The 105178-nt window shown below is 33.2% G+C and overlaps 1 protein-coding gene across 1 annotated transcript; it reads left to right on the top strand.

Moving 5' to 3' along the window:
- Positions 1–31643: 31643 nt before the first annotated feature.
- On the top strand, positions 31644–94374 carry LOC134710333 (26S proteasome non-ATPase regulatory subunit 8-like). Its single transcript, XM_063570661.1, has 8 exons — positions 31644–31804; positions 33073–33145; positions 43154–43256; positions 63565–63658; positions 65205–65303; positions 88132–88205; positions 92346–92457; positions 94108–94374. The coding sequence occupies exons 1-8, from the start codon at positions 31652–31654 to the stop codon at positions 94240–94242; spliced, it is 843 nt and encodes a 280-aa protein (XP_063426731.1). The 5' UTR covers positions 31644–31651; the 3' UTR covers positions 94243–94374.
- The last annotated feature ends 10804 nt before the right edge of the window (positions 94375–105178 follow it).

Here is a 105178-nt window from a genome sequence, read left to right as displayed (position 1 = left end):
AGATTTTAACTGTCAGATCTTTTTGAAAATAAAACAGCATGTTTCAATCATTTTTCATTTTGTAATAATTCAAAATATCAAGGCATAATACTGGAAAGTAAAACAACAATACGATGACAGTGTCATTTATTTCATCATAAGTTTCCACATAAAATTTTATAAGCATATGAATATCACAGGCATTTGTTGGTAGATTTTAAGAATTTGGACAATAAGTAGAATACAAGTGTACTGGTTAACAAATTTAACAGATTTTTTTTTTTACAAGCTTGGATTTCTAAAACTCCCTTCATTCATATATCGAAATTTTCCGAAAATCGCAACGCTTGTACTTAATACTTCAGTTTTTATCATGTACATCTTTTGTATAGTCATTTTATAAAATTTACTGTTTGCAAAAGTATAAATTATTCTAAATAATAGGGATGTTCTGGTAACTAACAGAAAATCCTTGACATTTTTGGCACAACTTTTTTGATCTTTTGGTCCTCGATGCTGTTCAACTTTGTACTTGTTTCGGCTTTTAAACTTTTGTGTCTGGGCGTCACTAGTAGGTCTTGTGTGGACAATATGCACTTCTGGCGTATTAAAATTTTGAACTTTTTGCCTTTTGTTGGCTGTTGTTCGTGTGATTCTTTGTCAATTGTGTTCTCCAATTTATTTATATTGTAGTCCTGTGGTGTTGTGTTGTCATTTTGATGTTATATTTCACATGGCCATAAAAGTGCGAGGATTGGCATGCCTTAAAACCAGGTTTAAACCACCAGTTTTTCCTTTAAAAATGACCTGTACCAAGTCACGAATATGGCCATTGTTATATTATAGTTCGGTTCTGTGTGTGTGTTACATTTTTACGTTGCGTCGTTTGTTTTCTCTTATTTTTGAGTATAAATTCACATTGCGATAAGACGTGTCACGGTACTTGTCTGTCCAAAATTCACGTATTTGGTTTTGATGTTATATTTGTTATTCTCGTGGGATTTTGTCTGATGCTCGGTCCGTTTTTGTGTGTGTTACATTTTAGTGTTATGTCGTTGTTCTCCTTTTATATTTAATGCGTTTCCCTCGGTTTTAATTTGTTACCCCGATTTTGTTTTTTGTCCATGGATTTATGAGTTTTGAACAGCGGTATATTAATGTTGCCTTTATTTGTATATATTTCAATGCAAAATCTTTCATATGTTTCTCAATTATCACATACACAGTTTCAAAAATATCCAAAAGTTCCGACCTGCCATTTGGACGATATTTTCGATTTTGCATGGTTTTCTGGCAGACTGGCTCTTAAGAAGATATATCATAAACGAAATGAAAAAAAAAGAAGAAACGAACAATAACAATATGCCCCCTTTGGAAGGGATAACAAAGAACGTCCTATAGCAGATGCACGATTATTAAACAAGAGGGGATCCTAAGTCCGACCCGGGGATCCTAAGTCCGACCCGGGGATCCTATAAACCGCCAAGGGTATCGTATAGAACACCCTGTTATATTTATTTATTTATTTATTTATTAATGAAATGCACATTTATACCCCTGGGGGTTGAAGGCATATACAAACAATACAATACACTATACACAATAGAAAAATTAACATCTTAAACATCATATATAAAGTGGTAAAACAGTAATATTTATGCAGGCGTTGTGTCCACTCCCTTCAGTGCAAATAGTTATAGATACATGATGAAGAACCAACAGGGTATCATATAGAACGCCCTATAGCAGATACACGAATATTGCACAACAGGTGATCCTATAGACCAAACAGGGGATCCCATAGAACGCTCCCTAGAAGATACATGATTACCAAACAACGGGATCCTATAGAACACCATATAGCAGATACACCATTATTAAACCACAGGGAATCCTATAGACCGCCCAGGGGATTACGTGGAACGCCCTCCAAGAGATACATTCTGAACAAACAGCAGTGCTCCTATAGACCGACCTAGAGATTCTATGGACCGACCCGGGGATTTTAAAGAACGCCCTATAGCAGATGCACGATAATTAAACAGGGAATCCTATAGAACGCCCTATTATAGCTACATGATGAACGCCTTATACTGGAAACATAATGGAAAAAATAACCAGGGGATCCTATAGACCGCCCCGGAATCCTATATAACACCGTATAGCAGCTACACGATAATTAAACAAGAAGTGATCATATAGACCCAACAGGGGATCATATAGAACGTTCTCTAGTAGATACATGATTAAAAAACAACGGGATCCTAAAGACAGTCCCAAGGCTCCTATAGAATACCCTCTAATAGATACATGATGAACTATCAACTTAGATCGACCTTTTTATTATATCGAACACCCTCTAGAAAATACATGGTGAACAAACAACAGGGGGTCCTTTAGAACGACCCAATGATCCTATAGAACGCCATATAGAAGATTCACGATTAGTAAAACAATAGAGGATCTTATAGGCCGACCGGGGATCCTATAGAAAGCCCTATAGCAGATGCACAATTATTAAACAAAAAGGGATCCTATAGAACGCCCTGTTATTGATGCATGATGAACAACCAACAGGGGAATATATAGACGCCCCAGAGGATCGTAAAGAACGATATATACGAACTCTGAAGTTATGAATATCATAATTTTGAACCAAAAATAAAAAAAGTTACGCATTAGGTCTCTATGTTATTTCTAATTTTTTTTAATATAAAATACTCATTGGAGTATGTATGAATATTGAAACAGCCTTCCATTCAAAACAAAAACATAAGGCATGTGTGTTAAACCTGTTTTATTGTACCATGTAACTTTACTCATTTAAATAAATCGGGTCATGTGATTATTGAGTTTCCTGTTTGCATGCTTTAGTATTTCTCATTGCACACTGAAAGCTCATGATCAGTAATCACATGACCAGAGTTATTTAAATGAGTAAAGTCACATGGTACAATAAAACAGGTTTAAAGCACATGTCTGATGTTTTTGTTTTGAATTGAAAGCTGTTACACTACTCATACTTACTCCATTGGGTATTTTATTTTAAAAAAAATGAAGAAACATAGAGAGCCATTGAGTAACTTTTTTTTATTATTGGTTAAAGATTATGATATTCATAGTCAGAGTTCGTATATATCATACATTAACACACATGAAGAAAAAAACTATTTATCAGTTAAAATTAATTTTTAAAAATTAATTTCTGAAGATTTATAGCCTGAAATCAAACGGACTATAGAAACATAATGAACAAACAGCAGGTGGTTCTATAGACCGCCCCGGAGATCCTATAAAACGCCCTACAGCATGCAGATACACGACTATTACTTGAAACAACAGGAGATCCTATAAAAAGCCCTCTAGTATATACGTAAAGTAGATACATGTTTAAAAAACAGGGGAACCTATAGAAGGTCCTATCCTAGATGCATACAGATCAAACAGGGGATCCTGAAGAATATATAATGCTCAGATAACAGGGGATCCTGCAGACCGCCCAAGGGATCATAAACTCCCTATAATAATATACATAATAAACAAAGAAAAGGGGAACATATAGAATTTCCTATCTCAGATGCATATTTTTTTTAACAAAAGGGGATTCTGTAGAACGTCCAGGGGATCCTGTAGAACGCCCTATAGTATAAATATGAAAAGCAAAGAACAGGGGAACCTATAGAATTTCCTATCTCAGATGCATATTTTTTTTAACAAAAGGGGATTCTGTAGACCGCCCAGGGGATCCTATAGTATTTGTTTATTATTTATATACTAAAAGGCATTATACCGGATGCTCTGTCATTATACAGGATGCTCTGTTGATTGTTTTTTATGTTTATACTATCGGGCGTTCTACATAGAACGTCCTATAGTAGATATATAATGCAAAGACAACAGTGGATCCTGTAGAATGCCCTATAGTATAAACATGAAATACACAATCAACAGGGGGTCTTATAACGTCCTTTAGTAGATATATAATGTTCAGACAACAAGGGATCACGAAGACCGCCCAGGGGATCATGTAGGACGCCCTTTAGTATTTACTTGATTAACAAACAATAGGGGATCCTATAGAACGTCTTATATACTGCAGCTGTCCTATTTGAGGATTATTGTCATATACAGTCATTGATCGTATATCACCTTGTTACAGTTATGACGTTGACAATGTGTTTCCGTAGAGTTTTATTTATGACGTCAATAAAACATACAGATTCGCGGAAATTTTACGTCGTTCGCTCCAAATTTAAAAATGATTGTTTTTCACACTAAATACTTCATTTAAAACACTTATATGAGTTGCAGTATATAAAGGATAACCATACATTGTCTCGAAATATCAATCGGTTATTTGTACTCGGCTCGAAACAGGTAGAAATGCTCGGCACAGCCTCGCTTTCTATCTGTTTCTAAGCCTTGTACAAATAACATTGATATTTCGAGACAATGTATGGTTATTCTATATATAGTAGATATATTACGTTGAGAAAACAGGGGATTCTGTAGACCGCCCAGGGGATCCTGTAGAACGCCCTATAGTATAAATATGAAAAGCAAAGAACAGGGGAACCTATAGAATTTCCTATCTCAGATGCATATTTTTTTAACAAAAGGGGATTCTGTAGACCGCCCAGGGGATCCTATAGTATTTGTTTATTATTTATTTACTAAAAGGCATTATACCGGATCCCCTGGGTGGTCTACAGGATGCTCTGTTGATTGTTTTTTATGTTTATACTATCGGGCGTTCTACATAGAACGTCCTATTATAAGTTATATGGTTCGCTACTGACCCCCTACGGATCCATAGAGGGTTAGTAAAATCCATAGGGGGTGAGGCCGGAGGCCGAGTCCCCTATGGATTTTACTAACCCTCTATGGATCCGTAGGGGGTCAGTAGTTAACCGTATAACGAATTTATCGTACACTGGACTTTTTCTGCTGCGTTTTGTTGAAAAATAATCAAAGAAACACAACAACATTAATAGATGACGTCACCATTACCGCGTCACGAACCCCCTATGAAATTTACTAACCCCCTACGGTCTCATAGGGGGTCACCATGTGACGGCGTTAAACCAATCACAACGTGATAATTTAGCCGCGGTACGATAAAGTAGATATATAATGCAAAGACAACAGGGGATCCTGTAGAATGCCCTATAGTATAAACATGAAATACACAATCAACAGGGGGTCTTATAACGTCCTTAAGTAGATATATAATGTTCAGACAACAAGGGATCACGAAGACCGCCCAAGGGATCATGAAGGACGCCCTTTAGTATTTACTTGATTAACAAACAATAGGGGGGCCTATAGAACGTCTTATAGTAGATATATTACGTTGAGAAAACAGGGGATTCTGTAGACCGCCCAGGGGATCCTGTAGAACGCCCTTTAGTATATGAATGAAAAACAAACAACAGGGGATACTTTAGAACGTCTTATAGTAGATATATATTTTAAACAAACGGGGATCCTGTAGATCGCCCAGTGAATCATGTAGAACGCCCTATAGTATAAACATAAAAAAAAACAATTAAAGGGCATCTATAGACCACCTATAGGGGATCCGGTATAAGATCTTTAGTATATAAATAATAAACAAACACTATAGGGGATATATAGATGGCTATAGAACGTCTTATAGTAGATATATTATATTGAGAAAACAGGGGATCCCGTAGACCGACCAGGGGGTTCTGTAGAACGCCCTATAGTATATACTTGAAAAACAAACAACAGGGGATCCTGTAGAACGTCTTGTAGTAGATACATAATGTTGAGAAAGCAGGAAAATCAATTCGGAAAATCCATCATCACATGGCAAAATCAAATAACAAAACGCATCAAAAACGAATGGACAAGAACTGTCATATTCCTGACTTGGTCAGGCATTTTCAAATGTAGAAAATGGTGGATTAAACCTGGTTCTATAGAACGTTCTATAGTTTATATATAATGTTCAGACAACAGGGCCTGGGGATCCTATAGACTGCCCATGTGATCCTGTAGAACGTCCTGTAGTATATACATGATAAACAAACAATATAGGAGATCCTATATTGTTTGTTTATCATGTATTCTATAGTAGAAATATAAGGTTCAGACAACAGGGGATCATGTAGACCGCCCAGAAGACGGTAGAATGCCCGAATAGAACATGTAGCTTCATTATAAACAATTAAAAGGGGAAACGAAGTCATGAACGTTGCACGAAAAATAAAGACCTTAGCCTGTAATTCAGTTGCTGTCGTTTGTTTATGGGTTACATATTTGTTTTTCGTTCATTTCTTTACATAAATAAGGCCGTTAGTTTTCTCGCTTGAATTGTTTTACAATGTCTTATCAGGGCCTTTTATAGCTGACTACATGCGGTTACACAGAGATGGGTCCGATTACTTTCAATGTAATTGATTAAATTACAATTACTTTGTCATTTGTACGATTAAATTAAATTATTGATTACATCATTTCTGAAAGTGTCTGATTAAATTAATGATTACATTGGCAAAGTAATCATGATTACATCTGATTACAATGAATTAAAAAAAAACATTTTGGATGATGTGAATGAATAAACGTTTAATATATAACTATAGCATTTTTTGAAAGTATTGTGTTTGCTATATTATAAAATGATAACTTCAAACTTCATTTTTTAATAAACCTCAAAAGTTCACTTCATACATACATGAACATTGTGTCACTGGTTACGACTCATTGCACTTTATCATCATTAATCTCTGAATTATTTTGACTTCAATTGAATATAGCTTTATAAAAAACATTTGCTGTTAGTCTTTGGACGTATTCTAGACTTTAATTTATATTTGTTTCAATATGCAGTTTATGGGAGTTAAAATATGGATGAAATTGTACCAGTTTAATCAAATTGTAAACAAAATACAAGTGCTAAAAATCATTGCATTTTACATGTCCAGTCCAAATACATACAAAAATTTGCTTATTTTAAACAAGACATTTGTCCAACTTTTAATTAATTTTGTGCTAATTGAATAAATTATCACATTTTGATTTATCTTTTACCATATATATTGTCCTACAGCTATACTCAGTTGGTAATTGCAATAAAATCAAACCTTAATTGGTTTCCTACCTGTCAATTCAAAGATGACAAAAATCACAACATTAACAAAAGATTATAATTAAGGGTTAAAGAAAAGTATTACTTGATTATAACAGTTATTATCAAATATATATATTATGTACATCTTTAAATTGTGAATATATGTACAATATCTTTCACTAAGGCCAGAAACATATAATTGTATTATATGTCTCTTCTTAAGCTATTGATGACTTTTCAATACTGTAAGATTGTTTTTACTGAAGTATACAAACCAATTGTCATGTTTTATATAAAAAAAAAAGTAAACGCAAACTATCTTATTAAACATGCTCAATATAAATTGAATAAGAATAACAAAAAGTTTCCTTTATTGACCATAAACACAGTTTAAGATTATTTTCATTGTAATCAGAATGTAATCATAAAGTAATCAGGATTACAGGGTATTTTGAAAAGTAATTGATTAAATTAAATTACATGTAATCAGATTTTTGGCTGATTAATGATTACAATGATAACTTGAAAAATTGTAATCAATTACAGCTGATTAACGATTACAATTACAATTACCTAAACTCTGATGCGGTATGGGCTTTGCTCATTGTTGAAGGCCGTACGGTGACCTATAATTGTTAATGTTTGTGTCATTTTGGTCTTTTGTGGATAGTTGTCTCATTGGCAATCATACCACATCTTCTTTTTTATATTTAGTGTAAACAATATTTTATTATGGTAAATACAACTTAGTATAAATTTTAAACACATTCACAATGAAGATCCAGAAACAAGCAACAATTGCTTATATTAATCTGTTTCCTTGGTAAATTAAATACATTATACACAAATAAATAAAAACTGCATGCTCTGTTACATAATAAAAATATCGATATTGACAGTTGAGTTACGTAATGAACTGAAATGTAAAGAAAAATGCAACTGATAAGACGAAATGCTTACAGGTTTATTGTGTGAGTCATTAGTTTGTAAACCTTTTAGTTTTGATAATGGACCTTTGTACCATGAGAAATTGTATCTAAGCCATTTAATAGAAATTCGGTGTCCATTAGTGCCGTTAGTTTTAGGCTTCCAAATGATATTATCAGTTCTTGTCTTATGTTCGAGTATAATGGGCAAAATAATAAAAAAAAATGTGAGCTAGTTTCTAAGTCACCACAGCGACATTTAAGGGAAGGTACTAAGTTTCGTGGAAACAAGAGACAGTTTAAAGAATTACTATTCATTATAAGTCGCGCGTGAAGAATTTGGCCTTTCCGACATCCAGCATAAAAGACTTTACCTTATGCAAAATATGAAAGCAATTAAAAAATTGAGAAATACTTTGAAAAATTATTCAAAATTAGCATCTTTTCATTGAAATATGCTATTTCCTAATTTTTTCACGGAATGTATGAAAAAAACTGTACATGAGAATTTGAAATTTTAGTTGAGAACTCATTAAGTATACAGGGTCGCGATCGTTCTGATTACGTTTCTTAAATAGAGAAATAGATTCACAATGTCTAACACTTAACGGTAAATGATTCCATAATTTGATGGATGACGGAAGATAATAATCAGAATAAAGTTTTGTACGTGATTTAACCTGTAATAGATTATTACTTTGTCTTGTACTGTGGTCGACCACAGACATAGCCAGGCAATAGCTCTTGCAAATAATTTGGGGTTTTATTATTTACAATTTTATGAAGCAATATTAATTTGTGGTTACTTCTTCGATCTGAAAGTTTCTTTATATAACATCGACGTACTTGTGAGCTTGGTCCCCCCTGTAACTATACGAGCGGTGTCCAACTGGATGTTTCAAGTTTATTCATTAAAGATTGATTTCCTGAATCCCAGATCACATCAGCATATTCAATGATATGTCTTATAAACGATAATATATATTTTCCAGGGTCATTCTATCTAAAGTGTGTTTTATTTTCCTTAATGTATTAAGTCTTTTGTATGATTTCTGTACAATATAATCAAACATTCCATATATACCATTATTAGAAAAATAGACTCCTAAGTGCTTGTGCTTTTCAACTACATGTAGTCCTTCGTTATTCATGTTTAAAGGTGGGTGATAAGGTTTTGAAATTTTATGGGAAATAGTCATGGTTTCAGTTTTCTTGGGGTTGAATTTTACAAGCCATTTCTGGGACCATTCGTGAATTTTATTCAAATCGCTATTTAAAATTTCAACGCCCTCTATTGGGCTATCAACAGTTAAGTATAGACTTGTATCGTCAGCAAAAAGCTTAATTTGGGCTTCAATATCAGTGACTATATCATTAATAAATACCAAGAACAAAATGGGGCTTAATATAGAACCTTGTGGGACGCCAGCGTTAGTAGATAACCAGTCAGAATTTGAACCATTTATAACTGCTCTTTGAGACCTTCCATTCAAATAGTTTTCTATCCATTTAAGTAGGTTTCCAGATATACCATATCTTTGTAATTTAATGAGAAGACCTTTATGCCAAACTCTATCAAACGCCTTACTGATGTCACAGAACACAACCCGTATTTCTTTGCCACTATCCAAAGCTTTACCAAAATCCTTCGCAATGTCTACTAACTGATTTACAGCAGAGTCTCCTCTGGTGAAGCCAGACTGGTTTTGTGTTAGAATATTATTCAATCTTAGGTAATTATAAATATGTTTATAAATACAGCGTTCCATACATTTTGATAAGACACTGAGAAGAGATATAGGTCTGTAATTTTTAACTTCGTTTTTTTATATTTAAGGTGAACCTTTTGTGACTGAGTCACTGTCCTCTTGTATATATGAACTCTCTGTTTAACTTTATATTCCATATTTAGTGTGTACACATTTATGATATTAATAATTTACAGCTTTTAAAAAAGTATATAAAGATATTCTGAACTTTTAAAATGCAAAAAAAGGAACATCATCATTTGCCTTATCATTTCTTATCACGGAAACAAAATTAAACAATTTCGGTCTTGACCATGCATGTTGACGATCCCTGTCTAGTGTTTGATTTTTTTGTTGTTGAAAAAACACTGAGCACGCAAAATATATATTTGAATCACGAAGCACGTATAAAAATTACATAAGCAGAACATGTTGAACATCTAGCTGTTTTGCACGACTGAACGTGAAATACAAACGTAAAATCATGTTGAACGTGAAATAAAAAAAACGCGATCACGTTCCACGAAAAGAACCCTTTTTTCCACTCTCCATGAAAGTTTATGACGATAATGATTTTGCATCGGTTTTTTTAAAGATAGTTTCACATGCTAAGAAAATTTTATTTTTAGCATTTGTATTTTCCGAATCGTTTAAAATTAGCCTATACATAGAATATGCCTAATTCATGATTCGTGACGTAGGAACGTTGCACACGATGGTCCTGCAATACGACGTTTCACCTCCACGATGTCAAAGAGAGTTTTCTGAAACTTTTGACGTACATTTATTCAATTTGCAAGTTTCATTTGCTTTTTTTTTATGTAGTTGGTTGATTCTAAATCTGTCTCTATTAATTTTATTTACCATGAACTTATTTACCTCAAGTTGTGGAAATCGATTAAATAATTTTTACCCTTAATTCACCTGAAATTCAAAATGTTGTATTGTCGTAAGTAATGAACTTGAAGGAAGGAAAAATGGGACAGAAGTGTACGGGTTTCAATAAATGAATTATAACAAAATTTTAATCGCAGGCTGCTAAAATTTCATGGTGCATATCATCTGTCATTGTAAATTTGTCATATCTTGATTCAACCCTAATTCAGATCACAGTCGCTTGGGTCTATGATACAGATTCAAAAAAAAAATAAATTTTTTTTTTAATAAAATATTCAATTTTCTATATTTATAATACATGTCTATCACTACTGCATGTGCATGTCTCACCTAGTTTCGAGTGATTTAAACGACCCAGAGAAAACACCAAATTTTACTATTCATACTAAATGGATAGTAAAATTTGGTATTTTCTCTGGGTCGTTTAAATCACTCGAAACTAGATAGTAAAATTTGGTATTTTCTCTGGGTCGTTTAAATCACTCGAAACTAGATAGTAAAATTTGGTATTTTCTCTGGGTCGTTTAAATCACTCGAAACTAGGTGAGACATGCACAGAAGTGATAGACATGTATTATAAATATAGAAAATTGAATATTTTAATAAAAAAAAAAAAAAAAAAAAATCTGTATCATAGACCCAAGCACCTGTGATTCAGATATATATCTTACACTCTGCAAGTGAATAACAACATATTTACCCTTTATTAATTTGAATTGAATTGTATTAAAAATTTGCTTGACACATTACTTGTCAAAATACAAGCATTAAATAAAATTACTATAACCCGATCTTGAAAATTATTTTCCAAGTCATTTGAACCTGATTGCTTTTAAAATGTACTAATCTTCCCCTGAATCGTCCATATAATACGGGATTACATTAATTAAATGAAACTGTTTTTGTCGCTGTTTCCGATAAGTCTTTCAGTTACCTCCGTTTCATGCACAACTTGCCTTGTGGTTTTTATTGTCGAGCCGGCAACTTTTGTTGCAGAAAGCTCGAGATAGGGATAGTGATCCGGCGGCGGCGGCGGCGGTGTTAGCTCACTTCTTAAAATCTTTATATTTTAGAAGGTAGAAGACCTGGATGCTTCATACTTTGTATATATATGCCTCATGTTACGAACATGTCTATATTTATAATACATGTCTATCACTACTGCATGTGCATGTCTCACCTAGTTTCGAGTGATTTAAACGACCCAGAGAAAACACCAAATTTTACTATTCATACTAAATGAATAGTAAAATTTGGTATTTTCTCTGGGTCGTTTAAATCACTCGAAACTAGATAGTAAAATTTGGTATTTTATCTGGGTCGTTTAAATCACTCGAAACTAGATAGTAAAATTTGGTATTTTCTCTGGGTCGTTTAAATCACTCGAAACTAGATAGTAAAATTTGGTATTTTCTCTGGGTCGTTTAAATCACTCGAAACTAGATAGTAAAATTTGGTATTTTCTCTGGGTCGTTTAAATCACTCGAAACTAGGTGAGACATGCACAGAAGTGATAGACATGTATTATAAATATAGAAAATTGAATATTTTAATAAAAAAAAAAAAAAAAAAAAATCTGTATCATAGACCCAAGGCACCTGTGATTCAGATATATATCTTACACTCTGCAAGTGAATAACAACATATTTACCCTTTATTAATTTGAATTGAATTGTATTAAAAATTTGCTTGACACATAACTTGTCAAAATACAACCATTAAATAAAATTACTATAACCCGATCTTGAAAATTATTTTCCAAGTCATTTGAACCTGATTGCTTTTAAAATGTACTAATCTTCCCCTGAATCGTCCATATAATACGGGATTACATTAATTAAATGAAACTGTTTTTGTCGCTGTTTCCGATAAGTCTTTCAGTTACCTCCGTTTCATGCACAACTTGCCTTGTGGTTTTTATTGTCGAGCCGGCAACTTTTGTTGCAGAAAGCTCGAGACAGGGATAGTGATCCGGCGGCGGCGGCGGCGGTGTTAGCTCACTTCTTAAAATCTTTATATTTTAGAAGGTAGAAGACCTGGATGCTTCATACTTTGTATATATATGCCTCATGTTACGAACATGTCTATATTTATAATACATGTCTATCACTACTGCATGTGCATGTCTCACCTAGTTTCGAGTGATTTAAACGACCCAGAGAAAACACCAAATTTTACTATTCATACTAAATGGATAGTAAAATTTGGTATTTTCTCTGGGTCGTTTAAATCACTCGAAACTAGATAGTAAAATTTGGTATTTTATCTGGGTCGTTTAAATCACTCGAAACTAGATAGTAAAATTTGGTATTTTCTCTGGGTCGTTTAAATCACTCGAAACTAGATAGTAAAATTTGGTATTTTCTCTGGGTCGTTTAAATCACTCGAAACTAGATAGTAAAATTTGGTATTTTCTCTGGGTCGTTTAAATCACTCGAAACTAGGTGATACATGCACAGAAGTGATAGACATGTATTATAAATATAGAAAATTGAATATTTTAATAAAATAAAAAAAAAATAAAAAAATCTGTATCATAGACCCAAGCACCTGTGATTCAGATATATATCTTACACTCTGCAAGTGAATAACAACATATTTACCCTTTATTAATTTGAATTGAATTGTATTAAAAATTTGCTTGACACATAACTTGTCAAAATACAACCATTAAATAAAATTACTATAACCCGATCTTGAAAATTATTTTCCAAGTCATTTGAACCTGATTGCTTTTAAAATGTACTAATCTTCCCCTGAATCGTCCATATAATACGGGATTACATTAATTAAATGAAACTGTTTTTGTCGCTGTTTCCGATAAGTCTTTCAGTTACCTCCGTTTCATGCACAACTTGCCTTGTGGTTTTTATTGTCGAGCCGGCAACTTTTGTTGCAGAAAGCTCGAGATAGGGATAGTGATCCGGCGGCGGCGGCGGCGGTGTTAGCTCACTTCTTAAAATCTTTATATTTTAGAAGGTAGAAGACCTGGATGCTTCATACTTTGTATATATATGCCTCATGTTACGAACTTTCCGTCAGTCACATGTCTAATGTCCTTGACCTCATTTTCATGGTTCAGTGACTACTTGAAAAAAAGTGCAGATTTTTTGTAATGTTAAATTCTCTCTTCTTATAAGTAATTGGATAACTATATTTGGTATGTGCGTACCTTGTAAGGTTCCCATGCCTGTCAGACTGTTTTCACTTGACCTCGACTTCATATTATGGATCAGTGAACAAGGTTAAGTTTTCGTGGTCAAGTCCATATCTCAGATACTATAAGTAATAGATCTAGTATATTCGGTGTATGGAAGGACTGTAAGGTGTACATGTCCAACTGGCAGGTGTCATCTGACCTTGACCTAATTTTCATGGTTCAGTGCTTATAGTTAAATTTTTGTGTTTTGGTCTGTTTTTCTTATACTATATGCAATAGGTCTACTATAATTGGTGTATGGAATGATTGTGATGTGTGCATGTCTAGCTGACAGGTGTCATTTGACCTTGACCTCATTTTCATGGTTCAGTGGTCAAAGTTAAGTTTTTTAGTTTTGGTCTATTTTTCTAATACTGAATACATTAGGTCAACTATAAATGTTGTATGGAAATATTTTATGATCTATATGTCGGTTACGCAGGTTTTATTTGACCTTGACCTCATTTTCACGGTCCGTTGCTAAGTTTTAAGTGTTTGTGTTTTGGTCTGTTTTTCCTTATTTATAAGCAATAAGTCAACTATATTTGTTGTATTGAAGAATTGTTAGCTGTACATGTCTACCTGGCATGGTTCATCTGACCTTGACCTCATTTTCATGGTTTATTGATCAATGTTTCTTGGTTAATGTTGAGTTTATGTGACAGTTGTAATAAAGCTTTATATTTAGGTCTATCAAGATAGTATCAAGGATTAGTAAAGAAGGCGAGACATTTCAGTGTGTGCTCTCTTTTTTCGACAACCAGCATTTTTTCTTTAAATTTCACCACGCGCTTCGGTTTAAGTATCAGGAATATTATACAATGGAACAAAATTGTGCACATGTAACGTCGAAAAAAACAGCGTTTGCTTGGATTTTTCGACGTTTGGACAGAATGGCTACCGTTTTGTAATGTTTCGTAGCATTTTATTCCCGTAAGACCCAAATATGCAGTTAATTAAAATAGAATCTAGACTTTATGTTCTTTTCGTGTATCTAACTTTTGTCTTGGTAAATTATGAAGTATCAGGTTAAAAACCCACATTAATTGCTTGGACAAATGCAATATCAACTTGGACAAAATGGCTACCGCTTGAAAAACGACTGTGTACAGCCTAGTTTTATAGAATCTACATTTTTTAAACTCACGAACAATGAGGCAAATGTTTGTTCTTTCGGTAGATGTTATAATTATCTCACATTTTTTAGACCGTTTTAGATATGTCTACTTATAAAGCTACCTTCCAGGCGTTAAGTCAACGAAAATCGTCATTAGACATTTTTCTTATTCCAGCTTAATATGCAGCCACCGAGTCAAACGAAATACACTAGTTCAGGGAAAGCTTGTTCGCGACCTAGAATTCTGAGTGGGTCAAGCGTTTAATTAAAATTCATACGAGAATATGCGAGATTTGGATCAACTGGGGGCAAAGTCATATATGGTATACATCAATATTCGATGTTTAATAGGCGTTTATTAGGACGCCCGCCGCTTTCCCGTTTACCTGTGAAGTCGTTGAGTGTCATCTGTTTTTTGTTTGTTTATGTTTATATTAAAAAAAGTAAAACAAAAAAATTGTGAAAAATTTCGAACCATAGTGTTTGAAAATAACGGGAGAAAATTGGAAGAGAAATTTGAAATTACGGCTTGCAAATAACCAAAAACGAAAAATTTGACAAAGAAGGACCTCTAATGAAGGAACGAGATCCTTCAAGTCACTGGAGGCTGTTTAGAACTTTGAGGAAGTTTATGTGCAGAATATCATTTTTGGCGATTGAGAATAATTTCCAGAAACATGCTGGTGTAATGGCATTAATTGACAAAACAGTATATCATACACTGGTGACACTACATTATTTATTCTGTTTAGCTTTTGTCGGGAAAATATAAATAAACAATCTAAACCGGAGCTTTTTAAAATGTTGATGCTGGTCATCACACATAGTCGCAATGAATGATATTATGCGATGTATTCAATAAAAAATAACCATGGGTTCATAAATGTTATGCTTTCAATATTGTATAAATAATCTGATCGCTAAAACTTGGAACAGTTAATACGTTCCTTGTACAAACCATGAAATATAAGTTCCCATAAAATCAAACAGCTATAGGTCGTCATATGGAATGAAACTCTTAGCCAAAAAGCCGCACTCACTTGATTTATACAATGCCTTTACTCTGACTGATGCATTTTGAACAAACGAGTACAGTCCAGCGCAATGTAGAACAAAATAGTTTCAATATTCATATATCATTTTCATGATCTTGACCTGCATGGATATGCATTTAACTTGCAACTGGACGTTTAAACAAAACGGTTATTGATGAATGCATGAAAATCTTTAACCTCATACAAAACGCGAAATTAACTGTTTAGGAAAAACGAAGTCCATCTTGTAGTAAAATACGGAAAATGTAAATAAATATTTGCAAAATTTTGCCATGCATATATACTGTATTTTGGACATAAAGAAGCTTCTGCCCCAAAATCCCGAAATTCCATTATGTTTGACAACGATTTTGATGTAAAACAAAACTTTAACCACAGTCTGAACCTAAATGCTGAAGTAATCGGCGGAATCTATGATCGCTTAGTATCGCTTTCGCGAAACTTGTCAAAAAGAAGGATCATGTATGCCAAAAGATCCAAGTAAGCAGATATTTCACTCTTAAATCTTACAGACCTCATTGCTATCGACAAAATGAATACAATTGTTTTCTTTTTGTCCAAAAAGGGGGGGGGGTAGCAACTGTAATATAACATTATTTTTTTCGCATTTAGTATCATTTTTCTACCTACTAACGTGAATTTTCTGACACAAAAACAAATATACGACAGAACTGTTCATTTAATGTATGTAATCAAATGCCAAACTATATATGTATATATATATATGTGTGAAAATTAATTTACTTTCTGAAGGTACAACAACAAAAAGTGTCTTTTTTTCTGTTTAAAATCTTAATAAATCTCATTGAAATTAACTAGATATTCTGTATACAATATCATGTATGCTTCACAATATATCAAAATAAAATGCTGCACGACCCATGTATATACCCTTCCTTTAAAAAATTGTCAATGTCCGATGCATTTGAATTAAGCACAAAAAACTTACGTAAATTTAATACACGCATGCAATCAGGTCTAGCATTTCGAATATATACATGTATGTTAATGGTACCTAACTGTCAGAACATGATTATGATTTTTAAGGGTATATTAATTGTGTCTAACTGTCGCCTGGTGAGATTAATAGTTTAAGGTAAAACTTTATCATACCATATGGCCTAGGTGTTGATTGACTTTTATTTTAAGACCCAAGTGACCACTTGAAAAAAAAGTTCAGAATTTTTGTAATGTTGAATTCCCTCTTATTATAAGTAATAGGATTATTATATATGATATGTGCGTACCTTGCAAGGTCCTCATGCCCGTCAGACAGTTTTCACTTGACCTCGACCTCATTTCATGGATCAGTGAACAAGGTTAAGTTTTGGTGGTCAAGTCCATATCTCAGATACTACAAGCAATAGGTCTAGAATATTCAGTGTATGGAAGGACTAAGGTGTACATGTCCAACTGGCAGGTGTCATCTGACCTTGACCTCATTTTCATGGTTCAGTGGTTATAGTTTAAGTTTTTGTGTTTTGGTCTGTTTTTCTTATACTATATGCAATAGCCTCAGATTATAGGTCTACTATATTTGGTGTATGGAATGATTGTAAGGTGTACATTTCTAGCTGACAGGTGTCATCTGACCTTGACCTCATTTTCATGGTTCAGTGGTCAAAGTTAAGTTTTTGAGTTTTGGTCTATTTTTCTAATACTTTATGCATTAGTCAACTATATTTGTTGTATGGAAATATTTAATGATCTATATGTCTGTTACTCAGGTTTTATTTGACCTTGACCTCTTATAGGCAATAGGGCTAGTATATTCGGTGTATGGAAGGACTGTAAGGTGTACATATCCAACTGGCAGGTGTCATCTGACCTTGACCTCATTTTCATGGTTCAGTGGTTATAGTTAAGTTTTTTGTGTTTTGGTCTGTTTCTCTTATACTTTATGCAACGGTCTACTATATTTGTTGTATGGAATGCTTGTAAGGTGTACATGTCTAGCGGGCAGATGTCATTTGACCTTGACCTCATTTTCATGGTTCAGTGGTCAAAGTTAAGTTTTTGTGTTTTGGTCTGTTTTTCTTATTCTTTATGCAATAGGTCTACTATATTTGTTGTATGGTATGATTGTAAGGTGTATATGTCTAGCGGGCAGATGTAATTTGACCTTGACCTCATTTTCATGGTTCAGTGGTTATAGGTAAGTTTTTGAGTTTTGGTCTTTTTATCTAATATTATATGCTATATTGGGTGTATGGAAATATTTTATGATCTATATGTCAGTCCTGCACATTTTATTTGACAATGACCTTAGTTTCACGGTTCATTGCACAGTGTTAAGTTTTTGTGTTTTAACTATAAGTAATAGGTCAACTATATTTAATGTGTGGAAGCATTGTTAGCTGTACATGTCTCCCTGGTATGGTTCATTTTATTTTGTTTTGCGGAGGAAATTTCGAAGATTCTGTTTTAAATCATAGGGGTTGTAGAAACAGCGTGCGTGACGTTAGGGCGGTCTACGGGATCCCTTCTTCCGCTTACCGTCAACTATATTTTGCACCGCAACTTTGCCATTAACGCTTAATTAACTAAAAGAAGTATATTTCAAGTGGTGGTAAAAGTATCAACCATGCAGATCTTTGAAGCCAGAAATAAGAAAATTACACTTAAAGTTTCAACATATTTTCATAGTGATATGTCTTTTTAATTCACAAACATTGCATGAAAGTTCAAATAAGTGTTTTAAAGCTACGTAATATAGCATATCGATTATTGAAAGCGATCCAATTTAAAATATAGATGCGATGAATTATCACTATTAGTGCAATCATGTCTGATGTAAAATTTTCGAAGATGCGAGAAATTTGTATTGTAGATTTATGTGATAAATGGACTTGCAACAAATGAAAAAACTTAGTTGATGACTTTAGTATATTTATTATATTTTCAAATTGATATACAAACTCCTCATTCATTCTTCGTCAAAATATAGCTATTCCAACTTGTAACAAAATCGCTTCTCAAAATGTCATATTGTATTCTTAAAATTACGTTTTTCCTTGATTTTAACAAAAAATTAAAAGACTCATTTTTTAGATTTTTTCGCAGTAAAAGATTGATTTGGCGGAGTTTAAGTGTACTTCTTTTTTTAGGATTTACTTCATTATTTTATTTTAGATCTAATATTGCATAGACATCTAATGTGCAAGGCTTTGTCATACTCTAAACAAAATGACAACTATTTATTTTTACTAAAATCAAGGTGATTGTAATTAATGTATACTTGATGCAACTGGCTTAATAATTTCAAATTGAAACACCCCACATTATTTTCTGAGACATCAAGAGAAAGAGAAAGAATTATTTTAATTCGACGAGATCAAGAAGGTTTTTTTATTTTTTAATATGAAGAAATTACAAACGCCATAGCATATACGGTGCAGTCCGATATTACTCTGACGTCCGACGGCTGTTTTGCCAGACAAGCTGGGGCGGGGAACGGCCCCAGCTTGTCTGGCAAAACAGCCGTCGGACGTCAGAGTAATCTCGGACTAATACGGTAGTATTGGATTATTAAAAGTCAAACTTCGCCAGTATTCCTCACAGACAATCCTTATAACATGTATAAAGTGTAAAGAACAAACGTCATTGAAGATTCATGTAAATCCAGAAAAGCGCTTCGGACGCAAGAAATAATGTAACGTGTTGTTTTCAATTTTTTACATCACTGGGTCGATACCTCTGCTGGTGGGCTATCAGTCTTTGAGCGTATCATCAGCTCAGTAGTCAGTACTTCGGTACTGTCATGATTTAACAAACTTTACTAAAATTGTCCGTTTATAAATTTCGAAATTATAAATGAACTAAGGTTTCAACTTTCTCAGGCAAAGTTGGGTTTAGAAGAATTTGGCTATTTATTTTTAGGTATTTTTGACATATAGCTCTTACTTATACATCTTCGGATTTCAAACATTTGGCCGTTGAGCGTTCCTGAAGAAGGCTAATCCAGAAAAGCGCTTCGGACGCAAGAAATGGTAAAACGTGTTGTTTTCAATTTTTTATAATCTATTTATCACATGTTTAAATGTTTTGCGTCATTCACATATTTGTTACGAATATCTTGGGTTTTGCATATGCAAAACCTCATAATTGCCCAGGGCAAAAAAGAGTATATCTATTATTATGCCGATTTGGGAGTCTCGGGATGATACCAGGGTCAATATGGAAAAGGGCATATAGAAAAATGTTAACTAAATTTAGAATAAGCGATCATTGTCTCCTAATAGAACTGGACGATATTATCAGATTATTACATGGCATTTTTCATATCGCATGTATTATCAGCCCTAGGTTCAATATCAGCCCAAGAGCCGCATGGCTCGAGGGCTGATATTGACCGAGGGTTGATAATACATGCGATATGAAAAATGACATGTTATGATCTTTTTATCATATGCTTCAACAATGGAGAAAAATCACAGATGACAATGTCTGAAAACGATTAAAATCCTAAAGACGCTAATTTCCGACGTTAAATGTGCTAAAGTTTCAATTAAATGTTTATGATAATTAAAACAAATCGTGTTATGAAATTTAAAGAAAGATGTTAATGATTGCTGCCGAAAAAAAAAATAGTGCATGTTGCTAAAGACTCCGCCCGGGGAAATAGGTTCGACACAGGTTAAATGTTGCAATTTTTATTAATTGTATAGCTTTTAACGATTTATTTAAAAGAATTTGGAAATGGAGGAAAAATCCCATTTTATAAAATAAATTGAAATTTATGTTACGGAAGTACTTCGAAATAGATCATTTAAAGTCGTCACCTCAGTTAGGTGCAATCACCAATATCAAAACACTTAATTTCAGTTCACGGAATGTTTTACTTCGCGATTTGTCCTGCTATTTCGTGATGAAAGTAATTCCTGTACTAGCGAAGCCGGAACTTTTCGTCAATATAAACTTGTGCATGAAATGGAGGTAATTGAAAGACGAATCCAAAACAGCAACGAAAACCGTTTCATCGAATTAAAACAAAAACGGGATTATATTTGTATTTGCCGTTTTCGTGGACGACCCATGAGTAGATAGATCACTATATTTTAAAATGTATATATCTGAAGATGACTTGGGAAATAATTCTCAAGCCAAGGTTCAAGTAATTGAAGGGGTGTATTTCGACAACTTATGTGTCAGGGAAAATACAATTCTATTCAAATTTAACCAAGGGTAAAAATGTTCGATTTACTTGCAGAGTGTCAGATATATTTGTATTTGGGATGAGTTAAGATATAGAAATTTTACAATGACAGATGATATGCAACTTGAAAGTTAAACATCCTATGATAAAAAAAAATATGAAAACCGTATACATGTACTTCCGTCCCATCTTTCCTTCCTACATTACTTGCGACAGTACTGCATTTTAAGTTGAAATAACTTAAAGGATAAACATTATTATATCGATTTCCACAACTCGAGGTAATTTTTTGATAAAATGACATCACAAAACGAACAGAACCAGAATCAACCAACAATATAAAAAACCGAATAAAACTTGCAAAAATTAATCGAAGTCAAAGACCCTCTTCGACGTCGCATTTTAAGTGTGACGTGTTGTAGGAATATCGTGCACTATGTTTGAAAGTAGCATTAGAGCAATTACTTTAATTCACCCTTATTACAAGTTGTCATGTAGTATGCGCTTAATTTGAGGGAGATGGGATGCTTAGCTGGCAAGTTAGGCTTACATATTCACATAGTATTATCTTCCTAAGTAGTCTGTACAGCCATTTGAGACACGTTAATTTAATAACCTCAACAAACAAATGGAAGTTTTTAGCGACCATGACTGGCTATACAGCCCTTGTAATAACCTCATATATATATGGAAGTGTTTAACGACCTTGACTGGCTTTTCAGCCCTCGCACGGTCGGCTCGGTGCCCGAAGACGATTGGTGAGCATTTCAATATTTTGTGCCGTGGGTCAGGAACGAGTAGCAAAGGACGCCGAATGGAGGCCGCCATCTTGGTTTTGGTGAGTTGATTTTACTTTTTGACTATTTTTGTTGTTTTCTTTACTTCACAACGGCTGCTTTCAGGGCCAGTTTGGTCAGCTTGGCAGCCCGCTAGCCTCTATGATGGAGTACTGGTAGATGAATCGTGGACGTAGTTCTAAAGATGACAGGAAGCGTTATCAGGACCAAAGCCCTGAGGCAGTGAAATGTAGGTCGTATCACCCAACAGCCTAGGATACAGCCCTCGGACGTTAATCGGCATGACACTCCCCATAATAGACAATGGTTTTGGAGGCATGTTAACGCGGGTACGCCAACTACTACGTCTCTCTGTACGGCATGGATTGGTTTCTGTCATCTTAGTAGTATAGATAGCGGGTAAAGGAGAGCTGACCCAGCACGTCCGTTTTTAGCTGTAAGGACAGAGACGTGACTGTAATAACCTCAAACAAATGGAAGTTTTTAACGCCCTTGACTGTCTATACAGCCCTTCCACGGTCGGTTATTAACCTCATTCGTTATTCATTAAATATATAAGTTTCTCACTGAAGATATTCAAAGAAGGTATCCAAAGATTTTGCGACTTGCAAATATTAAACTTTACAATATAAATAAATATCTTTAACCAATGAATTCAAATAGCAAAAGCTATGCAATTAACAAATATATACTTATTAAGCTTCATGTAAATTATTCAACAATAAAATGCATTAAATATGAAATTTGGAGTTTTACCAAGGGAGCTAATAATTGAATAATAACACTGTCTGCAACACAGCATTTCGGGGACTCTCCATCTGGTATCTTTCCTCCCTCTTTTATAGCTGACTATGCGGGGGCTTTTCTACTTATTGGGGGCATAATGATGACGTATAGTTGTTAATATCTGTGTCATTTAGTCTCTTGGCAATCATAATACATATTCTTTTATATATAGAGATGTCATTATTACGACATAGCGATGTCGTTATAACGACATAGTGATGTCGTTATAACGACATGTTATGTCGAAATTACGACATAGCGATGTCGTAATAACGACATGTTATGTCGAAATTACGACATGCTATGTCGTAATTACGACATAAATTATTTTTTTTGAATGGCCCTTATCGGCTTCCGTAGTAATGTGCATGCTTTTATTTCTTAAGTTTCTTCCTAGTCTGGCTTTTTGGGTAGATTGTACTTTTGAAGCTTGTTTATATTTTTATTTTTAAGCCAGGGGCAAAACTCTGTGAAAGTCCAGTGCACACATTTAAAATGCTTATACAGTATATGTATATCTCCATGTACAAACAAATACTGAAATAGATAAATAACCCCTAAATTTACTTGAAAGGCAAAAAAATCTAAATCATTTCATGGCAATTGGATCTTGTATGAAAAAATTCAAAGGGAACATGTATTTGCCAAATCAGGATATAGCATAAGGTTGTTGCATGATTTACTCTAATTAATTAAGTAATATATTTTGTAAAAACAAAACATTTAAATGTAATGGTTTGATATTTTAAGAACTGATAAATAAAAAAAACTTCCCAATATCCAAGCTAAATTTCTAAAATATTTTTTTTGTGAAAAGAAACTTGTTTTCTTCCTCTTTTATCGGGGGTCTAACACTGGGTAACACGAGTTCTGCTCAAGAGTCATTACGAGTATGGAAAATAATTACAACAAATTGAATATATTTGATCATGAAATTTTAAATTATATGCTCAGTGAATTCACCAATAAAACCGGTGGACGTGTTTCATTTAAAATCCCAAAAAGAGGGTTTAATGCAGAAGTTATTCAATTTAAAACTTCATAGTTTTTAATTCTAAATCATAAACCGCATAATCTGGTAAAAAATAGCAAAAAAATAATTTATAGGATTTAAAAAAAAATAACTGTCATTATCATGATTATGTTATAAATTGCAAGATAGGTTTGCCTATTGATTAAAAAAAGATATTTTTTAGTACATGACTTGAAATTGTAAAAAAAAAATATTAGTGACAGCATTTACAAAAGTTTTACTGAAATGCTACTATACCCTTTATAGGAGTTGTTGCCCTTTAAATGATAAATTAGAATAGTTGATGTATATAAAGGAGAGGTAAAAGACTGAAACCATCTGGCCACAATTATGATGTATTTACTATTCTTCTTTGACCTAAAAATGTAAAAGTGCACAAATCCATTTTACTCATGTACTGTAGAATTTATTTTCCTTTATATGTTTTTTCTCTCTCACAAATTTGGGCATTTTTTTTTTTAGATAAAAGTATTAAAATTGATTGAAATTTTAAGCAGGAAAAAAAATCACCTGAACAATAATTGATGTAAATATTGTAAAATATTATTATTTCTTCTAAATCAATACAGAAAAAGCATTTTTCTGAAGATGAGTGTAATATTCTGAATGCTTTTTAGTTCATAAGAAGGATGAACTTTTGGCTTGTACATTTTCAAACAATTTCTTCTCAAAGTAAAGCTTCTGTTAGGAAGATCACAAACTTTATTTTAAAATCAAATTAAATTGTTTAGATTCAGCAAATCAATATAAAATTTTATGGCCTATAAATAAGTTGTTGGTGTATCAGGGTTCGATTCCCTGCCTAGGCTTAAAATTGTGCGGCTGGTTGCCAAAGTGGGTAAATTGCCTAGTGGACCCGCACCAACTCTTATTTTTTAAGCCAACAGAATTTTTGATCATAAATAAAATTTGTGAAAATCTTCCAATGGATAAAATAAAAAGTAAAATCTTACATTTTAAGGCCTATCAAGAAGTTGTTTAATTCTTGAAATGATTTTTTTTTAAATGACAGATATTGATACAGTTGACAAAATAAAGATTTATTAATTGTACTGAGCTCTGAGTGAGTCTGTTCTCAGTCCTGCATCTTCAGAAATATATGAATTAATATACTGTCCCAGAGGTTAGGGGGAGAGTTGGGATCCCGCTAACATGTTTAACCCCGCCACATTATTTATGTATTTGCCTGTCCCAAGTCAGGGGCCTGTTATTCTGTGGTTGTCGTTTGTTTATGTGTTACATACATTGTATTTGTTTTTCGTTCATTTTTTTACATAAAAAAGGCCGTTAATTTTCTTGTTTGAATTGTATTACATTGTCTTATAGGGGCCTTTTATAGCTGACTATGCAGTGTGGGCTTTGTTCATTGTTGAAGGCCGTACGGTGACCTATAGTTATTAATGTTTGTGTCATTTTGGTTTTTTGTGGATAGTTGTCTCATTGGCGATCATACCACATCTTCTTCTTTATATATTGTACATATTTGTGTAGTACTAGTTAGAACCCCCAGTGTCCATAGTGCTTGGAGGGATTGGTTAGAGATCCATATGTTATAAAGCACTGTACAACATCCACCATGCAGTTATGTTATTAACTAACTAGCATACTACAGGGGGTGGTTAAGGATGAGAAGGTGCATATACTAAAGAAAAGCAAGCTAGTGTGTAAATATCAAAATATATTGCAGATTTAGGAAAGCAAGCTAATATGTAAACATCAAAATATAATGCAGATTAAGTAAAGCAAGCTAATGTGCAAATGTCAAAATAAAATGCAGCTTTAGGAAAGCAAATAATGTGTAAATATCAAAATAGAATGCAGATTTAGGAAAGCAAGCTAAAGTGTAAATGTCAAAATAAGATGCAGAATAAGGAAAGTAAGGTAATGTGTAAATGTCAAAATAGAATACAGATTTAGGAAAGCAAGCTATTGTGTATATATATGTCAAAAATTGAATACAGATTTTGGAAAAGCAAGCTTTTCAATTACTGCTGCAAAGAAATAAATATATTAAATGCATAAATGCATGCTGCATCAGATAAATGCATTATTAAACTGTGCTGGTTAATGTATATATTTTTTGCAAAACAAATGAGATAAGTACATAATACAAACATAGATTGAAGTTGAGAAATAACAGTCCTGTGTGGATACCCGGAATATTTGTTTAAACTTGAAAGATTGTTTTTTTATCATATGTTGATTGACGAGTTGGAAAGGGCAAATCAATAATATTTGTAAGCAGGCATCAACATAGCTTCATTATTTTTATACATGCATGTGAAAATGTATATTTGATAACAATTTAATTGTTAATGGTTGAAACTACATGTTTATGGTCATAACTATCATGACTATATTGGCACTCATACTACATCTTTTTATTTATATAACTATAAATATGATAAACTAGACTTTTGTCCATATTAAATTTTCAAACTCTACTTAATGCAAAGTTTCGGTAAATTTATTTCAGTGGATATTTTGAAATGAGTTACAACATGTACAATGAGTCAACCAATTATAGATTATATTACAGCCTTCAACATGGAGCATAGTCATATCATATAGCCAGCTATAAAAGTTCTTAAAACGACTGGTTTAAATTTGAATTTATCATGGAGTTTATGAAAAATGTAAAATGTCTGTTTTAAATGAGCCTTTTACTTAAAAAGGACTTCTGACAGATTTATATGGCAACAATCAACAGATTAGGCTAAATGAAAAAAATATGTGTGTATTCTATTTCCCTCATCGAGGCTTAGAAATAGCCTACCTTAAAGTGTTATTTTTTTTTTTATCATTTTTCAATAAGCACTGTTAAAGTCAGAAGTTCTTTTTCATAGACTCAATGTAAAAAAAAAAGGTAAAAGAAAAGAAATCCAGGAGCCTAACGTCGCGCACGCTGTTCCTACAACCCCTATTTTTTAAAACAGAATCTTCGAAATTTCCTCCGCAACACAAAATTAACTGTTTACAAACACCAACCACTATAAAAACTAGTTCAGTATATGTTATTCTTTATGTTTTTATGGCTCTTGGTCATCAGCATTGTAATATCTAGTATATTTGAGGATTAAAACAACAAAGCTATGTGAAAAAAACGGATGTCCAACGTTACATTTTTGAACAACTGTCTTATCTCTTATGTATAGTGATCCTATTTCTTATTCTCTGATCTTCCCGAAACTTGGCAGAAGCAACGGAGTGGGTCAGATCTTGGTTAAATTAAAGCCGTTTTTTTGTCGAATTTCGTTTGACTCGGTGGCTGCATATTAAGCTGGAATAAGAAAAATGTCCAATGACGTTTTTCGTTGACTTAACGGCTGAAAGGTAGTTTTAGAAGTAGACAAACCTAAAAATTTCTAAAAATTGTGAGATAATTATACCATCTTCCGAAAAAACAAACATTTGCCTCTTTGTTCGTGAGTTCAAAAATTGTAGATTCTATGAATCCATCTCTATACAGTCGTTTTTCAAGCGGTAGCCATTTTGTCCAAGTTGATATTTCATTTGTCCAAGCAATTAATGTGTGTTTTTTACCTGATATTCCAATAAGTAATTTATAATTTACCAAAACAAAAGTTAGATACACGAAAAGAACATAAAGTCTAGATTATTTTTTTTATTAACTGCATGTTTGGGTCTTACAGGAATAAAATGCTACGAAACATTACAAAACGGTAGCCATTTTGTCCAAACGTCGAAAAACGTCGAAAAATCCAAACAAACGGGATTTTTTTCGACGTTACATGTGCAAAATGTGTTCAATTGTATATTGTCTATATTCCTGATACTTAAAACGAATCGCGTGGTGAAATTTAAAAAAAAAGCTGGTTGTCGAAATAAACCCTCACGGAGCATGTTGTGCATGAAACGGAGGTAACTGAAAGACTTATCGGAAACAGCGACAAAAACAGTTTCATAATAAATTCATTGAATTCATGCAACCCCGTATTATACGGATGATTCAGGAGAAGATTAGGAAATTTTAAAACTTTCAAGCAACTTCAAATGACTTGGAAAATAATTTTCAAGATCCGGTTATAATAATTTTATTCAATGATTGTATTTCGACAAGTTACGTGTCAAGCAAAATTTTAATAGAAATCAATTCAAATTAATCAAGGGTAAATATGGTTTTATTTACTTGCAGAGTGTCGGATATATTTGTATTAGGGTTGAACCAAGATATGAAAAATTTACAATGACAGATGATATGCACCATGCAATTTTAGCAGCCTGTGATTAAAGTTTTGATATAATTTATTTATTGAAAATCGTATATTTTGTCTTATTTTTCCTTCCTTCAAGTTCATAACTTACGACAATATAACATTTTAAGGTGAATTAAGGGTAAAAATTATTTAATCGATTTCCACAACTTGAGGTTAATAAATTCATGGTAAATAGACATCACAAAATTAATAGAGACAGATTTGGAATCAACCAACTACATAAAAAAAAGCAAATGAAACTTGCAAATTGAACAAATGAACGTCAAAAGTTTCAGAAACTCTCTTTGCCGTCGTGATTTTGTAACGTCGTGTTGTAGGAACATCGTGCACAACGTAGGTACCTACTCTTTTTTTCAAAGATTTGATAGGAAACACATTATTTTATTTGGCCTTATTTTACACCCATAACCCTCCTGTTGCAGAGAGTAACACGTCCTGTGCATGTTTAAGATCCCTCTCAACAAGCTTAATTTGAGTGGTCCATATAAAGTGGTCGGTTTTATATTATCATACTATGTTGTATTGTTACCCCCATGTCTCGGCTTGGGTGAAGGTTGGCACCAGTTAAAGCATTAAACCCACTGTATTTATTACATGCACCTTATCCTGTTGTTCAGTGGTTGTCATTTGTTGGTTAGTTGCATAGATTTTTCTTGTTTAGCAAATAGATTAGACCGTTGGTTTTCCTGTTTTAAATTGTGTATGTTGACAATAGTAATTTTAGGGCCATTTATAGCTTTCTGTTCGGTGTGAGCTAATGCCCCATGTTGAAGGCCGTACTTTTTTATACATTGTTATTTGGATGGAGGGTTTGTCTCATTGACACGCATACAACATCTTATTTATATGTATAGTGGCGAGTTTTTTTTGGTCAGGAACCCATGACTACTCTTATATGAATGAAGAAGAAGAAGAAGAGGTGGCATTTTTCTAAATATGTTGGTTATACATGTTTTAAGTATTTTTAGCATCTTACTTACTCATGGGTCAATTTATGATGACTTATAAATATCAGTTTATCTGGCTGCTGGTTTCATTTTGTGTATTTTTTTTTGCATTGAAAATCATCAAAGTTTATAACCATGTATAACCTTACACTAGATAGGTCCTTACTGATAGCGTGATAGTTATATATAGTGTTCAGCCAACGATCTGTCGAGTTAGTGCATATATTGGTTGACCACTGCACAGGGTTTAAACTTTTGTTATTGTTTGCCTTGAATTTGTTTACTATTGATATGAAGCCCATGGTTTGACAGACGCTATTACAAATCAAATTATGCGAGTAATTAATAGTAGGCAGTGGCTATTTGACCGGCACCGGCAAAATAGCAAATTTGCTATTTGACCGGCACCGGCTAAATAGCAAATTTGCTATTTGGCCGGCACTAAATAAAACTGTTCATTAATGTGATTAGTAGAGAACCAATTTTTTTAGCTCAATAATAATTTAAAATCATTTTATCACAATATCAAGCACTAAAAATACAGTACAATCAAAAATAAAAAGATTTTCATAAATAAATAATTAAATAACAGTTTATAATATTATGAATTAAAAGCATGAATTTAGAAAACACATTTGTAAATACATTATTAAATATATTTTTTCTATAATATTTATAACAAGATGTTGATTTTCAAATTTAAATCTGTGTAAAATCTATGGTTAAGTTATTCTGCCAGTGACAACAATAGTTTTATGTAAAACTACAGCATAAAACAGATACGAAAGACAATATTAATAGTTGTTTGCTATGAATTTCAAATGGACACACGATTTAACATTTGCAATTGTTACAAAACCAACTCTTTGCCTTTGAAATTTGTTTAGTCTAGCACAAGATAAATGTTGCCACTCAAAACAGGAACTACACAGTACACTGGCTTCCTTTGAATCTACATCTTGTGTGCATATGTTACACGTAGATAGGGTAAGTCATATCGCGAGGGGTCTTGGGGCCCCTCAAGGCCCCTGGAAGGTCTGGTGTTAAAAGTGAAAAAAATCTGCATTCTCGCAATTTCCTGGAACTTAACATGGCCTCATAAAAATTATATAACAATTTGAAGAAAAAAAATAATTAGAGAAAAACACTCACATCACATCTTCCTATATCTATTCTAATGTGTATTGGGTTGAGCTAGATTGGATAATAAGGAGCAGCGTTTGTGCAACTTACATGCTATTTTTCAAAATGAGAAAATCATTAAATAAATACAATTACATTTCTCTTTGTTTTAGTCTTTTTTTGGCCTTTTCATTCTCAAATATAATTCTAAAAATCAAGTAACATTTCCTTCTCATACTGAAAAAAAAGGAGGATTTGTCACTCAGTTTTGATCGGTTATTTATTTTTGTAAACTAAGAGGACAGATTATTCATTTTCTGCCTTATTGAAGCAAGATTATTCATTTTCTGCCTTATTGAAGCAAGATTTTTCATTTTCATTAAAGCAAGGGACTGATTATTCATTTTCACAACTGTATTTTTGATATTCGAAAACATACAATTTTAAAATGATTTGTTTATTATAAATAATACATAGTATAGTCAAGTCATTATGTACCATGTCCCCCTCTGCAGAAATGAATCTTTTAAAATCCCAACTGCATATATTTGTTTTGCATACATACATAGTAATACAGTTTTGTTACAACTAGGCACTTTAAATGTATTGGCAATTATACTACGCCGAGCGTTGCGAGGCAAAATTTTGTTGGAAGGGTTTTGGAGCCACTAAAGGCCTAAGAAGCTATAGAACAAATGATGCAAAATCATGAATTCTGGGTGTTCCGAAGACCCTTTCATAATCTGAAAATGAAGTTTTGTTTTAGTATTTTTTTGACAATATTTTGGTCTCAAAGCAAAATGTATAATTTCAGTGTAAGACTGAAGTTTCTAGGGACAACATCAAAATACCAATGTGCATGATAAAGCAAAAATGGAACTTAACATAGTTAAGTCTGTGGCTGCTGTTTTTTTAAAACTCTTGATCAAGTCCATAACAAAATTACTAGATTACAAAAGAAATGCAACATTATCAGAATACAGAAGGGCAATCAATGAACAAAAGACAAATAAATAAGAAACCTTGATCCCAAAAAATCAGGGCTATAAGTCTGAGGGAAAACAGAATCTTCTTGCAAGGCCCTTCTTGTAAGGCCGTGAACACAATTTGATATGGAGACAAGCGTTTGGTTTTTAAATTTCTTTCATGTAGTTGCAGCCCTGTTCAATTAAAAGTGAGGTCAGGTTTCCTGAGACAATATACCTCAAGTTAAATGAAACCAATTTTCAGACATTTCAAGTATATTTAAATAGTATTTATACTTTTGTTATTAAACAAATTGGGTGTTTCCCGAATTTTTTTGGGAAAAAGATGAATTTATGAAGAATCTGGTGCCATCTCATACTTTCGATTATTCATAGACCTGCTGAGTTATTTATTTTCAATACATTGCAAGTCATGTAATTTATTTTCAAACTACCACAGAACAAACCATTTATTTTTGTGATTATCAAGGCTGAGTTATTTATTTTCAAAATAGTGTATTGAAATTTTCTTTTTTTTTAATGTCCAATATTTTGATAAATCCCGGCTCGGGCTCGGAACTTGAATACATGTTTTATCTAACTCTTGGGTTAAATTTTAGAAAGCGGAAAAACATGTCGTCTTTGAAAGACATAGTGGTTTTGTATCAAACATTGAAACGTGAATGGGACAAAAAACCACAAAATTTAGACAGATGCGGAGAGTTGCTGATCAAGTTGAAGGTACTGTTAATTTGACAAACGGATAAGCATGTATCAAATAATTTCATTTTCTATTGTTTTTGTATTTTTCAAAATTGTACAGTCATCTAACTCATAACCCCCCCCCCCCTCTTAATAATTTTTTCCAGTGTTGGAAGTTTTGGTTCAATCATAAGTCTCCTTATGCTACCTTCCTCTCTGCTTCAATGCTTGTCTCTGTACTCGTTCAAGTGCATTAATGTCCTTCATTAAGTCAGGGTCCCAGACTATGGACGCATATTTTAGAAGTGAACGGATAAATCCTATATACACCTGTTTCCTGCAATCCTTTGGACAGTGGCAGAGGTTTTGTCGCAAGAAGCCTAGAGTGGAGTTGGCTTTCTTCAAGGTTTTGGCGATGTGGGCGCCACCTTGTAGTACAGAACAGAACATATTTTATTTCCAATTAAGGGCCCACAAGGGAAAAGAATATTGATTTGCATAGATACATAGATACAAACATTTTTTTACATACAGTAACAATACAATTACTAACTCATATTCACTTTAATAAATTTACCAACAGCATTAAGGACCTGATTGTCTTCACAGTTTAATAAATAAATAAATTTATGCTGGTTATCAAGTATAGAAAAATTTGGAATTCTTTGGCAAACAAAGTCAAAGAGAGCATCTCTATCTGATTTAAAATTTTCACAGTTAGTAATAGTTAAAAAATGGATTTCATCTTCAACACAGCCAGAGGAGCATTTTTTGCAAATTCTTTCATTTCGTGGAATTAATATTTGAAAAACGTCCAACTTCAATTGAAGTTTATGAGCAGAAATACGTAATTTGCATATAGATCTTCTAAAATCAAAGTCCTTAATTAAAGAAAATTGATTTACAGGGAATCATTGAAGCATGACTTGAGCCCCCCCCCCCCCCCCCCCCCCCCCTTTTAAGGTCAATCAGAAGGCCTCCGTATGAAAAGTTCTGGATCTGCCACTGCTACCACTGGCTACGACCGGGACTATTAAACTAACATTAGTAGAATAATCCGACACTACGGTTACAAGGAAATGTAACAATACTAAAAAACCATTGTAACGTTTAAAGACTAATTGCCAGAATGCAGAGATGGGTATGGAACCGATTAATTACGAACGTAACAATAATAATTGAATCTACAGTTACATAAAAAGTTATTGTTTAATAGTGCAATATCTTCTTATTTTTAAGGGACGTTAAGCAACCAACAATCAATCAATCAATCTTATTTTTAAGAGCCTATTGATTTTAATTTACAGATTGCCCTGACTGGTGTAACATTTTTACCTACAGATGATACATCTCCTACTAAGCAAGAACTTCTTGTTGCACGTAAGTTTTTACTAGTACATGTATAAGTAGTATTACTTATTCATTTCTCAGAGTACTGTCACTGACATTTAATTTTGTATCCTCTTTTTGAGGATATAAGCATGATAAAGACCTGCAATGTACCATACATTGTTTACTTTGCTACCAAAGTTATGTTTATGTTACAAGGGGTACTTTGTATTTCACTTCTTTAAGATGGTACTGATTCTGTTAGCCCATGATTCTTTTTGATAAAAAAATTAACATATACTTGATATTTATAAGTATGTGTAAACAATTGACAACTCTATGATAGATCCAACGGTTGGAACACCAGTGGAGTTTATACATGTATAACCACTCCAAATATAACCACAACAATCATGACAATGTTAAATCTGCAAAATTTTGTTCTTCCTTTCAGAAGAAGTTTACTTTATTAAACTTCCAGGAAGCAATTCCCCGACATATTTTCCATATGCAAAGTAACCTCAGTGTGACCCATCTCTTAAAAATGTGGTGATTGCAATCCGCATGTATGTTCTTGAAATAAACTGTTATCTGATTGTATATATATGTTAAACACGTGCTCAATATTCATGCTTTTTTGTTGATTGTTGACAAACAGGTGACAATCTTTAAACTTCGGCTTCAAAACACAAACATTAATTACCTGCCATATTTTCACAACAACACTGACCAATTGAAGAAAAGAAATTGACAATTATACGAAATTTATATGAAAAAATTATAAAATCATGCACAGAAGACTAAGTTTATGATGTTTGTATGCATTGGTTCAAGAATTGGAATAACATTATTTTTTACCTGTCACGTGTTTCATATGACTTTAACCTCATATATTTTCATTTTTTATATGTGCACATAAAAACTGCACATATATCTATTCAATATAATAATTTCTTGCATAAATATAGTTAAAAGGCAAAACAAGTTAACGTTGCATCTTTAAAAAAAAAAGGGATACATGAACCTGAGACATCTGACAAATCACAAATAATTCGCTTTTTATTTGAAATGATGTTATAACACCTTTATTGAAAATATTGAATTGGATAAATATTGTTTGTTTAGAATGTGAAGAACTGCAGATTCATGCATTGTTTCTAGTTAAAGCACTTCTGAATTTTAGTTGTATATAGAAAAGTGTATACTGCTTAGTACTATATATTGGATTTTATTTTTTAAGGGATTACTTATTCGCTCACCTGGACCAAAGAACAGTGTGAGGTGTTGCCATTACTTGGCACCCATTGTCTGTCAACTGGTGTTATTGTCCATAACAAAGACCATAAAATCTTGATCTTATATATAATTATAAATCTTCTAAATTGATGGAAATAACATGTTTAACATTTAAAACAACTGCATGTGATTTTGTGTTTATTCAATATTTTATGATATAGGGTTATTGCATGAATATTTGGGAATATTGTCCGGATTAGAATTTTATATGCACGAACTTATATGTTCTACGAGGGACAATATTCCCCAATATTCATGCAATAACCCTTTTATTGTATAGTAATATAATATTTGAAAGTAAAAATTGGTTTAAGGGGGTAGAAAGTTGGTTTAAATTGGTCCAGGGAGATAACTCTTTAATTCAGTGATGCGTTTGTAATCATGGTAATAGTCAAGTTTTATTAATGTATTTTAAGCATTTACCTGAAACAGATTGAAAATAATCTATGTATCCTAGAAGCTTAGAACATATTTATGAAAATGGCTGACACAAAGTACTGATGATTTTAAGAGTTATTTCCCTTAACCTAGGTCTACCACTTTAAACTAAGATTTTGTCCTTGATGACGTCATGAATTTTGAAGATTTATAGAATTTATTGCACGCTAACTTTTGGTCACTTTCTGTGGGAAATATTATATTGCTATGCAGTAATAGAATTTATTGCACGCTAACTTTTGGTTACTTTCTGTGGGAAACATTATATTGCTATGCAATAATATTGTTTTTAATCTGTTCAAAATAAACACAAATTTAATCATAAAAAGTTGGTTTTTAAAAAAAAGTTAAGTATTGTTCCTATCAAAATTTGTATTTTTAGGCAGTTAAGCTGCCTTATGCGAGCACCCTGAATTTGTGTGCTACCCAATAAATGCTGAAATACGTGCCATTGTTATCATCTAGCTGGCTACTATATTATTTATAACTTATTGGACAGTTTTTTCAAACTTTTCATTCTGGATTACAAAAAATATGACCAGAAAAAAACTTAAATGATCGTCGATTTTCCTAAAAGTTTTAAAGTTGCACATAGGAAGTAGAGCACATTAGGAATCCGTATGTAGTGCTTTTTGCTAAGATGTCAAAGAACAAATGTATGAAATATTTTATCGCCAAAAATCTCTAAAGACAAGTAGTTAAGATGTCCCAAATTGCAAAAGTCGTAGGAATATTGTTTGTAGTCAATACGTAGTCAACTACGTATATATACGTCAGTATATTAATATAAGCGACAATTTTGAATTAGAAGACGAAATTTTCGTATCTTTTCAATTTGGACGCAGGGGTTCAAATAAATGGTGGTCCGAGGTCTGCGACCTTCCACTTTTGCAGTCGGACTTTCTACATGGTTTAATACTAGCTACGCCTGACATGCCCGTGGGACCTTGAAAGAAAATTAAAAAATAACTTTGCAAACATTTTTACCAAAGTTTCCTAATAAACGATCTCAAACTTATTTTCATTATTACTATTCATGACAGCGATGTTTAATTTGTTCAACCGCTAGCTTTACACAGAAAATCACTGATAAATAATGTGTAAATCCGAGAAAAATCGTATCTCACTATCTGTCAATTACTTCTTGTCTTGTCTCCGTATGAGCCTCCTTTAAATAGGAGCACCACCATGAGTTATGGCGTATAAAGGAGGACAGATTAATGTGAGCATTTGCCTACCCAATTCCCCAGCCAGGCCGTGGCGGGTCTTATTACCAGAAAATTAACCTTCCCCAAATATAATAAAATGGAATAAAATAAAACATACTATAAACTCACACACTCACCTGATTGAGTGATTCGCTCAGTCCTCAAAGTATAAAAAGTGCAAAACTATATATACATAAAATGGAACAAGGTCACCCCGGATGCCCCACAAATACCGTGACAGAATATGCTAAGGTAATAACGAGGAATCGGTTAGGACAAAATACATATCAAAACAGACAATGCCAAATGCCCTGCTGTATCAATGGTAGAGGAAAGCTGAAAACCCTACTAAAAAGGATCTCGGAAAAAATCATTATGAGAACAGCGAGAACTCTCAGACTTCAAATGAAAGGTCTGATAGTTTCCAAAGGAAACTACTAATGGATTCCAAATGGGAAGAGCACATGTCTCAAACAAACCTGAAAATATCTGCAGAGGTTTTCCTCAACAAGAAAATAATGACCGAAAATGAAAGTATATAATCTATGGATGATAAAATGCATCCAAGAAAACAATTTAGAAAGTCTAATTTGGATGATGTTGTTGGATTCTCTCTGCAAAAATTTCACGTCCGTTCTCATCGACATCCGCTCTGTGATTTATTTCAATATTGAAAACAAAATGGATGCCGCAAGATTACAATATCGGATCCGATTCCAGAAGCGGATAAGGGTAATCCTGGCTTTTGGCTATTAAAACTAAAAAAAATCCAGACAGGTGACAAAATACATCTATGCATGGTAAATAAATATAAACACTAGAATTGAAAACCAAAAGATATATGTAAAAGAAAAAAAAAGCAGAAAATTATTTTTACACCAATTTTAATGTCAAAATCCAATACAATGTGACAGCTGTGAACAGTTTATGTTCCTGGTAAAAAAAAAAAATTGTTTATCAGTGATAAATGTTGGTAATGCATGTTAAATGCTTTTCAAGTTAAACATATTACTGCAATTTCAAGGGATATTTTTTTCTTCTCAATTTTGATAGGTCAGTTTAAATAGCTGGATGTTTCTTATATAAAAAAAAAGATGTGGTATGATTGCCAATGAGACAACTATCCACAAGAGACCAAAATTACCAAAACTTGGTAACGGTCAAGATCCCCACACCTAAACCATAAATGTTCATGTATGGAACAATATAACAAATCATATGAAATATAGGTGGAGTTCGTGGGGCCACTCCACTCCTTTCTGTTTGAGAATTTATAACGGTCGAGATCCACAATCTTAAACAATATATATTTATGTATGGGACAATATTACAAATCAAATGAATTATAAGGGGGTCCCTATGGTCACTATACACCCTCCTGTTTGAGAACTTGGTAAAATTCGAGATCATCACCCCTTAACCATATATACTCATGTATAAGACTATCATGACTATATAACAAACAAAAAAATGTTTAAGAACTTTGAAACAGTTGGGATCCCCAACTCTAAATTAAATAAAATATAGGGGGAGTCCCTGCAGTCACCTGATTGAGAAATTGGAATGTATATTCATGTATGAGAACTAAATCAAATGAAATATATATACCCACTCCTGTTTGATAACTTAGAAACAGATGAGATCCCCACCCCTCAACCATATATATTTATGTATTGGACAATATAACAAAACAAATGAAATATAGGGGAAGTCACTGGCGTCCCCCACCCCCTCCTGTTTGAAAACTTGATAACGGTTGAGATCCCCACTCATAAACCATATATATTCATGAATGGGACAATATAAAAAATCAGATGAAAAATAGGGGTAGTCCCTAGGGTCACCCCACACCCTCTTGTGAGTGTTTTGAGAACTTGTAGAAAATAGAGATACCAACTCCTAAACCATATTCATTACTGTTTGTCATTTCAAAAAAGATTGAATGACATACAAGGTCAATCTCATAGGCGACACATATGCATATCACTTTGCTAGACCCTAACACCTGTCATTTTATTCCAAACTTAGACATCATGGACTTGGGGTGAAGGCGGGAGTCATTTACATTTACTATGGATAGGTCAGTCAGACCTCACCATTGGTCCCTGTAGTAGTAAACATTTGTCTGATTTGTGTCTCATAACTTTTGTACTGTACAACACAAACTCAGTTTTTGTCGAGCCTGCAACTTTTGTTGCAGAAAGCTCGACATAGGGATTGTGATTGGCGGCGGCAGCGTTAGCTAACTTCTTAAAAGGTTCATATTTTAGAAGGTGAAAGACCTGGATGCTTCATACTTCATATATAGATGCCTCATGTTATGAAGTTTCCGTCAGTCACATGTCCAATGTCCTTGACCTCATTTTCATGGTTCAGTGACCACTTGAAAAAAAAGTTCAGAATTTTTGTAATGTTGAATTTTATTTTATTATAAGTAATAGGATAACTATATTTGGTATGTGTGTACCTTTAAGGTCCTCATACCCATCAGACAGTTTTCACTTGACCTCGACCTCATTTCCTGGATCAGTGAACAAGGTTAAGTTTTGGTGGTCAAGTCCATATCTCAGATACTATAAGCAATAGGGCTAGTATATTTGGTGTATGGAAGGACTGTAAGGTGTACATGTCCAACTGGCAGGTGTCATCTGACCTTGACATCATTTTCATGGTTCAGTGGTTAAAGTTAAGGTTTTGTGTTTTGGTCTGTTTTTCTCATACTTTATGCAAAAGGTCTACTATATTTGTTGTATGGAATGATTGTAAGGTTTACATGTCTAGCGAGCAGATGTCATCTGACCTTGACCTCATTTTCATGGTTCAGTGGTCAAAGTTAAGTTTTTAAGTTTTGGTCTTTTTATACGACCGCAAATTTTGAAAAAATTTTCGTCGTATATTGCTATCACGTTGGCGTCGTCGTCGTCGTCGTCGTCCGAATACTTTTAGTTTTCGCACTCTAACTTTAGTAAAAGTGAATAGAAATCTATGAAATTTTAACACAAGGTTTATGACCATAAAAGGAAGGCTGGTATTGATTTTGGGAGTTTTGGTCCCAACATTTTAGGAATTAGGGGCCAAAAAGGGCCCAAATAAGCATTTTCTTGGTTTTCGCACTATAACTTTAGTTTAAGTTAATAGAAATCTATGAAATTTTAACACAAGGTTTATGACGACAAAAGAAAGGTTGGGATTGATTTTGGGAGTTTTGGTTTCAACAGTTTAGGAATTAGGGGCCAAAAAAGGGCCCAAATAAGCATTATTCTTGGTTTTCGCACAATAACTTTAGTTAAAGTGAATAGAAATCAATGAAATTTAAACACAATGTTTATGACCACAAAAGGAAGGTTGGTATTGATTTTGGGAGTTTCGGTCCCAACAGTTTAGGAATTAGGGACCAAAAAGGGACCCAAATAAGCATTTTTCTTGGTTTTCGCACCATAGCGTTAGTATAAGTAAATAGAAATCTATGAAATTTAAACATAAGGTTTATGACTATAAAAGGAAGGTTGGTATTGATTTTGGGAGTTTTGGTCCCAACAGTTAAGGAAAAAGGGGCCCAAAGGGTCCAAAATTAAACTTTGTTTGATTTCATCAAAATTGAATAATTGGGGTTCTTTAATATGCCGAATCTAACTGTGTATGTAGATTCTTAATTTTTGGTCCCGTTTTCAAATTGGTCTACATTAAGGTCCAAAGGGTCCAAAATTAAATTAGTTTGATTTTAACAAAAATTGAAACCTTGGGGTTCTTTGATATGCTGAATCTAAAAATGTACTTAGATTTTTGATTATTGACCCAGTTTTCAAGTTGGCCCAAATCGAGGTCCAAAATTAAACATTGTTTGATTTCATCAAAAATTGAATAATTGGGGTTCTTTGATATGCCAAATCTAACTGTGTATGTAGATTCTTAATTTTTGGCCCAGTTTTAAAATTGGTCTAAATTAAAGTGCAAAGGGTCCAAAATTAAACTAAGTTTGATTTTAACAAAAATTAAATTCTTGGGCCTCTTTGATATGCTGAATCTAAACATGTACTTAGATTTTTGATTATGGGCCCAGTTTTCAAGTTGGTCCAAATCAGGATCTAAAATTATTATATTAAGTATTGTGCAATAGCAAGTCATTTCAATTGCACAGTATTGTGCAATGGCAAGAAATATCTAATTTCACAATATTGTGAAATAGCAAATTTTTTTTTAATTAAGAGTTATCTTTCTTTGTCCACTATAGAAAGAAAGAAATATCTGCAAGAATTTTTTTTAATTGGAGTTATCTTTCTTTGTCCAGAATCAACTTAAATCTTTGTTATATACAATATACAATGTATATTCACTTTTTACTACCAACTGGTAAATTTAAATAATCTTTACCATTCAGTGATAACAAGCAGTTTTTTTACATCTTAATATTTTATGATGTATTTAAATGAGTAGTAATTGTTGCAAACTCCATTAGAATATTTTAATTGAAATTAGTTTTGGAATAAGGGAAAGGGGGATGTGAATAAAAAATTGGGTTCAATTTTTCTCATTTTAAATTTCATAAATAAAAAGAAAATTTCTTCAAACATTTTTTTGAGAGGATTAATATTCAACAGCATAGTGAATTGCTCTAAGAGAAAACAAAAATTTTAAGTTCATTTGAATACATTCATTCTGTGTCAGAAACCTATGCTGTGTCAACTATTTAATCACAATCCAAATTTAGAGTGGAATCCAGCTTGAATGTTGTGTCCATACTTGCCCCAACCGTTCAGGGTTCAACCTCTGCGGTCGTATAAAGCTACGCCCTGCGGAGCATCTGGTTATCTTATATATTATATGCCGAAGGTCAACTTTATTTGGTATATGGAAATATATAATGAACTATAAGTCAGTCCCGCAGTTTTTTTTTTACCATGACCTCAATTTCACGATTCATTAAACAGTGTTCAGTTTTTGTGTTTTGGTCTTTTTTTCTTAAACTATAAGTAATAGGTCAACTATATTTGTTGTATGGAAGTATTGTTAGCTGTACATGTCTGCCTGGCATGGTTCATCTGACCTTGACCTTAATTTCATGGTTCATTGGTACGTTTTTACCAGTACACAAACGTCGACGTGACAATCTCGCCCCAAATTATATCGGCCAAGTTGATCTGTCTCCGTAACGGTATAATAAATAAATTAAGGTTATCGCATAAAAGTATTAATTACTGGCCAGTTTTTACTAAATATAAGAAAAGAATACTTTAGTAATCGGCACCTGGTGCATGCGGATAAGATAGTGGCCCCATTATTTAGGACAGTATTTTCTTTGGTCAAACTGTTCAGTACAATTGAAAACAAAGCACGTGGTCATCATTTTTTACATTTTACATAAGTTGAGAAACCAACGTTTTACGACGTCAGTCATTATCTTATCATTGATGCCGGACGACAACTAATAGAAACGCACTTATGAGAACTTGGGGAACATTAGAAATGCCCAAGCTTGTCTAGCAAAACACCTGTTGACATTTATTGGACGCCCTGTCATTTTTATCGCGAAAATCTCGGCATTTTTCTGAATAAATATCTGTCAAACTGAATATTAAGTGACACTTAAATGTGATTGGAACTGACAGCTTTGGTGTCATACACATTGTTAATTAACACCAATAACCTATACTTGATGTTATTAGAGACATATGTATACACAAACAAAACACTTGCATATTTTCAACAACATAAATTAATTATGGTTCATACAATTTCCTGTTTCAACTAGACTGGGATCCCAGCATCATACAGTTTCAATTGGGATCCCAGTGTCCGATATTTATCCCGTTTTATCTAGACTGGAATCCCGGCTTCAGACATTTATCCTGAATGGGATCCCAGTTTCAGATATTTATCCCAAATAGGATCCCGCCTCCAGATGCTTATCCTGGCTTATCCCGACAATTTCAACGGGATTGCATTGGGATCCCGATCGATCCCATTTTCGTTTTCTCTTGGGTAGCTATCTTGGTTAATGTTAAGTGTATGTGACAGTTGTAATGCTTTATAGTTAGGACTATTAACATAATATCAATGATTAGTAAAAAAAGGCGAGACATTTCAGTGTGTGCACTCTTGTCTTTCCAGGGAAGCAAGTCCATTCATACTTTAACAAGCTCGTACTAAAGTCAACTTGAACTACTAACAGTCAACTAATGTGAACAATTACGATCAACTAGAAGAACTGCAATCATTGCAAATTTGTACCACTGCTGACTCATGAAAGACTCATGACCATTCGGGATCATGTGCGTTGCTATTGAAAACCTTGATAAAATATGAATCATTTGCCTTAATGATTAATTCATTAAATGAATATAAATGTACATTTATATATGAATGTTTGATATATGTTCTTTTAAATCTTAAAAAAAAAGTTGAAGGAACATTGCCACTGTTTTCATAATTATATAGATATAGGAAGATGTGGTGTGAGTGCCAATGAGACAACTCTCCATCCAAATAACAATTTAAAAATTAAATCATTATAGGTTAAAGTACTGCCTTCAACACGGAGCCTTGGCTCACACCGAACAACAAGCTATAAAGGGCCCCAAAATTACTAGTGTAAAACCATTCAAACGGGAAAACCAACGGTCTAATCTATACATGCTATATAAACAAAATGTTTGCCTTGGTTTTTGGTTAACTGCCTACAGTGCTTACAGCGCTTTGATTTAGTTTTTGTTTAAATATATATAGTTATAGAATAATTTTAAGAAGGCCTTTTATAAACATCACCATTTTTAGAGTTTTTTTGTCAATTTTTTTTAATGCTGAAAATTTTGTCAGTATAAACTTTTATTAAAGTTTGAATCAGTGTTTACATTCAACAGATTGAAAATATAATAATACAAACTCACATGCAGGTTTTTAAATGTTAAACATGTTATTTCCATCTAATTTAGCAGATAAATTTTTTAATCAGGTAAATTAAGGTGGTACCTAACACAACAGGGAGATAACTCTGTAAAATCAGCTAAAAGTTTAAATTACAATGTGCCCAACAAAGAAAATATAGAAATGCATCCATATCATTATTATACCGGTAAGCATAATCTTCTTTCATAATTATTTTCATTACTCTTCAATTTAGGTGACATTTTAGAAATAGGAGCACAATGGGCAATAGCTAAAAAAGATACCACAGCATTTGAAAGATATATGGCACAGCTTAAGTGTTACTACATGGATTATAAGTAAGTAAACTATTTTAAATCCATAAAGTATATAGCCCAAGCATCCCGAACAGTTTTATACAGATATAAGACAAAGTTAGGCAAATTGTAGTGGACCCCCTGAGTTGAAGTGTACTGAATGGTTAATATGACAGCAGTAACTACAATACTGTAAATTGGGAAATTTTGGCGTTTTTCTCTTGAAAGTCATGTGTTTTATTTTGGTGCTTTGTCCAATTGATATGTTTAATTTTGGACGAACAGTAGTGAGCAAGCTCATTCATATTTGCCTTTATTTACCAGTTAATTGACTTTCTCAGACTAGAAACACGACCAGGTATTTATTTGCAGATTTGTCAATGTATAGAATTGTACGAAATATACGGAAGATATTATAACATAAAACATTTTCCCAAACAATTAACATTACAATATTGTCATGAATTAATGGTACATGATTTTTGCGTTTCAATTTTAATATGATTTTTTTTCGTCGTATATTGCTATCATGTTGTCGTGGTCGTGGTTGTTGTCGTCTTCAGAATACTTTTAGTTTTCGCACTCTAACTTTAGTAATAGTCAATAGAAATCTATGTAATTTAAACACAAGGTTAATGACCACAAAAGGAAGGTTGGGATTGATTTTGGGAGTTGAGGTCCCAACAGTTTAGGAATTAGGGGCCAAAAAGGGGCCCAAATAAGCATTTTTCTTGGTTTTGGCACCATAACTTTAGTATATATATAAGACAGTAAATAGAAATCTATGAAATTTTAACACAAGGTTTATAACCAAAAAAGGAAGGTTGGGATTGATTTTAGCAGTTTTGGTCCCAACAGTATAGGAATAAGGGGCCCAAAGGGTCCAACATTAAACTTTGTTTAATTTCATCAAAATTGAATAATTGGGGTTTTTTAATATGCCGAATCTAACTGTGTATGTAGATTCTTAATTTTTGGTCCTGTTTTCAAATTGGTCTACATTAAGGTCCAAAGGGTCCAAAATTAAACTTAGTTTGATTTTGACAAAAATTGAATCCTTCGGGTTCTTTGATATGCTGAATCTAAAAATGTACTTATAGTGCGGTGACTGAAGGCAGATTTTTTTTTAATTTAATCTCCCCACCGAACACACACCTATATAATATATCATTGGAAAGAGGAAATAGTGTACTATAATAATATGCCTGTCGTCATGACTTGATATGGTCACATTTTTTTCAAATTGAGGTCAAAGGTCATATGTAAAAATTTGTGAAAATTTGGGAGGGTTTCAATTTTGACATTTTTTTCTATTTCTAAACTATACCTAAATACAAATGATACTGTTTTGGCTTTAGTAATGTTTGTTATTATACATTAACCTTAATCATTGAGATTTTTTTATCAAATAAATTCCTAAAACGACGTTTTATAAACAAAACTTCAAAAATCAAGTTTTCAACCTATAAAATGATTTGAGCACCTTAACCTTATGAAAAATTTCAATTTGGGTTAAAAAATCAAGTGTCATGCAGGGCAATACTTTAAAATTATTTTTTAAACTATCATATTGGTTGAGGTATCAATCCGAAGCAATATAACTCTTCAGTCAAATATGACCTCGAATTGAATTTGCGGATACTTCAGGTTTTTTATAGACTACTCATTGCTTTTGGTTGTTGTTCACGATTATTACTGCTTCCATAGTATTATCTGTTGTTGTGTATTTAACTCTGGTAGATATCTGTTATATTATAGGTTTTATACCTATATCCCCCCTTTTTTTCCTTGAAACGTACCACAAACTTCAAACGTATTCCATATAAGAAAAAGAAGATGTGATATGATTGCAAATGAGACAATTACATGTAACTCTCCAAATGAGACATAAATTAACAATTATAGGTCCCGTACGGGCTTTAACAATGAGCAAAAGTTATACTGCATAGTCTTCAATTCCGAAATGAATAATTTAAAACAATCGAAAAATCTAACGGCCTGATTAATGTACAAAATAAATGAGAAAGAAACAAATATGGTATATAGAAACAAACGACAAACACTGCATTACCGTCTCGTGACTTGAAACAGACACATACAGAATGTGGCGGGGTTTAACTTTTTTAAGGGCGCACCAACACTCCCCTTACCTGGGGGATCGGACCGTGTGTACCAGTGCAAAAAGCTTTCTACCAAAATCAACCGTCATCTCCATCATCTTCTATTTCATCAACCGTCACAAGACATGTTTTAATATTTCTACACATTTCACTCATGGCCACAGGTCTGAATGTTGAAAGGTTCTGCTCAAAGCAAACACGTTATTTTGAGTTTTTTGTCTTTACAAGTACAGACAAGGTATTGTAGGAAATCCGAAGGCATTGGTTCCTAAAAATGCTTCAAACCATCTCTATCAATTCATCCAAGATTTAACAGAGATCTAAAGGGGTTCTTGGCATCCATATGCCTGTCTGCAAAGATGCTGGAGAAACATTATACGAGACGTACACACTATCTTGAATTCGCTCGATTTCATGGTTGGCAACACATTAGATAGCGTACTAACCAAACTCATAGTACATTTGTAATGCCAATCCTAAATGAAAAGGAGGGGAAAAAAGGCCACACAAACGATTGACTCAACAGTTAATTAGCATTTACGCAATTTCTCTGGTGCCATTTTCCAAAATAGTCTTGTCTGTATACAGTTTCATCGAGTAACCATAAAATGAATTGCAATAAATACGAAAGCATTGACTGAATTGAAGAAGGAAGTGACAATTTATCCGAAGTTGGGTATTCTTCTGTAGAGCTTCGATGTCTTTTCTAAGTATACTTGCAGCGGAATGAAATATCTGTCCGTGATTTATATCTATTACAGTTGACATTGAGATTTCGAGGACAGTTTTCAATTGACTAGCAGCTGATATAGGCATCTCAAATAGTTTTTTTGCTACTACATATTATGTTATTTTTGCCTTGAACTTGTTGAAGTTGTTTGACAACTGAATTTCTATAAAAAATCAAATGATAAAATTGAGAAAGGAAATGGTGAATGTGTCAAACGACAACAACCCGACCATAGAGCAGACAACAGCCAAAATGAGTTTAGACTGCATTCTACAAGTAGAATATTTTAGATTAGAATCAGCCGGAAGGAAAGATCTATATTTATCAAGTTACTGTGTCATGAGAATTACCATTAAATTGTTTTCAATAGCCAAAATAAAATTAGTAAAAGCAGTATCCTGATCTGAGATATCTGCTTCCACGGGTTTGGATTTTTTTTTTCGTTTTTAGCAAATAATTTGTAATGCAATCAAAATGACACAGTGCTTGAAGTTTCAACTTTAACCTTATCTGACACGGATAAAACATTCCTAATACGCTCATCTGATTCAAACGTTTGTACCTTTATCAAATGTTTTGTTGCAACAAAATACAAGCGCTCCAGTTGAACAATTGCATTCTAGAACGCGTATATGTGAGCCAAAATTTGTTCCTGTGAAAAAAGTTCCAGTGGTACTAATTTCACATGAAATATGTTCTTGGAGAACTTTTTTCACAGACAATTTCCATATAATTTGTTCCATCTCTATGAAATAAGTTCCATACTTTACCTGGTGAAATAAGTTCTGGGTTAGTGATATTTGTTCCTTACCTAGTTAAATAAGTTCCATGTTTGTGAGATTTGTTCCTTACCTGGTGAAATAAATTCTGGATTTGTGAGATTTGTTCCTCGCCTGGTGAAATAAGTTCCTCTTCTGTGAAATATGTTCCACTGGTTAAACCAGTTATCTTATATACTGAGCACTTGTCATCAGTGAGTTTAAAGTCATTATTTAAAGCATGTATTATATTGATAATCTTATAAATTATAAGTGTAAAAATTCAATTTTGATCCTTCTGAGTAAATCAAAAGTCTAATAACGCTCCCAATTAATATAACCATTTATGTAAATGTGTTTGTGCTAATAAAATATTGTCTAAAATATTGTCTATTTATAATAAGACTAAAAATGACACTTATGAACCAGGAAAGAGTAGAATAAGAAATAATAATTAAAGTAATTTCGAAAAAAAGTTTTATAGTTAAACTTGAACATTTGTACCATTAATTTGAAAAGGACAATGTAACTGATCAATTATTTTAAAGGCATAAAGAGACAAAAGATACTCTTTTAAAACTGCAATGACCATAGCTAGGTACATGTATGATTAGAACACCCATGACAGATCAGCAGGAAACAAGGAGGTTGAATACTACATAAATGATGAAACATACATTGTAGATACAAATAATTATATATTATCATCGCTTTTATTTCTTATCTTCATCCTACAGTCTTGCCTTATTTGCAAATGTATACCCCAAGCAAGCATAGTACAGCATCCAGCTTGCATTATAATTTTTAAGTGTAACAAGAAAATATTTCCCTGTGCAATAGGTTAAAGGTACTTGTTTTCTGTGAAATAGGTCCGAGCAGAACATGTTCATTGATTCATGAAAAATAATTTCGTTCAAAACTAATATCACAGGAACTCATTTAACTTTTTTTTCAAATTTTGATATTGAAACAAAACTCATGGAACTGTGATTTTTGTTCCGGAACTTATTTTACATTTGTTTAAAAAATATGTTCCGGAACAAATTTTATAGTGCTGGAACAAATTTTCTGTGATATAAGTTCCGATGGAACATATTTCATATGAAATTTGTTCCGACGGAACAAATGTCACGCCGGAACAAATTTTTTGTTACATATACACATTCCCGAAACTGAGGGACAACAGTCCGATTATTGTATGTCTTCATTAAATATCAGAGATGAGGAGCTTGCTCTAAAGGGGAAACAATATGTTACTTGTTTAACTTTTATAGCATGAACTATGATAAACTGAGTTCTTCAAATTAACAGCTATTGCATGAAATATCTTGATGTTCACCTCATACAATCTTTTATTCAACATTGTTCAATGCAGATACAAAAATTGACTTCCCTTTACTGGTAAATTGACTCAAAATTTTAGTCGATTTTTTAAAGGAGCACTAGCTACGATATATATAAAAAAATAAAGTATGATTTTTTTTAGATTAATCATTAATTGAATTGGAATAATGAAATAATAATTTGCTTTTAGCAATCAATTTGCTTTAATTTTGTTGAAATAAGCGATTATACATAATTTTTGACTGATTCACTTGCAAGTGAATACGTCATCATCATTCTAACCGGTATTCATGTGAACTTCAATTTAACCCCCTAGCTAGAGACTGACAACGCATGCATTGTACGTGAACTGGTTATTTAAAGAAACAAAATGTCAACAATGAAAGTGAAACTACGGTAAATCATTTGATTACTAATTCGATCCACATAAATCATTCTTATACGGTTAAAAACAATAAGAAACTTATATTTTTATACGACCGCAAATTTTGAAAAAATTTTCGTCGTATATTGCTATCATGTTGGCGTCGTCGTCGTCCGAATACTTTTAGTTTTCGCACTCTAACTTTAGTAAAAGTGAATAGAAATCTATGAAATTTTAACACAAGGTTTATGACCATAAAAGGAAGGCTGGTATTGATTTTGGGAGTTTTGGTCCCAACATTTTAGGAATTAGGGGCCAAAAAGGGCCCAAATAAGCATTTTCTTGGTTTTCGCACTATAACTTTAGTTTAAGTTAATAGAAATCTATGAAATTTTGACACAAGGTTTATGACCACAAAAGAAAGGTTGGGATTGATTTTGGGAGTTTTGGTTTCAACAGTTTAGGAATTAGGGGCCAAAAAAGGGCCCAAATAAGCATTATTCTTGGTTTTCTCACAATAACTTTAGTTAAAGTAAATCGAAATCAATGAAATTTAAACACAATGTTTATGACCACAAAAGGAAGGTTGGTATTGATTTTGGGAGTTTCGGTCCCAACAGTTTAGGAATTAGGGGCCAAAAAGGGACCCAAATAAGCATTTTTCTTGGTTTTCACACCATAGCGTTAGTATAAGTAAATAGAAATCTATGAAATTTAAACACAAGGTTTATGACTATAAAAGGAAGGTTGGTATTGATTTTTGGAGTTTTGGTCCCAACAGTTAAGGAAAAAGGGGCCCAAAGGGTCCAAAATTAAACTTTGTTTGATTTCATCAAAATTGAATAATTGGGGTTCTTTAATATGCCGAATCTAACTGTGTATGTAGATTCTTAATTTTTGGTCCCGTTTTCAAATTGGTCTATATTAAGGTCCAAAGGGTCCAAAATTAAACTTAGTTTGATTTTAACAAAAATTGAAACCTTGGGGTTCTTTGATATGCTGAATCTAAAAATGTACTTAGATTTTTGATTATTGGCCCAGTTTTCAAGTTGGCCCAAATCGAGGTCCAAAATTAAACATTGTTTGATTTCATCAAAAATTGAATAATTGGGGTTCTTTGATATGCCAAATCTAACTGTGTATGTAGATTCTTAATTTTTGGTCCAGTTTTAAAATTGGTCTAAATAAAAGTGCAAAGGGTCCAAAATTAAACTAAGTTTGATTTTAACAAAAATAAAATTATTGGGCCTCTTTGATATGCTGAATTTAAACATGTACTTAGATTTTTGATTATGGGCCCAGTTTTCAAGTTGGTCCAAATCAGGATCTAAAATTATTATATTAAGTATTGTGCAATAGCAAGTCTTTTCAATTGCACAGTATTGTGCAATGGCAAGAAATATCTAATTTCACAATATTGTGAAATAGCATTTTTTTTTTTAATTAAGAGTTATCTTTCTTTGTCCAGTATAGTAAGCAAGAAATATCTGCAAGATTTTTTTTTAATTGGAGTTATCTTTCTTTGTCCAGAATCAACTTAAATCTTTGTTATATACAATATACAATGTATATTCACTTTTTACTACCAACTGATAAATTTAAATAATCTTTACCATTCAGTGATAACAAGCAGTTTTTTTACATCTTAATATTTTATGATGTATTTAAATGAGTAGTAATTGTTGCAAACTCCATTAGAATATTTTAATTGAAATTAGTTTTGGAATAAGGGAAAGGGGGATGTGAATAAAAAATTGGGTTCAATTTTTCTCATTTGAAATTTCAAAAATAAAAAGAAAATTTCTTCAAACATTTTTTTGAGAGGATTAATATTCAACAGCATAGTGAATTGCTCTAAGAGAAAACAAAAATTTTAAGTTCATTTGAATACATTCATTCTGTGTCAGAAACCTATGCTGTGTCAACTATTTAATCACAATCCAAATTTAGAGCGGAATCCAGCTTGAATGTTGTGTCCATACTTGCCCCAACCGTTCAGGGTTCAAGCTCTGCGGTCGTATAAAGCTATGCCCTGCGGAGCATCTGGTTAATCTTTAAATTCAAATCAAACAGACCTATAAAAATCCAATTGCACGTGCTGGTTTGACCTATTCATATCTTTATTTGTGTTTACATCGCTTATATGGTCATCTGAGGTCAAATCGATAGTTAATTAGATGGCATCTGGATTTTAATACACACGAAACGAACCTACATATCATCTACCCCATGCTCCGTAAACTGTTTATTTTAAACGTTTGATAGATTGGATAAATGTTTTACATTGTTATTAATCAAATGTGAGAATTTGAGTCAAATTGGTGACCATGAATTTGACAGCTAGTGCCCCTTTAAGCACTGCATAAAATTTAACGACTTTTGTCTTTTCTTTGGACTTAATGGAGCAAGTTGCAACGGACTTAATATATCACGGAATATTTACTGAAACTATCCGTCAATTATTTTGATTTTACAATAAGACTTTTCTTACAAAGTATATTTGATGTTTTATAACAAAAAAACATAGAATATAAACATATTCAAACAACCTATGTGGTATATATCAGTGCACATTAATGAAAATATGTGTATATAATAGCGAAAAAGGTAGTAAATCCATATATCAGTTGAGGGCAAATTATTGACTAATACACAAAATGTGACGGAAGGCAAGTGATTCAGTTCCGTGTTAAAATTGAAGTTTTTTTCTAATTCTTATTCCATTGATTTCTTAAGGTTTTTTTCATATTTTGGTTCCGAAATTTTTATATCTTATTAGTTTTATGAATTACTATATGCTTAAAATATAATGGGATAATCTTTATTACTGCTATGAAGAAGAAACTAAAGTTTGTGTCTAAATTTGTAATTAAAATTACCTCATTTTTAAACAGTCCAAACTTAGCACATTTTATAGATTAGAAGAAAATAAAATACTGAATAGAATATTTTGACATGAAAATAGCTTCAGGAAAAACTATTTCAATTAAATGTAGGCAAACATTCACAATTTTTCATTTTCAAAAAGGGGGGTTGAAATTCTCCAATATACTGCTAGTCATTAAAACGACTTTTTAGAAAAATGTGACCGTACGAAATTTTGACGACAGGGCAAAAACGAAAGAAGACATATTTGTCTTTAAGTTAAGACCATTTTTAGCCGTGTGTTATTTGGGGAGATTAAACTCGCGATCTAGACGACTTTTTACACTTCTGTCACCGCACTATTAGATTTTTGATTATTGGCCCAGTTTTCAAGTTGGTCCAAATCAGGGTCCAAAATTAAACTTTTTGTTTGATTTCATCAAAAATTGAATAAATGGGGTTCTTTGATATGCCAAATCTAACTGTGTATATAGATTCTTAATTTTTGGTCCTGTTTTCAAATTGGTCTACATTGAAGTCCAAAGGGTCCAAAATTAAACTTAGTTTGATTTTAACAAAAATTTAATTCTTGGGGTTCTTTGATAAGCTGAATCTAACCATGTACTTAGATTTTTGATTATGGGCCCAATTTTCAAGTTGGTCCAAATCAGGATCCAAAATTATTATATTAAGTATTGTGCAATAGCAAGAAATTTTCAATTGCACAGTATTCAGCAATAGCAAGAAATCTCCAATTGCACAGTATTGTGCAATAGCAAGAAATTTTCCATTGCACAGTATTGCGCAATAGCAAGAAATCTTCAATTGCACTGTATTGTGCAATATCAAGTCTTTTCAAGAATTTTTTTAATTCGAGTTATCTTTCTTTGTCCAGAAAAGTAGTTGAATCAGCTTAAATCATTGTTTTATACAATATACATTATCAATGTATATTTACTTTTACTACCACCTGATAAATTAAAACAATCTTTACCATTCAGTGATAACAAGACATTTTTTTTACATCTTAATATTTTATTATGTATTTAAATGAGTAGTTACTGTTGCAAACTCCATTAGAAATTTGAATTGAGATCAGTTTTGGAATAAGGGAAAGGGGGATGTGAGAAAAAAAAAATGTGGGGGGGGGGGGGGGGTCAATTTTTCTCATTTCAGATTTCATAAATAAAAAGATAATTTCTTCAAACATTTTTTTGAGGGAATTTATATTCAACAGCATAGTGAATACAAAAATTTTAAGTTCATTAGAACACATCCATTCTGTGTCAGAAACCTATGCTGTGTCAACTTTTTAATCACAATCCAAATTTAGAGCAGAATCCAGCTTGAATGTTGTGTCCATACTTGCCCCAACTGTTCAGGGTTCAACCTCTGCGGTCGTATAAAGCTTCGCCCTGCGGAGCATCTGGTTAGTGTTTATTTTATTTTCCTGTGTTTAATTTTGGCATTTTCATTAATTGGAGGCAGCAAATAAACCAAAATAAAACTACAACCAAAATAACCCAATTTACGGTATAGTGGTTCCTGGTTCCATCCCTGGAACCGGGAAGAAAATTTCAGGGACCATAATGTTGGCTCTCCCTTGACACCATTTGCAGTATAGTCTTGAGGAACAATGGAAGTTTGTCTGAAAGTGGACAATAATTGGCTAACCAGTGTTAAGAGAGAGAGCAATATTTCTTGCACGTAAAAGACACCTTTGTGAAATGTAGATTTCGAAAAAGAGTAGGTTAATGCTGCTACAAGTTAGCACTCCCACCAGCAACATGGAGAGGAATTGATGTAACCGTAAGTTGCATTATGGGTATAAAGTTATTCCAGATAACTTCTCCTACAGTTTGAATGCTAGGAAGTTTTCAACTTTGCTGTTTGTTTGTTCATATTGAAGGTGTGTGCATGTTATTTTGAGTTTTGTTGATATTTGCCATTCGGCATGCAAATGGTAGAACACATCTTTGCAGTTTAAAATCTAGAAATTAGTCATACATACTTCAATTAGTAATTATACGACTGAAATAAAATTTTGCATTCCTATTATGATATGATGTCGTTTGCGTCGTCATTTGTGTCGTTGTCCGAAGACACATTTGGTGTCTGGACAATAACTTTAGTTCAAGCAAATGGATCTCTATGATATTTTATAAAAAGGTTCAATACCTCAAAAGGAAGGTTGGGGTTGATTTTGGGGATGATGGTTCCTACCGTTTTGGAATTAGGGGCCCAAAAAGGGCCCAAAACAATTTTTTTTTCTACTTTCAGGATATGAACTTATGTATAAGCATTTAAATTGCTCTGAAATTGTACCATCAATGTTTAATACCACAGGTAGAAGATTTGGATTGATTTTGGGGGTCATGATCCCTAATGTGTAGGAATTTTGGGCCAAAAAAGAGGCCAAAATAAGCGTTTTTTTAGTTTTCAGTCAATAAATTGTGTTTAAGTGTATAAATCTCTCTGAAATTATACCACAAGTTTCCATACTACAAAGTGAGGGGATTAATATTCAACAGCATATCTTGCAGTATAGTGAATGGCTCAATAGCAAAAAAAAAATCATTTTAAGTTCAATTAGACCACATTCATTCTGTGTCAGAAACCTATGATGAGTCAACTATTTAATCACAATATAAAATCAGAGCTGTATCAAGCTTGAATGTTGTGTCCATACTTGCCCCAACTGTTCAGGGTCGACCACTGCGGTCGTATAAAGCTGTGCTCTGCGGAGCACCTGGTTTACATTTATTACAACGTAAGGTATTAAACTCTCTATCTGATTACCATTGCCAGTGAACCATCATTTGGTTCTGCAATTATGTATTTCCTGCAAAAATTAATTATTGGTAATTATGGATAATTCCCACATTATCAGTGGGCAAAGAAAATCAAAAAATAATTTAATTTGAATTCTTCTACTTGCTAGATCAATATTATTAAAGAAGCATTCACAAATCACACATGAATACCAAAACACAATACAATTTTTGAGTAGTTCTCTTTCAAATTAAATGAAGATTTGAGATATTTTAAAATAATTTGCTACAAACCTGGCTTGCAATTCAAAAACAAATTATTTATTTTGGATGGGTGAAGAATTTGTTTGGTTTAAAAGTCTGTAGACTTTCTTTCAGCTTCATGATGGAGAGCAGGTTAGATGATCATTTCCTTAAATGTTAAATGGACAGGAGAAGACTTTGTCAAAGTAACAATTTGATTGCTTGTTACATTTTTTTTTTGTACTTTGAATTTTCAAGGAGTATATATATATATATATACAACTCGTCTAAACATCAACCCAACAATGTTAGATCTGTAAAATTGCTTTCGCAAATTTTGGGTTCTTCCCTTGCCGGGATTCGAACCCATGCTACTGTGATATTGTGACACCAAATCGCCTGCACTGCAGCCGTCCGGCTAGACCACACGACCACCTGGGCTCTCAAAAAAAGAGCTTTCGCTGGCCATGTGTTACCTTTCCACATCAGTTTTAATCTAGCGGCGTACTACAGTATATATTGTGCCATTTATGGGAGTACTTCAGGATTGCTAAATAAAGACGTCCAGGGGTCGAATATAAGCTTTTTTTGTGTACTGGCCAGCAGGACAAGTGGACTGAAAAATCTACTGTTCTGGCTCCAAATCAACTGGTCCTGCAAAAAATGTCATTCATTTGCTAAACACTTAATTTTATAAATCATAGATGTTTACTTTAATTTTCATGCTTTCTATTACATAAGTTAGACAAAAAGTGCTGAAATTGTACCATCAATGTTTAATACTACAGGTAGAAGATTTGGATTGATTTTGGGGGTTATGATCCCTAATGTGTAGGAATTTTGGGCCAAAAAAGGGGCCAAAATAAGCGTTTTTTTAGTTTTCAGTCAATAACTTGTGTTTAAGTGTATAAATCTCTCTGAAATTATACCACAAGTTTCCATACTACAAAGTGAGGGGATTAATATTCAACGGCATAGTGTATTGCTCAATAGCAAAAAAAATAATATTTTAAGTTCAATTAGACCACATTCATTCTGTGTCAGAAACCTATGATGTGTCAACTATTTAATCACAATATAAATTCAGAGCTGTATCAAGCTTGAATGTTGTGTCCATACTTGCCCCAACTGTTCAGGGTTCGACCACTGCGGACGTATAAAGCTGTGCCCTGCGGAGCACCTGGTTTATATTTATTAAACTCTATTAAACTCTCTTTTTCTGATTACCATTGCCAGTAAAGTCCTTCATTCCCATAAATTTCATTCATGAGCAAGTACAGTATAAACTGTGGATTCATTATTATTCGTTGGATACCAATTTTCTTGGGTACAGGTGAACCACGAACTCAAAGGTTCAACAAATATCATATTGGCAATAGCTATAGGCTTTGTATACAGAGATTGGCAAAACCACAAAATCAAATATCCACGAATATGTAAGTTTTCAGTAATCCACGAAAATTGATACTCACAAAAAATAAATGAATCCACATTAACTTAAAATTTGAAGCATGTTATAAAAATTCATTTTTAGCTCACCTGGCACGAAGGGCCAAGTGAGCTTTTCTCATCACTTGGCGTCCGGCGTCGTCCGTGGTCCGTCGTCCGGCGTCGTTAACTTTTACATCATCTTCTCCTCTGAAACTGCTGGGCCAAATTAAACCAAACTTGGCCACAATCATCATTGGGGTATCTAGTTTAAAAATTGTGTCCGGTGACCTGCCCAACCAACCAAGATGGCCGCCAATGGCTAAAAATAGAACATAGGGGTAAAATGCAGTTTTTGGCTTATAACTCAAAAATCAAAGCATTTAGAGCAAATCTTACAGGTGTTGAATTGTTCATCAGGTAAAGATCTATCTGCCCTGAAATTTTCAGATAAATTGGACAACACATTGTTGGGTTGCTGCCCCTGAATTAGTAATTTTAAGGAAATTTTGCTGTTTTTGGTTATTATCTTGAACATTATTATAGATAGAGATAAACTGTAAACAGCAATAATGTTCAGCAAAGTAAGATTTACAAATAAGTCAACATGACCGAAATGGTCAGTTGACCCATTTAGGAGTTATAGCCCTTTATAGTCAATTTTTAACCATTTTTCGTAAATTTTAGTAATGTTTTACAAAAATCTTCTCCTCTGAAACTACTGGGCCAAGTTAATTATAGATAGAGATAATTGTAAGCAACTAGAATGTTCAGTAAATTAAGATGTACAAACACATCACCATCACCAAAACACAATTTTGTCATGAATCAATCTGCGTCCTTTGTTTAATATTCACATAGACCAAGGTGAGCGACACAGGCTCTTTAGAGCCTCTAGTTATCTAGGAGTGTCACTGCAAATTTTTCACATTTTACACAATTCATTACATTGCAATTGACTATATGATTTAACCATTCACAATTTTTCACCCAGGGATTTTTGATATTCACATTTCCTTTTGTCAATTTCAATAAAACTCTATTCCGATTTTTCCTTTTGAATGTCTCTAATTTTATTTGTTTTGTCTGGGGGTTTAAATCCTTCGAAAAATTTCCGTATGTTGTATTGTTATTGTTATGAAAGAAGCTGACCTGAGATATGAAATTAACTTGATCAATTGTTATTCTAATTAGTATCCCAAATACCGTATAATTGATTTCGCAGTAATTTTTTTTAACAAACCGTGATTAATGCAATCAGGGATTTTTATTGAGAAATTTCTACTGGTCCGCCAGACCACCAGCTTACAAAATCTACTGGTCTGACGCAATTTCTACTGGTCTCGGACCACCAGACCAGCGCTAATTTCGATCCCTGAAAAAGTCGCACAATTCACATGGTAAATATGACTAGAGAGCATATAATTTGTATCATTATTGATTTGGGTGTTATGCATTTATAAAATTAGCAAGATAAAATTAATTATTCAATTCCAAGAAAGTAGTCAGACAGTAGGATCCTAGTTGCACAAGAAACTTCAAAGGTCAAACTAGCATTCATAGACATTGACTAGGTTCCACTCTTTGTGCTTTAATTTATTAGAGGGTTATTTATGTGTGTTATCTATACTATTAAAGAGAAGACCTCATTTTGTGTGTCGCTTCTCTTCCTTTCACATAAATTAATCATCATGCCTCTGTGTCCTATAGGTACCATGCATAGTCGCATTTGTCATCCATTTTTATGATTATTCAGTTTGGGTTATTTTGGGAGAAAAACAAAAAATAGGCGTCCGGATATTGATTCCATCATCAGACCAACTTTTAAGTCATAGACAAGACTTCTGGTTTTAGACTTTTAAATATAATTTTCATAATTACTCCTGAGCAGGGCAATTATTTTCGCGTTATTCTGCATGTATGCTATGATTATACGTACTCCTATAATATATTAAGACTCTGTATATAATATAGCAGTGATTGCAGTGGAGAAGAAACTTGGAATTGATGCCCGTAGATTATAGCAAACACATTTTATTTATAACATACAATTACGTATGTTTAAAGTATACAATAACACGAAATCATGGATTTTAACAGAAAAAAATAAAGAACTTTGGACAAAAGGGCTTATGTCCTGTCTCTAAGTACCTATGACTTTTGATACCTTTTCTGAAATTCTCCAGACATAAAATCTTTAACAAAAATTTATCCTACAACAGTTAATATACTACATGTATCAACCAAGTTCTAAATGCCCACGATTTCGCAGGTGTGTTCTAGTTTTTGGGCAAAGACGGCTTCAAGCCGTCAATCCCCTATGGGGTTGACCAGAGTGACATTCCCTCACATCATTCATTTTAATTTTATAGTGTGGAAAACCCCCCAACAAATCTAACTTAGATTGAAGAGAAGGAGACCCAAAAATGAATAGTTTGACTTTAAACACTTTTTTACACATTCCACTTCTGTTTCTCACGAAATTATTGTATCTTGAGTTCTCCTTTACACTATTTATGTTTCTTTTACAATCTGGAAAAATCAGTATGACGAGATATTCTAAATATATCCAACCAACATTGTATTTTATAGTGACGTCATTCTTTCTTGGAATGCCACACTACGCAAAAGCAGCGATATCCTTCACTTGTTATTTAAATCATTGTCAGAGATATAATACTAATTACAAATTGGTATTTGTTAGATTTAAACATATTTAATGTTTGTTGTAGAGGATTCAAACATCAACATGCAATACTTTAATTTGTAGGTCATCAACTTTCAAAGTAAACAAAGATCGTTGGGGTAACGGGTTACATAAGATAGGGGAGAGACACGATTTTTTTTTTCTGTAAAAATTCTGTGTTGAGAATGTTCCTCCAATTGTGACATTTCATTGGATTAGTAGACTTCCTTTAAACCAAATTATTGTGTACCAACATAATCATTGTAAGGCCAACTAAAATTAATTAGTAGATTTTCATCCAATTTTATGAAAAAAAATGGGTGGGTGGGAGGATTTTATTTCATAGTAAAACCTTGTAATGAGTTCTTCATACCGCGGGGTATATGCTAGTGGAAAACAAGCTTCTATAATGTATATACATGCTGTATAAGGAATCCGACACTTTTTTTTAAAATTCTTAAATAAAAATCCCTGATTGGCAACCACTGTTTTACATGTAAGTGCGGCTTTAGAAACCTATTTACAGTATACATCAAAAAGAAGAGAAATGCTCTCTTCAGTTGGACTATACCTATACCAAATTTATTTTGCTTTCTAAGCAATGGTTTGTAGTCCCCATAAAATCAATAAAATGTATTGGTACAATTGTATGCAACACCAGTATTATGAGTACAGAATAAAATGTAAACTCAGTGTTGAAAGTAATTACTAGTAGTATGATGTAAAACAGAAACTTAACCAAAAAGTAGTTGTTGTTTAATGACTAAATTGAGGGTATTGGACTATTGGTCCAGTAACAGAGGGTGTTTGCTGTTTGCCAACAAAAACAACAGCCATGGGTAAATATAAGGGCTTGTTGTTATAATTAAAATGCGTGTTTGTCGACTTTTTCTCTCAATATACGGTCATAAATCAAACAAGTTCGTGCTTGTGTCAATTTCTTTAATCCAGTCATGTTTTTTGTACCAATTTGTTCTATGATTCTTGCGCTTTGGATATCATTCACAGTCCAAATTTCCTGACACAAAGTCATTGTATAAATATAGAAAAAAACACTGTTTTTGATTCACTTGTGACTACCGCAATTTGCGTTCAAGGACAAGGCGTTTTACTTGTAACTCGAATATTGCATGCCCTTCTTGTTATCAATCTCTATTCTCGGTAGATGATGTTGTCATCAAAGAGCAGCAGAGTATGTCGACTAATATATATTTTCTTTAGATTACTTGAAGAAATACAAAAACGAAATTTGAACAGGAAGTTTTGAATGAAACAAAATTATTGATTGTTCCCGGTAACGGACATGAACAAAATCCGGAATTCCTATTTTAAGCTCACCTGGCCCGAAGGGCAAAGTGAGCTTTTTTCACCACTTGGCGTCCGTCGTCCGTCGTCGTAAACAATTTACATTTTGAACTTCTTCTAGAGAACCACTGAATGGAATGGAACCAAACATGGCATGAATGTTCCTTATGATGTGCTGACCAAGTGTTGTTACTTTGTAGCCGATCCATCATCCAAGATGGCCGCCAGCGGGGGAATTAGTTTAACATAGGACCCTATGGGAAATGCATACAAATGACTTCTTCTAGAGAACCACTGAATGGAATGAAACCAAACATAGCATGAATGTTCCTTATGAGGTGCTGACCAAGTGTTGTTACTTTGTAGCGGATCCATCATCCAAGATGGCTGCCAGCGGGAGACTTAGTTTAACATAGGACCCTATGGGAAATTCATACAAATGACTTCTTCTAGATAACCATTGAATGGAATGAAACCAAACATAGCATGAATGTTCCTTATGAGGTGCTGAACAAGTGTTGTTACTTTGTAGCAGATCCATAATCCAAGATGGCCGCAAGCGGGGGACTTAGTTTAACATAGGACCCTATGGGAAATGCATACAAATGACTTCTTCTAGAGAACCACTGAATGGAATGAAACCAAACATAGCATGAATGTTCCTTATGAGGTGCTGACCAAGTGTTGTTACTTTGTAGCCGATCCATCATCCAAGATGGCTGCCAGCAGGGGACTTAGTTTAACATAGGACCCTATGGGAAATGCATACAAATGACTTCTTTTAGAGAACCACTGAATGGAATAAAACCAAACATGGCATGAATGTTCCTTATGAGGTGCTGACCAAGTGTTGTTACTTTGTAGCCGATCCATCATCCAAGATGGCAGCCAGCAGGGGACTTAGTTTAACATAGGACCCTATGGGAAATTCATACAAATGACTTCTTTAAGAGAACCACTGAATGGAATAAAACCAAACATAGCATGAATGTTCCTTATGGGGTGCTGACCAAGTGTGGAAAATGGTAAATGCATACAAATGACTTCTTCTAGAGAACCACTGAATGGAATGGAAGCAAACATGGCATGAATGTTCCTTATGAGGTGCTGACCAAGTGTTGTAACTTTGTATCCGATCCATCATCCAAGATGACCGCCAGCTGGGGACTTAGTTTAACATAGGACCTTATGGGAAATGCAAAAAAATGACTTCTTCTAGAGAACCTTTGAATGGAATGAAACCCAACATTGCATGAATGTTCCTTATGAGGTGCTGACCAAGTGTTGTAACTTTGTAGCAGATCCATAATCCAAGATGGCCGCAAGCGGGGGACTTAGTTTAACATAGGACCCTATGGGAAATGCATACAAATGACTTCTTCTAGAGAACCACTGAATGGAATGAAACCAAACATAGCATGAATGTTCCTTATGAGGTGCTGACCAAGTGTTGTTACTTTGTAGCCGATCCATCATCCAAGATGGCTGCCAGCAGGGGACTTAGTTTAACATAGGACCCTATGGGAAATGCATACAAATGACTTCTTTTAGAGAACCACTGAATGGAATAAAACCAAACATGGCATGAATGTTCCTTATGAGGTGCTGACCAAGTGTTGTTACTTTGTAGCCGATCCATCATCCAAGATGGCAGCCAGCAGGGGACTTAGTTTAACATAGGACCCTATGGGAAATTCATACAAATGACTTCTTTAAGAGAACCACTGAATGGAATAAAACCAAACATAGCATGAATGTTCCTTATGGGGTGCTGACCAAGTGTGGAAAATGGGAAATGCATACAAATGACTTCTTCTAGAGAACCACTGAATGGAATGGAAGCAAACATGGCATGAATGTTCCTTATGAGGTGCTGACCAAGTGTTGTAACTTTGTATCCGATCCATCATCCAAGATGACCGCCAGCTGGGGACTTAGTTTAACATAGGACCTTATGGGAAATGCAAAAAAATGACTTCTTCTAGAGAACCTTTGAATGGAATGAAACCCAACATTGCATGAATGTTCCTTATGAGGTGCTGACCAAGTGTTGTAACTTTGTAGCAGATCCATAATCCAAGATGGCCGCAAGCGGGGGACTTAGTTTAACATAGGACCCTATGGGAAATGCATACAAATGACTTCTTCTAGAGAACCACTGAATGGAATGAAACCAAACATAGCATGAATGTTCCTTATGAGGTGCTGACCAAGTGTTGTTACTTTGTAGCCGATCCATCATCCACGATGGCCGCCAGCTGGGGACTTAGTTCAACATAGGACCCTATGGGAAGTGCAAAAAATCTTCTTCTAGAGAACCATTGAATTGAATGAAATCAAACATAGCATGAATAGTCCTTTCCTTATGAGGTGCTGGCCAAGTGTTGTTACTTTGTAGCCAAATTTTATATGATTTCAAAAAACCAAGTAGAGTCAGGTGAGCGATACAGGCTCTTGAGAGCCTCTAGTTGTTAAATAAAATAAATCGGGGAGGGACGATTTCGTAGGGGCGGGCGGGGATGAAAATCTAGCAATTAATTTTAATTGGCCTAATGGTAAAAAAAAAAAAAATTAAAAATGTTGCATTTTGTAGTTTAAACCTATTTATTCATTAAATTTACAAATATTTCAAATTTAGGATTTGGAAACAAGCTTCACACAGTTTACACTAATTATATTGTTTTTTTTAATTAGTACCTGTTTCCCTGTGATGAGAGTTGTAACTGGGAACTTTATCAAACTGAATAGATTTTTCAGTCCACACTTTTTTTAGGAAAAACTTTAAAATCCTAGAGTACTGTCACAAAAATGGAAAATAGCCCTAGCCTGCAGTTCAGTGGTACACAATTAAGATTTCAAAAAATATTGTAGTTGTTGTGAAATGACAGAATTCAGTTGAATTTTAGATAATTTACTATCAACTTTAATCAAATGTTTAGATTTAGAAGCTAAACTAAGGAAATGAAATTACATAAACAACAATTGATTTCAATATTGTCAACCTTTCTACATGTTCTAGCTGTTCTCTTTTTCATTCTTTATATGAAGACTATCAAAAGATACCCCCCTTCCAAAAAAATAAATAAAATAGAAACAAGGGCCGTCTTTCTCCTCAGAGCTATTCAGCTCTTTGATTTTATAAAGCCTTGACCACACACACTTGTGCCGCATTTTATTCTATCAAACATATACCCTACTGTAAATTGTACATAACTGATGGTACAAAAATGGAGGCAAGTATCTTGTCAAACAGCTCTGAAAGCCCATTACTGTTTTTAATAGGGTAAATTAAATATAAAATAATCGCGATAAATGTGATACTTAAAACAGAGATAGAGGTAACAAGATATTTTTAGAACCATAAATAACAATGGGGGCTTTGCAAATTTGTTCCCTCCATTACATAGGGGCTTCATCAGGCACCCCTACCCACCCAAATCCCTGCTTGTCTCTTCCTGAGGCCTAGTTATCGCACATAGCCTTTCGGAATAACTCCTCCTACAGTGAATCATAAACTTAATTATGCATTCTCATGCTCTATGTGTTGTACTCACAGAATGCTTGTTTAACTTGTCAATCTGACAAGCACACTGGGTCACTACTGCAGCTTAGTCATTAAAATGACCTCAATTTGTCAATGCAATTGAACATCTGACATCAAATATTGAACTGTCTAATTCATTTTTTTTTATCTTGTACATGTTGATTTTCAAAGGAACATTGTTTTTTTTCTCAGGGAAAATTTACCAGAATCAACATATAAGTATCAACTATTAGGCCTGAATTTACTTTGCTTGCTAGCACAGAACAGAGTTGCAGAATTTCACACAGTAAGTACAAATATTTGGCCTCATGATTAAATAAACAAATTTGTGTATATTTATTTGTGTAAAAACCAATTGTTCTCATTGTTCTGAGAACAATTGAAGGTCTTTCCACCAATAAACCATGTATTTTGATATGAAAGTAGTAAAATTCGGTTTAAAATGCGTAATTTTTTTTGCACTCAGTGACCTTTGACCCTGGTGCAAATTGAAGGTCACATGAATTAAAGAATATTAGTGAAGGTCCCAAGTCTCTATGACATCTGGTTCTCGAAATATAATTTTTCAAAAAAAATATAATTTTTCAAGGGGAATAACTCCTTATCAGAGTAAATAACCTACTAATTTTTTATGTTTATTAACATTGCCATCTGTTCCTGTACATGCTGTCATTTTCAATTCTATTCTATCTCTAATACTTGCAAAGAAAAATGCAAATAAAAAAATGCTTCAAGGGGATATAACTCTCAAAGGGGATGATGAACTCCTACACAGCCTCATCTGGTAATACGTCATAATGAGATCTATCGATGGTCAATATTTGGTCTTGATGACTTCAATAGAAACGGGGGGAAGGGCATGTCAAAGAAATGTTGGAAGAAAAAAAAACATTAGAAAAACAATAAGGTCTTTCCTCATGTAGGGGGAAGACCTTAAAGAATCCCAGCTTAAAAGGTATGAAATAATTAATGTAGTTATATAATGATTATTGTTTTTAAACATTTTTTTGTAGGTTGCAAGGATGTATTCCGATTTATTTGTTATGTTTCATTAATAAATGAATATTAAAAATACCAAAGCAGAGTATCTTGTCATATAAAACACTTATTTTTTAATATTCTAATATTCTGACTTTAATTATTGTCATTATTGTTGGTTTATACAGAAAAATAAATACAGTATATATTTTGTGTATCATGTATATATTTATTTGATTTCGGTTAAATTAATCAAATTAAATACGTTTGATAATAATATCATTTTTCTGTTTTCCGATCTAATATTATTATAATAAAATATTAAAACCAGAATGTCGGTTTTACAATACACAATATCACGTTATAAAATCTATAAACATATTTAGTTTACATGTTATCGAGACAATGCATAATTCCTGGTTATAATTGACCTAGATACACACAGTATTGTTTTTACTTTCCAACTTACTTTGATTGTTACAATGTGCTGAATGTGGTAGCCTAGCCATAGAGCCCCAGGGACTGTATTAAAGACGAAGATAACTTCAAGTATAAATGATTGAAAAATTTTTGAGACGTTCCGAGTATTTTATTCTGACTTCTAGCCAAGAGATATCAAGTGGCCTATAGACACATAAAAAAAATCGCCAATATATAAGCATGAACTGCTCAGGGAGTTCATGCAAAAAAAAAAAAAAAAAATAGAAATTGGGTCACTATAAGCTGTTTTGCTTTATATTGACTGGTTTGGGAAATATGTGAGGTTGCCCACAAAAATGCAAAAGGTTCTTTAATAAATCTTGATATTGTGACTAATCTTTTCTGTATCAATAATGATAAGAAAAATTTTGCAGGAACTAGAGTTATTGCCTGTTAAAGAGTTGCAGAACAATATTTATATAAAGCATCCTGTTTCAATGGAGCAGTATTTAATGGAAGGCAGTTACAACAAGGTGAGGTCTATGTGGACATGGTTCATCATAATCTCTTTATCAAGTTTATATTTAATTTCAAATATATTTACTCAACCTTTTTATACCACCACAAAAATTTAAAAAAATGTTAATCCTTTATTGGTATCACGTTGTCATCATTGTCAGCGTCGTCTGAAGACAGATGGTTTTCGGATAATAACTTTATTATCAGTTTACAGAAATCAATAGAATTTTAACACAATGATTATAACCACAAAAGGAAGGTTGGGATTGGTTTTGGGGGTAATGGTCCCTATGGCTTAGGAATTAAGGGCCCAAAGGGGTCCAAAACAAGCATTTATCTAGTTTCAGGACAATAAGTTGTGTATAAGTATTTCAATTGCTCTGAAATTGTACCACAATGTTCAACATTTTGTTCTATGCCATTTAGTAGTAGGTTAGGATTTATTTTAAATGTTATGGGGCAAACAGTCTAGGAATTAAGGACCAAAAAGGGGCCAAAAACAATCATTTTTGAGTTTCGGGACAATAACTTATGTATAACTGTATGGAGCTCTCTGACATTGTACCACAAGGTTCCATATAAAAAAGGGAAGGCTTGGGAGCAGTTTGGGGTTAATATCCCTGAACATTAATAAATAAGGGACAAAATAATGACCAAAAAGAAGCATTTTTCTAGTTAACAGACAATAACATTTGTTTAAGTGTATGGATCTCACAGAAATTATACTACAAGGTTTCTTACTAGAAAGGAATTGAGTTTTGGGTTCTTGCTTTAAGGGAGGGGGTCAATAAGTGAAGGGCCAAAAAAAAGGACACAAATAAGCATTTTTGTTGTTTTCAGTCAATAGCTTGTGTTTAAGTGTATAAATCTCTCTGAAATTATACCACACGTTTCCATACTACAAAGGGATGGTTACCAGTTGTTATGGCTCAAATCATTAAGCAATTGGGGACAAAAAAGGGGAAAACCAAGGGTCTTTCTGGTTAAAGGACTATTAAGACAATTAAAATGCAGTGAAGGGGAGATTATACAATTAAAATTTAAAGAACACTGTTATATATATATCTGCGATTACTTGATTACCTCCCTTACACTGCTTGAAAATTATGAATTTAGAAATGATGATTATCTTGAGATGTGTAGCTGTAAATTCATTTTTAGAAGGAAGTTACTGTTAATTAATATTAATTTTAACCATGACTGTATGTCATTTTATATTTTAATATTTTATGATGTATTTAAATGAGTAGTTATTGTTTAGAAATGTGGATTGAGATTATTTTTGGAATAAGAAAACAGGGGAGATTAAAAAAAAATGCTAAAATTTTTCTCGTTCAAGATTTTCGACAAATATTTTTTTTAGAGGAGATTAATATTCAGCAGCATAGTGTTATCCCCAAAAGCAAAAAAAAATAATTAATTTCATAAGACCACATTCATTCTGTGTCAGAAACCTTTGATGTGTCAACTATTTAATCACAATCCAAATTCAGAGATGTATCAAGCTTGAATGATGTGTCCATACTTACCCAAATGTTCAGGGTTCGACCTCTGTGGTCGTACATAGCTGCGCCCTGCGGAGCATCTGGTTAGGGTATGAAATGTCAACACTTTGTACAATATAACTTTGCTTAAAAAATTCACATATAAATTGTCTGTCTGTCCATCAGTCATTCGGGCAAATCAGTTTTCCAGACTTTTTTACTTTTTGCTTGAAGATATTGAATTAATGTTTGGTGTATTATTTTATCATGACAATTTACAGGTTAAGTTTAATTTGCCTGAGTTTAGCTATTCTCCTTTTTCAGATTAAGCCCTTTTTCTAGAATTAAATTTTTGACAAAATACTTATAAAATGATAGATTTTTGTTTTAAAGGGAAATAACTCATTTTTAGCTCACCTGGCCTAAAAGGCCATGTGAGCTTTTCTCATCACTTGTCGTCGTCTGTCGTCGTTAACATTTTTTCAAACATCTTCTCTGAAACTAGTGAATGGATTTGAATGAAACTTAGCATGATTGTTCCTTAGATTATCTGCACAACGTGTGTGCTTCGATTTTTGATCCGTCAAAAAACATGGCCGCCGTTACTTAAAATAGAACATAGGGGTCAAATGCAGTTTTTGGCTTATATCTCAAAAACGAAAGCATTTAGAGCAAATCTGACATGGGGTAAAATTGTTCATTAGGTCAATATCTATCAGCGCTGTAATTTTCAGATGAATCAAACAACCCATTGTTGGGTTGCTGCCACTTAATTGGTAATTGGTAATTTTAAGGAAATTTTGCAGTTTTTGGTCATTATCTTGAATATTATTATAGATAAAGATAAACTGTAAACAGCAAAAATGATCAGCAAAGTAAGATCTACAAATAAGTTAATATGACCAAAATTGTCAATTGACCCCTTAAGGGGTTATTGTCCTTTAGTGACAATTTTTCACAATTTGTTCATCATATTTGCTAACTTTAAAGAATCTCCTCTGAAACTACTGAATGGATTTGGATTGTTCCTTAAATTATCCTGCACGAAGTGTGTGCTTCGATTTTTGATCCGTCAAAAAACATGGCCACCGTTACTTAAAATAGAACATAGGGGTCAAATGGAGTTTTTGGCTTATATCTCAAAAACGAAAGCATTTAGAGCAAATCTGACATGGGTAGAAATGTTCATTAGGTCAATATCTATCAGCCCTGTAATTTTCAGATGAATCAAACAACCCGTTGTTGGGTTGCTGCCACTTAATTGGTAATTTTAAGGAAATTTTGCAGTTTTTTGTCATTATCTTGAATATTATTATAAATAAAGATAAACTGTAAACAGCAAAAATGATCAGCAAAGTAAGATCTACAAATAAGTTAATATGACAAAAATTTTCAATTGACCCCTTAAGGGTTTATTGTCCTTTAATGACAATTTTTCACAATTTGTCCATCATATTTGCTAACTTTAAAAAATCTTTTCCTCTAAAACTACTCAACCAAATTCAACCAAACTTCAACTGAATGATCAGATGGGTGTATAAAATAAAATTTGTGCTTTATTTTTTATTTCGTCAAAAAACATGGCCGTCATGGTTAAAAATAGAACACAGAGTAAAATGCAGTTTTTAGCTTATATCTCAAAAACTCCAGCATTTAGAGCAAATAAGACAAGAAGTTAAAGTATTTATTAGGTCAAGGTCTACCTGTCCTGAAATTTTCAGCCGAATTGGGTAACTGGTATTTCAGGTATAATGCCCCTGAATTGATGATTTTAAAGAAATTTTACAGTTTTTATACGACCGCAAATTTTGAAAAAATTTTCGTCGTATATTGCTATCACGTTGGCGTCGTCGTCGTCGTCGTCGTCATCGTCCGAATACTTTTAGTTTTCGCACTCTAACTTTAGTAAAAGTGAATAGAAATGTATGAAATTTTAACACAAGGTTTATGACCACAAAAGGAAGGTTGGTATTGATTTTGGGAGTTTTGGTCCCAACATTTTAGGAATTAGGGGCCAAAAAGGGCCCAAATAAGCATTTTCTTGGTTTTCGCGCTTTAACTTTAGGGCTATTGGTACTTTACGGAACGGAACGGAACGGAACGGAACGGAACAGAATTTCATTTAAGGTATCCAAAGGGGGCATTTATCAAAATTTCGAAAAATCTTTAAAACAAAACAAACTTTAAAATTTCTGTGTTTTACGGTTTTCCATATACAAATAACACAAATGTATACTTAATCTCATCTCCACAGGTGAAATGTGCAATAATGTATAACATCGGGAACTATTCTGTAAATGAATATGTCGGATTATCCTGATAAATTATCATGAAATTAACGCATTTGCAAGTCATGCATTATGATATATAGACTGACCTCACGTCGTCCTTTCCGACGATGATTAGAAACATTGGTTCTGATTTTAACTTTTTAAATTTATTATTCCGTTCCGTTCCGTTCCGCAAAGTACCAATTGCTCTGAGGAATTGGTATTTAACGGAATCGAACGGAAACAGACATATTTAATGTAATTAAAGCAGTATGATAAAAAAAAATTGTCTGACACCTCTTTTTGCATAAGTGGTATGTGTTTTAGATAGCATTTTCGACTTGATCAATAATAAAAAATTTAACACAAAGGCAGGTTAGACAAAAAGTCTTTCTCCTTCCATCGGTAATTATATTTTAAAAAAGAGGCCTACAACAGTCCGTTCCGACGATGATTAGAGACAGTGATCAAGTTGAATCTGATTTAAACTTTTTAATTTATTATTCCGTTCCGTTCCGTTCCGCAAAGTACCAATTGCTCTGAGGAATTGGTATTTAACGGAATCGAACGGAACCAGACATTTATAATGTAATAAAAGCAGTATGATAAAAAAAAATGTTTCTGACACCCCTTTTTGCAGAAGAAATAAGTGTTTTAGATAGCATTCCCGACCAGATATATAATTGAGAATTTAAAACAAAGGCAGCTTAGACAAAAAGTCTTACTCCTTCCATTGGTAAATTATATTTTTTAAAAGAGGCCTTCCACCTCTCGTGCAGACGAGGATTAGAAACAGTTATCAAGTTGAATCTGATTTAAACTTTTTAATTTATTATTCCGTTCCGTTCCGTTCCGCAAAGTACCAATTGCTCTGAGGAATTGGTATTTAACGGAATCGAACGGAACCAGACATTTATAATGTAATAAAAGCAGTATGATAAAAAAAAATGTGTCTGGCACCCCTTTTTGCACGAGAAATAAGTGTTTTAGATAGCATTCCCGACCTGATAAATAATTAAGAATTTAAAACAAAGGCAGCTTAGACAAAAAGTCTTACTCCTTCCATTGGTAATTATATTTTTTAAAAGAGGCCTTCCACCTCTCGTGCAGACGAGGATTAGAAACAGTTATCAAGTTGAATCTGATTTAAACTTTTTAATTTATTATTCCGTTCCGTTCCGTTCCGCAAAGTACCAATTGCTCTGAGGAATTGGTATTTAACGGAATCGAACGGAACCAGACATTTATAATGTAATAAAAGCAGTATGATAAAAAAAAATGTGTCTGACACCCCTTTTTGCAGAAGAAATAAGTGTTTTAGATAGCATTCCCGACCAGATAAATATTTGAGAATTTAAAACAAAGGCAGCTTAGACAAAAAATCTTACTCCTTCCATTGGTAATTATATTTTTTAAAAGAGGCCTTCCACCTCTCGTGCCGACGAGGATTAGAAACAGTAATCAAGTTGAATCTGATTTAAACTTTTTAATTTATTATTCCGTTCCGTTCCGTTCCGCAAAGTACCAATTGCTCTGAGGAATTGGTATTTAACGGAATCGAACGGAACTAGACATTTATAATGTAATAAAAGCAGTATGATAAAAAAAAATGTGTCTGGCACCCCTTTTTGCACGAGAAATAAGTGTTTTAGATAGCATTCCCGACCTGATAAATAATAAAGAATTTAAAACAAAGGCAGCTTAGACAAAAAGTCTTACTCCTTCCATTGGTAATTATATTTTTTAAAAGAGGCCTTCCACCTCTCGTGCAGACGAGGATTAGAAACAGTTATCAAGTTGAATCTGATTTAAACTTTTTAATTTATTATTCCGTTCCGTTCCGTTCCGCAAAGTACCAATTGCTCTGAGGAATTGGTATTTAACGGAATCGAACGGAACCAGACATTTATAATGTAATAAAAGCAGTATGATAAAAAAAATGTGTCTGACACCCCTTTTTGCAGAAGAAATAAGTGTTTTAGATAGCATTCCCGACCAGATAAATAATTAAGAATTTAAAACAAAGGCAGCTTAGACAAAAAGTCTTACTCCTTCCATTGGTAATTATATTTTTTTAAAAGAGGCCTTCCACCTCTCGTGCCGACCAAGATTAGAAACAGTAATCAAGTTGAATCTGATTTAAACTTTTTAATTTATTATTCCGTTCCGTTCCGCAAAGTACCAATTGCTCTGAGGAATTGGTATTTAACGGAATCGAACGGAACCAGACATTTATAATGTAATAAAAGCAGTATGATAAAAAAAATGTGTCTGACACCCCTTTTTGCAGAAGAAATTAGTGTTTTAGATAACATTCCCGACCAGATAAATAATTGAGAATTTAAAACAAAGGCAGCTTAGACAAAAAATCTTACTCCTTCCATTGGTAATTATATTTTTTAAAAGAGGCCTTCCACCTCTCGTGCCGACGAGGATTAGAAACAGTAATCAAGTTGAATCTGATTTAAACTTTTTAATTTATTATTCCGTTCCGTTCCGTTCCGCAAAGTACCAATTGCTCTGAGGAATTGGTATTTAACGGAATCGAACGGAACCAGACATTTATAATGTAATAAAAGCAGTATGATAAAAAAAAAATGTGTCTGACAACCCGTTTTGCAGAAGAAATAAGTGTTTAAGATAGCATTCCCGACCAGATAAATAATTAAGAATTTAAAACAAAGGCAGCTTAGACAAAAAGTCTTACTCCTTCCATTGGTAATTATATTTTTTAAAAGAGGCCTTCTACCTCTCGTGCCGACGAGGATTAGAAACAGTAATCAAGTTGAATCTGATTTAAACTTTTTAATTTATTATTCCGTTCCGTTCCGTTTTGCCAAGTACCAATTGCTCTGAGGAATTGGTATTTAACGGAATCGAACGGAACCAGACATTTATAATGTAATAAAAGCAGTATGATAAAAAAAAATGTGTCTGACACCCCTTTTTGCAGAAGAAATAAGTGTTTTAGATAACATTCCCGACCAGATAAATAATTAAGAATTTAAAACAAAGGCAGCTTAGACAAAAAGTCTTACTCCTTCCATTGGTAATTATATTTTTTTAAAAGAGGCCTTCCACCTCTCGTGCCGACCAAGATTAGAAACAGTAATCAAGTTGAATCTGATTTAAACTTTTTAATTTATTATTCCGTTCCGTTCCGTTCCGCAAAGTACCAATTGCTCTGAGGAATTGGTATTTAACGGAATCGAACGGAACCAGACATTTACAATGTAATAAAAGCAGTATGATAAAAAAAAATGTGTCTGACACCCCTTTTTGCAGAAGAAATTAGTGTTTTAGATAGCATTCCCGACCAGATAAATAATTAAGAATTTAAAACAAAGGCAGCTTAGACAAAAAGTCTTACTCCTTCCATTGGTAAATTATATTTTTTAAAAGAGGCCTTCCACCTCTCGTGCAGACGAGGATTAGAAACAGTTATCAAGTTGAATCTGATTTAAACTTTTTAATTTATTATTCCGTTCCGTTCCGTTCCGCAAAGTACCAATTGCTCTGAGGAATTGGTATTTAACGGAATCGAACGGAACTAGACATTTATAATGTAATAAAAGCAGTATGATAAAAAAAAATGTGTCTGGCACCCCTTTTTGCACGAGAAATAAGTGTTTTAGATAGCATTCCCGACCTGATAAATAATAAAGAATTTAAAACAAAGGCAGCTTAGACAAAAAGTCTTACTCCTTCCATTGGTAATTATATTTTTTAAAAGAGGCCTTCCACCTCTCGTGCAGACGAGGATTAGAAACAGTTATCAAGTTGAATCTGATTTAAACTTTTTAATTTATTATTCCGTTCCGTTCCGTTCCGCAAAGTACCAATTGCTCTGAGGAATTGGTATTTAACGGAATCGAACGGAACCAGACATTTATAATGTAATAAAAGCAGTATGATAAAAAAAATGTGTCTGACACCCCTTTTTGCAGAAGAAATAAGTGTTTTAGATAGCATTCCCGACCAGATAAATAATTGAGAATTTAAAACAAAGGCAGCTTAGACAAAAAATCTTACTCCTTCCATTGGTAATTATATTTTTTTAAAAGAGTACTTCCACCTCTCGTGCCGACCAAGATTAGAAACAGTAATCAAGTTGAATCTGATTTAAACTTTTTAATTTATTATTCCGTTCCGTTCCGCAAAGTACCAATTGCTCTGAGGAATTGGTATTTAACGGAATCGAACGGAACCAGACATTTATAATGTAATAAAAGCAGTATGATAAAAAAAAATGTGTCTGACACCCCTTTTTGCAGAAGAAATAAGTGTTTTAGATAACATTCCCGACCAGATAAATAATTAAGAATTTAAAACAAAGGCAGCTTAGACAAAAAGTCTTACTCCTTCCATTGGTAATTATATTTTTTTAAAAGAGGCCTTCCACCTCTCGTGCAGACGAGGATTAGAAACAGTTATCAAGTTGAATCTGATTTAAACTTTTTAATTTATTATTCCGTTCCGTTCCGTTCCGCAAAGTACCAATTGCTCTGAGGAATTGGTATTTAACGGAATCGAACGGAACCAGACATTTATAATGTAATAAAAGCAGTATGATAAAAAAAAATGTGTCTGACACCCCTTTTTGCAGAAGAAATAAGTGTTTAAGATAGCATTCCCGACCAGATAAATAATTAAGAATTTAAAACAAAGGCAGCTTAGACAAAAAGTCTTACTCCTTCCATTGGTAATTATATTTTTTAAAAAGAGGCCTTCTACCTCTCGTGCCGACGAGGATTAGAAACAGTAATCAAGTTGAATCTGATTTAAACTTTTTAATTTATTATTCCGTTCCGTTCCGTTTCGCCAAGTACCAATTGCTCTGAGGAATTGGTATTTAACGGAATCGAACGGAACCAGACATTTATAATGTAATAAAAGCAGTATGATAAAAAAAATGTGTCTGACACCCCTTTTTGCAGAAGAAATAAGTGTTTTAGATAACATTCCCGACCAGATAAATAATTAAGAATTTAAAACAAAGGCAGCTTAGACAAAAAGTCTTACTCCTTCCATTGGTAATTATATTTTTTTAAAAGAGGCCTTCCACCTCTCGTGCCGACCAAGATTAGAAACAGTAATCAAGTTGAATCTGATTTAAACTTTTTAATTTATTATTCCGTTCCGTTCCGTTCCGCAAAGTACCAATTGCTCTGAGGAATTGGTATTTAACGGAATCGAACGGAACCAGACATTTACAATGTAATAAAAGCAGTATGATAAAAAAAAATGTGTCTGACACCCCTTTTTGCAGAAGAAATTAGTGTTTTAGATAGCATTCCCGACCAGATAAATAATTAAGAATTTAAAACAAAGGCAGCTTAGACAAAAAGTCTTACTCCTTCCATTGGTAATTATATTTTTTAAAAGAGGCCTTCCACCTCTCGTGCCGACGAGGATTAGAAACAGTTATCAAGTTGAATCTGATTTAAACTTTTTAATTTATTATTCCGTTCCGTTCCGTTCCGCAAAGTACCAATTGCTCTGAGGAATTGGTATTTAACGGAATCGAACGGAAACAGACATCTATAATGTAATTAAAGCAGTATGATAAAAAAAATTGTCTGACACCTCTTTTTGCATGAGTGGTATGTGTTTTAGATAGCATTTTCGACTTGATCAATAATAAAAAATTTAACACAAAGGCAGGTTACACAAAAAGTCTTTCTCCTTCCATCGGTAATTATATTTTAAAAAAGAGGACTTCAACAGCCCGTTCCGACGATGATTAGAGACAGTGATCAAGTTGAATCTGATTTAAACTTTTTAATTTATTATTCCGTTCCGTTCCGTTCCGCAAAGTACCAATTGCTCTGAGGAATTGGTATTTAACGGAATCGAACGGAAACAGACATCTATAATGTAATAAAAACCTGTTCTTTATATTTCTTATAAATTTTCTATTTGTAGACTGCCTTCGGATTTATATTGCTCTTATGGGACCCGAGATTAAGGGGGCCAATGGGGGGGGGGGGGGGGGGGCCTGAAAAAAATATATTTGTTTTTTATTTCAAGTCCGATTTTGATGAGTTTTTTTTTTTTTAAATTCCTGATAAAAAGCCATGCCTGCCGGGCATTTTTCACATTGCACGTTCCGCAAAGTACCAATTGGTCTGAGGAATTGGTATTTAACGGAATCGAACGGAAACAGACATCTACAAATGTAATAAAATCAGTATGATAAAAAAGGCTGACACTTCTTTTTTTGAATGAGTGGTAATTGTTTTAGATAGCATTCTCGACCTGATCATTAATAAATAATTTAACACAAATGCAGGTTACCCAAAATCCATCCATTCCTTATTATATTTTAAAATTTTCGGGAAAAAAAATGATGAAATGGGCAAAAAAAAGTTGTCGTTAATTATTAAAGTTCGGAATGAGTTGCTACATTTGTATGTCTAAAGTAATGTTGATCCTCTTGGAATTCATTTGAATGTAAGTTTTAAATTGTGCTAATGAATATCATGCATGTGTATTTAAGTTAAAAAAAATGAAAAAAATGTCTTGAATAAAAACAAAGCTCTCGTCAATTATACCCGGCGTCATTACAGTGGTTACAAATGAAAATATCAAAATCAACTCGAAAATATAAAAATGAATCATCACCAAAAAGTATACAGATCTTTAGATTCATATAACAAAGAAGTGTGTAAAGTTTTAAGCAATAATCATAAATCGTTTTTGAGATATGGTGCGACATGTAACCCCCCCCCCCCTTTTTTTTTTACAAAATACTCAATAACTCAAAAATGAAATTTTGAATCATCACCAAAACGTATACAGATCTTAAGATTAATATAACAAAGACATGTGTAAAGTTTTAAGCAATAATCATAAATCGTTTTTGAGATATGGTACGACATGTAAACCCCCCTTTTTTTTTACAAAATACTCAATAACTCAAAAATGAAATTTTGAATCATCACCAAAACGTATACAGATCTTAAGAATAATATAACAAAGACATGTGTAAAGTTTTAAGTAATAATCATAAATCGTTTTTGAGATATGGTGCGACATGTAAAAAAAAACCTCCCCCTTTTTTACAAAATACTCAATAACTCAAAAATTAAATTTTGAATCATCACCAAAAAGTATACAGATATTAAGATTAATATAGCTAAGAAGTATTTAAAGTTTTAAGCCATAATCAAGAATCGTTTTTGAGATACGGTGCGACATGCGAAAAAAACACACCCCTGTTTTAGTTACAAAGTGCCGTAACTCAAAAAGTTGTAATCTTATTTTCACAAAAAAAGTATACAGATCATTTGACCATCATAAGGAACAACTATGTTAAGTTTCATGAAATTTGGAAAGTCGTTCTCAAGTTACGGTGCGACATGTTTACACCGGACAGACGGACAGACTGGCGGGCGGACGGACGGACACTGGACATTTGTATACCATAATACGTCCCGTCAAAATTGACGGACGTATAAAAAATAACACAAAGACAGGTTAGACAAAAGGTCTTTCTACTTCCATTGGTAATTATAAATTAAAAAAGGGGCCTTCCGAAGATGATTAGAAACAGTGATCAAAACTTGACATACAAAAGATTGACGTGCGAGTTTAACACAATGTAATGTGATGCCTGAAACACTTCTCAAGCAACGTGGGTCCTATTTGGCACCAAAAATAGCAGAGATCTACAAAAAGCTTGGCTGTGACAAAGAGAAGTCTGCAGTACTCAAACTTTATTTATAGAACGAACAACATAAAAACAAGTACACAATCCCGAACCTAATAACCGTTACACTATCCCCCCTTTTCTTTATAAACAGACAGTTCTCAATAAGAATATCTCTTATTTTTTTGCACAAATGTTTTTGTCAATCTTTGAAACGTAAGGGTTGGTTTATTTTGCGTCCATATCGACTGATTTTAGGTGGGTGCTTTTCTTTTGTCATCTGATGATTCCCAGGTAAGTCTGGAGCCTGTGTCCTCGACTCACTGGAATCTGAACTGTCATCCATCTTGGGTGAAATCTTTGGATTTAAGGCATCATTGAGAGACCCTATCTTCTTGGTTACGTTTGCATGGGTCTTACTACCACTTGAGACTGGACTCAGTGTCCCCTAATCACGTGATATAATCTCCTTCTGTTCTGATTCATCATCTTGTTTGGTTGAATTCTTGCCCGAATCTAAACTTTGTATCGTCTGTTCTAATGAACATATGATATAGTCTTCAAATAGTGAATTCTCTTTCTTTGAACTATCAGATTTATCGTCGTTAGCCGCATCATAAGCATCTGAAATTTCGACAACAAATTCTTGCGATAGCTTAATATTCTTGTTCTCAAACCCACCTGAGTCTGGAGCCTGTGTCCTCGGCTCATGTGGCACATTTGAACCAATCGCACTTACCTCGTCCATGTCTGAAACATTATCTTTTTCAAGAGTTATCCTGTAGGCGAGTTTCCACTAAAACCGACCCAGTGTTTTTATTGTCTTGTAAGGAAGCTGGGTCTAAAACATCAACAATACTTTCTTTTAGACTTTCAACTCCTCCATATACATCTGTCTCGTCCATGGGCTTTAAAGTATCTAAAGTGGGTTCCATTTCAGCCGTCACTCTTGATATTTGGCAATCATTTTCTTTTCGATACCGTCCTGGTATCAGCTCATTATTTATCAGCAGATCACCTTGTTTGGCCATTATGATACCATCTACTTCTTTCAGTAAGTCTATTCCAATCAAAATATCATCTCTTATGGGGGCAATACATACTTTCCAAATTATCTCCTTTTTACCCAGTTGAAGCTTTGCAACAATATTCATGTCAGCCTCCATTTCTTTCCCATTTTCTGCATTCAATAAGCAAGCTTTTATACCGGTAGTACCGCTCAAACCAATACAATTTGCAAAGGATCTTGAAAGTACCGTTACATCTGCTCCTGTATCAACAATAGCATCGACCTTATTGCCATTGACTTGAATTGGAATGAGTAAATCTTGTCCTCTGCCAATTTGATAATATATCTCCTTTCACAATCAGCACCAGTATCTTGTCTTCTCATAGGGCTGGGGGATCGTGATCTTTTTGGACAATCACGTTTGAAATGGCTTTTATCGCCACAAAAATAACATCCCGTTGACTGTGCTGTCAAGGTAGCTGGTTTTGAATCATGCAGCATGGCCCTTTCTAAAAGATCTCTTAGTGCTTTGATTTCATTCTGTAATGTTTGATTATCTGGTTTCCGAAATGAATTTACCAACTGCCGAACGCTGTCCATCCCTTCATATTGGTCAGTACTGTTTTCCTCTTCATCTTTCCACGTAACGCGTCTGGTCCTTTGTTTTGTATTATAATCAACATCCCTGCCCAACGTAGCATGATAATTGTGTTGTAGTTGCACAACAATATCTAGTGCTGAAGATACAGTCTTAGGTTGGTGGTTTAAAGCTTCATATGCTATTTTGACGTTCTTGTGGCCCTTCAAAAAGTGTTCCGCTGCAAGTTCCTCTTGTAACTCGATACTACTTGTTGGGTATGCTCTTGAGACTAATCGTCTTACTTCTTCAGCAAACTCTTCATTCTTTTCATTGTGTTGTCTTAAATCAGATAGTTTTTTTCGTGCAGTGGATCTCTTTTCGGTTGAACCTGTTTTCCATGTGACGCGAAATGGATTCAAAACTATCTCTTTCCTGTCGAGGAATTGCGGTCATACATTTACTCGCCTGTCCTCGCAGGCATTCAATGTACCTATCTAACTTTTCCTCCTCTGTCCATTCGTTTCTCCTAGCTGCCCTGTTGAATGGGATAATAAACCCCTCATAATCATCCTTCCCGTCGAATGTTGGAAGTTTTTGGTGGGGAACGTCACTCTTTGGTACTTTTTGACTTGTATGCTGTGTATTGCTACTACTGTGCATAGCTTCAATATCACTAGAAAACGAAGGTTGTATGTTTCTTATCAAATCTTGTCTATTATTTGTGTTCATAGAACTCGACCTAGACTCCCATCTTTCTATAGTGCTTAACAACGGTTTAAAAGGGGGGAGTGTTGTAGTATCCCTTGGTGTTGATGACAATGGTGTAAAAAGTAAAATCACAAAAATACTGAACTCAGAGGAAAATCAATTTGGAAAGTCCATAATCACATGGCAAAATCAAAAAACAAAACGCATCAAAAACGAATGGACAAGAACTGTCATATTCCTGACTTGGTACAGGCATTTTCAAATGTAGAAAATGGTGGGTTAAACCTGGTTCTATAGCGCTAACCCTCTCACTTTAATAACAGTCTCATCAAATTCCGTTACATTTACATTTAAATAAACAGTCACAATCAATAAAATAGTCAAAATATGGGAACATCAGTCATCATCGTATAACAATTTAACAGGACACAACAACATCTACTATCTACGAACACATGGATTGATTTGAGTGTCTGACGTCAGAAAAATTATATACGTCACATAAATTTGTCGTTCAATGTGCATACAATAGTTATCAAAAGTACCTGGATTATAAACAATTTTACATAGGCAATGAGCGCAGACAGGGTTAAAAAATCAAAAGTATGTAAGAATAAATTACAGAAATCGAACTAGTCCAAAAGTTATACATAGAATTTATGAGAATTTGTGTGAATTAGCATTTGGTCTGGGACTGTTCCCGCGACCAAACTGCAAACTCCCGTTCTGTCTGTCATCATCTAAATTCTGTGTTGTTGTATCCCTTTGTGTTGATGACAATGGTGTGTGTGAATTTGCATTTGGTCTGGGACTGTTCCCGCGACCAAACTGCAAACTTCCGGTCTGTATGTCATCATCTGTATTCTGGGACGATGGCCTGGGACTGTTCCCTCGACCGAACTGCAAATATCCTATTGGTTGATTATCTAAACTAAATGAAGGTGGTCTGGGACTGTTCCCACGACCGAACTGTAAATCCGATTTCGGCTTGCTATCTTGACCGAACAGAGATTGTCTGTGACTGTTCTCTTGGCCAACCTGAAAACTGTCAACTGGTTTGTTTTCGCCTAACTTAGGGTCTAGGTGTTCATTATTTCCATCATATAATCCATACTTTGGACAAATAGAAGACCCAGAAAAATCGTCAACTGTGTAACCGGAAGTATTAGTTCCTGTGCTCTTAATGTCGGATTTCGATGTCTCCCGGTTCTGCAAAAACGTATTGTTCAATTCTTCTATACTTCTACTTTGTTGGTAGAGTAGCTGCATTGTATTGGCAGAAACCTCATCCTGTTTTCTAAACATATGTCATGGTGTCAGCCAAGGTTCCCATGTCGTTCCCCATTCATTCTAACACGTTAAGCATTTTTATGCCCAACTGATCACCATTTGGCGGGGAATATTCGCTGACTTTTCGATCAGAACCCGTCTCTACTACTGTATCGTCATTCATGTTTATTATTAAATTGCAATTTATAAAAGATTGTAATTTTCAATCCTGTGGATCGACGTGTACTGAAAATGATTCCCTATCTAACCAATACTCTTGGCATATGTCAAGTGGTAATCTTCTTAACCACTTTTGTGCCCATATTCTTTTAGGATGAAGCCCGTCTCTTAGCAGGTGAAAATTAATATTTTGTCTGTTGTGTGATGACGAGTGGAATAGACCTGAGATAGTTGTGTAGATCAGTTTCACTCATAAGTCCTTTATTTTCTAAATTCGGTCTGTAATACTTAAAAAACACGTATTACATGAAACAGTCTAAAAATATGCAAATTATTATGATACAAAATGCAAATCTTGACTAAAATAAAATTAAAATTAAAAAATAAAAATGTTTTTGTATGTCCGGTTATTTGGTGACGAGGTCGGAGCCACCGGAATTATTTTTTTTCAAATGCAAATTTTCGTCAGCTAAATTTTTTGTAAAATTAAATTTTTTTTCAGTATTTAAAGTATAAAAATCATACGATCTCACCGGAATAATTATGTTTGGGTTGTGATTGACGGGGATCCGCTTCTGGATCGCCCAATCGTCGACTCACGTGGTTTTCCAAACTGGCAACTTTCCGATGAATTTCCAAACTTCTCAGTCGAATAAATTCACAATAGTCGACACTTCTGACACCAGTGTGATGCCTGAAACATTTCTCAAGCAACGTGGGTCCTATTTGGCACCACAAATAGCAGAGATCTACAAAAAGCTTGGCTGTGACAAAAAGACGTCTGCAGTACTCAAACTTTATTTATAGAACGAACAACATAAAAACAAGTACACAATCCCGAACCTAATAACCGTTACAGTAATTAAAAAATTGACACTGTCATAGTTTAAGTACACTTGTATTTCTACATCAAAAGCTTATGTCATTCGCACTGTATATTGTCAAAGTTGCGGACTTCTAATTTAATAAAAGGTTAATTTTGATATTTTCATTTGTAACCACTGTAATGACGCCGGGTATAATTGACGAGAGCTTTGTTTTTATTCAAGACATTTTTTTCATTTTTTTTAACTTAAATACACATGCATGATATTCATTAGCTCAATTTAAAACTTACATTCAAATGAATTCCAAGAGGATCAACATTACTTTAGACATACAAATGTAGCAACTCATTCCGAACTTTAATAATTAACGACAACTTTTTTTTGCCCATTTCATCATTTTTTTTCCCGAAAATTTTAAAATATAATAAGGAATGGATGGATTTTGGGTAACCTGCATTTGTGTTAAATTATTTATTAATGATCAGGTCGAGAATGCTATCTAAAACAATTACCACTCATTCAAAAAAAGAAGTGTCAGCCTTTTTTTATCATACTGATTTTATTACATTTGTAGATGTCTGTTTCCGTTCGATTCCGTTAAATACCAATTCCTCAGACCAATTGGTACTTTGCGGAACGTGCAATGTGAAAAATGCCCGGCAGGCATGGCTTTTTATCAGGAATTTAAAAAAAAAAAAAAAAAACTCATCAAAATCTGACTTGAAATAAAAAACAAATATATTTTTTTTTCAGGCCCGCATTCCCCCCCCCCCCCCCCCCCCCCCCCCCCCAAATTGGCCCCCTTAATCTCGGGTCCCATAAGAGCAATATAAATCCGAAGGCAGTCTACAAATAGAAAATTTATAAGGAATATAAAGAACAGGTTTTTATTACATTATAGATGTCTGTTTCCGTTCGATTCCGTTAAATACCAATTCCTCAGAGCAATTGGTACTTTGCGGAACGGAACGGAACGGAATAATAAATTAAAAAGTTTAAATCAGATTCAACTTGATCACTGTCTCTAATCATCGTCGGAACGGGCTGTTGAAGTCCTCTTTTTTAAAATATAATTACCGATGGAAGGAGAAAGACTTTTTGTGTAACCTGCCTTTGTGTTAAATTTTTTATTATTGATCAAGTCGAAAATGCTATCTAAAACACATACCACTCATGCAAAAAGAGGTGTCAGACAATTTTTTTATCATACTGCTTTAATTACATTATAGATGTCTGTTTCCGTTCGATTCCGTTAAATACCAATTCCTCAGAGCAATTGGTACTTTGCGGAACGGAACGGAACGGAATAATAAATTAAAAAGTTTAAATCAGATTCAACTTGATTACTGTTTCTAATCCTCGTCGGCACGAGAGGTGGAAGGCCTCTTTTAAAAAATATAATTACCAATGGAAGGAGTAAGATTTTTTGTCTAAGCTGCCTTTGTTTTAAATTCTCAATTATTTATCTGGTCGGGAATGCTATCTAAAACACTTATTTCTTCTGCAAAAAGGGGTGTCAGACACATATTTTTTTTTATCATACTGCTTTTATTACATTATAAATGTCTGGTTCCGTTCGATTCCGTTAAATACCAATTCCTCAGAGCAATTGGTACTTTGCGGAACGGAACGGAACGGAATAATAAATTAAAAAGTTTAAATCAGATTCAACTTGATAACTGTTTCTAATCCTCGTCTGCACGAGAGGTGGAAGGCCTCTTTTAAAAAATATAATTACCAATGGAAGGAGTAAGACTTTTTGTCTAAGCTGCCTTTGTTTTAAATTCTTAATTATTTATCTGGTCGGGAATGCTATCTAAAACACTTATTTCTTCTGCAAAAAGGGGTGTCAGACACATTTTTTTTATCATACTGCTTTTATTACATTGTAAATGTCTGGTTCCGTTCGATTCCGTTAAATACCAATTCCTCAGAGCAATTGGTACTTTGCGGAACGGAACGGAACGGAATAATAAATTAAAAAGTTTAAATCAGATTCAACTTGATTACTGTTTCTAATCTTGGTCGGCACGAGAGGTGGAAGGCCTCTTTTAAAAAAATATAATTACCAATGGAAGGAGTAAGACTTTTTGTCTAAGCTGCCTTTGTTTTAAATTCTTAATTATTTATCTGGTCGGGAATGCTATCTAAAACACTTATTTCTTCTGCAAAAAGGGGTGTCAGACACATTTTTTTTATCATACTGCTTTTATTACATTATAAATGTCTGGTTCCGTTCGATTCCGTTAAATTCCAATTCCTCAGAGCAATTGGTACTTTGCGGAACGGAACGGAACAGAATAATAAATTAAAAAGTTTAAATCAGATTCAACTTGATTACTGTTTCTAATCCTCGTCGGCACGAGAGGTGGAAGGCCTCTTTTAAAAAATATAATTACCAATGGAAGGAGTAAGACTTTTTGTCTAAGCTGCCTTTGTTTTAAATTCTTAATTATTTATCTGGTCGGGAATGCTATCTTAAACACTTATTTCTTCTGCAAAAAGGGTTGTCAGACACATTTTTTTTTATCATACTGCTTTTATTACATTATAAATGTCTGGTTCCGTTCGATTCCGTTAAATACCAATTCCTCAGAGCAATTGGTACTTTGCGGAACGGAACGGAACGGAATAATAAATTAAAAAGTTTAAATCAGATTCAACTTGATTACTGTTTCTAATCCTCGTCGGCACGAGAGGTGGAAGGCCTCTTTTAAAAAATATAATTACCAATGGAAGGAGTAAGATTTTTTGTCTAAGCTGCCTTTGTTTTAAATTCTCAATTATTTATCTGGTCGGGAATGCTATCTAAAACACTTATTTCTTCTGCAAAAAGGGGTGTCAGACACATTTTTTTTTATCATACTGCTTTTATTACATTATAAATGTCTGGTTCCGTTCGATTCCGTTAAATACCAATTCCTCAGAGCAATTGGTACTTTGCGGAACGGAACGGAACGGAATAATAAATTAAAAAGTTTAAATCAGATTCAACTTGATAACTGTTTCTAATCCTCGTCTGCACGAGAGGTGGAAGGCCTCTTTTAAAAAAATATAATTACCAATGGAAGGAGTAAGACTTTTTGTCTAAGCTGCCTTTGTTTTAAATTCTTAATTATTTATCAGGTCGGGAATGCTATCTAAAACACTTATTTCTCGTGCAAAAAGGGGTGCCAGACACATTTTTTTTTATCATACTGCTTTTATTACATTATAAATGTCTGGTTCCGTTCGATTCCGTTAAATACCAATTCCTCAGAGCAATTGGTACTTTGCGGAACGGAACGGAACGGAATAATAAATTAAAAAGTTTAAATCAGATTCAACTTGATAACTGTTTCTAATCCTCGTCTGCACGAGAGGTGGAAGGCCTCTTTTAAAAAATATAATTTACCAATGGAAGGAGTAAGACTTTTTGTCTAAGCTGCCTTTGTTTTAAATTCTCAATTATATATCTGGTCGGGAATGCTATCTAAAACACTTATTTCTTCTACAAAAAGGGGTGTCAGACACATTTTTTTTTATCATACTGCTTTTATTACATTATAAATGTCTGGTTCCGTTCGATTCCGTTAAATACCAATTCCTCAGAGCAATTGGTACTTTGCGGAACGGAACGGAACGGAATAATAAATTAAAAAGTTTAAATCAGATTCAACTTGATCACTGTCTCTAATCATCGTCGGAACGGGCTGTTGTAGGCCTCTTTTTTAAAATATAATTACCGATGGAAGGAGAAAGACTTTTTGTGTAACCTGCCTTTGTGTTAAATTTTTTATTATTGATCAAGTCGAAAATGCTATCTAAAACACATACCACTTATGCAAAAAGAGGTGTCAGACAATTTTTTTTTATCATACTGCTTTAATTACATTAAAGATGTCTGTTTCCGTTCGATTCCGTTAAATACCAATTCCTCAGAGCAATTGGTACTTTGCGGAACGGAACGGAACGGAATAATAAATTTAAAAAGTTAAAATCAGAACCAATGTTTCTAATCATCGTCGGAAAGGACGACGTGAGGTCAGTCTATATATCATAATGCATGACTTGCAAATGCGTTAATTTCATGATAATTTATCAGGATAAACTGACATATTCATTTACAGAATAGTTCCCGATGTTATACATTATTGCACATTTCACCTGTGGAGATGAGATTAAGTATACATTTGTGTTATTTGTATATGGAAAACCGTAAAACACAGAAATTTTAAAGTTTGTTTTGTTTTAAAGATTTTTCGAAATTTTGATAAATGCCCCCTTTGGATACCTTAAATGAAATTCTGTTCCGTTCCGTTCCGTTCCGTTCCGTTCCGTAAAGTACCAATAGCCAACTTTAGTTTAAGTTAATAGAAATCTATGAAATTTTGACACAAGGTTTATGACCACAAAAGAAAGGTTGGGATTGATTTTGGGAGTTTTGGTTTCAACAGTTTAGGAATTAGGGGCCAAAAAAGGGCCCAAATAAGCATTATTCTTGGTTTTTCGCACAATAACTTTAGTTTAAGTGAATAGAAATCAATGAAATTTAAACACAATGTTTATGACCACAAAAGGAAGGTTGGTAATGATTTTGGGAGTTTAGGTCCCAACAGTTTAGGAATAAGGGGCCAAAAAGGGACCCAAATAAGCATTTTTCTTGGTTTTCGCACCATAACTTTAGTATAAGTAAATAGAAATCTATGAAATTTAAACACAAGGTTTATGACCATAAAAGGAAGGTTGGTATTGATTTTGGGAGTTTTGGTCCTAACAGTTTAGGAAAAAGGGGCCCAAACAAAGGGTCCAAAATTAAACTTTGTTTGATTTCATCAAGAATTGAATAATTGGGGTTCTTTGATATGCGGAATCTAACTGTGTATGTAGATTCCTAATTTTTGGTCCCATTTTCAAATTGGTCTACATTAAGGTCCAAAGGGTCCAAAATTAAACTTAGTTTGATTTTGACAAAAAATTAATCGTTTGGGTTCTTTGATATGCTGAATCCAAACATGTACTTAGATTTTTGATTATGGGCCCAGTTTTCAAGTTGGTCCAAATCGGGGTCCAAAATTAAACATTGTTTGATTTCATTAAAAATTGAATAAATGGGGTTCTTTGATATGCCAAATCTAACTGTGTATGTAGATTCTTCATTTTTGGTCCTGTTTTCAAATTGGTCTACATTAAAGTCCAAAGGGTCCAAAATTAAACTTAGTTTGATTTTAACAAAAATTGAAATCTTGGGGTTCTTTGATATGCTGAATCCAAACATGTACTTAGATTTTTGATTATGGGCCCAGTTTTCAAGTTGGTCCAAATCAGGATCTAAAATATTATATTAAGTATTGTGCAATAGCAAGTCTTTTCAATTGCACAGTATTGCACAATGGCAAGAAATATCTAATTGCACAATATTGTGAAATAGCAATATTTTTTTTAATTAGAGTTATCTTTCTTTGTCCAGAATAGTAAGCAAGAAATATCTAATTGCACATTATTGTGAAATAGCAATATTTTTTTTTAATTGGAGTTATCTTTCTTTGTCCAGAATCAACTCAAATCTTTGTTATATACAATGTATATTCACTTTTTACTACCAACTGATAAATTAAAATAATCTTTACCATTCAGTGATAACAAGCAGTTTTTTTACATCTTAATATTTTATGATGTATTTAAATGAGTAGTTATTGTTGCAAACTCCATTAGAAATTTAATTGAGATTAATTTGGAATAAGGGAAAGGGGGATGTGATTAAAAAAATTGGGTTCAATTTTCTCATTTGAAATGAAATTTCATAAATAAAATGAAAATTTCTTCAAACATTTTTTTGAGAGGATTAATATTCAACAGCATAGTGAATTGCTCTAAGAGAAAACAAAAATTTTAAGTTCATTAGAACACATTCATTCTGTATCAGAAACCTATGCTGTGTCAACTATTTAATCACAATCCAAATTTAGAGCTGAATCCAGCTTGAATGTTGTGTCCATACTTGCCCCAACCGTTCAGGGTTCAACCTCTGCGGTCGTATAAAGCTACGCCCTGCGGAGCATCTGGTTGGTTATTATCTTAAATATTATTGTAGATACAGATAAACTGTTAATAGCAAAAATGTTAAGCAAAGTAAGATCTACAAATAAGTCAATTTGACCAAAATTGTCAATTGACCCCTTAAGGAGTTATTGCCCTTTAAAGACGTTTTTCACAATTTGTTCATATGTTGACTTACTTTAAAAAATCTTCTCCTTTGAAACTGCTGTATAAATTTCAGCCAAACTTAGGCTAAATGAGTTTCAGAGTATCTAGTATAAATTTTATATTTTATTTCCTTGTTTGTCAAGAAACATAGCTCCTATGGCTAAAATAGAACATAGGAGAAAATGATTTTTTTTTGCTTTTGAAGAAAATAGGACGATTCAAAGAACATTTAAACAAATTGAAAAGCCAAAATAATCATTGATGAGAGATTTAACCAAAAAAATTAAGGTGAGCGATTCAGGCTCTTGAGAGCCTCTTGTTTAGAAGACCTTGTGAAATTTATTTGATAAATGACAATTTTGAATTTTTTCCTTTTCTTTAGTAAATTGTTCTATAATTCAGTATTAAGTTTGTTTGTTATTTTATGTAGTTTTCACCATGACAAGTTAAAGATCAGATATGAATTTTGTTCCATTACAAAAAAAAATTAACCAGTAGTTGACTATGTTTTGCCATTCAATACTCACAGAATGCTTGTTATTTAAAAAAAAACCAAAACACTTGTTTAGAGTTTCAGGGATCCAACTGTAAGAATAAAGTCAATTTTCCATATATCCTCTCTAACAGTGGCGGATTTCAGTCTCAGATTACTACCATTTTCTTTTCTTTTTAATTCAGGTTTTCTTAGCAAAGGGCAATGTACCTGCTGAAAATTACACATTTTTCATCAATATATTATTGAACACCATCAGGTAAGTAAATTAAGATTATAATTTTGATGTGAATTTTTCAATATTTTAGTCAATTTGATCCAATTCAGGATTAGGTCTATTTCCTTGTTCACTGTGTATGAGGTTAGAGTGACTTTCAACTGGAAGATCTTAATGAATACAAACAGCAACACAGTCATAACCAATCATTCTTTTACATTTGTTTTCTGGCTGAAAATGACAATTGACCTTTTTCATTACTTTGTGTCTGTCTTCCCTCCTTGTTGTTTTTCATTGACTTACCCGGTAAATCAAAATTCCAAAGTTGGTCGTCACAACCCTCATTGGGCTATCTAGTTGTACAAAGTGTGTCAAATTAGGCATATAGCTGTTTTTATGCTAAAAATTATTTGCCAAAAAAGCTTTTGAAATTGAATTAAGATTTAGTTAACCCGCTGCAATTGTTTGCGCCTGTCCTTAGTCACTCAGGAATCTGATGTTCAGTAGTTATAGTTTGTTGATGTGGTTCATAAGTGTTTCTCATTTCTTATTTTTATATAGATTAATTAAACCGTTGGTTTGCCAGTTTGAATGGTTTTACACTTCTTTTAATTTTTTGGGCCCTTTATATATGTTGCTGTTAGGTGTAAGACAAGGCTCCATATTGAACTCCATACTTTGACCTATAATAGTTTTATAAATTGTGACTTGGATGGAGAGTTGTCTCATTGGCACTCATACCACATCTTCTTATATCATATTCTACATTCTGTGGTGCCATATGCATGTACATTAATTTCTGAGAAGAGGAATTACACACTATTTTTAAGAGCTCATTACTTACTAGTATTAATTTAGTAAAAAACAATAATTTAATCAATACAACTTAATGAGTACCTATTAAAATTATAACAAGGAAAAAACATGTCGGACAAAAGGATTTGGTATTCATTCAGAAAACACATTTAATGTTTACAAAGGTGTAAGGATCTGAGGGTCACTAGAGGATGCAACAAATCTGTTTCATTTGGAAACATTTTCTTGTCAACTATTACTGAAGACAGTTGGTTTTAAAACTTTGTGAATTACAGTCTTGCAGACAAAAATATTTGCTCTATCGGTACGGATGTGACAGAATAGCTAAGACATGCTTAGTTCAAAGTGTTAGCCATGGTTTAGACATATTATTGGAGCATTTTAATTGACATTTAGCACCAGCATTCAAAACAAAATGTTTTTATATGACCGCTAAAAATTTTGCAGTTGTATATTGGTAACATGTTGTCGTCCTAAGACATTTGGTTTCCAGACAATAACTTTAGTATAAGTAAATAGAAATCTTTGAAATTTAAACACAAGGTTTATAACATCAAAAGGAAGGTTGGGATTGATTTTAGGGGTTATGGTCACAACAGTTTAGGAATAAGGGACCAAAAAGAGGCCCAAATAAGCATTTGTCTAGTTTCCAGACGATAACTTGTGGATTGGTGTATTCAATGATTGGTACTACTGAGCGATACTTGAATACTTGAGTACTGGTTGACATCCCTAATTTATTGTAATAAAAATTTTATTTTAGTATTTTTTGGTTTTTGTCGAGCTTTTGTTGCAGAAAGCTCGACATAGGGATAGTGATCCGGAGGCGGCTGCGGCGGATTTAGCTAACTTCTTAAAAGCTTTATATTTTAGAATAGAAGGTAGAAGACCTGGATGCTTCATACTTTGTATATAGATACCTCATGTTTCGAACTTTCTGTCGATCACATGTCCAATGTCCTTGACCTCATTTTTATGGTTCAGTGACTACTTGAAAATAAAGTTAAGATTTTTTGTAATGTTAAATTTTCCTTATTATAAGTAATAGGATAACTATATTTGGTATGTGCGTACCTTGCAAGGTGCTCATGCTCGTCAGACAGTTTTCACTTGACCTCAACCTCATTTCATGGATCAGTGAACAAGGTTAAGTTTTGGTGGTCAAGTCCATATCTCAGATACTACAAGCAATAGGTCTAGAATATTCAGTGTATGGAAGGACTAAGGTGTACATGTCCAACTGGCAGGTGTCATCTGACCTTGACCTCATTTTCATGGTTCAGTGGTTATAGTTTTAAGTTTTTGTGTTTTGGTCTGTTTTTCTTATACTATATGCAATAGCCTCAGATTATAGATCTACTATATTTGGTGTATGGAATGATTGTAAGGTGTTCATGTCTAGCTGACAGGTGTCATCTGACCTTGACCTCATTTTCATGGTTCAGTGGTCAAAGTTAAGTTTTTGAGTTTTGGTCTATTTTTCTAATACTTTATGCATTAGTCAACTATATTTGTTGTATGGAAATATTTTATGATCTATATGTCTGTTACTCAGGTTTTATTTGACCTTGACCTCATTTTCACGGTCCATTGCTAAGTGTTAAGTGTTTGTGTTTTGGTCTGTTTTTCTTAATTTATAAGCAATAAGTCAACTATATTTGTTGTATTGAAGAATTGTTAGCTGTACATGTCTGCCTGGCATGGTTCATCTGACCTTGACCTCATTTTCATGGTTCATTGATCAATGTTTTGTTTTCTTTGATTAATGTTGAGTTTATGTGACAGTTGTAATAAAGCTTTATATTTAGGTCTATCAACATAATATGAATGATAAGTGAAGAAGGCAAGACATTTCAGCGTGTGCACTCTTGTATAAAATATATATCAACCATCACAAATCAGAGGTCCCACAGATCTCCACTTCATTCCTGTCTTATCAAGTTATTCAATATTTTCCTAAACATATAAAGTATGGCACTTTATGGGTGAAGGCATGTGCCGCATTGGGTTGTGTTGTGACAACAAGGTTTACGCTAGCGGTCGCCATTTTTGCAATTTGCGAAAAAATAATAATTGTGGCGATTAAAATTCGTCATTGGCGAAAGAATTTGGTGAAAAAAATATAGATAAAGATTTATTTTCAACCATCTTGTTTATTTACTTTTTTCGGGGTTTCTAAGATTTTACCTGATCGGACAATACTCGGAATTCACCTTGAACTCGTTAAGATTTTGACAGAAAATCAATAATCAGCTGATTGCATTTTATAGCTATCATCAACAAAGGACTAATTAATAAAGGCGTTGATTGTATTGTTCAATGACAAAATGATATGGTTAAATGGCGTCCGTCACATGTCACATAAAGAATTTATAACCATTTTGCGACGCACGTGTTTGAAGGAAAATTTTGACATCTCCTCTCCTTCTTTTAATGATAGTCAAGGAAAAAAAAATGTTATTATGACGTTAAATGTTCTAACTTTATCCTTTGACTTTGATATAGATGTTTTGATTTGAGTGAGAATTCAAGTTTAAAGTCGTTTCAAGCATAGTTTTACTTCTCTGATCTCAACTTTTTCATTTATGATCATCTAGAAAAGACAACTGTTGTTATGAAGAAATCTTTCCAAAAGGTTGAGAAGAAATGGTAACAACCCCTCCAATGAGAGTAACCCTTCAATGTAATGAAACCTGCAATTAGGGATCAATTTCAAGTGATAAACAATTTTTGTTTTGTTGTAAAAACCACTTCTTAGTACAAAAGGGCACATACTGTTATTTTGAAGAAACTTTCCCATATAACTGTACATCTTTCTGGTAGTATATGGTTAAAATATTATCCTTTAAAGTTGTTCAAAATATAATATAATTTCAGTCGGTTGATTTTATGAATTAGAATGAAATTATTTTCTTCTGAATTGTCTGCCCATAGATGGCGTTTATAACTGGATATAACGAGCAATTTGGTAAAATAAATTTGTCAGTTTCTTATACGGTTGCGTCATATAAGTAATAACGAGGAAAACAGTGTTAGGGGAGATAACTCTTACATGGAAAAGAATTTAGTTACGCGGTGTCAGTTTTAAAAGCGTATTTACTGTTCGATATTATATACCATATGTCTAAGCCACATCTTGTGAAACAAAAAAATAGCGAAGGAAAAAAATAATAATAATAATAATCAGAAGAAATCCAATAGGACTTTCCACGGAAAGGTGGAAAGACCTAATATCATCATCACGGACAAGGCGATATAATGGTGGGATTTTGAATGCATCATATGATGGATGATAAAGATTGTTCAGATAAAGTCTTGAAACAGTGTTGTATTTGACTGCATATTACTTTTAATTTATACTTGCAGAAATGAAATTGCAAGTTGTATAGAAAAGGCATATGAGAAATTGGCCTTACAGGAGGCAGCCAGAATGTTGTTTTTTGAATCTGTTAAACCCATGAAAGAATATGCTGTACAGGTAAATTTAACTGAATTAATTGTGTTTATTGCAATATCTAGTACCTACCTGTAATGGTATCTAAATATAGTTTGAAGGAGAAAAACTATTATGAATTTAAAGTGAGTAAAATTTGGGGCTAAACAAACCTGATGTGCAGTAGTATTATGGGCTGAGGCCACACTGAAAAATATTTTGGTTTGCCCAAACCCTACTCAAAAGTTGAGACAGTGGGTAGGTAGGAAGGCATTTTCTTTTCTTTTTTCAAGAAAAGAAATTGAAGTATCATATGTTTATTAGTCTTCATGCCTATTTGATTAAAACAAAACTTCTTCAAATCAGGACAATAAAAGAATTTGAGTAGGCAGCTTTTTTCTGGGTTGGTAGCATTTGAGCAAACAAACCTATTATTTATTATGGCCTGAATTATAACAAAGTCAGGTCACTCTGAACTTGACTGACCTCTTTAATGTAGACACTTATTATAGTTCAATCTTATTTGAATTGTGGCCTGTGTATAACTTTAGAACTATGGTTGACCAAAATTGGTATGCATCATTGGATAAAGGTTTGTCATGTATGAAAAATGTATGAAAAGTCAGGTCATTCTGACTTTGACTTTCACCTTTCTCCTCCTATTATATTTACACATTGTCAGATTTGGGTTTATGTATGCCATTTGAGATTTCCATCCCTTAGCATCCATCTTAAGTGTTACTTTTCAGATTATCTCCTCTTTTACAACTTGACCAATTACAACCAACCATAACTTGATTGATCCTTAGGGTATGTAGTATAATGTTTGTGTTTATATCCCATCTATGATAGTATAAGGGCATTATGTTTTCTGGTCTCTGTGTACGTTCCTCTGTCCGTCTGTCCCGCTTCAGGTTCAAGTTTTTGGTCAAGGTAGTTTTTTTATGAAATTAAAGTTCGATCATCCTGAAACTTAGTACAGATGTTCCCTATGATATGATCTTTCTATTAATTAAAATGCCAAATTAGATTTTTGACCGCAATTTCACTGTCCACTGAACATAGAAAATGATAGTGCAAGTTTCAGGTTAAAGTTTTTGGTCAAGGTAGTTTTTGGATGAAGTTGAATTCCAATCAACTTTAAATTTAGTATACATGTTTCCTATGTTATGATCTTTCTAATTTTAATGCCAAACTAGATTTTTTTACCACAATTTCACAGTCCATTGAACACAGAAAATAATAGTGCAAGTTTCAGGTTAAAGTTTTTGGTCAAGGTAGTTTTTGATGAAGTTGAAGTCCAATCAAATTGAAACTTAGTATACATATTCCCTATGATATGATCTTTCTAATATAGTCTGAAAACAGATTTACTAAGTATTGCACAACAGCATAGTGTATTTCACAAAAGCTAAAATTCTTCAATTGAATATAAGTTCAAATCATATTTTCAAGTTCCTTGACTACATTTTTTTTCTGTATCAGCAATCTATAATGTGTCAAATATTTAATTACAATCCAAATTCAGACCTGTAACAAGCTTGAATATTGTGTCCATTTTTGACCCAACTGTTCATGGTTGGACCTCTCCGGTTGTATCCAGCTGCGCTCAGCGTATCAGTTTATTGATGAATACTTTACAATAACTAGTTGCATATAACATGTTTACCTAACATTCTAAAATTTGCATTTCAGCGTGGTTGGACTTTAGCATCAGATTCCTTTTTTTATTTTCAACAAGAGAAGAAGGTAACAGATGAAAGTATCCCAGCTATGCAGTTAGCAGAACAGACAATTGAATATGCTAGGGAATTGGAAATGATTGTATAACAAACTTTAAGCCCTAACTAATGTAATGATTAAGCTGCAGATTGTTGCAGTTTAAGATGTATTGTTAAACAACTTTTTTGTTCAGTGGAGGAGAGTTATTCTTCCTGTTGTCATAATAAAAATGAAGGAACATATTTTTTCATGAATAAACAAACAACTAAAGAATAATCAGTTTAAATTGATTAAACTGGTTATTTTAAGCTCACCTGATCTGAAAGGTCAAGTGATTTTTATATGACCGCAAATTTTTTTTTGCATAGTATAATGCTATGATGTTGTCGTCTGCGTCGTCTTCCAATACACATGGTTTCCTGATAATAACTTTAGTATTAGTAAATAGAAATCAATAAAATTTTAACACAATGTTTATAACCACAAAAGGAAGGTTGGAACCGATTTTGGGAGTTATGGTCCCAAAGGTTAAGGAATTAAGGGCTGAAAAGGGGCCAAAAACAAGCATTTTTCTAGTTTTGATAATAACTTGTGTGTAACTGTATGGATCTCTCTGACATTGTAATACAAGGTTCCATATAACAAAGGGAAGGCTGGGATTCAGTTTTGGGTTAATTTCCACTAACATGTAGGAATAAGGGGCCCAAAAAAATGGCAAAAAAGAAACATATTTCTAGTTTGCAGACTTGTGTTTAAGTGTATGGATCACTCTGAAATTATACAACAAGGTTTCTTACTACAAAGGAAAGGCTGGAATTGAGTTTTGGAGTTCTTGCTCCAAATGTGGTTGCAATAAGTTGGAGGGGGGGGAGGGCCCAAATAAGCATTTTTGTAGTTTTCAGTCAATGACTTGTGTTTAAAGGGAAACTTTGCAAAAAAAAATCAAAAATTGATATTATGTCCATTCTATATAGAAATGCTCAAATTTATAGATATTTAAGTTTTATTCCGTTAGATAAGAGATTACCATCGATTTTAAATTTAGAGTATCAATTCTCTGCATTCCGCCATTTTGTCGTCTTCCCCGATTAAAAGTCCCGATATGTCTATAAACCACAAAGGACAAAAACTACAGTAACCGATGTAGTCGTAATAATAATTGCGTGTCAATATCTTGACAATCATACGATTGTTTTATCTGACAAATTAACTTGATATGGAAAATGTTCTTATTTTTTTTAAATGAACATGGTCTGTTGTTTTTAAACTGTTAATATTGGAATAAGGTAAAAAGTCAAAGTTGAAATCGTATATATAAGTGTTCTGTGAAAATTGTTTTTGAAAATCTAATTTGTTCATAATTCTTTAAAGTAATAAACTGTTTTCAAATAAATTTTGATCTTCCCTCTTCTGATCACCAGCATGGCTAAAGGTATTACTTCCAAAGGTATTGTGAGGGGTGTGAGGTGACACGTCCAGGTATTCCAGCGATTTCCTGTCGGGCTTGCAAGTTCACGCATCGTTTCACTTCTGCAGGTATTGATCAGTGTACACGGCTGATAACATTTAACTTTCCATTTTGAACTATCAGATGTATAATATACAACTCTGTCTAACTTGTCATTACCAAACTCATACGCTTGTTTATAAATAACATTTCTGGTGTAAAGAATATTATTCATAAAAATATAAATAATACCCAAAATATAAGATTTGATGAAATTAAAATCTATTTAAATATTTTTTCCAAGGGTGAATTTGGGAAAATCAGAGACATATATACACATATATGTCTCTGGGAAAATGTAATATATACTCATTGTCAAAAGTGAAGGACAGATTGGAACATACCAGAAATATTGATTTAAAAAAATGTACGCACTTGTCGACGATTCGTTTATACTGGGAACAGTATATCTAACGGGAAATGAATCTCGTACGCATTTCACTATAAAGTTATTTCACTCCCGTACGTCACGAGACTTCGCGAGATTAATGGAGTCTGGAAAGCGTCGGACTGAAAGCTATCGTGACTGCTAATGAATCATCCACATAATTATATATATATGTTCCTGGTTTATACGGCTGGATAGAAAGTAACAGAATTATAGCACAATTTAAAATATATACTTGAATACATTGAACATAAGAAAAAAATATATTTTTTGAATAAATAGGGGTAAAAGTGTTGTAAATAGACTAGTCCACGTATGCCAACAGTATGTAATCATCGAATGTCGATAGACTATTGTATACCAGAAGAAGAAGAGAACCAATTTGATTTAAATATAGGTCGATGTATAACTTTTGCTTTGGTTCATTGAAGTTGTGGACATAGTAAAATAAGATTGTTCTCGAACAAAGGAAGGAATTCGTCATCACAATTGTTATATATGCCACTGGACGAACACTAATTATCCCGAAGGGATGTGAATATTTTGCTGGGAAACTTTTGAGTATCAAAGACTTAAGTTTCAAACTAATTTCGGGATTTTTTTTTCTTTCTTGGTATTCAATAACAGAAAAAAGAATAAATTACTTGTCCGCTAAATAGGGGTATTCTTGTCAGATGAAAGACTTTTAGTTATATTTAAAAAAAAAAGGGAAATCAAGGCCGTAGGGCATGCCCATTTGAACTGAGGCTTTTTTTTTAGGGTGGTTCGGGTGGTTCGGGTGCCTGAAACGGGATAAGCTTTTTCCAGCATTACATTACCATCTGTAATAAAAAATACAAAAATATAATGGAAATGCGTTTTTTTTTATTAACTAGCATAGTAAGTAACAAATCAAGTTTCAATATTAAAGTTAATCTCTGTTGGTCAGCTAAAACTTTCCGATTCTCCTGTGACCTGTACTATCGAAAAGCTTCAACACATGTTCTTATGTATATCTCTATATATACAACTCGTCTAAACATCAACCCAACAATGTTAGATCTGTATATTTGCTTTCGCAAATTTTTGGTTCTTCCCTCGCCGGGATTCGAACCCATGCTACTGTGAAATCGTGACACCAAATCGCCTGCACTGCAGCCGTCCCGCTAGACCACACGACCACCTGGGCTCTCAAAAAAGAGCTTTCGCTGGCCATGTGTTACCTTTCCACGTCAGTTTTAATCTAGCGGCGTACTACAGTACATGATATATAAGGCATATATATATATGAATGTCCAACAGCAAGTTATAAGCTTCTAAAAGACGAGCATCAATAAGAATATGTTTATTATACATAATGAATAACCATAAGAATAGGTACAGAGAAAAAAGACCAACATTACCCACGACCTACCGCACTAGAATCAATGGAACACGCTTGCATACAACCAGACAATGCTGACCAGTAACAGAAAAAGAAACACGAAAAACAAATATTTTCAAAAAATACCAAAAATATATTTCATACTTTTATTGAAAGATAAACAAGTATGGACACAGACGCAAATTGTCAGTGGGGTTAAAGGTCATTACAAATGTATTGAAAGCTAGACTGGAAATGTGTATTAACAAATTGAGTTGATGTGTACATGTCTTCATTCAAATGCATTGACTGATAAAAGGGGGGGGGGGCTTCAACTACCACCCCTCTCTGTGGATTAGTTGTTTGAGTGTTTGAATATGGAGTTTGTTAATAAATAGCTGCACTGTACGCGCATGATATGTCTTGATTCCTTTTAAGCTTGCTTAAAGGTTGAACTATTTTGTTTTGTACAATTATTAGTCTATTTGTTTTCTCATTTCATTTGTTTTATATTTGTCATTTTAAGGTCTTTTATAGCTGACTGTGTTGTATGAGCTTTTGTCATTGTTGAAGGCTATTTGGGGACCTGTAGTTGTTAATCTTGTTTTAAATTTTGGAATGTAGCTGAAGTCAACAGACTTAGACAATTCACCCAAGTTTTATAAAATGATGTGGAAGTGTTTATGTGAATAATTGAGATGGGAAATGAGGAAAGTGTCAAAGTGACAACAACCCAACCATAGAGTAGACAACAGCTGAAGGCCTCCAATGGGTTTTCAATGCTGCCAGAAACTCCTGCACTTATAGGTGTCCAAAAACTATAAAATCCCTTCTTTGTTTTAGCATATATAAAAATTCATAACACAAAAATGTATAATCTGAAATTTATTACAATCAAAAGGGACCTAAGGTCAATTGTGTAAACAATTCACCAAAGTTTAATTAAAGGTGATGGATGCATTTTTGTGTTATTGTTCAAAATTGGAAAATTGTCTCTTTTTTTAGGATAAAATCTCTCTTCATAACATGGAAATGAAAATTCGAAAATTTATAAAATCGATGTGGAGCTTATGTCAATAGATATAAACATTTCAACAAATGTTTTTGAAAGTAGGGGGAAGTGTTTTCTAGTTATTGTCTGAAGTGTGGATGATGGACTGATAGACAACAGTATACTATATTATGTTGTGTGTGAGACATTGGTATAATAAAATGGTTTCGAATGAATAATGATTAGAAACTGTTTGATGCAGTTATTGAGGGAACAACAGTGAAGAAATTCCTGAGATCAATGCGTTTGAATCCGAAGAATTCAATTTTTGTTGAAAGATAAATAAAAATCATGAATTGCCTTATACATTAAAGACTTCCGTAGAAAAGGCGCTTCATGATTTTGTTTAAATTAATTATGAATAATTATTATATTTTTGGCCAATGATTTATTTTAGTGTAAAGATTAATAACTATACCGTTATCGATTTAAAAATAAACCAAGGAAAGTAATAAGCCAGCATACTTATAGGGTGTGATTATACTCATGAATTACCTTTTTCATATTTTTCTCTTTAAAGAACCCATCTTCAACCAGTTTTGTAACGACATCAGTAAGATTTGTTTCAATTTTTTAATTTTGATTTGTATTTGGAACACTTATTTTTTACCGTCATCGCTATGGTAAAAGCTGCAATCACTGCTGCAGATATGACATATAGTATGTAGTAGTGTGCTGGTAGATACTTTGAAACGCGAAACTCGCATATTGATAATGTAAAACATATAATTAAAAAAAGATGCACTTTAAAAGTTTGGTCGTCGTTTCAAAAGTGAGGCATTTGCCTCATTTGCCTCCATTACGCTACGGCCCTGGAAATATGACATTAAATTGGTTCTATCTTTTTTTTAAACATCGTTAAAAAGATGTGTGTCTAAGGTGAACGCCACAAGAACCCTGTAATACTAGTACGAGAGTATAGCATGTAAACATTCCTTCTCAATAATATGGTTGTATTGGAAATCTTTTCATACAGATTGACAACTCATTGTCCGATATGCATGTAATATTTGCCAGATGACGCCCATAGTTCTTTCTATACATCATCTTATTCTTTGATACTGCTGTCAACATCGATGGTTCACACCCAAACAAAATGGGAGTAATGAACCTTCAGAGCTTCTCCGTGTTATACACTTGTGAAATATATAGACGAAATTTCTGTATTGAAATGAATATACATCTCACAAACAGGATTTTCAAATAACGATTTTGAGTAATCACCTTACAAACCAATATAAACGTATGGCAAGATATAACCATGAAGGAATTTAGTTTTTGTCAGACACAAGAACTCATAACTATCATACACGTATACGTATTTATCCTGCAATTGGGTGTCCTACTATACAGATACAGCCCTACAGATATCGCTATGCTGTATCTGTATACTATACAGATATCGCTTCTAAGCTCCGCCCACTGCCGGACTGAGTATTGTTTGAACCTGTGTGACCTCAGAATGTGTATTCCACTTGCATTCCGATGTCGATTTCAAAACTTGAATGTGTATGATCCATGTCAATTTCAGCATGCATGTTTAGTGAAAGTCAAGTCTGAAGCGTAGGACAGACAACTCGTACACTTCTGTTTCAAATTGGACAATGTTTTGTTTTTAATGTTTACTGTTGAAATTAGTTGTTATGTTAAAATAGATATTTATTCACCTTGAGCGATGTATTATTATTGACCATTCGAGATTCTTTTTTTCGAATCCATCTTCAGCGTAATGTGTGATTTTGATATTACTACGCGGGCCTCAAGGGATTACAAATCGAAAATAAATGCTAAATATGTAAGTTTTTTGTGTTTTCAAAACACAAACAATTTACAGAATTAATTGCAGGATAAAGACAATAACTGTTTAGTGTCTTTAAATATCAGCTGTATTTGTACTCGGCTCGAAACAGGTGTAGTAGCTCGCTAAAAGCTCGCATACACCTTGTTTCCTAGCCTCGTACAAATACAGCTGATATTTAAAGACACTAAACAGTTATTGTCTATATATGCATACAATTTCAAATATCAAGAACAAGCGGTCGATGTCGATAGTCCGTTTTCCAACTGTTCGAGTTAGACATGTCACTTGTTCATTCTTGAAAGCCTTCATATTTCCCGTCTAACGATGGGAACTGTTTCTGATTGTGTTGATTATAAATGCTTGTATGTTAATTCTGTCGTTTATCTGTACAAGCGGTTGCATTTCCTCACCTTTCCCAACAAACAAACGAACGAAACGCTTCTAGTCTGCTTTCTCTGGAGCTCATCCTCAATGGCTCTTATACGTCAGGAAACTTACATGTATACTAATAATGATTGTTTCAAGAACAACGATGTATGGACGAACTATTCTAAATTCGTTAATATCAGTTATGCATGACTAAGATATAACTTTTATTACAACTACTGTATGACTTATTTGGATTAATGACGGCTATCATGTTCAACATTGCACAAATATTATCATAGAATTAAAAAAAAAATCCTCAAAAATCCTTAAAAAAAATAATGCCTTAGCTTAGATAATTGGTATTTTTTCACAAAAAGTTCGTGTAAATGATTGTCAAATGAATTTAATTATGTAAGAATAAAATGTTAAAAAGAAACTAAAAAAAAAATCATGTATGTTGTATTTTTTTGTCAATTAAAAACTTTAAAATTGCAATAGTTTTATTAGCATTTAAACACAGCCACATTTGAATACAAGTTAAGAAATTCCGAAAAGGTCAATGATATCAAACAGATGTACAATGGTATATCAAATTGGGTAATATTGCATTTAGTTTTTATTAAAGATTAAAACTACTAATTTTTACATATTTGAATCTTTACGCCAATTGCCGCTAAGAAAGTAATCAAAAATTGTTTCCTTTTATTTTTACACATTTTCGGATTTACGAATCTGAATTTTATTTTCAATTAATTTACACAATTTAATTATTGAATCTTTATTCTCATCGTGTATTAAATCTAAGTGTATTAACATCGTGACATCATACTCTTTCTAATCCTTTCTGTTTATCCTTTCCAAATAACAACATTTATACCTGTGTACGCTTGAACTCACACCTGCGGCTAAATAGCTACAAGGTAAACGAATTGACCTCAAGCCGAGAAAAATACAGTGACCTTTACAAAATAATATACACACTCTGCTCACACATTAGTTGCATTGAAATGATTATCAAAACAATAACGATAAATAGAACTTAAATTTTTTCAGTTCAATATCAGTAAAAATGTTCAATAAATATTTTATGAATAAAATCTCAACAATAATTAATTAAATTTATTCAAAAACATTTACTAGAGATAATTTTATAGGAGTTTAATTCAATCAATACAAAACGGTATATGCATATTCATTTTCGTTCATTCTTATGGGGGTTATGGTCCCAACAGTTCGGGAATTAGGGGTAAAAAAAAGGTCCCAAATAAGCATTTTTCTTGGTTTTTGCACAATAACTTTAGTATAAGTATATAGAAATCTATGAAATTTAAACACAAGGTTTATGACCACAAAAGGAAGGTTGGGATTGATTTTGGGAGTTTTGGTCCCAACAGTTTAGGAATTAGGGGCCAAAAGGGTCCAAAATTAAATTTTGTTTGATTTCATCTAAAAATGAATTATTGGGGTTCTTTGATATGCCAAATCTAATCGTGTATTTAGATTCTTGATTTTTGGTCCTGTTTTCAAATTGTTTTACATTAAGGTCCAAAGGGTCCAAAATTAAACTTTTAACAAAAATTTAATTCTTGGGGTTCTTTGATATGCTGAATCTAAACATGAACTTAGATTTTTGATTATGGGCCAAGTTTTCAAGTTGTCCAAATGGGGGTCCAAAATTAATCTTTGTTTGATTTCAACAAAAATTGAATATATATCAAATTGGTCCACATTGAGGTTTGAAGGGTCTAAAATTGAACATTATTTGATTTCATCAAAGAATTTAATTCTCGGAGTTCTATGATATGCTGAATCTAACCATGTTTTTAGATTTTAGATATTGGACCATAATAGGTAAATGTCCAATGTAAAAATTTTAAGTTTAAGTTCCTAGACCACATTCATTCTGTGTCAGAAACCTATGTTGTGTCAACTATTTAATCACAATCCAAATTCAGAGCTGTATCAAGCTTAAATGTTGTGTCCATACTTGCCTCAACTGTTCAGGGTTCGACTTCTGCGGTCGTATACTGCGCCCCGCGGAGCATTTGGTTCAATCAAGTTAGCAAAATTTGATGCAGGAATTCAGATAACTAATGTGAATTTGTATCTAACAGAACAAATTAATAATATTAAATATTTAAAGTCATAAGAAACGAGTGACCGGTGAAAAATAATGTTCTTCCAATTCTTAAACCAATGCATACAAACATCATAATCTTAGTCTTCTGTGCTCGAATTTATCATTTTTTTCGTGTAAATTTCGTATAATCGTCAATTTTATTTTCAATCGGTCAGTGTTGTGAAAATATGGCAGGTAATTAAAGTTCGTGTTTTGAAGCCGAAGTTTAAGAATTGTCACCTGTTTGTCAACAATTGACGAAAAATAAACAAAAAAGCATGGAAATTGAGCACGTGTTTAACATGTAAATTCAGATAATATTTTATTTAAGGGACATCCATGCGTATTGTGGTCACCGGATTTTTACGAGATGGGTCACACTGAGGTCACCTTGCATACGGAAAATATATCGGGGGAATTGCTTGCTGGAAGGAAGCAATTCAAATAAAGTAAACTTCTTCTAAATATGAATAAATTAAAGAATTTTCTTCAGAAAAAAGTATATGTACATAAGTTTTACAATAAAAACTATCCATTGAGTTATAAAAAACATATGCATTATTTTTTTTTGATTTGAGGTTTCTTATGACTTTAAATTTAAATATTAAATATTTTTACAAGTAAAGATTACTTTTGCTTGTTTTCTAAAGTTTTTTTCATTGGCATTTTAAGGGGAGATAACACCGAAATAGTGCATTTTCGGAAGGAATCTACATGGAATTTTGCTATTTTGTATTTTAGCCAGAAAAAAACAAACCCTATCTTTTCTTTTGATATTCTGAATTCATTTTCTAAAAGCTATCTTCTGGTATTGTATTTTACAATTCTATAATTAAGCTTAGTTTCTAATCACATAATGATGTTTTTTCCTGTAAAATCCATAACCCGTAGCTTGAGAACTATCATTATTATTATATTTTAACATAAATGGATGTATACTATGTTTTGGTAAAGTACGAACAAATTCTATCATTTTTAGTTTAGACTCCCATACCACCTAAAGGAGTTATTGCCCTTTATAGGTTTTTGTCTTGCTTGAAGGAGTCAAAAAGCGAGACATAGGTATACTGTTTCCGGCGTCGGCGGTGTCAACAATGTATTAGTTTGTGATTAGGTCAGTTTATGGGGAACCACTAGTGATAAGTAAATGATATTTGGTGTGCAGTTATATAATCATTTACATATCTCATTTCCATGGAGATTATTTGGCCCCGCCCCCTCAGCTTAAGTTTTCATGTATTTGTATGTGGTAATATTGGTTTATGTGGAACCACTAGTGGTAGGTCAATGATATTTGGTATGCAGTTGTATTAGCATCGGCATATCTCATTGCCATGGAGATTATTTGACCCTCAGTTATGGTTTGTTGACTTTGAAATTTTTCTCAGTTGACATGTATTAGTTTGTGTTTGTTTGTTTAAAAGGAACTACTTATGATAAGTCAATGGTATTTGGTATGCAGTTGTATTAGCATTGGCACCAGAGGCGGATTTAGGAGGGGCGTGGCACCCCCCCCCCCCCCCCCTAAAATTTGCAAAGCATGGGTTGACTTCAACATATTTAAGTATCAGAAGAGACCATTCAATCTTTTTTAACATTCAAAGTATATAAAACAGTCAATTTAACAGAATCAACGTAATTACTAATCAACTGACCTACGCTTTATTAAAGTTCTATAAATAATTTCAAAGGACCTCATGATGCGTTTGATGACAAATATAATAGTTTTTTAGCAATTAAAGTAAAAACAAATGTTACATTGTATTTGCGGTTTTTATAATCAATTTGTCTGATAATCGAAGTTCCAAAACATCTCTTACTTACTTTCACAATTTCATCATGACACGGTCAAGAAAACAGTCAGCAGGTGATATTCTTTTATAATAGTATCAATAATGAAAGATAGAAATACTGTTTCAAGCGAAAGGTTAGTTTATTAATTTGTATCTCTGTGTCTATATTTTTTTCTCACTTGCAACCTAAATATTTAGCCGAATTCTGTACTGTATTACTGTATGCTTGGCATCCCAAGAAAATAAATATAACTGCGTTAATGCATCTCATTCTGATTTTGTTGTTTTTGACCAACACAGTAAAGTCTGGCACCACCTCCGAAAATCAAAAAAGTAAAAAACATATAGTATGAAAGGACAATTGAAAATCGCTGGTAAAAGTAGAACTTTTCTTTTGAAAAATATATTGGTCAGGTGAGCAATTGTGATCTGTCTCGTCTCACTTTGCGTCCATCTGTCAACCCATCTATCTGAAGATTGTTGTCCAGTGTGGATTAAGGCGGTTTCAGCTTGAAACTTTAATTCCTCGCTAATTTTAACACACAATAGTTCGAGATATCTACATTTCACCCCTTTAGAAGAATATTTCAATGATTTTATCACCTCAATTCGCTTGGGGAAAAGTTTTCGGACTATAACTCAGTAACAATTTCACCAATTTGCAAGAACTGTGA

This window comes from Mytilus trossulus, chromosome 3, assembly GCF_036588685.1.
Source record: "Mytilus trossulus isolate FHL-02 chromosome 3, PNRI_Mtr1.1.1.hap1, whole genome shotgun sequence".
NCBI classification, from domain to species: domain Eukaryota; kingdom Metazoa; phylum Mollusca; class Bivalvia; order Mytilida; family Mytilidae; genus Mytilus; species Mytilus trossulus.
Note: the sequence above shows the minus strand (reverse complement) of the source record. Positions and strands in the feature narration are given on the sequence as shown.

What these genes read in the sequence shown, in the direction of transcription:
- LOC134710333 (XM_063570661.1), top strand. Translation starts at nt 31,652, where the DNA reads ATGTTTTATCTAACTCTTGGGTTAAATTTTAGAAAGCGGAAAAACATG. An exon ending in TGTTACTACATGGATTATAA is followed by an intron (nt 43,257 to 63,564) that starts GTAAGTAAACTA and finishes TTTTTTTCTCAG; the next exon opens with GGAAAATTTACCAGAATCAA. An exon ending in TGAAAGAATATGCTGTACAG is followed by an intron (nt 92,458 to 94,107) that starts GTAAATTTAACT and finishes TTTGCATTTCAG; the next exon opens with CGTGGTTGGACTTTAGCATC.